This window comes from Macaca fascicularis, chromosome 10 (assembly GCF_037993035.2).
Source record: "Macaca fascicularis isolate 582-1 chromosome 10, T2T-MFA8v1.1".
NCBI lineage: Eukaryota > Metazoa > Chordata > Mammalia > Primates > Cercopithecidae > Macaca > Macaca fascicularis.
The window spans coordinates 22,240,294-22,357,767 of NC_088384.1; the positions used below are offsets into that span (position 1 = coordinate 22,240,294).

Genomic DNA, 117,474 nt, shown 5'->3' on the forward strand with positions numbered 1-117,474 from the left:
CAGGCATGGTGGCACATGCCTATAATCCCAGCTACTCAGGAGGTTGAGGCAGGAGAATTGCTTGAACCTGGGAGGCGGAGGTTGTGGTAAGCTGAGATCACGCCATTGCACTCTGGCCTGGGGAACAAGAGCGAAACTCTGTCTCAAAAAAAAAAAAAAAAAAAAAAATTCTTTTCTCTAGCTTACTTTCTTGTATAAGTACAGTATATAATACATATAGCATATGAGATGTATGTTAATTGTCCGTTTATGTTATCGGTGAGGCCTCCAGTAGGCTATTGGTAGTTAAGTTTCTGGAGAGTTGAAAGTTATGTGGTTGTTTTTACTGCTTGGAAGTCAGTGTCCCTAACCCCCATGTTGTCCAAGGGTCAGCTGAATTTCAAAATTTCAAGACCATTGCCTCTAGCCAACATTTTTATTGGCCTTCACACAAAATCAGTCTTGTACATTTAATTTCATTAATATTACTCTCTCTGTGTGTGTATTTGAAAAAAGTTCATGCTTCATCTGTAAAGCACAAAATGCTGGGTAAAACTCCATTTTAATTTGACAGTGGTATTTTCTTTTTCTTTTTCTTTTTTTTTTTTTTTTTTGAGACAGAGTCTCGCTCTGTCGCCCAGGCTGGAGTGCAGTGGCCGGATCTCAGCTCACTGCAAGCTCCACCTCCCGGGTTTACGCCATTCTCCTGCCTCAGCCTCCCGAGTAGCTGGGACTACAGGCTCCCACCACCTCGCCCGGCTAGATTTTGTATTTTTTAGTAGAGATGGGGTTTCACCGTGTTAGCCAGGATGGTCTCGATATCCTGACCTCGTGATCCGCCCGTCTCGGCCTCCCAAAGTGCTGGGATTACAGGCTTGAGCCACCGCGCCCGGCCGGTATTTTCTTAAGATCCAAAACTTTCAGCTTTAGTAATTAATATTCACTCCTTGCTAATACCTGATATAAATTCTCACTCACTTTAGCTCAACTCTTTAGAATATGCGATAGAATGCAGGTTAGCAGACACATACCCTATTGGCTGAGGAGTCAGGTGGAACCAGGTGAGGTTTCTCCATCTACCTTTCCAGAGCCATTCCTCTCTGATTTTACTGTCAATCAGTGACTAGAAAGAAGCAGTCATGTATTGCCATCTTGTTTACTATGCGTTGAAATGTAAAAATGTAGGGGTATCAAAAATCATGAAGCTTATTTTAAATGTTTTCGCAATTCAAAACATGGGACGATCATAAAAACAGTTCCTGAACTGTACTGATTTTAGACATCCCTGTTACCGAACACTCAGTGAAGTTTGAAGCACTTTCATTGTTGTTAAGTATTTCTCTACTGATTTTGGCCTTTGCTTCTCAAAAACAAAAAGCAAGAGTAGGTTTTATTTTTTGAGTCACTATTTCAGATTTAACTACACTTGATTAATGAAGTAATAATGAAACTGCCCAGAGTGCTCACAGCTATCCCCCCTGCCCCATTCCCTGTCCCCCAGGTGATGTTGTGTCTAAGTTTACAGAGACCTTGTCTTTTCTGTCCTAAATCCCAGCTTCCCCTCTCCATCCCACTTTCCGAAATGCCTTGGGATCCCATGACAGCTCAATTTAATCAAACATATCTGTTTTGATATCCTTGATAACTGCAGATGATACGAGTCTAAATGTGCAGGTACATGTTCAGCCTTCCTTCTCCCTTGAACCTTTATCCCTGAATGACATAGCTAAGCTCCCCTACACCCAATGCCCCCCATCAAATGCTCGTTCCTGTAGAATCTTTCATTTTATCCCAAGCAAATCATTTCTATGTTGTCCCCCCATGACAATTTAGACTAAACACTTGTAACAGAATCTGCTACTGTTTTAATTTGTATCAATATAATCTTAAATGAGACAAAGTTTTTTTGTTTGTTTGTTTTTTGAGATGGAGTCTCGCTTTGTTGCCCAGGCTGGAGTGCAGTGGTGCGATCTTGGCTCACTGCAAGCTCCGCCTCCCGGGTTCATGCCACTCTTCTACCTCAGCCTCCCGAGTAGCTGGGACTACAGGCGCCCACCACGACGCCTGGCTAATTTTTTGTATTTTTAGTAGAGACGAGGTTTCACCGTATTAGCCAGGATGGTCTCGATCTCCTGACCTCGTTATCTGCCTGCCTCAGCCTCCCAAAGTGCTGGGATTATAGGCGTGAGCCATCGTGCCCGACAAACGAGACAAAGTTAAGAGCTGCATCTGTGACCTGGATTTTGGATGTGAAATATAAAGACTGGCAAAAAGTAGACAACTAATAATTGGTATTAGGTCAATATATAATTTAATAATTTAAATCAATCTGGTTTCCTTCATATTTTCTCCTGATTTTTATCTTCCTTGTACTTCCCTGATCCTTTGGAGGTCATCCTAAATAATATTACAACCCAACTGAAGAAAGCAAATTCTTTGGTCAGCCAAAGAATAAAACAAAGGAAATTTGTCTGAGTCATGGCACAGCATCAAGGTGGGGTAATATGAAGATTGTCTACAAATTGTGATTTCTTATCTCAGAAATAAAAGACAATTCTCATAATATTTGTGCTTTTTCAAAGATTTCCAGCCGGGTGCGGTGGCTCATGCCTGTAATCCCAGCACTTTGGGAGGCCGAGGCGGGTGGGTCACAAGGTCAGGAGATCGAGACCATCCTGGTTAACATGGTGAAACCCCGTCTCTACTAAAAAAAATACAAAGCATTAGCCAGGTGTGTTGGTGGGTGCCTGTAGACTTAGCTACTCAGGAGGCTGAGGCAGGGGAATGGCGTGAACTACCACACCAAGTGCAGAAATGTATAAGGCCTATAATTTTTACACTTTTTAATTATTTTTAAGGTCATGAGCATGTAAAATACTGTTGACATATGTAAAAATATGCGTAAGTACCACTAGATAGCTTATTTTGAAGAGAGAGTGTCTAAATTTTTATCCAGAGTAGATCAGTTGCAGTTTCTTAGGTATGGGGATGGAGTTAACAGAAGCTGGGGAAGGATCCAGGACTAAGGCCATTCCAAAGTGCTCAAATTAACTACACTGAAATGACCACAATCAGTCACCTATAGCATTTGTTGCTAATAGTAGATCATCTCACTCACTGGATCAAAGCTATCTCCTTTTCAAATGCAATAGCTAATAATGTAATTAAAGCATTAATTGAGAATATAGTGCCCAAATTTAGGCTAATAGAGAATACTGACTCGGACAATAGAACCCATTTCACAGCCCATGTCATTAAGAAGCTATCCCAAGTTTTAAACATTAGAGGGGACTATTATACTCCTTGGTATCCACCTTCATCAAGGAGAGTAGAAAGGATGAATCAGACCTTTAAGAACCACTTAACCAAATTAGCTCTAGAAACTCGTTTACCATGGACCAAATGTCTTCCCATTGCCTTATTGAGAATCAGGACAGCTCCTCAAAAGGATATAGGCCTGTCTCCATATGAAATGTTATATGGATTGCCTTATTTACATACCTCAGCTGATGTTCCTACGTTTGAAACTAAGGATCAGTTCCTCAGAAATTATATACTTGATCTCTCCTCTACCTTAAGATCAAAGGACTCAGCACAGGTGCCACCACTAGAATTTCCAGTGCACCAGCTGCAACCCGAGGACCACGTTCTCATCAAAAGGTGAGAGGAAAAGAAACTCGAGCCCACCTGGGAAGGCCCCTATCTCGTGCTGTTAACCACCGAGACTGCTGTCCACACAGCCGAGAAAGAATGAACCCATTATACTCAGGTCAAAAAGGCACCAACAACCTCTGAGTCTTGGGCTGTAGTCCCAGGACCAAGCCCCACCAAATTAAAGATAAGGAAAACAGGCTGGGCGCGGTGGTTTACGCTTGTAATCCCAGCACTTTGTGATTTCAATTTTGGTCAGTTGCCAGGCAACCTGGTCAGGCTTGTGGGCTGGCTGAGCCTGGCATGGTGGCTCAAGCCTGTAATCCCAGCACTTTGGGAGGCCGAGACGGGCGGATCACGAGGTCAGGAGATCGAGACCATCCTGGCTAACACGGTGAAACCCCGTCTCTACTAAAAAATACAAAAAACTAGCCGGGCGAGGTGGTGGGCGCCTGTAGTCCCAGCTACTCGGGAGGCTGAGGCAGGAGAATGGCTGGCTGAGCCATCTCATGGCTCCTGAGATGCTGTTCCAGGAAGCCCTCTCTGGGCAACTCGGTCACCTCCCTTTCTCACCAACCTTCTCCTCCAACTGCAATAGTGGTGGTGCCACCCTGGCGCAGCACCAGAGCAGGATCTTAACACCAAGGCAAGCTCCTAACATCATGACAAGGACTCTGCATCTTCTCCCAACATGACCTGAAAGGCCACATCTTCAAGGCACACTTTTACACATAATCCCACATCCACAAGGGGCAGATTCACTATCAGACAGCATCAGAGAACAATTACAAAGGAAAGGTAAACTCGCAAAACTCTTATCTGCAGTGGTCAAAAGGTAAACGACAAAAGTTTGTTTGTGGGAGATCTGTTTAAAATGAAATAAAAAACAGAAATCTTGGCCGGGTTCAGTGGCTCACACCTGTAATCCCAGCAATTTGGGAGGCCGAGGCGGGCGGATCATGAGGTCAAGAGATTGAGACCATCCTGGCTAACACAGTGAAACCCCGTCTCTACTAAAAATACAAAAAAATTAGCCTGTTGTGGTGGCGGGCACGTGTAGTCCCAGCAACTCGGGAGGCTGAGGCAGGAGAATGGTGTGAACCCCGGGAGGCGGAGCTTGCAGTGAGCCGAGATAGTGCCACTGCACTCCAGCCTGGGCGACAGAGTGAGACTCAGTCTCAAAAAAAAAAAAAAAAAAACCCAGAAATCTTACTCTGTGAAGTATTTTGTCTATGTGCTCCTACTAACAATTCAGTTGCAGCCTATGAAAAAACTTGTGCAAATTTTTAAGTACAGCAATTGCGGTGGATTGAAAAACCTTTTAATAGATATAAACCAAAACACTTGGGGTACACCAAAAAAGAACTTACAGGAAAAAGTTTGTACTTTTTTACTCCCATTAAAATTATGACAGTGCTCTTGTTATTGTAGTCTTGATAGTTTTGATAGCTAAAAATATTATTCTTTTTATTCCTTATAAACTTGATAGAGAAAAAACATTTAAATGTATATGTGATTTTGTATTTTATTTATGTTTTACTTAGCTCTCAGCATTGGGAAATATTTTAATCTACATTTTACAAAAATCGCCACTAAGATGAAGCATGTTCTTCTTTCTTGAGTGTATTTCTTTTTTTTCTTTTTTTTTTTTTTTTGAGACGGAGTCTTGCTCTGTTGCCCCGGCTGGAGTGCAGTGGCCGGATCTCAGCTCGGATCTCAGCTCACTGCAAGCTCTGCCTCCCAGGTTTACGCCATTCTCCTGCCTCAGCCTCCCGTGTAGCTGGGACTACAGGCGCCCGCCACCTCGCCCAGCTAGTTTTTTGTATTGTTTAGTAGAGACGGGGTTTCACCGTGTTAGCCAGGATGGTCTCGATCTCCTGACCTCGTGATCCACCTGCCTCGGCCTCCTAAAGTGCTGGGATTACAGGCTTGAGCCACCGCGCCCGGCCGAGTGTATTTCTATTTCTTTAACTGTGTCCTCAGCCCATTTGTCTACCATAGTTTCAGCGTTCTTGTTGTCTATTTTTACAGCTCACTCTATCCTGAAGACACTGTTCCTTAATACCACTCCCCCAAGGGGGAACAGAAAGACCGCATGCCTCACCGAGCTTCTTGCCACCATAAAAGTGAGTATATTTAGCACAGATAATGCACCTAAAGAAAAGAGGAAGATAATGCTACAACCACCACCTTTATAAAGAGGACAGAGTCTTTGGAAGTGAGTAATCTTTGCTCATTCAGCAAATGCTTATTAAATACCTACTATGGGCTGGGCACGGTGGCTCACGCCTGTAATCCCAACACTTTGGGAGCCCGAGGCAGACGAATCACTAGAGGTCAGGAGCTTGAGACAAGCCTGGCCAACGTGGTGAAACCCCGTCTCTACTAAAAATACAAAAATTAGCCAGGTGTGATGGGGGCAGGTGCCTGTAATCCCAGCTACTTGGGAGGCTGAGGCAGAGAATTGCCTGAACCCCGAAGGCAGAGGTTGCAGTGAGCCAAGATCGCACCACTGTACTCCAGCCTGGGAGACAGAGTGAGATCCCTTCTCAAAAAAAAACTAAAAACACTTACACAACAGACATGGGGGCCAGGCACAGTGGCTCACACCTATAATCCCAACACTTCGGGAGGTCAAGGCAAGAAGATCACTTGAGTCCAGAAGCTAGAGACCAGCTGGGGCAACAAAGTGATAATCTGTTTCTACAAAAAAATTTAAAACTTAGCCGGGTGTGACAGCTCGCACCTGTGGCCCCAGTTACTCCAGAGGCCACTACACTGCAGCCTGAGGGACAGAGGGAGACCCTGTCTCAAAAACAAACAAAACAAAAACCAAAAAAATCTCCACCTATGGGGGAGCAGTGGACGATGTGAGAAGTGGTGAGCTCCTGAAAGAGCCAGCAGGACCTCCTGATGGACAGGAAGTGGTGAGAGGTACCAAGGCCAACTCCCAGAGATCTGACCTGGGCAAACCGGGTAATGGTGTGACCACTGAAATCTGAAGGATAGGGAATGTTAACTTTAAAAAAATAAAAAAATCTACAAAGTTAGAAAGCAGATTTTATTTCTTATAATGGGTTACAGCCAGCAAAGTGGCCATCCAGCAGGCTGGGAAGAACGGCCTCCAGCTGAATCCCAGAGATAGGCACCCTGAAGGAGGAGGGGCTGGAAGAGGAGCAGCCTTATGCTGAAGAAGTTGGCTAACCATATATATATTCAACAGGTTACAGAAGGAGCTCTGAATATTCATGAAGATAGTCTTGACATATGCATATTAAATAAGCATGTAACATATGACCCATGTTCTCTTTAAGGTGGAGACTTAACATTTAAATGTATTCTAATTAGGCCTTATCATCAAAAGATCTTTTCAGGACCAGAGGGCATGCAAAGGAGCAGCCTCTGTAAACCGGCCAGGGTCTGTCCATGGTCGGTGGTCTTCTCAGGAGAAAGTCACTGAAATCAGTCTCTTATGCAATCAAAGCTGCAGTTCTGACTGGTAGAACAGGGGTTCAGTTAGTCAGTGTCTGTGCTGGTGGACTACAATTGTTTTAATATTGCTTATCTGAAAGCCAGTGCTTGTTTAGCTGCTAGAGAAAAAGAAAAACCTTGTGGCAGTTAGACTACAGTTTATTCTTTAAGTGTAGGGGTGGTGGGTGACTTAACCAGGGAAGTTGTCTGGCATGACTGTAGGTTCTGTTTATAATTTGGTATCTTATTGCCACAAAGAGTCTGTTTTGTCAATTACATGATCTCTATTTCAGCATTAATGCTGGTTAGTTGTGTCTAAGCCACAAAACGGAGGGGGATATTACAAGGTACGGCTGACCTCCATCCCATCATGCCCAGGAACTCAGTTTTAAGGTTTTCCTGGGGTTCTCTTGTCCACACGGGTGTCTGTTCAGCCAGTGGCGGGGGTAGGGGGGGGAGTTAGGATTTTATTTTTAGTTTACAGGGAGGAGCAGGCTCAGGAGCTGAAAATCAAGAGTTCTGTTTAAGGCATATTAAATTTGAGATGTCTATCAGTCCTCTAGTGGAGATATCAAGTAGGTCACTAACTACACAAGACTGGAGAAAGCAACTTATAGATGACTGGGAAATTATATCACCCACAGGGTATGTTTATGGAAAATAAACCATGAGATCTGAGAGAAGGGAGGAGGGTCCAGAAAGGAGACTGGGAAAAGAGAGACCGCTGAAGTCGATGGACACAAAAAGAATGTGACATCCCAGATACCAAAGAAGGGTTTCACAAGGAGGGAGTGGTCAACGGTGTGACATACTGTAAAGAAGCCCAACAAAATGAGGACTGAGGCTGGCCGGGCGCAGTGGTTCAAGCCTGTAATCCCAGCACTTTGGGAAGCTGAGGCGGGCAGATCACCTGAGGTGGGGAGTTTGAGGTGAGCCTGACCAACATGGAGAAACCCCGTCTCTCCTAAAAATACAAAATTAGCCGGGTGTGGTGGTGCAAGCCTGTAATCCCAGCTACTCAGGAGGCTGAGGCAGGAGAATCACTTGAACCCCAGAAGTGGAGGTTGCAGTGAGCCCAGACTGCACCATTGTACTCCAGCCTGGGCAACAAGAGTGAAACTGAAGAACTGAGGATTGAATACTAGATTTAGCAACAAGAAGTCGCTGGGGCCTGTAATCCCAGCACTTTGGGAGGCAGAGGCGGGCGGATCACGAGGTCAAGAGATCGAGACCATCCTGGTCAACATGGTGAAACCCTATGTCTACTAAAAAAAATACAAAAATTAGGCCGGGCGCGGTGGCTCAAGCCTGTAATCCCAGCACTTTGGGAGGCCGAGACGGGCGGATCACGAGGTCAGGAGATCGAGACCATCCTGGCTAATATGGTGAAACCCCGTCTCTACTAAAAATACAAAAAACTAGCCGGGCGACGTGGCGGGCGCCTGTAGTCCCAGCTACTCGGGAGGCTGAGGCAGGAGAATGGCGTAAACCCGGGAGGCGGAGCTTGCAGTGAGCTGAGATCCGGCCACTGCACTCCAGCCTGGGCGACAAAGCGAGACTCCGTCTCAAAAAAAAAAAAAAAAAAAAAAAAAAAAATTAGCTGGGCGTGGTGGCGCACGCCTCTAGTCCCAGCTGCCGAGGAGGCTTAGGCAGGCGAATCACTTGAACCCGGGAGGCGGAGGTTGCAGTGAGCCGAGATCGCGCCACTGCACTCCAGCCTGGTGAGAGAGGGCGACATTTAAAAAAAAAAAAAAAAAAAAAAAATGGAGCTGGGAACATGATGAGCAGTTCTGGGGTCGAACTTGAGGGGTTCCAAGAGACTCAGAAAACAGCATGAAGCCACGGGTCTCTCACTTGTTCTGAACAGAAAGAAACCATGGCGGCAGCGGGAGGGGAATGTGGGGCACGAGGCACGGGTGGATTTATTTTATTATTTTTGAGACAGAGTCTCGCTCTGTTGCCCAGGCTGGAGTGCAGTGACATGATCTTGGCTCACTGCAATCTCTGCCTCCCGGGTTCAAGCGATTCTTCTGCCTCAGCCTCCCAAGTAGCTAGGATTACAGGTGCCCGTCACCACGCCCGGCTAATTTTTGAATTTTTAGTAGAGACAGGGTTTCACCATGTTGGCCAGGCTGGTCTTGAACTCCTGACCTCAGGTGATCCGCCCACCTTGCCCTCCCAAAGTGCTGGGATTACAAGTGAGCCACCGCGCCCGGCCTGGTTTGCTTTAAAATTAGAAGGCTCTGTAGCACTTGTGCAGGCTGATCGGCATGAAAAAGAACACAGGGAGACGCGAAGTACAGAAGAGGGAGAGACTACTCATTCAGGGGCAAAACTCGCGAACCGACGGCGGACGGTCAGGGCAGAACCAGAGTAAAGGAAAGACTGGGCTGCGCTGGAGCCCGCAGCTGACGTCATCGGAGCCGCGACCCCAGGAGAGCGCGACGGCCCGAGGGTAATCACCCTGCCTGGAGAGAGGGCGGCAGCTTCCGGGAGGAAGTGACCTTTGGGCTGGGCTCTGGGGACTAGCTGAGAGGGAAGGCGAGCGGCGCGCAGTGCGGGACAGGCGGGTCACTGAGGCCGAGTGGAGCGCCCCTTCCGACTGAGGCTCAACTTATATCTTGGCCTTCTGGTGCTGTCGCTTCCCCTTGGCGCGCGGCGGTGGCGACTACCGAGCACGAAAAAGCAACCGGCTGACAACTCAGACTATGGAGCCGCGCCAGAGTTCTGTGACCACTTCCAGGTTCCGCAGCCCGCCCTGGAAACGGGGCGTGGCATGCTGGGAATTGTTGTTCACTGGCGCCAGGTGTGAATGCCCGCAAGGGTTGCCTGCCCAGTATAGGGCCCTGGCTAGTTGTGCCATCTCCCGCTGGCGCCTTCTCTGGCCCGAGCTCCCTCAGCCTCGAAGCCCCATTTTCTCGAAGGGTTTCTCTCTGGACCGCCTCCTTTACCCTCTAAGCCACAGCTCAGGGCCATTCCCATACTGGGTTTTCAAGTCTTATTTATTTTCGAGGCAGGGTCTTGCTCTGTCGCCCAGGTTGGACTGCAGTGGCGCAATCACAGCTCACTACAGCCTCGACCTCCCAGGCTCAAGTGATTCTCCCACCTTGGCTTCCTGAGTAGCTACGGGCGCCCATCACCACACTCGGCTAATTTGTTAATTTTTTGAGGAAGGCTCTTACAACGTTTCCCAGGCTGGTCTGGAGCTCCTGAGCTCAAGCAGTCCTCCATCCAGCCTTGGCCTCCCAAAGTGCTGGGATTACAGGCCTGAGCCTCCCCGCCCGGCCAGCGCTCAGGTCTTTTATCAACGTCCTCTTGGAGCTTCAAGTCTCCTGAGCCTCCACCCCATCCCTTCCCGCCTCCGTGGCAGACGCCTTCAAAGCCCTGTACTATCCTCGCTGTCTACTTGCTCACTTCTCATTCTCTGTGCACATTCGGCCCCGACGGCCTCCAGGCCAGAGGCCCAGCAGCAGGTGGCCATCAAGCCTAGAGGTCCAAAGCCCTGCCTGATCCCTTCTGTCTCTTCTGCCAGACCCTTCCCTTGGGCCAGATCAGTACCCTGGGCCCCTATCTACACTCAGGCCCGGGGAGATCTTGCCTAGGCTCCTAATTTTAAACACGGCTTGTATCCCATGACTCCCAGTACTAAGTCGCCAGCACTCCAAGTTCCTGATCTCCACTTGGGTAACCACTGATCTCAAATTTAACATGTCTGGCTGGGCGTGGTGGCTTATGCCTGTCATCTCAGCACTTTGGGAAGTTGAGGCAGGCGGATCACTTGAGGTCAGGAGTTCAAGACTAGCCTGGCCAACATGGCGAAACCCCATCTGTACTAAAAATACAAAAAATTAGCCAGGTGTGGTGGCACCCACATATAATTCCAGCTACTTGGGAGGCTGAGACACAATAGCTTGAACTGGGGAGGTGGAGGTTGCAGTAAGCCAAGATTAGACCACTGTGCCCCAGCCTGGGTGATGGAGTGACTGTCTAAAAAAATAAAATTAAATTAACATGTCTGGTCCAACAGATTTTTTTTTTTCTTTTTCTTTTTTTTTTTTTTTTGAGATTGAGTTTCGCTCTTGCTGCCCAGGCTGGAGTGCAATGGTACGATCTTGTCTCACCACAACCTCTACCTCCCGGGTTCAAGCAGTTCTGCTGCCACAGTCTCCCGAGTAGCTGGGATTACAGGTGTGCACCATCACGCCCAGCTGATTTTGTATTTTTAGCAGAGGTGGGGTTTCTCCATGTTGGTCAGGCAGGTCTCTCCTAAAAATCACCCGGCCTCAGGTGATCTGCCCGCCTTGGCCTCCCAAAGTCCTGAGATTACAGGCTTGAGCCATTGCACCCGGCCATAAATCAGAATTTTCTTTCTTTCTTTTTTTTTTTTTTTTTTGGAGACAGAGTCTCACTCTTTTGCCCAGGCTGGAGTGCAGTGGCACGATCTTGGCTCACTGCAAGCTCCGCCTCCCGGGTTCACACTATTGTCTTGCCTCAGCCTCCTGAGTAGCTGGGATTACAGGAGCCCACCATCACACCCGGCTAATTTTTTTTGTATTTTCAGTAGAGACGGAGTTTCACCGTGTTAGCTAGGATGGTCTCAATCTCCTGACCTTGTGATCAACCTGCCTCGGGCTCCCAAAGTGCTGGGATTACAAGCGTGAGCCACCACGCCCGGCCTAAAGCAAAATTTTCAATCCTCCATCTTCTCCCAGTCCCCACTCTGCTGAGCAGTACCCCCATCCACCCAGTCACCCAAAGCCAGCTATCCTTGCCTTATTTCATGGCTGGCTTCTTATTCTCTAGGTTTTAACATAACTGTCACCTCCCCAGAGAGACCTTCCCTGACCACCCACTTCCATGCATCTCCCACGGAGTCTGTCACAATTTCTCACAATTTGTAATCCTGTGTAATTCAGTCTCCGTACTGGTTTACTGAGCACCCACCCCAACACACCCACTGCCTCCACAACACACACATAGTGGATGGGATGTAGCTCCTTACAGGCTGGAATCTTAGGCCCAGCATGGTGGCAGCAAAAAAAAAAAAAAAAAAAAGGCGGGGGTGTCGGCACGGTAGCTCGCACCTGTAATTCCAGCACTTTGGGAGGCTGAAGTGGGCAGATCACCTGAGGTCAAGAGTTCAAGACCAGCCTGGCCAACATGGTGAAACCCTGTCTCTACTAAAAATACAAAAATCAGCTAGGTATGGTGGCAGGCGCCTATAATCCCAGCTACTCAGGAGGCTTAGGCAGGGAGAACTGCTTGAACCCGGGAGGCAGAGGTTGCAGTGAGCCAAGATTGTGCCACTGTGCTCCAGCCTGGGCGACAGAGCGAGACTCCATCTCACACACACACACACACACACACACAAAAAAAAAAAAAAAAAAAAAAAAAAAGAAGGGGGGATTGGCGGGCAGTGCCGGACCTTAACTGCTTGGCTTATTATCTCCAGTCCCAAGCAAGGTGCAGGACAGGTACCAGGACTCAGTGACTATCTGCTGATGTCCAGCAGTCATCAAGCATTTAGTGAGAACTCACTAAATCTCACATGCAGGTGGGTGCTAAGGTCAGCATGTGAGGTTACAGTGAGAGTTACATATCTCTGAAATTCTTTAGGTGATGCACCATGATGACTCAGTCAGAAGGCAAAATGTACCAAGAACCTAAAAATTGTCCCCATTGGATAAATATTTCAACAAGCAAGAACAGTTGAGTAAATGATGTTCCACCCATTGGATGGAATATTTTTCATCTGTTGTTATTGGTGAACTTAAAGATTTAGTTTAATTTATTATTTTTTATTATTTTTTTTGAGGTGGAGTTTCACTCTCTTACCAAGTTGGGAACTGACAGGCCAGCTCATTTTCTTCCAGGGAGGAACAGATCTCTGTTTCTAAACCCATCCACCAACTAAGGCTTGTGTTTGGGGGCTAGGTGTAGGAAAATTACACTAGACTTGAACTCACTTGGGTGAAGAGAAGCCCAAAGGGGCTACAGAGTCACTGAGTGGAAGATCAGCATTCCTTCACCCCATTTCTCTTTCAAAGTGCATTTATTTATTTATTTATTTATTATTTTTTGAGACAGTCTTGCTTTGTCGCCCCACCTGGAGTGCAGGGGCGCAATCTCAGCTCACTGCAACCTCCGCATCCCAGGTTCAAGTGATTCTCCTGCTTCATCCTCTCAAGTAGCTGGGATTACAGGTACCCACCACCATGCCCAGCTAATTTTTGTATTTTTTAGTAGAGATGGGGTTTCGCCGTGTTGGCCAGACTGGTCTTGAACTCCTGACCTCAAGTGATCTGCCCACCTCGGCCTCCCAAAGTGCTGGGATTCCAGGAGTGACCCAGCCCACCTGGCCTCAAAGTGCACTTGATGGGACTTCCATGGTAATGTGCAGGTGAGGGGACCACAGTAGTGCTAACTGGACCAACTACTATATGCAGGCTCAGGCCCACACTGTTCTGACCACCTCTGGGCTGGAGGGAGTTGATGGGATTGCACAACGTCTAGGAAGCCAGCGCAAGGACAGCACCTCCACAGAACTTTATTCATTCTTCTGGCCATGGTCTGTAGGAAAGAGATTATGGGCTCCTCTTGTGGGGCACAGACTGTCCACTGCCAGAATTGTTCTCTGAATCATCTTGGGGTGTGGGCACAGGCTAGAACTGGAGTGAGACAGGCGGGGAGAAGATGGAGGCCTTCACAGCAGAGGCTGGAGTCTCATCAGTGTTGGGGCAGTCGCTCCAGGCCGAGGTCCTGCAGAGGAGACATCCAAGACATGCCTGTGAGGTAGGACACCAGCACATACTGACACATGACAAAAACTCAGGCTGTAGGCCCCTCCCAATATATTTCTACTTCTAGAAACCTCTTCCATGGATATGTTTTTAAGGCTGTTCATCGCAGCAATGTCTGTAATTATAAAAACCTGGAGGCCGGGCACGTTGGCTCACGCCTATAATCCCAGCACTTTGAGAAGCCGAGGCAGGAGGATCACGAGTTCAGGAGTTCAAGACCAGCTTGACCAATATGGTGAAACCCTGTCTCTACTAAAAATACAAAAATTAGCCAAGCATGGTGTCACACGCCTGTAATCCCAGCTACTCGGGAGGCTGAGGCAGGAGAATCGCTTGAACCAGGGAGGCAGAGGTTGCAGTGAGCCAAGATCACGCCACTGCACTCCAGCCTGGGCAAAAGAGTGAGACTCCATCTAAAAAACAAAACTAAACAAAAACCTGGAAACAAATGTCTATGAGAGCATAGCTAAATGACCCCCGGTACAGCCATGCAGTGGACTATTCTGCGACTGTTTAAAGGAATGGAGTAAATATCACAAGAAGTAAAGACATCCTAGTGGTTTATTTATGGAAAAAAGTAAGTTGCTGAGAAGAACATGCCATGTGGCTCTTACCTGAGTTAAATTTTTTTTTTTTTTTTTTTTTTTTTTTTTTGAGACGGAGTCTCGCTCTGTCGCCCAGGCTGGAGTGCAGTGGCCGGATCTCAGCTCACTGCAAGCTCCGCCTCCCAGGTTCACGCCATTCTCCTGCCTCAGCCTCCTGAGTAGCTGGGACTACAGGCACCCGCCACCTCGCCCGGCTAGTTTTTTGTATTTTTTAGTAGAGACGGGGTTTCACTGTGTTAGCCAGGATGGTCTCGATCTCCTGACCTCGTGATCCACCCGTCTCGGCCTCCCAAAGTGCTGGGATTACAGGCTTGAGCCACCGCGCCCGGCCAAGTTAAAAATTTAAAGTGCGTGTGTGTGTATGCAGAGACAAAATATTTGGAAGGGTACACGTGAAACTCATAGCAGCAGTGGACTCATATTTTGTGTATTCACTTCTGTATTGTGAACTTTTTTCCATGGAACATGGTCTGCATTTGTAGGCTTTTAAAAACCAATTAAGGCTGGGCACAGTGGCTCATGCCTGTAATCCCAGCACTTTGGGAGGCTAAGGTGGGTGGATCACCTGAGGACAGGAGTTCAAGACCAGTCTGGCCAACATGGTAAAACCCCATATCTCCTAAAAATACAAACATTTGCTGGGTGTGATGGCATGCACCTGTGATCCCAGCTCCTCAGGAGGCTGAGGCAGGGAAATCGCTTGAACCCGGGAGGCGGAGGTTGTAGTGAGCCAAGATCACGCCACTGCACTCCAGCCTGGGCAACAGAGCAAGACTCTGTCTCTAAGTAAGTAAGTAAATACATAAATACAAACCAATTAAAAATAACCCATTTATGGTGATGCACCATGATGACTCAGTCAGAAAGCAAAATGCACCAAGAACCTAGAAAATGTCCCCATTGGATAAATATTTCAACAAGTAAGAACAGTTGAGTAAATGACGTTCCACCCACTGGATAGAATATTGTTCATCTATTGTTATTGGTGAACTTAAAGATTTAGTATATTTATTTATTTTGAGTCTGTTGTTCAGGCTGGAGTGCAGTGGCCCGATCTTGGCTCACTGCAACCTCCACCTCCCGGGTTCAAGCGATTCTCCTGCCTCAGCCTCCTGAGCAGCTGGGATTACAGGTGAGCACCACCACGACCGGCTAATTTTTGTATTTTTGGTAGAGATGGGGTTTTGCCATGTTGACCAGGCTGGTCTCAAACTCCTGGCCTCAAGTGATCCACCCTTCTCAGCCTCCCAAAGTGCTGGATTATAGGCGTGAGCCACTGCACCTGGCCAATTAAAGGTATTTTTAATGACATGAGAAGAAACTCACATGCTGGAATTGACTGCAGAATTGCCTAACAGGACACTCCAATTATGTAACAAATTATAACATGCTCACATACATGGGTGTCCACAGAAAAAAAGCCTGCATCGAAAGATATATGCTAACTAGATACATGCTAGCAGTGGTTATTTCTGGTCGTGGAAATAAGAATAATTTGTTGTGGGCCGGGCGCGGTGGCTCAAGCCTGTAATCCCAGCACTTTGGGAGGCCGAGGCGGGCGGATCACAAGGTCAGGAGATCGAGACCACGGTGAAACCCCGTCTCTACTAAAAATACAAAAAATTAGCCGGGCGCGGTGGCGGGCGCCTGTAGTCCCAGCTACTCAGGAGGCTGAGGCAGGAGAATGGCGGGAACCCGGGAGGCGGAGCTTGCAGTGAGCCGAGATCGCGCCACTGCACTCCAGCCTGGGCAACAGCGTGAGACTCCGTCTCAAAAAAAAAAAAAAAAAAAAAAAAGAATAATTTGTTGTGTCTTTTCTGTATAGGTTTGTTTTTTTTTTGTTTTTTTTTGTTTTTTTTGAAACGGAGTTTCCCTCTTTGTTGTCCAGGCTGGAGTGTACTGGCACAATCTCGGCTCACTACAATCTCCGCCCCCCAGGTTCAAGTGATTCTCCTGTCTCAGCCTCCAAAGTAGCTGGGATTATAGGCGCCCACCACCACGCCCAGCTAATTTTTGTATTTTTAGTAGAGGTGGGGTTTCACCATGTTGGCCAGGCTGGTCTCAAACTCCTGACCTCAGGTGATCCACCCACCTTGGCCTCCCAAAGTGCTGGGATTACAGGTGTGAGCCACCACGCCTGGCTAATTTTTTTTTTTTTTTTGTATTTTTAGTAGAGACTGGGTTTCACCATGTTACCAGGATGGTCTTGATCTCCTGACCTCGTGATCCGCCTGCCTCGGCCTCCCAAAGTGCTGGGATTACAGGCGTGAGCCACCGTGCCCGGCCCACTTTTCTTGAGTATACTCCTAAGAGTGCAAAACAAAAAACAAAAACAAACAAACAAACCAACACACACACACACACACAATTGTAATTTTACCTAAAACTTTTTCAAAACCAGGTAACAATCTCTTTTTTAGATTTTTTTTTTTTAACTCACAATTGTAATTTCACTTAGTCCTTTTGAAAGGCAATCTTTTCAAAATATATCAGGAGCAATAGAAGTACTCAGATTCTTTGAATCAGAGTTTCTCAATCCTGGAAACTGAACCTGAGGAAATAATAAGGAAAAGAAAAAGCCATTTGTATGAAAATGTTTATGGCAGCATAAGAGAAAAGAGAAGGCCGGGCGCGGTGGCTCACGCCTGTAATCCCAGCACTTTGGGAGGCCGAGGTGGGCGGATCACAAGGTCAGGAGATCGAGACCACGGTGAAACCCCGTCTCTACTAAAAATTACAAAAAATTAGCCGGGCGCGGTTGTGGGTGCCTGTAGTCCCAGCTACTCGGGAGGCTGAGGCAGGAGAATGGCGTGAACCCGGGAGGCGGAGCTTGCAGTGAGCCGAGATCGCGCCACTGCACTCCAGCCTGGGCTGGGCGACAGAGCGAGACTCCGTCTCAAAAAAAAAAAAAAAAAAAAAAAAAAAAAAAAAAAGAGAGAAAAGAGAAAACCTGGAATCAGCTCAAATGTGCATTCATAATTATGGAATATTTTGCAGCCATTGTACTTATAAATATGATTAAACATGATTATGCAGATGCATACATTATGTCTAAGTAGAAGCAGTGGGCTATCAAGTCAAATCAGAAGATGTGTGGACAAAGGGGTGGGAAGGTGACTGACTGCTGGGTCACAGAGAAGGAGTATTTTGCAATGTTGTTACAAAGCAAAATTTAAAACATCAGGTCCTCACAGAACAGTGGAGCCATAGAATGGAGCTGTGGTCATCATTAGAGTGTTTGTGGCTAGATCTTTTCTAACTTTTTCTTTTTTTTTTTTTTTTTTGAGACAGAGTCTCGCTCTGTTGCCCAGGCTGGAGTACAGTGGCGCGATCTCAGCTCACTGCAACCTCCACCTCCTGGGTTCAAGCGATTCTCCTGCCTCAGCCTCCTGAGTAGCTGGGACTACAGGTGCCCGCCACCACACCTGGCTAATTTTTTGTATTTTTGGTACAGATGGGGTTTCACCATGTTAGCCAGGATGGTCTCAATCTCCTGACCCTGTGATCCACCCGCCTTGGCCTTCCAAAGTGCTGGGATTACAGCATGAGCCACCACACCTGGACTTTCTTTTTCTTTTCTTTTTTTTTTTTTTTGAGACAGGGTCTTGCTCTGTTGTCCAGGCTTGAGTGCAGTGGCGTGATCATCACTCACTGCAGCTTCAACCTCCTAGACTCAGGTGATTGTCCTGCCGCAGGCTCCTGAGTAGCTGTTTTCTCACTTTTTCTAGGCATAGTTTTGTCAAGTTGTGATTCAGTTGGATAATGCCATCTTTTTAAAATCTTGTCATGGTTATTTAACATTAAGGCCCTGGGAAGTTGTACACTTCTTGGCAGGTTTGAATGCAAGCTTCATTGACCGAGTAATAACCTATCCAGTGTATACGATGCCATAACTGTTTATAACTCCAGCAGGAGACACAGGAGATGCTCACAGTTGTCCACTCATACAGCTGGGATTAACATATGTAGGTGCAAAGTTATTCCTGAATTTTAGATGATTCCCTGAACTGAAATTATAAGGGAAAAGGTATGAATAGTTAACAAGATATTTTCTCAGATTCTAAAAGCATATGTTTAGACAACTTTTTTTGTTTTCGTTTTTGTTTTTTTGTTGTTGTTTGAGATGGAGTTTCTCTCTCATTGCCCAGGCTGGAGTGCAGTGGCACGATCTCAACTCACCGCAACCTCTGCCTCCCAGGTTCAAGCAATTCTCCTCTCAGCCTACTCCTTAGGACCCCCTACGTCCCCCTCCTCAGCCCCTACCCACAGCTGTGATGCAGGAAAGCTGAACCACTGACTCCGGCGGGCATTTGCTCAGCAGAGTGTCCACACCCCTGCCTGCCCTTCTCAAGCTGAGATGAGACAGTCAGCCCCACACACGCAATGACGGGACATCTGGAAATGCAGAGGCCCAAGGAAGTTCATGTCTGGATCAGGTTTTCTCTTTGACTGTGACCCAGGAATGGGAATGGGCTCCTGGGAGGGCGTTTGCTTCCCTAAGGAGGGAAGTGACATGGAAAGGGACAGGGATTATCTACATTATAGGGTTGTTGTAACCCTGATCTCTTGGTGTGACCATAAAGTAAGAGCAGGGAGGCATCCTCAGGTGTCCCCAATGCCCCAGAGAAGGGGCAGCTTGTCCCAGAGTCTCAGCAGCCATGGGAAGGTCCAATCTGACCACAACACAGCTCCAGGGTCTCCCTTCCGTCCTCCCTGGTGTTTTCTTAGTTTGGGATGGGTCTCGCCAGGTGCTAGTAAGAAAGTCCAGCCTCAACCTCCAGGGAGAAGTTGTAAGCAAGCCCCTGTCACCCTCTCAGGTTCTCATGTCCATTTTGGGTGTGTTTGGAGTGTCTGACTCAAAAGGGCTGTGTGAGCAGCACAGTGATTTCTAAATCCCGTTTCTCACGTCAAGAAACCAGTCCACTCAGGGTTAATGGCCAACTTCGGGCAGGAAGCAGGAGAAAGATGTGCCCAGGACAGATTGTGAACAGAGAGCAGAAAGTCATCCAGGTCTACTGGGTTCTCTCAGGAGGATGCTGGGACCACCAGAAGAGGAACAGTGGGTCATTGTCATCAGAATCAGGGAGGGTGCAAGATCTGCCTGGTCTGAACAGATGCCAGGCGGGGCTCCAGGCTATAGTGGAACTTGGAGAAAAGGGGTGACCAGGTGAGGAAGGGACTCTGGGTGATGCCCCAGGGAGATGAGAGCCTCTCCTGGAGGTTGTAAATTGAACATAGGATTAAAAAAAAAAAAAAAAAAAAAAAAGATGAGATGGAGCAGGTATTTCTGGTTGACAATATTTATTTATTTATTGAGGGTTACTTGGATGCAGGGAGAGGGGCTGGATGCCTTGGGATGACAGGAGAGACCCCTGCCCTAGGATCCTGCAGCTCCAGGCCCCTGTGGATGGGGTGAGGGTTGGGGGCCTGAGCACATTCTACAGGGGCCACAGTGAACTCCACGGTGCTCCCTTCACGCGTGACCTGGCAGCTGTAGCTTCTGCAGGACCTCCACTGGTCAGGTGACAGGCTCAGGTAGCTGCCAGCTGCATACTTATTGTTGCTCTATTTGGAGGGCTTTGTGGTCTCCATGCCCTGGGTGATGGAGGTGCCCTCTGCCTTCCAGGCCACCATCACAGCACCTTAGGAGAAGTCACTGATGAGACACACCAGTGTGACTTTGTTGTCTTGGAACTCCCCAGAGGAGGGCAGAAAGAGAATGACTGTGTGGGTGGCCTTGGGCTATCCTGTGGGGTGTAGAGTGTCCTGCACTGGAACTGGGGGGCCTGGCCCCAAATCCCTCAGAACAGAGGAGTCAGGTCACAAATGTCCCCAGCATAGACCACACCAGAGGATCTAGGAGATCAGGGGGCAAAGAGATCCCAGATTCCAGGTAGGCTATCAGGGACAGGATGGTCAGGAGGGACAGGACATCAGAGGCTGAGCTTCCATGGAGGGAGCTCTGACCTCCGCGTGTGAGGAGGGTTCAGGCCCCCCAGTTCCAGTGCAGGACATTTCAGATGCGGGCCACACTGTCCCGGGGAAGGGTGCCTCAGGGTGTTCCTGAAACAATTCTGCGAGTCCTGGGAACTCCAGAGCGTGGCCCCTGCCTATCACCTGTTTTGAGACCCTCCTAGGCCTTGGCCTGTCACACACATAGGGGACCTTCAGTCACCTGCCCCTGCCACCTCCTCACATCCTGGCAGGGAATCTGGGATCTCTTTACCCCCCAGTCTCCTAGATCCTCTGCTGTGGTCTATGCTGGGGACATTTGTGACCTGACTCCTCCGTTCTGAGGGATTCAGGCCTTTGCCCTTCAGGTCTCTTTTACCCAAATGTGGGTCCTGGAGCCTCTCTATGGAGTAAAGGCCTTGGAGGACCAGAGAGTCTGTCTGTCCTGCTCTTCTCTTATTCTACAGGGTCTTTTCTGCCATCCTCCCCCTGCTGCCCTCCAGCTATCAGGTCATGGAACAGAGGTCTATGCTATGTCCTCTGCCCCTTGTCCCCTCTTGGATTCTTGTGTGGAAGGGAGTGTGTCCTACAGACTCAGGAGCCCATCTGCCTCCACAACCTGTCCTTAGATGACCCTTCCTGCAGCCCCCTGGAGTCCAGGGACTTCCCCTCCCTCCCCCTTCTGCAGGGTTCCTGTGTCCCATGCTGGCTCAAGGCCTTGTCACATGGGGGCGCTGAGCCACATGAGTGAGGGAGGGAGTAGGGCCTGGTGAGTTGGGGTCTAGGGTAGCTGAGTCCCATGAAAGCCTGTTCTTGCCTGTAGCCCTCAAGTCACATTCACCCTGCCTTGACCTAGTGTGACCTGGCCCCGATTCCTAACTAAACAGGATTCTGACATAGCCTCCATCAGACAACCAATGAATGCCCATTCTATGCTGGGGATGGTGCCTTTCTCATTCGACCAAGTCCAGCTGAATCTCACCCTCGCACAGGCTGGCCATGATGGTTCCAGCCATAACCATACACTCACCGTACCCTGTACCCTGTCTTTAGAATTGGATACTCTTCAAGGTTGAGATCTCAGCCCCATGCTGTTTCTGGCCTGGCCAGTGTCAACCCTGAGCCTGATCCATTTAATCACAGTGGATCACCTGTGTGCCTCAGCCTCACCCCACATCCCAGCACTAGCGACATGAACACCAGTGTCTTGAAGGAGCATTCTAGGGCTTGCTAAGTTGGTTGAGACAGTGAATAGAATTATTGACTTTCAAGGTTATATAAAATTAACTGTTTTCCAACTGCAGGACTTGCCAGTAGCTTTTATAGCTAATGTGCATTTTAAAACTGAAAACTACACGGAAGTGTTCCCTTTTCCAGCCTTTTCATGCCCCTTGGTGATGGCACAACCATGGACCCCTCACCGAGTAAATGGTCCTCTAACCGAGTTCATGGATGGGACTGGGAGGTTCATCCCTGTTCCTGGTCTGATTATGGCCTGGGCTGAAGGGTTTTCTGCCTCTAGCCCACAGCAGGGCTCCTGGAACCCTCCTCATTTTTCCCTGATGCCCCTTCTAGGACCACCATTCTATCCTCACTAGACTCCACATCCTTCCCAGGTGAGCAAGAACCGCACCCCAGGACCCACTGTCCAGGGAAAACTCCCTACTACTCAGGCATCAGGCTCAGTTAGCTGCTGGCTGGGTACCTCTCTGACATGTCATCCCACTCTGAACCTTCCCTCCTCTCCTCAGCAGCCTCCACCCCCTCGGTGGCCTCTCCCGGGGCCAGCACCTCTGTGACTCCCCATACATCCGCTCCTCCACCTCGATTGCCTTTGCTGGGGCCACTGTGGGGCCCTGCTGTGCCTCCAGGCCACAGACCATATCTAAAATAGTCAAGGACAGAAGAAATAGGCAAAGGGCAGAGAGCAAGCAGGCCACAGCACAGGAGGGAAGCCCTTGTAGGGGCTCACATCTCATCCTTCTCAAGTGCAGTATGAAGACCCACAGGCTCCCTCCTAATACAAAAGGACAGTCCTCAGCGCCTGGCTAGGGAATGCCTCCAACCCTCCTCAGAAAAACAACAGAGAGTGGGGTGAGGGGCATGGGGAGCACCATGGGATCAGTATGGAGCCGCTGAGCCCTCAAGTGGGTGATGGAGGTGGTGTCACAGCTGCACAGGCCTCCCTGGGGAGCTGCAGCAACGCCACCCTCATCTGTCTCCATATGTCTAGGGCAGGTGGTTGCTGATCCTCTGAGCATGTCCCCTGCATCCCCTTGATCAGGAGGACAGAAGCAGCCCCTTCAGTCATGGAAATAAACACGACTCTTTTTGGCAACATCTTGGGGAATGTCTTCTCAAGGCAGCTCCCAGTTTCACAGCCTGGTCCATAGTAAGGCTCGCCCTGGAACCTCACATGCACATTCCTGGTGAGGTCCAAGAGAAAAGCCCAGGAAGGCACAGGAAGGTCACCATCATTTCTCTAGGTCAAGCTAGAGAAAGCACCTAACTGTGGGGCTTGAACATTGCTGAGATGTCCCTGTAGCACATGCTGGCCTGCCCCTTGTGGCCTGCTCACCTTGGGTCAGCACCCTGGTCAGCTCCTGGAAATGGTTTCCCCTGGATGAGGAGGGGACAACCCCTTTGTTCAGCGTTTTTCAGTTCACCCACACCCACACCCTTGCCTTGACTCCCAATACATCACCATGCTTCTCCATTCTCAAAGGCCCACTTATCACACCATTATCAGCTTCTGGGACCCAAGAGGCTGCTGGCAGGAGACGGGTGGGAGCCAGTCAGGAAGAGGCAACTGGTCGATCAACTGCAGCCCAAAGGCACAATTGCCACCCCAGACAGCCAAGGCTGGACAAGCGCAGTGGAACAGCCCTTGTCACACTGTGGAGGGAGTCTGCTTCTGTTGAGACCCCAGCTCTACACTGACTGTTTATCTTTGGAGGCTGGGCAAGTTGATTAACTGCTCAGTGCCTCAGTTTCCTACCTCTAAAATGGGGATAGTAATTGTGCCTATCATAAATGGGTATGAGTTGGCAGTGCCTGGTCCATTATACTAAGAACAAGTGCCTTGCACATGGTGGGTACCCAGCGAGCCAGTTTATACCCCCTCAGAGGAGAGCCATCAGCAGGCATCTGAGGGAGCCTGGAGCCCTGCATCCTGCAGGTGCCTGAGGTCCTATGCCCAAGAGAAGTCACTCCCCGACCCCACAGCAGCCTACAGAGCACCGTCTGTCCAGACATTCACTGGTGCAGGTGTCAGAAAGGAGCTCTGGGCCTTTCTGGGCTCTGTCCTTCCCTGGCTGGATGTAGAGAACCCAGAACCGGCCGGGCGCGGTGGCTCACGCCTGTGGTCCCAGCACTTTGGGAGGCCGAGGCGGGCGGATCACAAGGTCAGGAGATCGAGACCACGGTGAAACCCCGTTTCTACTAAAAATACAAAAAAAAAATTAGCCGGGCGCAGTGGCGGGCGCCTGTAGTCCCAGCTACTCAGGAGGCTGAGGCAGGAGAATGGCGTGAACCCGGGAGGCGGAGCTTGCAGTGAGCCGAGATTGCGCCACTGCACTCCAGCCTGGGTGACAGAGCGAGACTCTGTCTCAAAAAAAAAAAAAAAAAAAAAGAGAACCCAGAACCCTGTCTTCTTTTCAGCCAGGCCCTTTTATCCCTCCCTCCTCCAAACTCACAGCCTCCTCATCACTCTCTGCCTCAGACTCCAGACTAATCTCATTTTGTCTTTTATCCCTGTTTGTATCAGAGGCTGCAAGAAGCTCAGGTCACCCTCCCCTTAAGGCCCTGAACACTCCTTTTCTTTCTTTCTTTCTTTTTTTTTTTTTTCTTTTTTTGGAGACAGAGTCTCGCTCTGTTGCCCAGGCTGGAGTGCAGTGGCTTGATCTCAGCTCACTGCAAGCTCCACCTCCCGGGTTCACGCCATTCTCCTGCCTTAGCCTCCCAAGTAGCTGGGACTACAGGTGCCTGCCACCACGCCTGGCTAATTTTTTTGTATTTTTAGTAGAGACGGGGTTTCACCATGTTAGCCGGGATGGTTTTGATCTCCTGACCTCGTGATCTGCCCACCTCAGCCTCCCAAAGTGCTGGGATTACAGGCGTGAGCCACCATGCCCAGCCCTGAACACTCCTTTTCTGACCCCATCTGCTGAAACCTTTTCTCTGAGCCCTCGGGAGACCCAGGGCAGCCTCTCCCTGGCACATTCTCTCCCTTGCTGTTTGGACAGAAACCTAGTCCTCCCTGAGACCTGCTTTCCCACCCTGGGTGTCCTGCTGTGCAGGGCTGCTTTCCTCGCTCTCTGTCCCTGAAACCCTCACTGGAGTCGGACAGGTCCTGACGGACCATCTCCTGCACCCATTCTGAGGAGCCCTCTGGTTCCAAATCCCTGCACAGGCTCTGTGACCCTGGCCCTCTCCCTTTTCTGGCACCACTCCACCAGATTGCTCTTGCGGGGCACAACGTGGTCTCTGTGTGGCTGAACCCAACCGCCAGTCATCAGGCCTCATCTTTCTTCAGCCATGAGCATTTCCCCTCAGTGGACCCTCACCACTTCCCCCACTGAAAACATTTCCAGGAAACGAGGCATTTCTTTGCAATCTTGGTTATTGTGCTCCTTAAAAGACTGATAAACATCACGGTGCATTTAAGCCTTTAGGGAAGTGGAAGGACACCAGGGGCTGCTGCATATGTACCTCTCTGCCGTACCAAGTAAGACTGGCAAAGGAAACTGGACCACCAAGCCACATCCCATCACTGGAGACCTCCCTGGGCCACACTCATCTTGGGCCTCTTTGTCCTCTCCATGTGCTACTGGGGTGCTGATCAGGTAATTAGCGATGCTGTCACTGAACTGACTGCCCATGGGAACTGTTGGTCCTTGGTGCATTCCAGGCCTGCCACAGTCTGTGCATCCATAGGCAACTAACTGTAGGCCTGGCTGCTCTCTGCCGTCAGGTTTCCCTTCCATTTTTACTTATTGCCTAAATAACCTAAATAAGAAAGCCTATTTAAAAGCAGTTTTTCCCACAATCCCACATAGAACACAGGAACTATTTTTCTTTCTTCTTTTCTATCATTGTCTAAAAACAATTTTTTTTTTTTTTTTTTTTTTTACAAAGTAAGACCCAGTTTGGTTGACTGTATCTAATTTTTAACCTATTAAATGGGAAAGTTTTTAAAAAGTCTTAAAACATCAAGTGTTGGCTGGGATGGTTAGGAAACATATGTTCCCATACATTGCTGAGAATGTAAGTCACCATAGTCACTTTGGAGAATAATTTGTGGTGTCTCAACAAAGCTGGGCTTATTCCAAGGATGCAAGATTGAATTAGTGTTCAAAACCAAGTCAGTATAATCCAACATCAACAGAGAAAAGGAGAAAAACAATACAATCCTCTCAGCAGAGGTAGAAAAAGATACTTGATACAATTCAAAAACCATTCGTGATAAACAATCTTAGCAAACTAAGACTAGAAGGAAACTTTGTTACTCTGACAAAGGGTAGCTACAAAAAACTGACATTAAATATTTAGTGCTGAAATACTCAGAGCTCTCCCACTAAGACTGGGGATGGGGGAAGAAGGCCTGATGCCTCCACTTCAACTCAAAGCTGCTCTGAAGATCCTGACCAGTGTAACAAGGCAAGAAAAAGAAACAAAGTTGAAAGTTGGGAAAGGAAGAAAACAAATAGGTCCTTTCTTGACCTGGTACTGCTCACCAGCGTGTGTTCACTTTGTGGTATTTCATCTGTCTTTGCACTGTGATTTGTGCACTTTTCAGTAAAACACTTTTACAAATACAAAGTGAAAAAAGGATATAATTGATCTCTACTCATTGACATGGACATCTGTCTATAATGTGGTAACAGTGGTTACAAAAAAAAAAAAAAGACTGTATACACTTCATGTTACCATTCTGTTAAATGCATACATACTATGCATTTTAAAAAGTTTATACATGGGAAGAATATCTTTGGAAGGATATACACAAAAATGTTTAATACTGGTTGTCTCTGGGGAGTGGAAGTGAGAAACTGAAGGTGACCCAGTACTCCCAGTACTTCATTGGGTCCCCTTTTGTTTACTGAAAATTAAAAACAAAACAAAATAGTATGTGCAAGGGTTTCCACAGTGACTTCTTTGAAGAACAACATTCACTTTGGTGTGTAAGATGTGGTATATTTTTAAAAGAAAAAAAAATTTCCTTTATAATTGTTCACTTATCAAAAAAAGAACCTGAATACCCAAATTTAAAATTAAATTTCTTTCTTTTTTTTTTTTTTTTTTTGAGACGGAGTCTTGCTGTGTCGCCCAGGCTGGAGTGCAGTGGCCGGATCTCAGCTCATTGCAAGCTCCGCCTCCCGGGTTTTTACGCCATTCTCCTGCCTCAGCCTCCCGAGTAGCTGGGACTACAGGCGCCCACCACCTCGCCCGGCTAGTTTTTTGTATTTTTTAGTAGAGACGGGGTTTCACCGTGTTAGCCAGGATGGTCTCGAACTCCTGACGTCGTGATCCGCCCGTCTCGGCCTCCCAAAGTGCTGGGATTACAGGCTTGAGCCACCGCGCCCGGCCTAAAATTAAATTTCTAAGTAAAGAATATGTAATTATTTAGAGGTATAATTGCCAATATTAAATAGTATTTTCCACCAGCTCCTGAAGTTTATTTTCTTTGAATGCCATTATCAAGTTTTAAGATGGACTTGGCCAGTCTTTTTTAAATATTAATATTTATCACTAGCGCACAATTAAGCACAATGGCTTACTGTGTTTTATACTTTATAGTTGTGACACTCAAATTAGTTATTGCTTCCCAGTGCATTTTAAAATGATCCATTTCAAGGGGCTGTGCCTGAGATATATTTTATGTCTCAGCAACATAGCACTGAGCACGCTTCATGGCATGCTGATGCTTACCGAATGGTACAGCCGAGGACTGGGTGATTCTGTTTGATTATCTGTTCTTACTCCGAGAGGCTCAACAACATGCATAGTCTATGGAAGCATAATCCTTCAGTTGCACTCGTATATCCTTTGAGTAATTTTTCACTCCCTCAGCCAAGAGCTTCTCCATCTGGGTTTCTGCAAGACCAATTTTGAACCCATGGAGCAATGGGTAACACCAACCCCACTAAGCTCACATACCCAGCTGTCTACTTCGCCACTACAGGCAGTGTAGCATGATACTTTATGGATTAGCCTTTGGTGTTACAGAGAGCCAACTCTTGGTGCGTCTTGTGAATAATTTATTCAACTGAGAGTCACATTCCTCATCTGTATAATGACTATAATAAACTAATTATGCCTCAAAGCGATTGTGATGTTTCAAGGAGGCAACATAGAGAAGTGCCCATATAGTATTCAATACTTAATTTATATCAGTTATCTTTTTCATTCTTTTTTTTTTTTAGACGGAGTTTCACTCTTGTTGCCCAGACAGGAGTGCAACGGCACAAGCTCGGCTCACTGCAACATCTGCCTCCCAGGTTCAAGCGATTCTCCTGCCTCAGCCTCCCTAGTAGCTGGGATTACAGGCGCCTGCCACCATGCCCAGCAAATTTTTGTATTTTTAGTAGAGACAGGGTTTCACCATGTTGGCCAGGCTGGTCTTGAACGCCTGGCCTCAGATGATCCGCCCGCCTTGGCCTCCCAAAGTGCTGGGATTACAGGCGTGAGCCACCGTGCCTGGCCAAGAGGCTCAAATATAAATAGGTGCATCACAAGAGTTGAAGATGGAGCTAATTATCTCCCTCAAAGAGTTAAAAGGAAGAACAACAATTGGGGAAGAGTAAAAAATAAGAATAAAAGTATATGGAGCTGCAGAAAGTATAAATGTTTACAAACCCTGTGACCACAAAAGAGACCACAAAAAGGGCCACAGGGAGTGTGATCACAGGAAGAAAAGCATTGCTTCAAAAAGCAGAGGAGCAGGGATAAAGATTCCATTTAGTTGAAAAGATTTAAGTAAAGTTTGAGGACAGGTGACATATTGAAATTTGGAAAACCACAGTGGAAGGGGAAAAGACCCGATAAAGTTCAGTTTCAGCAACCAACATCCAGTGAAATCCTCAGGACCCAGTGACTGCATTCTATGTAAGTATAATATTAGCTGAGGGCCGGGCGCGGTGGCTCAAGCCTGTAATCCCAGCACTATGGGAGGCCGAGACGGGCGGATCACGAGGTCAGGAGATCGAGACCATCCTGGCTAACCCGGTGAAACCCCGTCTCTACTAAAAAAATACAAAAAACTGGCCGGGCGCGGTGGCTCAAGCCTGTAATCCCAGCACTTTGGGAGGCCGAGACGGGCGGATCACGAGGTCAGGAGATCGAGACCATCCTGGCTAACACAATGAAACCCCGTCTCCACTAAAAATACAAAAAAAAATTAGCCGGGCGTGGTGGCGGCGCCTGTAGTCCCAGCTACTCAGAAGGCTGAGGCAGGAGAATGGCGGGAACCCGGGAGGCGGAGCTTGCAGTGAGCCGAGATCGCGCCACTGCACTCCAGCCTGGGCGACAGAGCGAGACTCTGCCTCAAAAAAAAAAAAAAAAAACTAGCCGGGCGAGGTGGCGGGCGCCTGTAGTCCCAGCTACTCCGGAGGCTGAGGCAGGAGAATGGCGTAAACCCGGGAGGCGGAGCTTGCAGTGAGCTGAGATCTGGCCATTGCACTCCAGCCTGGGCAACAGAGCAAGACTCCGTCTCAAAAAAAAAAAAAAAAAATTAGCTGAGGTCCCAGGAACATCATTAGATACCATTTTGGATGATTCTTATGAACTTGAGGTGAGGTCTATTTTGTTACAAATCAGTGCCTGCATTTAACAGCAGACATACACAAAAGTACATATCCATGACCATGAAAACTGAAGAATTTTAAATTTGCTAAGCAGGAATATACTGGGAAGCACTGTCATAAAAATATATTTTAAAACTTTTTTTTTTGGCCGGGCGCGGTGGCTCAAGCCTGTAATCCCAGCACTTTGGGAGGCTGAGACGGGTGGATCACGAGGTCACAAGATCAAGACCATCCTAGCTAACATGGTGAAACCCCGTCTCTACAAAAAAAAATACAAAAAACTAGCCGGGCGAGGTGGTGGGCGCCTGTAGTCCCAGGTACTCGGGAGGCTGAGGCAGGAGAATGGCGTGAACCCGGGAGGCGGAGCTTGCAGTGAGCTGAGATCTGGCCAATGCACTCCAGCCTGGGCGACAGAGCAAGACTCCGTCTCAAAAAAAAAAAAAAACACTTTTTTTTGAGGGGAATTCTGGAGCACATTAAAAAAAAATACTATACTTCTATGACAGAGGCAAGTTTGGGAGAGCAAAGGAAAGCAAATAGAAGTAATGTGACTTAAATTAATCAAGAATTTAATTCTGTGAAGGAAGCTGAGACCTTATTTATTGGTGGATCTGGAGTAAATTCATTTATTTACCTATTCATTCAATACTCATTCAATACCTGTGCCCTTAGCACATGACACACACTTTGTAAGTGTTGTGGAGGTCGCTTTGACCAAGATAAACAAGATGTGTGTTCTTGTGTAACTTGTCTAGTAAGGGAATCAGCAGACAGTGTGGCCCATCCCTGCTATCTTTGTGGCCTAGGGTGGCTGTTGATCTTCAGCTTTTGTATATTCATTCCAGAGAGCAGGACGGAGGAAGGGAAGAAGAAGGAAGATTTTCTGGAAGTTCCACATGGCACAGTGCTTACAAATCATTGGCTTAAAGGTTAGTCATATGGCCATACCTAGCTATAGGGGAGACTAAAAGAAAAACCATAATCGTCACAATGATTGATGACTTCGGTGTGCACTTTGTACACCATGCATGGTGCATTGCCTCCTTTGGGCCACATAGCAGCCCCGAGGAATGGGCATCAGAGGAGACAGAGGCACAGAAAGGGCAGGTGACTTGCTCAGCGTCACATGGCTAGAAACAGCAGAACCTGGGTCCCGACCCAGACCCATGTGACCCTGGGATGGGCTCCTCCCAGCTGTCCTATCTTCCTCCCAGCTCAGCTCCTTTCCAACTGCACGAGGATGGCATGCCCTCAACTATGAAATGGGGATAACAACTGTACCCGCCCCGTGGGGATATTGTGCAGATTAAGGGAGCCAGTTCAATTTCATGATTTTTGCTCAGAGTCAGGCACATGGTGAGTTTTTGGCAAATGGCACCACCATCGTCGTCACCATCATCACCATTATTACAAGTCCTAGCTGGAAGCCAAATGAGTGATCATCCAGTCCAGTCCCCTTGTTGTACACATGGGGAAAACAGGCCTGTACTGGGGTCAGTGGATCACTGTTGGTAATTAGCAAAGGAGTAACAGAGATCTTCACAAGGCTGAGGCCTGCCATTTCCAGCCTCTCCACGCCCCCATGAGTGCAGCCCCAGTGGCGGTCTCAGATGGCACTAACCAGCTCTGTACCACCAGCTGCCCAGGGTAGAGTGGATGAGCCACAGCACCGAGAGCTCCGACAGGTGCAGCTGGCTGCTTTGTATGGGGAATTTGCCCTGCTTGACATGGGAGACCCTTCGGGCAAGCCAGATGCCACCGCCCCTTCCCTGGATTCTTCCCACTTCCCAGCCACCCTGTCACACTGAGGGCCATCACTGTCCTTCTGGACATGCCTCAGAGCCCCCTGGGAACTAGCCAAGGCCTGGGCTGGAGAGTCTAGGCGTCATGAAGTCCAGCTCAGCCCCAGATGGAAGCCCAGCTTCCATATGCCTCTTCACCCAACCAGAAGTGGGCACTACTCAAACAGGGTCCCAACCTGCATGCAGAGACCCAAATCCCACTCCTGGGAGCACGTAACCCTATCCCTATAGAAGAGTGGGGGTTAACCCTCACCCACAGAGTCCCATCACCACTTTTGTTCCCAGAGTGCCCCAGTTCCAAGATGCCCACTTATCAAAGGACCCTCTACCGATACAGAAGATCTGGTTTTTAGGTCCAGTCTTGGGTTTTCTTTCGTTCTGTTTGACCCATGGGTCGGCAAGTAACTGCAGTTTCTTGCTGTTGGCACTGGCTTGAAAAGAGTCTGTCCTCGTCCAGCCACTGGTAGCTACGGGGCAGTTAGAAAAACTGGACTCTGAGCAGGTCCCACTGGGAGGACCCAAGGCTGATGGGTTTTGGAGACCGTGTGCTCTAAGGACCTGCCTTAGAGCTGAACCAGTTAAGACCTGAATCAATGTATCCCCCAATTCAGTCAGGGTTCAAGCACAGAAACAGAAACACCAGGGCATATAGATTAAGAAATTTATCTCAGGTGTTGAACTTACGTGATTCTGGGAACTACTTAAGAAGTTTCAGGCTGGGTGTGGTGGCTCACACCTGTAACCCCAGCACTTTGGGAGGCCAAGACAGGTTCTTCTGCGTGTGCTAGCTACAACAAGGGCTTTGGTTTCATCTCTGCCCCACAAATTTTACACAGGAATCTCTCCTCTGGCCCACTCAGGAAGGGAATTCTGAGAAATGTCATTCAGCATAGCCAAAATCTCTCATTACCTACTCCAGCCTCTGAGGCCTCCCTGATAATCTTTCTAGCCATTGATGTGGATTTATCAATTCCCTTCTGTCCTCCTGCCCTCCCTAACTCCCATTATCCATTAGGGATATATATGGGAGGATGTGTGTCGGTTATATGCAAATACTACACCTTTTTTTTTTTTTGAGACAGAGTGTTGCCCTGTCGCCCAGGCTGGAGTGCAATGGCCCAATCTTGGCTCACTGCAACCTCCACCTCCTGGGTTCAAATGATTCCCCTGCCTCAGCCTCCCAAGTAGCTGGGATTACAGGCGCCCTCCACCGCAGCCAGATAATTTTTGTATTTTTAGTAGAGACAAGGTTTCACCATGTTGGCCAGGCTGGTCTCGAACTCCTGACCTCATGATCTGCCTGCCTCAGCCTCCCAAAGTGCTGGGATTACAGGCATGCATCACCGTGCCCGGTCTTTTTTTTTTTTTTTTTTTTTTCTGAGACAGTGTCTCGCTCTGTCGCCCAGGTTGGAGTGCAGTGGCATGATATTGGCTCACTGCAAGCTACGCCTCCCGGGTTCACGCCATTCTCCTGCCTCAGCCTCCTGAGTGGCTGGGACTACAGGTGCCCGCCACCAGGCCCAGCTAATTTTTTGTATTTTTAGTAGAGACGGGGTTTCACTTTGTTAGCCAGGATGGTCTCGATCTCCTGACCTCGTGATCCACCCGCCTCGGCCTCCCAAAGTGCTGGGATTACAGGCATCCTTTTTTTTTTTTTTAATTTGAGACAGTCTCACTCTGTGGCCCAGGCTGGAGTGCAGTGGCATGATCTCGGCTCACTACAACCGTGGCCTCCTGGGCTCAGGTGATTCTCCCATCTCAATCTCCTAAGTAGCTGGGACCACAGGAGTGCATCACCATGCCTGACTGATTTTTCTATTTTTAGACAGAGTTTCCTTATGTTAGCCAGGCTGATCTTGAACTCCTGGGCTCAAGTGATCCACCCACCTCGGCCTCCCAAAGTGCTGGGATTACAAGTGTGAGCCACTTCGCCCAGCCATTATACCATTTTATATAAGGGACTTGAGCATCTCAGAATTTTGGTATCCACGAGGGGTCCTAGACCAATCTGAGGGACAGCTGAATATATACAATAGAATATTATTCAACCATAAAAAGAAATGTAATCCCAACATATGCTACACTGTGGATGAACCTGGAAGATATTATTTATGGTACGTGAAATAAACCAGACATAAAAGGACAAATATTGTATAATTTCACATATATGAGGTACCCAGAGGAGTCAAATTCATGGAGAGAGAAAGTAGAATAGTTGGCCGGGCACGGTGGCTCATGCCTGTAATCCCACCATTTTGGGAGGCTGAGACGGGCAGATCACTTGAGATCAGGAGTTCCAAATCTGCCTGGTCAACATGGGGAAACCCTGTCTCTACTGAAAATACAAAAATTAGCTGGGCATGGTGGTGCGCGCCTGTAATCCCAGATACTCGGGAGCCTGAGGCAGGAGAGTCACTTGAACCTGGGAGGTGGAGGTTGCAATGAGCCAAGATAGCACCACTGCACTCCAGCCTGGGTGACAGACTGAGACTCTGTCTCAGAAAAAAAAAAAAAAGAAAAGGAAAAAGAAAGTAGAATAGTGGTTGCCAGGGACTACAAGGAGGGGGGAAATGGGAAGTTAGTGTTTGATGTATATAGAGCTTCGGTTTGGGAAGATGAAAAAGTTCCGGAGATGGCCGGGCGCAGTGGCTCATGCCTGTGATCCCAGCATTTTGGGAGGCCAAGATGGGCAGATCACTTAAGGTCAGGAGTTTGAGACCAGCCTGGCCAACATGGTGAAACCCCGTCTCTACGAAAAATACAAAATTAGCCAGGTGGGGGTGGACGCCTGTAATCCCAGCTACTCAGGAGGCTGAGGCGGAGCTTGCAGTGAGTCGAGATTGCGCCATTTCACTCCAGCCTGGGTGACAGAGCGACACTCTGTCTCAAAAAAAAAAAAAAAAAAAGAAATTTTGGAGATAGATGGTGGTGATGGCTACGTATGTAAATGTACTTAATGTCACAGAAGTGTGCACTTTAAAATGGCCCAAATGATAAATTTTTATGTTGTGTGTATATATATGTACATAATGTATATGTTTATGTTATATATATTTTATCATTAAAAAATTCTGGCCAGGCACAGTGAGTGGCACATGCCTGTAATCCCAGCATTTTGGGAGGCTAAAGTGGGAGGATTGCTTGAGTCCAGGAGTTTCAGAGCAACCTGGGCAACATAGTGAGACCCCATCTCAACAACAACAACAACAAATTTAAAAATTAGCTGGATGCGTGACTCTCAGCCACTTGGGAGAATTGCTTGAGCCCGGGAGCTTGAGGCTGCAAGGAGTCAAGGCCATGCCACTGCATTCCAGGCTAGGTGACAGAGTGAGACCCCATCTCAAGCAAAAAAAGAAAATTCCTTTATTGTTGTTTTAGTGAGATTTCAGAAGGGAGTGGAGTTACGTGGATATGTTGAATTCAGCACTTACCCAGGAGTTTCAGATGTTTAAAAGAGACTGTTTTGCCGGGCGCAGTGGCTCACGCCTGTAATCCCAGCACTTTGGGAGGCCAAGGTGGGTGGATCACCTGAAGTCAGGAGTTTGAGACCAGCCTGGCCAACATGGTGAAACCCCGTCTATACTAAAAATACAAAAATTAGCCAGACGTGGTGGCCTGCACCTGTAATCCCAGCTACTCATGAGGTTGAGGCAGGAGAATCACTGGAGCACGGGAGGTGGAAGCTGCAGTGAGCTGAGATTATACCACTGCATGCCAACCTGGGTGACAGAGTGAGACTCCATCTCAAAAAAAAAAAAAAAAAAAAAAGACTTTTATTTGCTAGTGTGAAGTCAGTTTTCTGGTTTCATTATTGATTTCCAGTTTTTTTAATTGTGGTCAAGAAATAATATATGAACAATTTCTACTATATGGGAGTTTATTGACATTTTGTTTGTGCCCTAGTTGATGACTGTTAATAATTACAAACACTACTTTTTATTAAGTGCTTACTAGTTGTCCGAAGAACATTACCTACCTTACCCACCTGGAAAACATCTAGTTTTGGCTGGGCACGGTGGCTCACGCCTGTAATCCCAGTGCTTTAGGAGGCCGAGGTGGGCTGATTATGAGGTCAGGAATTCGAGACCAGCCTGGCCAATATGGTGACACTGTCTCTACCAAAATACAAAAATTAGCTGGGTGTGGTGGCTCCTGCCTGTAATCCTAGCTACTCAGGAGGCTGAGGCAGAAGAATGACTTGAACCTGGGAGGTGGATGTTGCAGTAAGCCAAGATCTCAAAAAAAAAGAGAAAACATCTAGTTTTTCTGGACATCTGTAAAAAGTAGGGTGTTAGTCCCATTTTCCAGATAGGGAAGTTGAGGTAAAGAAACTAAGTAATATGCTAATGGACCCACAGCCAGGAAGTGGCTGAGCTGCACTAATTTTTTTTTTTTTTTTTTTTTTGAGACAGTCTCGCTCTGTAGCCCAAGCTGGAGTGCAGTTGGCATGATCTTGGCTCACTGTAACCTCTGCCTCCCAGGTTCCAGTGATTCTCCTGCCTCAGCCTCCCGAGTAGCTGAGACTACAAGCATGTGCCAGGAACGCCTGGCAAATTTTTTGTATTTTAGTGTAGACAGGGGTTTCAACATGTTGCCCAGGCTGGTCTTAAATTCCTGAGCTCAGGCAATTCACCTGCCACAGCCTCCCAAAGTACTACGATTACAGGCATGAGCCATCAAGCCTAGCTAGCTGAATATTAACACAGGCTGGGCATAGTGGCTCACACCTGTAATCCCAGCACTTTCGGAGGCCAAGGCAGGAGGATCACTTGAAGCCAGGAGTTTGAGACCAGCCTCAACAACATGGTGAGACCTTCCACCAACCTCTATTTTTAAAAATTAATACAAATGGTAGCTCCCATTTAACGGGGACTTATAGGTTCCAGCCACTGTACATTAGTTCTATAATTTAATCTCTACAGCAACCTTGCAAGAAGGCACAACCAACCTATGTTAGTCTGTCTTGTGCTGCTTTAACAGAATACCTCGGTAATTTATAATAAACAGAAATGTATTTGGCTCACGGTTCTCAAAGTCCAGAAGTCCAAGGGCATGGTGCCAACATCTGCTCAGCATCTGGTGGGGGCCCCCTTGTATCCTCCCACGGTAGAAAGGGAGAGGGTGAGAGAGAGTGCAAGAGATTTAACACACAGCCTCAAGCCCTTCCGTGATTGGCATTAATCCACTCATGAGAGTAGAGACTTCATGACCCAAACACCTCCCGTTAGGCCCCATCTCCTAACACTGTTGCAGTGGGGACTGCCAACATGTGCTTCCTGGGGGATGCATTCAAACCACAATAAGCCCCATTTTTCAGACTGGAAACTGAAGTCCCATAGCTGAAGATCTGAGCCCAGGTGGGGTTGAGAGCCTGGGCTTTTTCTTTTCTCTTTTTTTGAGACAAGAGTATGTTGCCCAGGCTGGAGTGGAGTGGCATGATCTTGGCTCACTGCAACCTCCGCCTCCCAGGTTCAAGTGATCCTTCTGTCTCAGCTCTCCCAGTAGTTGGGATTACACGCATATGCCACCATCCCTGGCTAATTTTTGTGTTTTTAGTAGAGATGGAGTTTCTCCATGTTGGCCAGGCTGGTCTCAAACTCCTACCTCAAGTGATCCACCCACCTCGGCCTCCCAAAGCACTGGGATTACAGGCGTGAGCCACCACGCCCAGCCGAGAGCCCGGGCTTTTTCGATGCATTGGCGGAGGGTAGTTCAGTATAGGGGTACCTGAGAGAGCAGAGCTTTTCAAGAGGGAGCCTGTGGTGTACAGCTAGGAGGGGCTGAGCAGGAATTTGCTACTGGGAAGACCAGAGATGGTGCACTGAGGACATCTGCAGCAAGGAGAGCTGGCGGCAAAGGCTGGGATCCCTGGCAAGCTCTAGGCCCCTCTGCCCTGGGGGTTGTGCCAGGCCTGGGCTGGGCAGGAGGGATGGGAAACTGCCTGCCCTCAGCAAGTAGGTAGAGGCTGGTGTTCCTGAGGCTGTGGACAAAGCCACCTCCTTCCTCCTTTTAGAAAGGCTCTGTGGCAACTTTTAGAGATTTGCAGGAAGAAAACAACAGAAACCAGCAAGCAAACAGAGACTGGAGTAGAGGAACAGTAATCACAGAGGAAGAAGAGTGCGGAAAGGCTGGGAATAGAAAGGCATAGCGGCCCCTGTGCAAGGATGGCATTTGAAGGGAACAGTGGTGGTTAGTGGCACCAGTGTGCACTCTAGTGGGTGCAGAGGGAAAGAATACTTAATTTGTTCATGTATTTATGCACCCATTCATTGTGGAGGGAGGATGGGAAGGACGTTGCTCTGAGATTCTGAGCATCAGAAAGGGGAAGGGACTTGCTGAGGGTCACAGAATGCCAGTGGTAGGGGTCACAGTGGGTCATTTCACGAGACCGCACGAACTCTCAACCTTCCTGGCGTTGGATGAAACCTCATGAGGCAGGTAAGGGTGAGTGGAGAAGAAAGCATGGGGCCTGCTCTCATCAGCCCTAGCCTTGACTCCCCATTCAGCCCATTGTAGCTATGGGAAGGTGGGAAAGTCCCTCAACATTTCAGGACTTCAGTGGCCTCATCTGTAAAATGGGGTTATCTTAGCATCTACCTATTGAGAACAGTGAGAGTTAAATGAAGTGATGGATGTCAAGGGCATACAACGATGCTTGGCACATGGTGGGTGCACAGGTCTCAGAGAAGAGAAACTGAGGCCCAAAGAACTGGACAGGCCAGGTGCGTGGCTCACGCCTGTAATCCTAGCACTTTGGGAGGCCCAGGCGGCCAGATCAGCTGAGGTCAGGAGTTCGAGATCAACCTGGCCAACATGCTGAAACCGTGTCTCTACTGAAGTACAAAAATTAGCCAGGCATGGTGGCGGGCACCTGTAATCCCAGCTACTTGGGAGGCTGAGGCAGCAGAATGGCTTGAACCCAGGAGGTGGAGGTTGCAGTGAGCCAAGACCGTGCCACTGCACTCCAGCCTGAACAACAAAAGCGAGACTCTGTCTCAAAACAAAAATAAAAACAACAAACAAAATTAGCTGGGCGTGGTAGCATGGGCCTTTAATCCCAGCTACTCCGGAGGCTGAGGCAAGAGAATCACTTGAACCTGGGAGGTGGAGCTTGCAGTAACGAGATCGAAACTGTCTCAAAAACAAAGGACTAGACAGCCCTGTCTCCACCAGCCAGCTCAAATCGGGCAGGGTATAAAAAACCTGGGGCTTGGGGAAAAGTTTTAAAATGTCGTGGCTGGGCACAGAGGCACATACCTGTAATCCCAGAACTTTGGAGGCTGAAGCAGGAGGATTGCTTGAGGCCAGAAGTTTGAGACCAGCCTGGGCAACATAGTGAGACCTCACCTCTAAAATAAATAAAAATAGGCTGGGCGTGGTGGCTCACGTCTGTAATCCCAGCACTTTGGGAGGCAAAGGTGGGCAGATCATTTAAGGTCAGGAGTTCGACACCAGCCTGGCCAACATGGTGAAACCTCGTTTCTACTAAAAATACAAAAATTAGTTGCGCGTGGTAGGTGGATTGGGCAAAAAGAGTGAGACTCCGTCTCAAAAAATAAATAAATAAATAAAAATTAAAACTAGCCAGGAGGTAGTATTATTGTCAGCAAGTGTGTATTTCTTGGGAGAAAGTGAGTGCCCTCTCTTTCTCTCTCTCTCCAGGTGGGCTTGGCTACCATTGGCTCTGCTCCCCCCATCCTAGGGCAAGGAGCTCCTCCTGGGCCTGGGGTCTCAGAGGGCTGGGGCACCCACACATGCTCCAGGTGTGGCTGTTCCAGTTGCGGCTGTCAGCATTTGATGGTGTGGATGACTCAGGCAGTGTGGCTAGGTGGGTTTAGTGATGGGGGCAGAAAGGGAAGTTTCCTTAGAGGCCCCCTTCCCTGCTTCTGTCACCCACCTCTGCAAGCTGTAATTATCAAGCCTTTGATATTGAACTGTACTTCCTCTTACTAGTATACTTTTAGCTCTCCCGCCAGACCACGCTGTGGGAGAGCAGGTCCAGGTCCTCATGGAAGTAGGCGAGAAATCAGTTCTGCACACTGGTCTTTTCCTGATCTCTACTTGGAGGCAGTCATGGAACTGCCATGGAATTGTTGGGAAAGTTTAATGAGTTAATATGCAGAAGCACTTCATGCAGTGCCTAGTTAATGGTTAACTACTAGGAATAGTCTCACCCTTCACAGTTCAGGTTGGGTGTCACTTCCTCCAGGAAGCCTTCCCTGACTTTCCCAGGCTGAATTTGGTGCCTGCATCCCCTGTGCCTCCTTGGTACTTCCTACCACTCTGAGTTATAATTGTCCCTTTATTTGTCTTTCTCCCATACTCAACAGTGAGCCCCCAGGGGGGCACTGTGCCATACCCTGTTCACTGTTGCATTCCCAGTGTGCCTGGCTCAGGTAGCAGTGACAATTATATTTTAGGTGAATGAGTGAAACTCATGAGAGCTGGGGATCTGGGACCAGGCCCTCAGCCCTGTCACTCACATGCTATCTGATTTAAGTTCTCAGGGTTGAAGTCCCCCCAAGATGAAATGGAGCTGAAACAACCCCTTCCTCATGGGGCTGATGTCAGGAGGAAATGAGATTTTCTGCACACTCCCTGGCATGCTATGTGTTCCATAAACATTCACTGTTATTCTGCAGTTCCTGATTAAATACACTCTACTTGGCCGTGTGTGTGTTGGCTCATGCCTGTAATCCCAGCACTTTGGAGGTGGATTGCTTGAGGTCAGGAGTTTGAGACCAGCCTGGCCAACATGGCAAAACCCCATCTCTACTATAAATACAAATATTAGCCAGGCATGGTGGTGTGCAACTGCAGTCCCAGCTACTCAGGAGGGTGAGGCAGGAGGATTGCTTGATCATGGGAGGCAGAAGTTGCAGTGAACCAAGTTTGCACAACTGCACTCCAGCCTGAGTGACAGAGCGAGACTCTGTCTCAAAAAAAGCCGGGCATGGTAGCTCATGCCTATAATCCCAGCTCTTTGGGAGGCCAAGGCGGGTGGATGACCTGACGTCAGGAATTCGAGACTAGCCTGGTCAACATGGTGGAACCCCATCTCCACTAAAAATACAAAAATTAGCTGGGTGTGGTGGCAGGTGCCTGTAATCCCAGCGACTCGGGAGGCTGAGGCAAGAGAATGCTTCAGCCTGGGAGGCAGACGTTGCAGTGAGCCGAGATTGCTGCCACTCCACTCCAGCCTGGGGGATGGACTGAGACCTCGGCTCACCAAAAACAACAACAAAAAAACCCTCTCTACTTGTCCAGGCGTCCCCTAGTCCCTCCAACCCAAAGGACCTTCAGTTTTAGCGCTAGACTCCCATAGCCTCCCAGTATGTCCCCCGTCACAGAATCAGTCACACTTGTGACTTGCTCCTCTGTTACCCCCTCTCCCTACAAGCTGTAGGCTCAGCAAGGACAGGGCCTTAGCCTCACCCATCTGACTATCCAGCACCTAGCCCAGGGCCTGGCTCAAACCAGGGGCTTGGAAAATGTGTTCTGCAGGGCTCAGACACCTGGCTCCCTTGCACCGGGGGGCCTGCGAGGTATTCCTGCCTCGACACAGTTCTTCCCCCTGGATTACCCTTTCCTTCTCTCTTCAGCCTATGCAACTCTGTTCTTATTTGGCAAGACAGCGCAAATGCCATCTTCCCCAGGAAGTCCTTCCTGAGCCACCCAGTGCTGTGACCTCTCTCTCCTTGGAAATCTGAAAGCTCTGACTTCTTCAACCACTAACTTGCCACTTGTACATAAGCGCTCCAGCTTGATACCTTTAGGTCTGTTGGTTTGTTTTGTTGGATAATTTTTCTCTTCCCATGTTACATTCCCAGTGAAATTTTGTTTTCCACTGAGGTGGGTGGCATTTACCAATGTCTGTCATCAGAGAAAGGCAGTTCCTCCAGAGAGTTGCGTATCACACATGCTGCATAGCACATACATATATATAAAATTATTCCAGGCACACAGAGGAAAGATTGTGTGAGGACATAGCAAGACGGCGGCCATCTGCAAGCCAAGGAGAAAGGCCTCAGAGGAAAGGAACCCTGCCAGTACCTTGATCTTAGGCTTCCAGTCTCCAGTACTGTGAGAAAAGAAATTCCGTTGTTGAAGCCAAAAAATAAAAATTAAAAAAAATTCCATTTGTTCCCTGACTACTTTTTTTTTTTTTTTTTTTTTTTTTTGGAGACAGAGTCTCACTTTTGTCACCCAGGCTAGAGTGCAGTGGCGCGATCTCGGCTCACTGCAAGCCCTGCCTCCCATCCTCTCCTGAGGCAGGAGAGTGCCGTGAACCTGGGAGGTGGAGCTTGCAGTGAGCCGAGATTGCACCACTGCACTCCAGCCTGGGCGACAGAGCGAGACTCCATCTCAAATAAAGTAAAATAAAATAAAATAAATAAATAAATAAAAATGGAATAAGGTTTGTAATTTAGATAACTGTATTTTACCAATGCCAATTTCCTGGTTTTGCTATTATACTACAGATATATAAAATGTCACCATTGTGGGAAGCTGGGTGAAGGGTACCTGGGACTCAATTTTGTTACTAATTTTGCAATTTCCTGTAAGCCTATAATTATTTCAAAATAACAACTTTTAAAGGCTTTGAGGCTGATATAGCATACAAAATTATGTTAAATATAAAACAGTAATATATATATTAGATAGGACATACAGACTTAGCTGTGCAAGCTTATTTATTAACAAGTTTTTGATAATATTAAAAAAGATTGATAACCTTAGGGGACTGTTTTTGAGATTAGCAGTACCATCCATGTAATGGAATACTATGCAGATATTGGAAAGTGCCGAGTAGAAATGTATTTACTATTTTGGGAAACTTTTACCAATATTTTGGTGAGTTAAAAAATATCAATTGAGGCTGGGCACAGAGGCTCGCGCCTATAATCCCAGCACTTTGGGAAGCCAAGGTGGGCAGATCACTTGAGGTCAGGAGTTCAAGACCAGCCTGGCCAACATGGTGAACTACCCCTCCTACTAAAAATACAAAAATTAGCCGGGCATGGTGGCGCATGCTTGTAATCCCAACTATTTGGGAGGCCCAGGCAGGAGAATCGCTTGAACCTGGGAGGCAGAGGTTGCAGTGAACCAAGATCACGACACTGCACTCAAGTCCAGGCAACAGAGGGAGACCCTGTCTCAAAACAAACAAACAAAAAAAATGATCTATCAAGTCTGAAAGAATATTCACAGAAATATTAAAAGTTGATTGTCTTAGGTCAGTGAGATTGCAGATGGTTTTTTTTTTTTCTTTTTTTGAGACAGGGTCTGGATCTGTTGCCCAGGCTGGAGTGCAGTGCTGCAATTATAGTTCACTGTAACCTCAACCTCCCCGGCTCAAGCCATTCTCCTGCCTCAGCCTCCTGAATAGCTGGGACTACAGGTATGAGCCACTGTGTCTGGCTCAAGGTCACTCATGTTAAGAATGGAAGAGTTCAAACTAGAGCTGCAGAGACAGAGACCCCTCTCTACAAAAAAAAAAAAAAAAAAAAAAAAAAAGTGGCGGGGTGCAGTGGTTCATGCCTGTAATCCCAGCCCTTTGGGAGGCCGAGGCAGGAGGATCTCTTGGGTGCATGATTTCGAGACCAGCCTGAGCAATGTAGTGAGACAGCCTCTCTCTACAAAAAATAAATAAACAAGTAAATAATAAATAATTAGCCAGGCGTAGTGCTGCGCGCCTGTGCTCCCAGCCGCTTGGGAGGTTGAGGTGAGAGGATCACCTGAGCCCGGGAGGCGGAGGTTGTAGTGAGCCCAGATCTTCAAGCCACTGCACTCTAGCTTGGGCAACAGAGCAATACCCTGTTTCAAATCAAAAAAAAAAAAAAAAGAGTGACCTTGAGCAAAACCCTGCCCCTCTTAGAACTTCAGACTTGCCGTCTTTACACAGAAGATGGACTTCAAAGTCCCTACGATCTTGCCCGGCCCCCTCACGCTGAATTAACTGGCGGGCTGGTTTCCCAGGGGCTCTGCGGGAGACTGCAGCATAGCAGCGCCGCGGCTGCCGAGGGGTTAATACCGTTGGGCTCGGCCCCTTTTCTTGCCCCGCCCCACGGCCACCACCCCCGCCAGGGTTGTACCCTTGACCCCGCCTTCAGGCCTTGCGTCCACCGGAAGTACCCGCGCGCGGGCAGCTCACTTCCGCCCGGCAGGTGACAGCCGCGGGGCTCCGAGCAGCCGGCAGCTGGGACGCACCGGGAGAGCGAGAGGTGGAAGCTGCGGACATTTTGGTGCCAAGCCGAACCGAGCCGTGGCGTCGGGAGCTGTTGGGACCTGCGGGTGAGGAAGCGGGGACCTGGACGAGCCAGGAGAAGAAGTGGGGCGGGGAGTCAGGGGTCCTAGGTGAGGGGTTTGCGGGGTCAGAGGTCATGAAGAGGACGCGGCGCTGCAGAGGTGCGAGCGGCGTCCCCAGCCAGAGGAGGAGGAAGGGCTGAGGGTTCGTTCATTCATTCGTTCCCACTTGGCCGCCGGCCTGTTCCTCCGCCGCCCCAGATCCGCAGCCCCTCCTGGGGCTCCCGCTCAGAGAGACTCTTAGACTTAGGCCCCGAGGAATTCCTCACTGGCCGGAGGGAAAACTCTTCGGGCTCTAGTTTCCTCTTTCAGGCTCACCCGCATGGCCATCCTGATGCCTCCTAGTTGTTCAGGGCGTTATCTCTTTGCCAAGGTTGAAAAAAAGGAAAGAAAGAAAGAAAAATTAGAAAACGGTCCCGTGCCGCCCGCCCGCGGCTAGGCACGGGCTTGGTCTTGTGTGTTGGAGCCTCTAAGACAACATGTTGACTGAATGGGGACACCGGTGATAATGCTACAAAATAACGAGGGAGATGCTTGCTAGTGGCTATCGAGCCCCTTCTGTGTACCCGGCACTGTGCTAAACACTTTCCTTACAATGACACATTTAAACTTCACAGCAACCTTTGTGGGGATTAAAGATCCCTGTTTTATCGATGAGGACATTGAGGCACAGAGAGGTTAAATCACACATGTAAGGTCATTCGGGTAGTAGAGGCAAGGCCAGGTTTCCTGCCCAGGCTCTCAGGGACCTGCAAAGTACAGAGACAAAGGAAAGACTGGAGTAAGGTTGGGGAGTAGGGGATATTTAAGACTTTTAGCCGGGCCCAGTGGCTCATGCCTGTACTCCCAGCACTTTGGGAGGCTGAGGCGGGTGGATCACGAGGTCAGGAGTTCAAGACCAGCCTGACCAACATGGTGAAACCGTCTCAACTAAAAATACAAAAATTAGCTGGGTGTGGTGGCGCAAGCCTGTAATCCCAGCTACTTGGAAGGTTGAAGCAGGAGAATCGCTTGAACCCAGGAGGCAGAGGTTGTAGTGAGCCAAGATCGTGCCACTGCACTCCAGCCTGGGCCACAGAGTGAGACTCCATCTCAAAAAAAAAAAAAAAAAAAAAAGACTTTTAGCTGCCGTTGTATTTATTTGGATTTGTGTCAGGATGTAGCCTTATTGTTTTTTGTCTGATCTTCATAAGGGTCATTTGATTTGCTTTCTTTAGGATAAAATAATCCTGCAGACTGTTGCTATTAGTGATATCTCTCAGGGCAAGAGTCTAAGATTTTCCTGACTTTGGGGAACAGTGAGACACAAAACAGGCTATCCGTGAAAGCTATTTGAAGACTGTCCAGAACTTCTCTTCAGAGTGGTTGAGCTGCATTCCTTTTGGTCTAAAAAGAGAGGAACCACATGACCTCTAGGGGATCTTTTGGTCCTAGGTTCTGGAAGAAGGTACCCAGAGGAAGAATCTTTGCCTTTCTGAGAAATATGCAGGCCCCATGGCTTCTCGCCAGAGCTGAGCACATCTTACTTGGAAGGTGGTGCGATGGTTTGGTGGCTGAAGGACTAGGCTGTATGAATCTGAGCCTCATTCCATTGCGGATATTCACTTGCTTCAGTTCTGCCTCAGTTTCCCCGACATCAACATGAGAAAGACCTGCCGCCTTCCTGTCTATTCCTAGGGGTATGAACCTGTGAATGAACCTGTGAGGGCTTCCACATGCTTCTGAAGAAAGCTGTATATAAATATTACTGTCATACCTTTTTTTTGTTTAGCTCTACGATCTGTTGTCCTAGTTCCATTGAATTCACAGAAACTTAATATTGTCACCTTACTCCCATCCTTCCAAGGGAGGATTTGAGATGAAGCAACTTGTCACAGAGGGTAGGAACATGAGCAGAGCTCAGAGCATGTGGTTTTCTGTCCTGAGTTGAGCCCACCAGTGTCCTCTGACCTCTTAGAAACTGTCATGAGGAGCAGCTTCAGTAGTTCTCAAAGAGTCAGATTCCTCAGAGGTTGTGTGGAGATCATCTGTTGAGTGTGGGTCAGTGGAGGCTTCCCCCTGAGCTGCTTCAAGAGCCCAGAGGTATGAAGGAAAGATCACTCGACTCCCAGTCAGTGAGCCCTGGGTTCAACCCCAGCTCCGCAGTTCAGCAGCTTCCTGGCAGTGTGACCTGACCTGGAAGGTTTACATAGGCTGGCCCTCCTTTACCTCAGCTCTAAAATCATACTGGCCACCCTCTCTGACTCCCCTACCCCTGCTTTGTGTGAGGGTTAGATGGGAAAATTTGTGTAGGGCCTGTGATTTTTGGGTGCTTTGACTCGAGGCTGACTGATGCCTGCTGGGGGGCCCGTGTCTGAGGAAGTCTGCCAGCCTTGGCTTCTGGAGCGTTACTTCCTTCTGCAAAACAGAGACCTTAATGTACTCAGGACTTCTTCCACCCTTCTTGTTTCACTTCCTAAAAGTAGTTCAGAACAAGTTCAATTTGTTGGTCCTTCTGACTTTGAGCTTGGACTTGCATCTTTTTCTGGTTATTCTCTGAAACTCTTGCATTTCTTAACTGCCCGCTTCCCAGGAACTTCCCATGTCTGGCACCAAAGCCTGACGTGCTGACAATAAGCAAACATGGCTTGGGTTTTACACTTTGCTGTGTTTCTGAAAGTTGAGGGGACATTTGTGCCTTGCAGACATTTCTTTTTTTCGACAGGTCTTTTGCCTAAAAGAGATCGTTGATATTATCACAGCCCAGAAGTGATTTTTCTGTTCTTTATCTCTTCGCATAGAGAGGAACAAATACTCCTGAGAAAAAATGTCAGCAAAGCAGTTGGGGAATCCTTAAAGAAAATTCTGCTTGAAAATTCATCAGTGGCTCCTAGTTGCCCTCAGGCTAAAACTCACATTCCTTAACGTGACATTCAAGGCCCTTTGGACTCTGACCCCTGCCTAGCTCTCTTTCATCATCTCTCCTACTCCGTACTCACCTTTTCCCACGCTCCGGTCAACCTCAGCTGCTTGCTACTTCTGCAAGCCCCAACTCTTTTTTTTCTTTTTTTGAGGCAGGATCTTGGTTTGTTACCCAGACTGTAGTACAGTGGAGCTATCATAGCTCACTGCAGGCTCCAACTTGTGGGCCTGAATGATCCTCCCGCCTCAGCCTCCCAAGTAGCTAGGACTACAGGTGAGTGCCACTGTGCCTGGCAAATTGTTTTTATTTTTTGTAGAGACGGAGTCTTGCTATGTTGCTCAGGCTGGTCTCAGACCCCTGGCCTCAAGCAGTCCTTCCTTCCACCTGGGCCTCCCAAAGTGCTGGGATTACAGGTGTGAGCCACCACACCTGGCCTTCCAACTTTCTGCCTTTGCTTTGCGCTATTCCCTCTGCCTGAACACCATTTCCTGCTCTCCCAACCTTACCTGCTTAGCTGTAGTGCTACTTGGTTCTTCCCATCTGATCATCGCCCCGAAGTCTGAGCTGGATGCCCCTCCTTGATGTCCTGTGGCAAGGGTCACAGTGGGTTGTGATTGTTTACTTGGCTCTCTTCCAAGTAAATAGCTCTTTTTTTTTCTTTCTTTCTTTCTTTCTTTTTTTTTTTTTTGAGACAGTCTTGCTTTTTCCTCCATGCTGGAGTGCAATGGCTCAATCTCAGCTCACTGCAACCTCTGCCTCCCGGGTTCAAGAGATTCTCTTGCCTTAACCTCCAGAGTAGCTAGGATTACAGGCGCCTGCCACCATGTTTGGCTAATTTTTGTATTTTTAGTGGAGGCAGGGTTTCACCATGTTGGCCAGGCTGGTCTTGAACTCCTGACCTCAAGTGACCTGCCCGCCTTGGCCTCCCAAAGTGCTGGGATTACAGGTGTGAGCCACCGCACCTGGCCAGTAAATAGCTCTTAATCCTTGATGAGGACCTGCCTTAACTATGTCTCTAGCACCCAGTGAGACGTCTGGTACATAGTTGGTGCTCAGCAGGTGTTCAATGAGTGAATGAAGGAATATTGCATTGAATTGTTAGGATTCCTTGACTCCTAAGGGATTCAAAGCACTTTCTAGATGATTATCTCCTCTCCATCCTCATGCCACCTCGTAGAGACAGGGAGAAATCTGATCAGTGCTGAGACTACTTTCAAACTACAGTTGCTACCACCAGACAGCCGCCAGAGTGTTTCAGGGCTTCCAGAGGCCTGGGAATCTGGTACCGAGCAGAGAAGTGGTAAACTCTCTCTCAGTAGTAGTAATAGTGGCTAACATTTATCAGGCATTTTGTGGGCTGGGCACTGCTAAGGGCTAGGTGTGTATTGACTTGTTTTGGCCTCACAAACCCCTCGGGCGTGTAACACTGCAGTTCCCATTTTATAGTTGTGCTGCAGTTGTGCCTGTTTGCTTTGTAGAGCCTGGGAGAGCCCCTGTCCTACCTGCTATGGCTGCCTTCACCTACCCACTCCTTGTGTTTAGATTGTCCCCTCTTATATAGTGGAGCTGAGGAAGGACTTGGCTATGGTTCTACACTCCTATGCCTCATGCTGTCTGGGTCTTTAGCCTTGAACTTGACTTCTGACCTCTGTCAGGAAGGGAGGCCTCTCCTAGTTATGGTATGAGTGTAGCCTAACTCTGGGTTGACCCCACAAGGCCCAGAGTTCATCAGTTACTGGGATGCCTTAGTCACTGATCCCCCAGGTTACCACCAGTTACCACAGTCCGCCCTGTGGACTCGGAGCTGGAAGGTGGTAGGTTTGTACCTGATGTAAATGACGAGTTGATGGGTGCAGCACACCAACACGGCACAAGTATACATATGTAACAAACCTGCACGTTGTGCACATGTACCCTAGAACTTAAAGTATTATTAAAAAAAAAAAAAAAGAAAGTCAGGTCTCAAAAACTTTAAAACTGAACCTTCATTGTTCATTTTCGGCATTTCAGTAACTGAGTTCCGTAGCAGAATAGACTTGGTTGGCAGATACTTTTTACCACACCCTCCTTACATTTAGGATCTTAAGCATATTGCGAGTGGAATAACACAATTTCAGTAGAGCCAGCCTTGGGTCTGCTGCTGTGGTGGTCTTCATTGCCTGATCCCCGAGTGTTGGGTGGCTGGCTGCTGGGACACTGAGGACAGAGACTTCCTAAGTCCAGCATTCATTCGGTATTTATCAAGGCCTGCTAATGCCTGATGCTGGCCTATGCTGATAGGTCAACAGGCCAGATGTGGCTTCAGGCTTCAGATAAGCCCTCAAGTTGCTTACTTCATTCTAGCGGGAGAGAGAGACAAAGAAGTAGAGAAAAAAAGCAATGATTAGAAAAACCAATAAGCCACGAGGGAAACAAAAGGCATAGCAGCCAGAGCCTGTTAAAATATAAGTCAGATGTCAGAATTCTTCTGCTCAAAACCCTCCAGTGGCTCCAGCTCACTCAGTAAAAGCCAGAGACCTCATGCTTGCTCATAAGGCCCCCTGCATTCTCCTGTGACTTCCTGACCCACTATTTCCTCATTGCTCACTCAGCCACATTCACTTCCCTACTGTTCCTCAGACACGCCAGGCACATACTCACCTTTGCACTGGCGATCTCTTTTGTTTGGCAGCCTCTTCCCCAGACAGTGTCACCTGTCACCTTCTCAAGGAGGCCTTCTACGGCCACCCTAGTTAAATTTTAACTTCCCTTCCTCCCCTCTCCCCTCCCTATCCTCCTTCCCTCCTCTTTTTTGCCTCCATAGTGTTCATCACTATCTAAGATGTTGTGTATTTTACTCATTTATCTTGCTTACAGTCTCTTTCCCCCATTAGGATGTAAACTCCATGTAGGGAAGGATGTCTGTTTCTTTCACTGCTGCATTCCCAACGTGTAGAAATGTTTCTGGTACACAGAGGATGCTCAGGAAATGTATGAATAAGAATACTGGAGGATGTGACAGAGAAATACCTTCTTAAGATTGTACATGCGTGGCCAGGTGCAGTGGCTCATGCCTGTAATCCCAGCTACTTGGGAGGCTGAGGTGGGAGGATCACCTGAGGCCAGGAGTTCAAGACCAGCCTGGATAATTTAGCGAGACTCCACAAAAAACTTGAAAAGATTAGCTGGGCATGGCATATGCCAGTAGTCCCAGCTACTCAGGAGGCTGAAGCAGGAGGATTGCTTGAGCCCAGTAGTTTGATGCTGCAATGAGCTATGATCACACCACTGCACTCTAGCCTGGGTGACAGAGCAAGACTGTCTCTAAGAAAAAAAAAAAGATAGTACATGCAGGAAAGGTTTTTTTTTTGTTTGTTTGTTTATTTTTTTAAGCATCAGAGGTATCACGCTGGAAGGGAAGGTGTCTTTGAAGTGAAGTCATCTAAGCTGAGATTTGAAGGATAAATTGGAGCAGTTAGGAGGGGATAATCCAAGCAGAAGGATCAGCAAGGATAGAGATAGTGAAGAGTTGGCTGTTAGAGGAACAAAGAAGGCATGTGGGCCTGGAGGCAAAGACCTGGTACTTATATCATATCCTGTGCCAGAGCCCCCCGACCTTCTGCAGCTCTGTCACTCTGAGCTGATACCTGTGGGAGCAGGTGACAGTGGCTTGGCTTCACTGAACATTTCTCCCACTGGAGATGTTGCCACCTGATCTTCTACCCTTGCCCTTTCTTCTCTCTCTCATAATTTATTCACTTACCTTCCATTTATTGGCTGTAAATGGGCTAGGGGTCTGGCATGTTCGATTTCAGTATAGTCAGAATAGCTTGACAATCAGAGCAGATGTATCTCTGATCCTGAATAACCCAGTGAATGGAACATTGAGAAGCTGCTCTAGCAGAGGTTGGTTTACAAAACATGAAATTTGCCCAAGAAGAGAGTTGAGCGCTGATCGTTCAGCTATTTATTGAACACCTGTTTGCCAGGTACCAGCCTAGGAGTTAGGAATATGATAGTGAACAAAATGGACAAAATCCTTACCCCCATTTACATTATGGAATTTATAGGGGGAGAAAAAATAGACAACGAAAGTATATTTTACAGTATGTAGGTAATAGGTAATAAGTACTTCTAAGGGAAAAAGAGCAAAGAGGTGATTTTTTTGTTTGTTTGTTTGTTTTTGAGACGGAGTCTCGCTGTGTTGCCCGGGCTGGAGTGCAGTGGTGCGATCTCGGCTCACTGCAAACTCCACCTCCTGGGTTCATGCCATTCTCCTGCCTCAGCCTCCCGAGTAACTGGGACTACAGGTGCCTGCCACCACACCCAGCTAATTTTTTGTATTTTTGGTAGAGACGGGGTTTCACCATGTTAGCCAGGATGGTCTCGATCTCCTGACCTTGTGATCTGCCCACTTCTGCCTCCCAAAGTGCTGGGATTACAGGCGTGAGCCACTGTGCCTGGCCGGGGGGCGGTGTACAATTTTAAATAAAGTGGTCAAAGAAGGCCTCAATGAGAAGATGACGTTTGAGCCAAAACCTAAAGAGGTGAGGGACTGAGCCATGAGGCTGTCTGGAGAAAGAGCCTTCCTGGCAAAGTGAATAGCATGGGCGAAGGTCCTGGGGTGGATGCCTATTGTGTTCAAGGATCAGTAAAGAGGCCTGTGCAGCTGGAACTGAGCTAATGATGGAGAGAAGAGTTCCAAGGGTAATGGCCAGCAGGGTGCACGTGTGAGAGAGAAGGGGCATGCATCTCTTACAGGGCCTGTGGGCTATGAGGCCATGGTAGGGACTTTTTCTTTTACTATGAGTAAGAGAACCATTGGAGGACGTTGAGCAGAGGGGTGCCACTGTCTGACTTAGACTGTAAAAGGATCATCCTGGTTGTTGCTGAGATGGGGTGTCAGCAGAGCAGTGTGGGAGCAGCTTTGTTAGCACTCAGTGGAAGGTGATGCTGTCCTGGAGCTGGGGGGTAGTGATGGAGCTAGTGAGAAGCTGCTCATGGATTCTAGATTCATTTTGAAGGTCGGAATCCAATAAGATTTGCCGATAGATTTAAGGGAGGGTATGTTGTTAAGGGTGACTCAGGTTTTTAGCCTGAGGCCCTCTTAAAGATAGTGCTGGCAAGAACTAGATGATGTAGGCTGCAGGGTGAGCCAGTTGGGGAAAGGAAGGAAGCAGAAGGTCAGTTTTTATCACATTAAGTTTGAGCTGCCTGCTAGTCATCTCCACAGTAATGTGGAGATGTCAGGTAGACAGTTTGGACATCTGTGCTGGGGGTTCTGGGGAGAGGTTGGGCTATGTGGATAGTATGCAAAGCTGTGATACTGGATGATCCACCAAAGAGGCAAAATAGCATAGATGGGGAGGAGAAGAGGTACCAGGCCTGAGCCCTGGGGCACACAGTGTTGAAGGAGAAGGAGAGGAACAAGCAAAGGAGACTGAGAAAGCGCAGACAGTGGCATAGGAGGGCAGGCAGAGAGCATGGCATCCTGGCATTTGAGGGAAGACAGGATTTCGGGGAGAAGGGAGTGATCAGTAGTGTCAAATGCTTATCAGCATGAGACTTGTCATTTGACATGACCATTGTGTCTTCTGCTGGCAGGACCCAACACACCTGGCATCCAGGACCATTTCTGAACCTCATTCTCCCTTCCCTAGCCTCGCCTGCTCCTTTCCCTTCCAGGTCCTTTCCTTCAGCCAGGCAGGGGCTCACAGACTTCTTGTTTTGGCCATAGGTAAATCACTCATCTCTCAGTGTCTCTAATTCCTCATTTTTTAAGTGAATTACCCTGAGAATTAAAATGAGAAGGGTTGTAAATCACTTAGCAAGAACCTGTTCCCCAGCTAGTGTTGATTTAATTGTTGTCAGTTCCCTCTCTTGTCACATTGGCAATTTCGTGGTGCGCCTCTGCCACCTCCACTCTTGCCTTTCTAAATCTGACCTGTCTTTTCGTGGCCAGCCAAGTCTCTCTTCATCTAAGAGAACTTCCCTTGCTGCTCCACCTATCTCAGAACCCTCCTCCTCTGGAGGTATGATCACTCTGCCATTCCCCTGAAGTCCTTTACCTGGTCTCTAAATCTGTAAGAGCTCAGTGAGAAAAGACTGTCTTTTGTTTACTGGGTGCTTCCGTGTGGGGTACAGTTCCAGGCATGGAGTGGATGGTGCTCTACACTCTTAATTTGACAGATCTTTAGAAAGTCTTCCCATTACATAGATGGGAAGTCTGAGACCACAAAGAGCCTTGTTCTGTAGTCTCTGACCTCTTTCTCCTCATCTCGATTAATTTCAGTACTGTTCAGAAGAAGCCTTACTTTATTTTCAAGTCCAGAGGAACTTTTCTTTTTCTTTTTTTGACGTGGAGTCTTGCTCTGTCACCCAGGCCGGAGTGCAGTGGTGCGATTTCAGGTTCCAGCGATTCTCCTGCCTCAGCCTCCTGAGCAGTTGGGACTATAGGTGTGAGCAACCATGTCCAGCTAATTTTTGTATTTTTAGTAGAGATGGGTTTCGCCATGTTGGCCAAGCTGGTCTCGAACTCCTGACCTCAAGTGATCTGCCCGCCTCGGTCTCCTAAAGTGCTGGGATTACAGGCATGAGCCACTGTACCCACCACTTTTTTTTCTTTATAGCGGATCTTTCCACACATTACTGCTTATAGATCAGTTGAGAACTGGTATCTGATTCTAGAATGAAGTTCTAGAGACTCAAAGCCTATATAAGAACGTTTGCATGTGACATTTGTCTGCCTTTAGTTCCTTTTCATTCTGAAGTCTTTAATTGCTAATGGGCCTCAGGAGATTGACTTTTTTTTTTTTTTTTTTTTTTTTTTTTTTTTTTTTCCAAGACAGAGTCTCGCTCTGTCACCCAGGCTGGAGTGCAGTGGTGCAATCTCAGCTCACTGCAAGCTCCGCCTCCCAGGTTCACACTATTCTCGTGCCTCAGCCTCCTGAGTAGCTGAGACTACGGGCGCCCGCCACCATGCCCAGCTAATTTTTTGTATTTTTAGTAGAGGTGGGGTTTCACCATGTTAGCCAGGATGGTCTCGATCTCCTGACCTCGTGATCCGCCCGCCTTGGCCTCCCAAAGTGCTGGGATTGCAGGAGTGAGCCACTGCGCCTGGCCCAACTTTTTTTTTTTGAGACAAGGTCTTTCTCTGTTGCCCAGGCTGGAGTGCAGTGTCACATTCACAGCTCACTGCAGCCTCAACCTCCCAGGCTCAAGCAATCCTCCCACCTCAGGCTCCTGTAGCTGGTACTACAGATGTGTGCCACCACACCTGGCTAATTGTATTTTTTATAGAGGTGGGGTTTCACTGTGTTGCCCAGGCTGGTCTCGAACTCCTGTGCTCAAGCAATCTGCCTGCCTCGGCCTCACAAAATGCTGGGATTACAAGTGTGGGCCACCGTGCCCGGCCAGGAGATTGATTTTGACTAATCAGTTTTCATGGAAATCCCAGGAGGCCCGTAACTGGGCAAGCGCATCCAGACAGGCTTTCACTAGGCACATGACCAAACTTGACATTCCCTGTTGAACAAACTGGATGGGCTGACCCTAAAATAACCTGTAATTCAACATCTGAGGGACTCTGCAGAGATGTGTGGCAACCCATTTCACGTACCCTTTAACCTAGAGCATGTATGTTTCTGCCAGGGCTTCATTCAGAGAGAAGCAGTTAGTTGCCTTGCTGGACAGAGTGGGACATGTGTGACCTTATTAGGGGGCAGCAGTGGAGAGTGTTGGCACTGCCATTTTCTAGCTGTGTAACTCCAAACAAATGCCTTGACCTCCCTGGTACTTCAATTTCCTCACCTGTAAACTTGTGATAATATTAAAACCTTCATGGATTATCGTGAAGACTAACTTTTTTTTTTTTTTTTTTGGGAGACTGAGTCTCACACTGTCACCCGGGCTGGAGTGCAGTGGCGCGATCTTTTTTTTTTTTTTTGAGACGGAGTTTCGCTCTGTCACCCAGGCTGGAGTGCAGTGGCCGGATCTCAGCTCACTGCAAGCTCCGCCTCCTGGGTTTATGCCATTCTCCTGCCTCAGCCTCCCGAGTAGTACCAGCTACTGGGACTACAGGCACCCGCCACCTCGCCCAGCTAGTTTTTTTGTATTTTTTAGTAGAGACGGGGTTTCACCATGTTAGCCAGGATTGTCTCGATCTCCTGACCTCGTGATCCGCCTGCCTCGGCCTCCCAAAGTGCTGGGATTACAGGCTTGAGCCACCGCGCCCAGCGAGTGGCGCGATCTTGATTCACTGCAACCTCCGCCTCCCAGGATCAAGCGATTCTCCTGCCTCAGCCTCCAGAGTAGCTGAGACTACAAGCGTGTGCCACCACGCCTGGCTAATTTTTTGTATTTTAGTGTCGACAGGGTTTTCAACATGTTGCCTAGGCAGGTCTCAAACTCCTGACCTCATGATCCGCCAGCCTCGGCCTCCCAAAGTGCTGGGATTAACAGACATGAATCACCGCGCCCTGCCATGAGGACTAACTTTAAAGTTCTTTACATAGTGTCTGTCACATCCATTTGCCATTACTACTACCACTGCCACTTTTGTTCCAAATTTCATGCTGAGCCTAAAGAACACAGATTATTTTCTCATAGTTATTGAACTGACTTGAAAGAGCCTGTCTGAGTTCGGTAACCACGTTTTCTCAGAGAGAAAGTCTGAAATCTGGTTTTTCTACTGCTGACTCACCTTTTAGTCTTCCAGCTGGCCTTACCTGTTTCCCTGTCTGTAAAGTTAACTTAAGTATTTACCTATAAGGACCTTTTTTCCTTTTTTTTTTTTTTTTTTTTTTTTTGAGACAGGCTCTCACTCTGTCGCCCAGGCTGAGTGCAGTGGCACAGTCTTGGCTCATTGCAACCCCCACCTCCTGGGTTCAAGCGATTCTTCCACCTCAGCCTCCCGAGTAGCTGGGATTACAGGCACCTGCCACCACACCCAGCTAATTTTTGTATTTTCAATAAAGACAGGGTTTTACCATGTTGGCCGGGCTGGTCTCAAACTCCTGACCTCAAATGATCCTATCTCAGCCTCCCAAAGTGCTGGATTATGGGCATGAGCCAACATGCCCGGCCCCTTTTCCTGTTTAAAAGGAAATTGTCAGACAAATGAGGAGTGGTGAGTAGCATCATCATCTCTAACGAACTCTAAGCTTTGTAGGAGCAGGTACACAGTCCAGGGCATGGCACAGAGTAGGGGAATACTTGTCAAATGAATTAACCTCAGCCCTTGAAACAGAACCAAAGCAACAAAACACATACAATGAACGAAGTTTGGCCTTTCTGCTTCAAATGAAGAAGAAACAGTGGCATCACCCCAGCCCCTTTTTTTCACTCTTCCCTAACTTCCTCTTGACCGTGCATGAGCTAACAGGTTCTATGGAGCAGGTTTCTGACGGCTATTTATTCATTAGGGAAGTGTTAACAGTGGCACTTCCAGTACCAAAGTTGGGAGCCACCAACATAGACCTTCAGAGATCAGTTTTTCCTGCCTGAATATCCTTGAGTTCAGAGATAGACATACAGCTGGATCTGACCTTGTGAAACATCTCTTTCCCCTTTGCCTTTCCTAAAGCTTTTTCTCTGGCTCATCTCACCACACTGATGGTCTCCTTCATTAATTCACTGAGTGCCAAGAGTGTACAGTGCCTTGTGCTGCCACCATCAACTTCACACTTCTCATCTGATTGAAGAGCATGGGCTGCTCTGACATGAATCACTGCCCTGAGACTAGAAAAGGCCTTCGCCTGACACTGGCTGGCCATTTGGAGAAATTAAAACGCTCTGTTGTTTGGCTTCTTACTGTTTTTCTTCCTACTGAAGACCTAATGGGGTTTGCTGGCCTTGGCCGCATTCTGAATTTGTTCTCTTTTTTTCCCCTTGGAAACATCTTCTGTCATGCTCTTAGAATGATCATACTCTACTTCCTCATGTTTGACACCTGGGAAGAACACTCATTGGTAGGGAAATGGGCCCCTTATCCAGCAGAGAATCATAGAATGTGAGATGTGGGAGGGACTTATCATTCAGTAGACTGGTTTTCAGGCTTTGCTCCATAGAACCACGGGATGTCTGAAGGGCCCTGGTGAGGATGGGGAGAGGTAGGCATAGTGAAATGAGCCGGGCTCTAGGCCTCCCACCCTTCCTTCCACCAGAACAGTTCCACTTTTATCTGTTTGAAATGGTTTAAGAGTAGAGAGGGACTTGAGCCATTGATTAATCATATTCTTTTGTTTGACATTTGGAGAAAGGCAGGCCCGGAGATGGGGGGAGTTGCCCAGGATCAACAGCTGTTGGTAGTAGGGCCCGATTTCCCGGCAGCCATCTTGACATTGGATCAGCCTTGCCATGTTAACTGCAAAGCCTTATGTTCCCGGTCTGGTCTGCCCAGTCATCACTGTCTGGCACTTGTCACAGAGCTCTCTCATCTTAATCTGTTTTGGGCCCTTGGTTTTGTAGCTTCTCTGTGAAACTGTCTTTTCATTCATTTTGCCAGCAAACATTTGGTGAGCTCCTAGAATGTGGCAGGCATCGTGGCAGTCACCAGGTTGATAGCATTCAACAGGACAGATCCCAAATTAGGGAAGGAAGTCTGTGGGGAAATCTGAGATACCTTTTTTTTTTTTTCGTGATGGAGTCTCACTGTGTCACCCAGGCTGGAGTGCAATGACACAGTCTCAGCTCCCTACAACCTCTGCCTCCCAGGTTCAAGCGATTTTCCTGCCTCAGCCTCTCGAGTAGCTGGGACTACAGGCATGTCCCACCACACCCAGCTAATTTTTTTTGTATTTTTAGTAGAGACGGGGTTCCACCTGCCTCGGCCTCCCAAAGTGCTGGGATTACAGGCGTGAGCCACCATGCCCGGCCAGAACTGCCTCGTTCTTTTGCATGGATGCCTAGTATTCCACCATGCTGTGGAATGTCCGTATGCTGGGCTGTCATTTTATTTATTTATAGAGTTGGGGTCTTACTGTGTTGCCCAGGCTGGCCTCAAACTCCTGGGCTCAAACTATCCTCACCATTAAGCCTCCTGAGTAGCTGGAGCCACAGATGTGCCCAGCTCTGCTGTGCTATCATTTTTTAAACCAGTCCTGTGGTTGGACATTTATAGTATTTTGCTATTAGAAAGGATGCTGCATGAATAATTTTGTATCTACATAGTTTTCCACATGTAGAGTCCTAGAAGCAGAATTACTGGGTCAACGGGTAAGGACCTTTGCAATTTTAATGACTGTTACCAATTTGCTTCAGAGGTTGTAGCGTTTCAGACTGTCACTAGCCTCAAATGAGGGCGCCTAATCACCCATGTCAGCACCAACATGGGGTGTTACTAGACTCGAGTCTTTATCAGTTCAGCAGCTGACAGGTGATATTTCACAGTAGTTTCAGTTTCTGTGTCTCTTATAAATAAGCTTGAACCATTATATTAATTCACTTTCTGTGAACTGTCCACATCCTCTGCCATTCTCCTATTTGTAGTCACTTTTTATACAGGAAAATAGGCCTTGTCTGCAGCATGATGCAAATGTTTGTGAGTATGTTTATCGTACGTCTTTTGGCTTTTTATTATGTTTTCGGCCATGCAGGAAAACTCGATTTTTATGGAATTGAATTCATGGCTCAGATTTCCAGGTTTGATGTCACACTCCAAAGGCTTTATTTCCTCTGGATGCAATGTTTCATTCTTCCTTTCTTCTCCAGATTTGAGTTTTATTTTGTTATTTTTTAAAAACAAATTTTTTTTTTTGAGACAGAGTCTTGCTCTGTTGCCCAGGCTGGAGTGCAGTGGCGCCAATCTTGGCTCACTGCAACGTCTGCCTCCCGGGTTCAAGCGATTCTCCCGCCTCAGCCTCCCAAGTAGCTGTGATTACAGGCATGCACCGCTACCGCCATGTCAGGCTAATTTTTGTATTTTTAGTAGAGATGGGGTTTTGCCATGTTGGCCAGGCTGGTCTTGAACTCCTGACCTCAGGTGATCCACCCACCTCGGCCTCCCAAAGTGCTGGGATTATACATGTGAGCCACCTTGCCTGGGCTTTTTTGTTTGTTTGTTTGAGACCGAGTCTTGCTCTGTCACCCGGGCTGGAGTGCAGTGGTGCCATCTCAGCTTGCTGCAACCTCCACCTCCTAGGTTCAAGCGATTCTTGTGCCTCAGCCTCCCGTGTAGCTGGGATTACAGGCGCCCACCACCATTCCCAGCTAATTTTTGTATTTTTAGTAGAGACGGGTTTCACCATGTTAGCCAAGCTGTTCACGAACTCCTGGCCGCAGGTGTTCCGCCCGCCTTAGCCTCCAAAAGTGCTGGGATTACAGGCATGAGTCTCTGTGCCCAAGACATTTTTAAAAATGTCTGTTTAATTTACACCAAGTGAAATGCTTGGCTCTTAAGTGTACAGGGTGTCCAGTATCTGCATCAAGATATAGATCATTTTTATTACTGCAGGGGCCCTTCATGCCCGCTTTCAGTCCTTCCCACCCAGAAGCATCCACTGACCTGACTTCTATCACCATAGCTTAGGTTTGCCTCTTAGAGCTTTGTTTAAATGAAATCTTGTGATATTTATGATGTTTACATTTTTTCTTGTCAACATGATTTCAATCTCAGATTAGCCCTTGTCAGAAGAAATATGTGAAATACATAGGCAGGTACAGCAGTCCCTGCCCCCCTCTTTTTTCTTTTTTTGAGACACGGTCTCACTCTGTCACCCAGGCTGGAGTACAGTAGTGCAATCTTGGCTCACTGCAACCTCCTACCTCCTGGACTCAAGCAGTCCTCTCACCTCCGCCTCCTGAGTAGATGGGACTATAGATGTGCACCACCATGCTAATTTGGTAGAGACAGGGTTTCACCATATTGCCCAGGCCAGTCTCAAAACTCGTGGCCTCAAGCAATCCGCCCGCCTTGGCCTCCCAAGGTGCTGGGATTCACAGGTGTGACCCACAACACCCGACTTGATCTCCCCATTTTAAAGAGGGAAGTTGAATTATAGGGATGAAGTAGACTCAGTTCAGCATACTTTCCTTTTAAAGGTTGTCACCAATTTTGAGACATTGGAGAAAAATTGAAATACTATATTCAGTACCCATTTTCTTATGCTTTTATTTTTTTCATTCTCAAAGGAGGTGATTTTCTTATGTTTTAAACATAGATTTAAATTCATTTTATTAGCTTAAAACACAGATAGTCTATATTTTCTTGTTCCTAAAATTAGATCTATAAAGACAAAATTTGAAAAATACTGAGAACTTTTTTTCCTTTAAGCCTAACCCTAATTTCAGCAACTAAAAACCAAAGTCTTTAGATGGAAATATTTTTTCTTCTTCCCTTTTTTTCCTTAGGACCTAGGACCTCATTTTCCCTCTCTTAGATCATGTTACATCTTTGTCCCTGGACGTTGTTTCCAAAAGTCTCACCAAGGGCTTCTTTATACATCTAGAAAACATAAGAGAGAAAACGACTGTATTTTAGGCTTTATTGCTCAGTTGTTTTTTTTTTTTTCTTTTTCTTTTTTTTTGAGATGGAGTTTCGTTCTTGTTGCCCAGGCTGGAGTACAATGCTGCGATCTCACCTTACTGTAACCTCTGCCTCCCAGGTTCAAGTGATTCCCCTGCCTCAGCCTCCCGAGTAGCTGGGATTACAGGCACCCAGCACCATGCCCGGTTAATTTTTTGTATTTTTAGTACAGATGGGGTTTCACCATGTTGGCTAGGCCGGTCTCGAACTCCTGACCTCAGGTAATCTGCCCACCTGGACCTGTAATCCAAAGTGCTTGGATTACAGACTTGAGCCACCATGCCCAGCCTCAGTTCCCTTTCTTTAATTCTAAAAAATGAAGTTAACCAGAACTGGTTCTGGGATGTGACATCAAAGTCATAATCTTTCAAATGTGGGTGTGAGAAATATTAAGATTAAGAGGGGGAAGCCACACTGGCTCCTCAAGGGTGAAACCAGTTGTTCCAGGTATGCCCCTCTTTTAATTTTGACCATGCCCATCCCTTTGAGGTATTCCTTGGTCTGTAAATGCTAAAATTGAGGGGGATCCCAGCCCAGAATGCTGTGTCCTTAGCAAAAATGACTCATTATACTGGCCAGAGCAGTTTCTGAATCAAAAATTCCCTGTAATTACTACTTTAAAATGTGCCCTGACACTTCCAAAGATGGAATCCAAACCCTAAGCTTTTTCTTGCCTAAATTTGCTGCCTGCTTTCAAATGTGGTTCATGTACCGGATCAGATTCATCAGAGAACAAGGTCTCAGCCCCTTTGGCCTCCATGGGGTAGAGATACAGTACATGATAACAGCTGAGCAGGTACCAGGAAAAGGACCAGGACTCATAGATTCTCATGGCATCTATGAGTCTGAGCCCCTTTAGGACTGAACTGTGGGGTTTTTTCCATTCCTGCGGAGAGAATGAGAAATCTCTCTTGCACTGACATCCAAGAAGCAACTGCAAGACCAAGTACCAGCATTAGGTGCTCACAATGGAGAAAGGACACAAGGAGATAGCTGCCCTCGGTACATCACTAAGCTGTAGGTAGGGAATCATTCATGGTGAAGTGAGGTGTTTTGTTTTGTAATCTGTGTTTTGGGGTGACTTTCCAAAGCATTTCACTTTTCTACGCATCCCCTCCCTTCTCTACTTTAATTTCCTGCATATCAAACAAGTTCAGAGGGATACATTTCTGCATCTTCAGTCCCATTGGGCCCTCTGCAGAGGGATATGTGAAACAGATGCTGCAGAAAAAAGCGCAGCCAGCCCTAGCACACTGAGTGGCAGTTAAGTTTGTGAGTAGTTGCTTAGCACCTGTAAAAGGAAGACTCACAGAAAGCTCAACGCTGTTGGGGTATCTGTTGCTGTGCTTTGACCAGCTACCCTGCAGCTCTGTCACTTCTTTTTAAATCCCCAGAAAGAGAGGCTTTCTCACCCGTTTCTCCTCTTGGTCAGTTGCATACAGCACCGATCTGTCACCAGCAGGTTGTGGCCTGGGAATTTAGGGCCCTCCCATGTTATGTTGGGCCTGCAGGGGAGGGGAAAGGCTCTGACAGCTTTTTCTTCTGGAGAGGCAAGAAATTCCGAGCAGTTCTCACGTTAGTTATCTGAGGTTATTTTGTTTGTTTTATTCACTTTTCTTTCTTTCTTTCTTTTTTTTTTTTTTTGAGACTGAGTCTCACTCTGTCGCCCGGGCTGAGTGCAGTGGCGCAATCTCAGCTCGCTGCAGTCTCCACCTCCTGAGTTGAAGCAGTTCTCCTGCCTTAGCCTCCCAAGTAGTTGAGAGTACAGGCACATGCCACCACACCCGGATAATTTTTTGTATTTTAGTAGAGATGGGGTTTCACTATGTTGCCCAGGCTGGTCTCAAACTCCTGAGCTCAGGCAATCTGCCCACCTCAGCCTCCCAAAGTGCTAGGGTTACAGGCATGAGCCACCACACCTGGCCACTTTTTTTCTTTTTAGATTTAATGTTGGAGTGGTTTCTGTGTTACTTTCTGTGTTTCTTTGTGGCCTGTAAGTTTTAGCCCCTTTTGCCTTCAGTTACCCCTCTTACACTCAACCTTGAGAAATGATATTCTCCTATTATTTTGGATACTTTTGGCAGTTACGCTCTCAAGTCTGTGACTTCTGGAACCATGCAGATCTTTATTATAAGACAAATCCCATTATCTGATTTACCTGCTCATTTTCAGAGTTCCCCAAAGAACTCCTAGGCTGGTGAGGTTTCTTTGAGAAAATGGCTTTATGTGTGTGCACAAAAAAAAAAAATCATTTTTAATGTCAGTAAATTCCTGTTGGAAACAAACGCTAACTAGTTATGTAACAGGGCTGCCAGAGAGCAGGCTGAGGCTCCCTGGGATTTTCAGTGGCCCGTTTTCATTTCTTTCAACAACCATCAATTGAATACTTGCTATGTGCCGGCCCTGGGCCAGGCATGAAAGAGGAGGGCGAACAGGAGCTGTGAGCCTGGCTCATGCGGGGCGGTCCTTTGTGGATCTGTCTACAGCCCTGACTCATGCTGGGAGGACCAGCAAGTTAGAGTCCGCACTGTGGGACTTGCAACATCAGACGCAGTGGGCTCTTCTGCTCTTTCCCGCAGCTCCCATAGAAAAGTGCCATCCTTCCTTTTCAACTTTGCAAAGCAAAAGGGAAGTAGAATTGTGCCTTTTTTCATACTGTTTTGTCAGTGAAGCCTTTATTTCTTTATTCCTACAGGATCCACAAAGGATTTAAGGTGACCCCAAGACAGTACATATTTGTTTCCCATTGATTACTGAAACAAAATCTATGGGTGTCTCTCGGTTGGGAGGCTTGCTCAATGCCATCCTGCCATAAATACAAGCTTAATTTGGAAAAATCCAATTGGGCTGGAGAGGAGGTGCTGTGTTGGCTTGGTTTCCAGAGACTGTGAAATGACTCTTGATCCCTCACATCCATTGCACTAGTAACTTTCATCTCACCCCTGTATAGTAATGACTTGAAAGGAGATATTGGTGGGTTATTTATTTGAGTCCCTTCCATGGACTCAACAAAAGGGACAAAGTGAAGTGGGGTTTCTCCATTCAAATGTCTATTTTTTGGAGTTGTATGGTTTTCTATACCACATAAAACTACAGATAGGATTGGAAGGCTGTACTTGAAAGTCTCAATGTGGTTTTTTTTGGAGGGGGCGGTGGGGGCGGGGAGACAGAGTCTTGCTCTGTCACCAGGCTGTAGTGCTGTGGCACAGTCTCGGCTCATTGCAGCCTCCGCCTCCTGGGTTCAAGTGATTCTTGTGCCTCAGCCTCCTGAGTAGATGGGACTATAGGTGTCCACCACTGCGTCCGGCCTCTTTTTTTTTTTTTGACTGAATCTTTAGCGACTATCTGGGAACTGTCCTCCTTGTCAGAAGGGGGAAGCAGAATTCCTTCATCAATAGAGCATAGGAACTAAGTTCAGGTAGATAACATCCCTGAGTCCGTTTCATCTTCTGTAAAATGGGATTCAAAGCAGTTACATTATTGACAAGTTTAAGTGAGATAATGTGGGTGAAGCCCCTGCCTTTAATAGGGGCTTGGTAAATGATAGATTCTTAATAAATCTTAGAACCATCCTAAAAGCCTTGGCCATGTATCTTAGGGTATCTTGGTTCCTGTGTAACTTCTTTTCTTTGTTCTGTCGCCCAGAAGAACTGCTGAAGTACATAGTAGATGCTCAGTAAATTTTTGTTAAATGAATGGCGGGGCTTCGGTACTTTCTTTGTCCTATTGTCTTTTTTTCCTGAGACGGAGTCTTGCTCTGTCTCCTAGACTGGAGTGCAGTGGTGTGGTCTCAGCTCACTGCAGCCTCAGTCTCTTGGGTTCTGGTGATTCTCCCGCCTCACCCTCCTGAGTAACTGGGATTACAGGCACACACCACAACGCCCAGCTAATTTTTTGTATTTTTAGTAGAGATGGTTTTCACCATGTTGGCCAGGCTGGTCTCGAACTCCTGACCTCAGGTGATCCACCCCCCCCCCCCATCGGCCTCCCAAAGTGCTGGAATTACAGGCATGAGCTATGGTGCCTGGCCCCTTATTGTCTTACAATAGTACTTCACGCTGTGAGCTTTGTTCTAGGAGATGTCCTGAGAGAGCCCTTAGGAAATTGGCCAGGTAGATTTGGGAACTGCTGTAGAGTACAGATTCTAGCCCTTTCCAGAGATGAATCATGCATGTTATTGTTTTAGCAGCTTAGAAAAGTTGTGGAGAGAAGTCTCCCTAGCCTTTTAAGCTTGGTATTTCCTAATCTCATTTGACTGTGTAGGGTAACATAGTGCCTCGATGATGCTGTGATGAGGCTTCTAATGAGTTAATGTCTGCAAAGCATTGAGGACAGTGCTGAGCAAAGTGAGTCCCACAAAGGGGCTGCTGTAAGCCCTTACATCCTTGGGCAGATCTTTTTGTGGGAAAGATTTCTAGAAGAGGCTCATTCAAAAATTTGATAGGACCAGGTAGGGTGGCTCACGCCTGTAATCCCAGCACTTTGGGAGGTCAAGGCAGGAGGATTGGCTGAGCCCAGGAGTTTGAGACCAGCCTGGGCAATGTGGTGAGATCCCATCTCTGAAGGAAAAAAAAAAATGTTGATAGATTCCTCAGAATTACTTTTCAAAATCTAATCTGCCATGATCCAGAGTTCATTTGCCCAGGAAGGAGATAAGCAGCTGTTTTCCTATACCACATGTGTTCTGGATCCTTCTCCTCCTCCCTCTGCCCCATAACTGAAAGTCACCCCTCTCTTCTCTGTCTTGCAGAAGCCTGGCTACAGATAAGGGACCGAAATGACTGACTCAAAATATTTCACCACGACCAAAAAAGGTATTGTTTGTTTAATAATGGGCCTCGTCCTATGCTTTCTCTGCCTGTCCCTTCTGTTTTCCTCCTGTGGTGGAAGGGAGTAGGGGTGGGAATGAAGGCCTGGAAACATGTGGCAGGAATGGCCTAGAGCTTGTTGTGGATCTAGAAAATTGAACTGTTGATGATATAAGAAATTGCTCCTTTTAGAGCTCAGAAAGGGAAGAACATTAGCTCCAAGTGTGGGGGAAAAAAGTGCCCTTTTGTTCCCCATGGCTTAAAATAATTATGTTTTTTTCCAGGGGAAAGAAAACACATAATCCTGTCAGCACCCCCACAGCAGTTGTGTGTGTGTGTGTGTGTGTGTGTGTGTGTGTGTGTGTGTGTGTGTGTGTGTGTGTGTGTGCGCGCGCGCGCGCACACGCGCATGCGTGCGTCCCCATGTATCTGTGTCCTTATCCAAGGGCAAGTGTTTTTCTTTTTTTTGAGATAGAGTTTCACTCTTGTCGCTGAGGCTGGAGTGCAGTGGCGCGATCTCGGCTCACTGCAACCTCCGCCCCCTGGGTTCAAGTGATTCTCCTGCCTCAGCCTCCCGAATAGCTGGGATTACATGTGCCCGCCGCTATGCCCAGCTAATTTTTTTTTCTTGTGTTTTTGAGACGGAGTTTCGCTCTTGTTGCCCAGGCTGGAGTGCAATGGTGCGATCTTGGCTCACTGCAACCTCCGCCTCCCGGGTTCAAGTGATTCTCCTGCCTCAGCCTCCGGAATAGCTGGGATTACATGCGCCCGCCGCTATGCCCAGCTAATTTTTTTTTCTTGTGTTTTTGAGACGGAGTTTCGCTCTTGTTGCCCAGGCTGGAGTGCAATGGCGCGATCTCGGCTCACTGCAACCTCCGCCTCCCGGGTTCAAGCGATTCTCCTGCCTCAGCCTCCTGAGTAGCTGGGATTACAGGCGTGCACCACCATGCCCGGCTAATTTCGTATTTTTGGTAGAGACGGGGTTTCTCCATGTTGGTCAGGCTGGTCTGAAACTCCTGACCTCAGGTGATCCATCCACCTTGGCCTCCCAAAGTTCTCGGATTACAGGCATGAGCCACTGCGGCCAGTCAGGCACGTATTTTTCATGGTTTTAATCCTGTTTTTCATTTGACATTTTGATATCATAAACATTTCCCAACAATTCTGATGATTCACTATTTAGTCTATTGAGTTGCTGCACTGAAATTTGCTAAGCTAGGCTTATATCGTTGGGTATTTTGGTTGTTTCTGCTTTTAAGGAAATGGAGGATGTTATCGTGGCTGACAAATGTGCTTTAACCCTGTAAGCATCTTTTGGCCAACCCTTCCTTCTTCCCTCCTTCCTTCCAAGTGATATTGACACATGCCTACTGACCAGATGAAGAGTCTGTTGTTGGATCAGCTGAGCCAGGACTCGAAGTCTGCCCCTCATCGGGCATTTCATGTATTGGTCTAGCTTCTTTTTACTGAGAACCTACCATGTGCAGTGGGAGAGAGACAGAGCCTCTGAGCTGGTGTTGCTCGAGGTCGAGCAGGAAAGACAGTCTGTAGAGTAGTAACCACACTGAAGTGTAGTGGGTCCAGGGGAGACTATGGGAGAGCTCTGGGTGGAGCTGGCCAGATACATGGGGGACAGGAAGGGGAAGGAGTGAGTGCTGTGCTTGTGACACATTCAGGGAAAGGAAGGCGGTGGGCATGAGCAACCGACGAGGGTGATGCAAGAAGAGGTTAGAGCCTGGCACAGTGGTGCCCCAGGTGGTGGCTTGGGTGGGAGGATTACTTGCTTGAGCCCAGGAGTTCGAGTCTAGCCTGGGCAACTAACTAAAAAAGAGAGAAAGCAATTGGAGAGGTGTGCAGGGATCAGTCCTGTGGAGCATGGTGAGCCACAGGGTGAGCTTAGTTTTGAGTGTATTGGAGTCTCAGGGGTGGCTTTTGTTGTTTGTTTGTTTGTTTTGAGACAGAGTCTCTCTGTCACCCAGGCTGGAGTGCAGTGGCAAGATCTCTGCTCACTGCAGCCTCCTGGGTTCAAGCCATTCTCCCAAGTAGCTGGGACTACAGGCATCTGCCACCATGCCCAGCTAATTTTTGTATTTTGGGGTTGGGGTTTTTTAGTGGATTTCTTTTGGGAAGGGAGATGTGTGGAGAGACATGCCTGGAGACAAGGAAACAGGCTCAGGAGAGCAAAGTGAGTGTCTTGGGTAGGCCCAAGCATAGGGATTGAGAGCATGGGCTTTGGAGCTGGCAGACCTGGTTTTCAATTTCAGCCCTACCACCTACCGGCATTGGATCTACATTACTGAGCCTCTGACAGCCTCCATTTGCTCACTGCAAAATGGAGGGAAATGCAGAGTTGTGAGAATGAAATAAGAATATGTGTGGGAACAAGTTAATATGGGACTGGGCTCAGAGAAGGGCTCTGAGGGGCCAGGCATGGTGGCTCACGCCTGTAATCCCAGCACTTTGGGAGGCTGAGGTGGGTGGATCACCTGAGGTCAGGAGTTCAAGACCAGCCTGGCCAACATGGCGAAACCTGGTCTCTACTAAAAATACAAAAATTAGGAGGGTATGATGGTCCCCACCTATAGTTCCAGCTATTTGGGAGGCTGAAGCAGGAGAATTGCTTGAGCCCGGGAGGCAGAGGTTGCAGTGAGCTGAGATCACACAGCTGCACTCCAACCTGGGTGACAGAGTGAGACTTCGTCTCAAAAAAATAAAAAATAAAAAAAAATAAAAAAGGCCAGGCGTGGTGGCTCATGCCTGTAATCCCAGCGCTTTGGGAGGCTGAGGCAGGCGGATCACGAGGTCAGTTCAAGACCAGCCTAGCCAACATGGTGAAACCCCGTCTGTACTAAAAATACAAAAATTAGCCGGGCATGATGGCACACGCATGTAGTCCCAGCTACCCTGTAGGCTGAGGCAGGAGAATTGCTGGAACCCAGGAGGCAGAGGTTGCAGTGAGCCGAGATGAGGCCACTGCACTCCAGCCTGGGCAACAGAGCAAGACTCCATCTCAAAAAAATAAAAAATAAAAGAGAAGGGGTCAGGAAATGACATCTGCCCTTCTAACCTATTATTGGGATCCTGACTCTGTCCCTGCCAGGGCCAGACAACCTTACTTCCTCATTAGTTTTTTTCGCATCATCAAGTTCCTCAGAACAATTGATTACATGCTTGAGCTCTCATGGAGCAGCTGAATTCCCATTTTCAGAGCTGAGCAACCACTTGTGTCTCAGGAAGTGAAACCCTGAGCAAGCTGTTTTAATTAGAGGTTCCAGGAAAACAGGAAAGGCCTCCATGTGGGAATCCACAAATCCTGCCCTCTCCCCACAAGCCTTAAGTACTCAGGTTCTATTGCACTGAGCCTTTTAAGGGCCTTTGGTTGAGTGAAGGTAGCTGAGGACAGCTTTACCTTCCACTGTGTTTTTAGCTCTCTGGCTGAGCAGAGCCTGCCATCATGTTTTTGATGCTTTTGTCTTCCCCAGAATCTTTGTAGCTTCCATGGTTCCTGTTGCTTCAATCCAGAGTGGCCTCTAAACTTCTTTTCTTTTTTTGGAGACAAGGTGTCACCTTGTATCCCCCAGGCTGGAGTGTAGTGGTGTCATGGCTCACGGCAGCCTCGACCTCTGGGTTCAAATGATTCTCCAGCCTCAGCCTCCAGAGTAGCTGGCACAGCAGGCATGTGCCACCACACGCAGCTAATTAAAAAAAAAATTTTGTAGAAACGAGGTCTCACTGTGTTACCCAGGCTAATCTTGAGCTCCTGGGCTCCAGTAGTCCTCAGCCTCTTTTCTTTCTTTCATTATTTTTTTTTCTTTGAGATGGAGTCCTGCCCTGTTACCAGGCTGGAGTTCAGTGGTGCCATCTTGCCTCACTGCAACCTCCACCTCCTGGATTCAAGCGATTCCCCTGCCTCAGCCTCCCGAATAGCTGGCACGCACCACGACGCCTGGCTAATTTTTTGTATTTTAATAGAGACGAGGTTTCCCTATGTTAGCCAGGATGGTCTCCATCTCCTGACCTCATGATCCGGCTTCCTCAGCCTACCAAAGTGCTGGGATTACAGGCATGAGCCACGATGCCCAGCTGATCCTCAGCCTCTTAAAGTGCTGGGATTACAGGTGTGAGGTACTGCCCCTGGCCTCCAAGCTTCCATCTTGTTAATTCCTATCCTAACAGTCGTCCTTCACTGTTGCCCTCACTGTTGCCAGGCCTACCTGAGGCCAGGCGCCTGAAGCTCCCCTCAGCCAACAGCATAGGATGTGTTACGTGCCTCCCTCTGGTTCTTCTGGAAGTTAGATACTGGGACCTGCCAGGGTAGGGAGGGATCGCTCATGCTTGCCTCCTTTCCTTAGGGGAGATCTTCGAGCTGAAGGCAGAGCTCAACAGTGACAAGAAGGAGAAGAAGAAGGAGGCAGTGAAGAAAGTGATTGCATCGATGACCGTGGGCAAAGATGTCAGGTGTGCAGGAGTAGGCCTGGTGGCAGCTGGAGGCGGCTGACAGGGGAGGGTTTATAGCTTGGGTCCAGTTCAGTCTCTCGCTTCGGGTGTCTAGGGACCCATGTCTCCCCTCATACAGCTCCCTTCGTAAAACTTTCTTCCCCATCGAAGGTTTTGTTTACCCGGGAATCAGGAGCCCAGATGCTGACAGTCAGGTGGTGATGGAGTGAGTTAACTGGAGTAGGTGGGAAAGGAAGCACGCGGCGCAGTGGGTGTGGCCTGAACCCTCTCAGAAACTCCAGAGGATCATTACTGGCTGGGGAAGAGGACCCAGTGTGGCCAGGTCTTCTGGTTTTTAAAAAGAATGGGAAATCTGGGCCAGGCGCGGTGGCTCACGCCTGTAATCCTAGCACTTTGGGAGGCTCTGTTGGGTGGATCACAAGGTTAGGAGTTTGACACCAGCCTGGCCAATATGGTGAAATCCCGTCTCTACTAAAAATACAAAAATTAGCTGGGCGTGGTGGCGCACGCCTGTAATCTCAGCTACTAGGGAGGCTGAGGCAGGGGAATTGCTTGAACCTGAGAGGCAGAGATTGCAGTCAGCCGAGATTGTGCCACTGCACTCCAGCCCAAGTTACAGAGCAAGACTCCGTCTCAAAAAAAAAAAAAAAAAAAAAAGAAGAAGAAGAAGAAGAATGGGAAATCTGGATTTTTCATTTTAAATCTCCCTGTCTTAAGTGGCCAGATGATATTAAACAAACACTGTGTGGTGCAAATAAAATACACGTGCAGATTGAATTTCTCTAATATGTCACTGGTGTGCAGCCTCTGTTGCACCTGATGGCTAAAGCAGGTCGTGTGTAGAATGGCTGCCGCACCTTGGCTCATGCTTCCCCTGTGGGAGCACCCAGTGACGCAGCTTGTCTGCCCATCTTTAAAAACCTATTCGAGGCTGGGCATGGTGGCTCACACCTGTAATCCCAGCACTTTGGGAGGCCGAGGTGGGTGGATCACGAGATCAGGAGTTCAAGACCAGCCTGGCCAACATGATGAAACCCCATCTCTACTAAAAATACAAAAATTAGGCCGGGCACGGTGGCTCAAGCCTGTAATCCCAGCACTTTGGGAGGCCGAGACGGGCGGATCACGAGGTCAGGAGATCGAGACCATCCTGGCTAGCACGGTGAAACCCCGTCTCTACTAAAAAAAAATACAAAATACTAGCCGGGCAAGGTGGCGGGCGCCTGTAGTCCCAGCTACTCGGGAGGCTGATGCAGGAGAATGGCGTAAACCTGGGAGGCGGAGCTTGCAGTGAGCTGAGAGCCGGCCACTGTACTCCAGCCTGGGCGACAGAGCGAGACTCTGTCTCAAAAAAAAAAAACAAAAAACAAAAATTAGCCGAGCATGGTGGTGGGCACCTATAATCCCAGCTACTCGTGAGGCTGAGGCAGAGAGTTGCTGGAACCCGAGAGGCGAAAGTTACAGTGAGCCAAGATCACGCCACTGCACTCCAGCCTGGGCGACAGAGTGAGACTCTGTCTCAAAAAAAAAAAAAAAAACAAACCATTCAAGATCTGCCTTCCCCATGTTTCCTTCCCTCATCACCCCAGCCCACTACCTCAAACTCAAAGCATTTGCTTTCTGTTCCCATCACCCAGCATTAAATGGAGACTGTTCTCTTGTTATGTATACTTGTGTTTACCTGCTCACCAGATTGTAAAATCTCAAAGGCAGAGACTAGATTTTGTAACAGCTTAATATTTGCACAGTATTTGAGAGTCTGCACAGAACATTTTGAGATTTGTTTTCTCAGTAGTTCCTTACAATTCCCATATTGTAGGTAATGACAGTTTTACTGCCAAGGAAATAAAAACATAAAGTGACTGCCTAAGAGTCACATGGTTTGTGGCAGAACTAGGACTCAAGCCCAGTTCTTCTGAAATCCAAATCCAGGCTGCTTTCACTCATGCCCTCGTGGTGCCCAGCCCTGTGCCTCATAGTCCGGGTACTGAGGTGGAGCAGCTCCCATCCAGGTCCCAAGATAGGCTCCCACTGCTCCAGATGTCCCCATAGATTGCCCCCCAGCAAGGACCTCCTGCCAGCAGCTCTGGGAAGGAGCTCTGCAGAGAGCCCTTTGGAAGCCAGAGCAGAAAGGGAGCAGGCGCCTGCTGGACAACTGGGCCTCCTTCCAAGTCAGATTCCTTCCAGGACAAAGCTGCTGTCCTTCACCCAGAACACCATTATCACCTCCTCACAGAGGAGAAACATCTTTGTTCTTCCATCTCAAAAGAGCTGGCTTTGCTGATATGACAGGCGAGTCAGCCTCATCAGCGGTTTTTCCTTCTCCCTCCTCCCCATTCTTCCTCGTGCATCATCTTCCAAGGTGATACATTTTGGCTTTGGCAGGACTCCTGCCTGTCGGGGCTCAGGAAGTTCACTTTGACCTCATAATTCTCTATGTTGACATGTCCTTTCCTATAAACACGTAAGAATTGAGAGGAGGGGATATGATCGTTCCAGAGATAGAAAATTGATCTCTAACCAAATTTCACATCTGAAAAAGGCCTGTAACTCTGGGACCACGGGTACCACGTGGTTATGAACACGGACCTTGTTCTCGGACCTGACTCCTCCAGGCAGGTTATTTGACATTTATGAACCTCAGTATTCTGTGAAATGGGGATCATCCCCTGACTTCTAAGGGCAGTTAAATGAGATCAAGTATGTAAGGTTCTTAGCACCAAGCCTGGTGTATGGTGTGTGCTCCATGCATGCCGTGCTGGTTCTTACTGGGTGCCAGAGCTTGTGGTGAAAGCAGCGTGAACCATCCTGCTTCCCTGCGACCCTCCAGAACCAGCAGCCCAAGGTAAGCGGCCACGTTAAGTATCAGAGAGGGAGAAAAAATCATTTGCATTTACTCAGTACCTCCTAGATATCAAGGACCAGATACCTAAGTATGTTGTCTCACTCAGTTATCATAAAGGCTCTGTGAATTGAGTTTCTGTTGCACCATTCTTGCAAGTTAGGAAATTGAGACTCAGGGCAAGAGGGCAGGTGACAAAGGAATGTCTCCAACGTCATATAGCTATCAAGAGGCAGTGGTGGGTTTGACGGGCTCCAGAACTCATGTTTGAACTGTGTGAAAAGAACCAAGGACTTTTCTGCTTTTAAAATTACCCTTTGGGATTCCCTTTCTATCAATAGGTGTTGATTGTTAACAGCACAGCTGAAACCTTCCCTTTTACCAGGAAGTCCAGTGTGTCTCTCCATTCTCTCCTACCCACTGTCCTCTCACCCACTAGTTAGCAGCCTGAAAATCTTCCTCTTCCCTTCTTCAGCCTTTCCCATGCTGACACCATTTTGACCTTCCAGTGCCCTCTTCCCTGATGTGGTCAACTGCATGCAGACCGACAACCTGGAGCTGAAGAAGCTGGTATACCTCTACCTGATGAATTACGCCAAGAGTCAGCCTGACATGGCCATTATGGCCGTCAACACCTTTGTGAAGGTGAGCAGGAGCTTGGTGGGCATGGGGACATGGGGTGCTTAAGGCTCTGTCTCCACTCAGTCTCTTTGGGGTGGGACCCTGTGGCAATGGATGGAGTCCAGACCTTCAGACTGCCCGTGCCCGCCCAGCCTGCAGGCCTCTTCCTCCAGCAGAGGGCTCCCACTCTCCAGAAAATCAAACGCTAAGGACCCTGCCTAACTCTCCTGTGTGAGGTCCTGCCAGGCCTGTTTGTCCCCTCCCCACCCTGATTGGGCCTTGCCCTGCATGCTTTGCCAGGGCAGGAATCAGCAGGTGTCCGAGAGCTTCTCTGTTCCCCTTCTAGACTGCTGCTTTCTCCATTTTCTGTCCTTCAGATTAAATTGTCAGCTCTGTGCACCTATATTTTAATTTTATTTTCTCCTAATGTTTAGTACCTGTGAATTTGTGTACCTTTAGAACCTTAGCTCTCCTGACCGTGCTCAGATATGGGAAATGAGGCTTCTGTGGCCCAGTGGAAAGACCAAGGGCTGTGATGCTAGGTGGATGTGGACTTGAATCACAGCTCTGCTCTGTGGCTTCAGATGAGCTCTCAGCCTTCCTGAGAGCCTCAGTTTCATCATCTATAAAATGAGACCAGTATTGTATTTCTACTGTGAGGATAAGAGGAGATGGTGTGCAGAGCTGGCATGGGTGCCAGTTACATAGCATTTACTTTTGCTGCTGTTGGCTGTAGTTGGTGGAGATCCATAGCAGCCATCTGATGTTGCTCAGCCTAGCAGGGCTCAGAGCTGTAGGCCAGGGAGAATATGAAGCCCACAGATGGCTCATCCCACCCCTGCCCTGGCCAATGGCTGGTTCCCCTCAGGACTGTGAGGACCCCAACCCCCTCATCCGAGCCCTGGCAGTGCGGACCATGGGCTGCATCCGCGTTGACAAGATCACAGAGTACCTATGTGAGCCACTCCGGAAGTGCCTGAAGGATGAGGATCCGTATGTGCGCAAGACAGCAGCTGTGTGCGTGGCCAAGCTCCACGACATCAACGCCCAGCTAGTGGAGGACCAGGGCTTCCTGGACACCCTTAAAGACCTCATCTCTGACTCTAACCCCATGGTAAGCCACTGCCACCCACCGTACTACCTCCTGGGTTGCTTGGGAAGACATTGGCTTGACGCGTCACCAGGCAGTCCCGAGTACCTGGTCAGCCTGGCTGGGGGTGCCAGTTGTTCTTGTGCCTTGTGGTGGTTCAGGCACCCTCTTTGGAGGGAGCTAGACCTGGATTCCCTTCTCCTCACCCTCTGACTAGCTGCGCAACCTGGGGCAAGCTGCCTGGGCTCTCTTTTCTTCATCAGTGAGATGGATCTAATTCTACATGGCTGGCAGGAGTGCTGTGAAGGTGACGGGCCTGGGATGGCCTGGTACACGGTGTGCAATCAATACTAGTGCCCTCCTTCCCCTTCTAGTCACTGTTATTGTTGCTGTCTTCTCACCAAGACATATGCTGCATGTGTGGTGCTTTTCCCTTCCCCCATCTTTGCTGGGTTGTAGAGGGTCACCCTGGAAGTAGCATAGCCTGGAAGATAGGATGTCAGGATGTAGCTGGATGCGGAACTCCACAGTCTCCTTACCCATGGTGGTGGCAGCAGTTTGGAGGGCAGTTTGGCAGGGCCCGTTTAAAACGAATGTTTAAAATGAATGCACAAACCCCGCTATCCCCCAGTCTGAGCAGAAACACTGAGCAACTGCCATACATAGTACTGAGCAGCCAGTGCAGGGATGGGCACTGGAGCACTGGATGGTTCACAGAGAAAAGTTGGAAACAATGCAGAACACACTTAAAAACAGCTGCCTGGGCTGGGCGTGGTGGCTCACACCTATAATCCCAGCACTTTGGGAGGCTGAGGCAGGTGGATCACAAGGTCAGGAGATTGAGACTATCCTGGCCAACATGGTGAAACCCCATCTCTACTCAAAATACGAAAATTAGCTGGGTGTGGTGGCATGTGCCTGTAATCCCAGCTACTCGGGAGGCTGAAGCAGGAGAATAACTTTAACCCGGGGAGTCAGAGGTTGCAGTGAGCCAAGATTGCACCACTGTATTCCAGCCTGGTGACAGAGCTAGACTCCATCTCAAAAAAAAAAAAAAAAAAAAAAAAAAAAACGAAAACAGCTGCCTGAAACCAGGTGCAGTGGCTCATACAGGATTACATGCCTGTAATCCCAGCACTTTGGGAGGCTGAGGGGGATGGATCACCTGAGGTCAGGAATTCAAGACCAGCCTGGCCAACATGGCGAAACCCCATCCCTACTAAAAATACAAAAATTAGCTGCACATGGTGGTGCGTGCCTGTAATCCCAGCTACTCAGGAGGCTGAGGCAGGAGGATTGCTTGAGCCCGGGAGGCAGATGTTGCAGTAAGCTAAGATGCACCACTGCACTCCAGACTGGGCAACACAGCGAGACTCCATATCAAAACAACAACAACAACAAAAACAGGCTATGTGCAGTGGCTCACACCTGTAATCCTAGCACTTTGGGAAGCTGAGGCGGGAGGATCACCTGAGGTCAGGACTCTGAGACCAGCCTGGCCAACATAGTGAAACCCCATCTCTACTAAAAATACAAAAATTAGCCGGGTGTAGTGGTGCATGCCTGTAATCAATCCCAGCTACTTGGGAGATTGAGGCATGAGAAACACTTGAACCCAAGAGGTGGAGGTTGCAGTGAGCTGAGATCACACCACTACACTCCAACCTGGGTGACAGAGCACGACTCTGTCTCAAAAACAAACAAACAAGCAAAAAACCAAAACACCTGCTGTAGTGGAAATGGATTGAGGGCCTGGAGCTTCACCTGGCAAGCTCCTCTTTTCCAACCCCCATCCACTCCCAGTAGCCTCAAGGAGATCGGCAGGAATCCCCTAGCTCTGAGAAGCACAGCTGACAAGCATTGAAGTGAGCTGCTGTTGCTGGTAGACAGGGGCTGCTGTGTTAAGAAGCTGGGAATGCCAAATGTCCATCAGTGACAGATTGGATTAAGAAAATGTGGCACATATACACCATGGAATACTATGCAGCCATAAAAAAGGATGAGTTTGTGTCCTTTGTAGGGACATGGATGCAGCTGGAAACCATCATTCTTAGCAAACTATCACAAGAACAGAAAACCAAACACCGCATGTTCTCACTCATAGGTGGGAACTGAACAATGAGATCACTTGGACTCAGGAAGGGGAACATCACACACCGGGGCCTATCATGGGGAGGGGGGAGGGGGGAGGGGGGAGGGATTGCATTGGGAGTTATACCTGATGTAAATGACGAGTTGATGGGTGCAGCACACCAACAAGGCACAAGTATACATATGTAACAAACCTGCACGTTATGCACATGTACCCTACAACTTAAAGTATAATAATAATAAATAAATTAAAAAAAAAAAAAAAGAAGCTGGGAATGCTTTCTATGGCTAGGCACTTGGAGCCAGGTCTTTCTTGTTTTTCTAAATGGCAGGCATACTTGGTTTTGTTCCAGTTTGCAGAGGAGTCAGCAGGGTGAGTGCTTGGAGTGGGTCTCGTTGCAGCTCCAGACCCTGCCCATTGGGTCATATTCCTTTCAGGATATTTGACCTCTGACCAGCCAGCATCATTAGCCCACCGCCCCGTGGCCTGTGAGCAGCACCCCCAGCCTCTGCCCCTTCTACCCTCTCAACCAGGTGGTGGCCAACGCGGTGGCAGCGCTCTCAGAAATCGCCGAGTCTCACCCCAGCAGCAACCTGCTCGATCTGAACCCACAGTCCATCAACAAGCTGCTGACAGCCCTGAACGAGTGCACCGAGTGGGGCCAGATCTTCATCCTGGACTGCTTGGCCAACTATACACCTAAGGACGACCGCGAGGCCCAGAGGTGAGTGGGCTGCCCCTTGCTTGCCAGCCCAGCCTGAGGACCCTGGTCCTCAGGGGCTCCAATGAGGCCTTGGGCCTTAGTGGGCCCCTTTCTAGTGCCTTGCCCCACAACCTACCCTCAGACACACCTAAAGGGAGGCCTGCCTGCTTCCTACCTCTCCAGAGTCAGGCAGGCAGGAGAGCTGCCTTGGGCAGTCAGCTCGGTGCCTGCTGTGGGCATAGGCCTGGCCTGGCCTGGGAGCTCGCAGAAGCCCAGGGCACCTCTGTTGAGTTCAGTAGATGGGTAGTGCCAGAGCCACTGCCCATTGAATTCTCACTGGGTGTTTGGCAGGTCCCCCAGCTGATCCCCCAGCTGGGGCTCACCTGACTCATGGTCTTAACCACAAGATACCCTCCAAGTCGGAGGAAGTGAGGAATTGCCATCTATACAGTATGTACTATGTGCCAGTACTGTGCTTGTTCTTTTTTGTTTGTTTGTTTGTTTGTTTGAGGCAGGGTTTCTGTCCCCCAGGCTGGAGCTGCAGCCCCAACCTCCGGGACTCAATCGATTCTCCCAGGTACCTGGGACTACAGACGCATGCCAATGTGCCCAACTAATTTTTATATTTTTTTTTTGTAGAGACAGGTTTCCACCGTGTTGCCCAGACTGGTCTCAAACTCCTGGGCTCAAGCAATCCACCCACCTCAGCCTCGCCCGGCCTTGTTCTTTATATGCATTATGTCAGTTGAGCCCCCAGCAACCCTGTGAAGTAGGCAGCATCATCTTGATTCTATAGATGAGGAAACTGAGGTGCAGAGTGATTTCAACCTGCTGGGAGTTAGCAGGCAGCAGAACCAGGATTTAGATCTTTCTTCTACAAAAAACATGTTTGTTTGTTTGTGGCAGGGTCTCGCTCTGTCACCCAGGCCGGAGTGCAGTGGCACAGTCACAGCTCACTGCAGCCTCAAACTCCTGGGCTCAAAGCAGTCCTCCTGCCTCAGCCTCCCAAGTAGCTAGGACTACAGGCATGCACCACCATACTCAGCTAATGTGTAAAATTATTCTTAGTAGAGAAGGGTCTCATGATTTTGCCCAGGCTAGACATGCTATTTTTTTTTTTTTTTTTTTTTTGAGACAGGGTCTCACTCTGTTGCCCAAGCTGGAGTGCAATGGCGCAATCTCGGCTCACTGCAACCTCTACCTCCTGGGTTCAAGTGATCCTAATGTCTCAACCGCACGAGTAGCTGGGACTACAGGTGCTCACCACCATGCCCAGCTAATTTTTGTATTTTTTGGTAGAGACAGAGTTTTACCATGTTGGTCAGGCTTGTCTCAAACTCCTGACCTCAAGTGATCCACCCGCCTTGACCTCCCAAAGTGCTGGGATTACAGGACTTGAACTATTGCGCCTGGCCTGTACATGCTATTTTGGTAACTAAAAACAGGATGTTTCCCTTTGTCTTTCCTGTTTGCCCCATTGGAATGGACGGATCCCAGCATCTGTGAACGGGTCACCCCCAGGCTCTCCCACGCCAACTCTGCTGTGGTGCTCTCTGCTGTGAAGGTGCTGATGAAGTTCATGGAGATGTTGTCTAAGGACCTGGACTACTACGGCACGCTGCTCAAGAAGCTGGCCCCACCCCTGGTCACACTGCTGTCAGCTGAGCCAGAGCTGCAGTACGTGGCCCTGCGCAACATCAATCTCATCGTGCAGAAAAGGTACTGAGGTCACCACACACACGTCCATGCGTACCCCTCGGGGAGCCTCTTCTGCTGGGGATGGGGGCTCTCAAAGGAAACTGACCTGTCACCTGCAGGAAGTCTCAAATAGCTTAACCAAAGGGGCAACTTTGCCCCCTGAGGGATATTTGGTGGTATCTGGAGATACTTTGGTTTTCACAGCTGAGGGGGGCATGCTCCTGGCATCTAGTGGGCAGAGGCTAGGAATGCTGGTCAGCATCCTGCAGTGCAGAGAATAGCCCCTCACAGTAACTGTGCAGCCCGAAATGTCAGCAGTGCTGAGGTTGAGAGGCCCTGGCTTAACCTAACGGGGAAGCAGGCTGTATAAAGACTAAATTGGTGATTAAACTAGATATTGTCTTCATAGTCCACAGAGCTGTCCTGAAATGGGCTGTCAGATTTTGTGTATCTGCGCATTTCTTCGGGGGACAGAGTCCGTAGCTCTAGTCAAACTCTCTGAGGTTGGAGCCTCGAGGCCTGGGGAAGGGGTACATCGGACTCACTCCTAATGCTGTGCTACCCGCTTCCCGCTTGTGAGAATGGCTGAGCAGTGAGCTGCTGCTCCCAGGGCACACGGTCTGGTAGTGGGGGGTAGGCGAGAGCAGAAAAACCACTGAGCAGTGCTCCGGGGGGACCCAGAGATATTGGTTGAATTGGGAGATTAGGGAGGTAAATATGGGAAAGCCTTCTGAGTTCCTAAACCAAGGGATGAAACTAGGGCTTCCTGGTTGTAGTGTGGGTCTTTATACACCAGTGCCCTGGAGGCCCGGATTTAATGTGACATAGTGACTAGTAGAGCAGATCAGCTCACGCCTGTAATCCCAGCACTTTGGGAGGCCGAGGTGGCGGATCACGAGGTCAGGAGTTCAAGACCAGCCTGACCAACATGGTGAAACCCCATCTCTACTAAAAATACAAAAATTAGCCGGGTGTGGTGGCTCATGCCTGTAGTCCCAGCTACTCAGGAGGCTGAGGCAGGAGAATCATGTGAACCTGGGAGGCGGAGGTTGCAGCCAAGATTCTACCATTGCACTCCAGCCTGGATGACAGAGCTAGACTCTGTCTGAAAACAACAACAACAAAAAAAAGAAGTTGTCCACGTCACTGAGACATGCCCTGCCCTCGTCCTGAGATGTGACTGGGCAGCTTTTGCCAAGTCCTAATTGCAGAAATCATCTTCCTGCTACCCAGCTCGGGGTCTTGCCTCTCCCATGGGGCATGACAAAGGCTCCTTGCTTGGCCAGGACCTCCCTACAGTGTGCACAGCAGCATGGAGTACCCAGTTTTCTCCTTTCTCTCTGTCCTGTCTTCTCCCTTCCTTACCATCTGTCCTTGTACCTTTTCTTTCCTCTTTTCTGTTCTGGAAGGGCATAGGAGTAGGAGTCAGAGGTAGGTGATTCTTGCCCCAGCCCCGTCCTTACTGACATTAGCCATGTGACCTAGTGCCAGCCTCTCACCCTCTCTGAAGTTTCCTTGTTCAGGAAGAATGTGGTGGGTGATACTGGCGGAAGGCAGAAGGATGTTGCCTTTGAGGAAGGAACAATGACACATGTGAAAGGGCTCAGCTAGTGACAGCTCCTGCCTACCGATGCCTTCTCTGAGGCAGGCATCGATCATGCTAGATGCTTCTCGTCTCACTTTCACAGCAGGCCAATTAGGTCGGTGTTGGTGTCAGAGTCCCAAGACCACCCTCATGCTCGGGATTCACTAGCACTACTCACAGTACTCAGCATATATTTTTTAAATATATTTTTTCTTTTTGAGACAGGGTCTCACTGTGTTTCCGAGGCTGGTCTTAAACTCTTGGGCTCAAGCAATCCTCCTGCTTCAACCTCCCAAAGTGCCGGGATGACAGGCACGAGCTGCCACGCCCACTCAGGACCCAGCAGATAGCTATACCCACAGCAAAGATCTGTCAGCAGCAGAGCAGGGCTGCCCGGCTGGGTCATAGGGAAGAAGGACAGTCTGGAGGATTCCATGAGAGGCTTTTTGGTACCTCCTCCTTCCCATGGGGAGTCACACAGAGCACACTCCTCCCTCAACAAAATGCGGCAACTTGTGTAATGTTTCTGCCCAGGAAAGCCTGTTTGAGACTCAGCACCCAGGCTTGTTATTGGGGGCACCTACACAAATTCCAGACTCCCAGGAGGGAAGCATATGTTCAGCATCAACTGTATTCTTTGTACAATGATCTAGGCACAGTTAAATAACTTTCTCATTTAAGGAACAGTGAGAACTCTTCCAAAATCCAAGTTGCCATGTGCCCGGCCTTCTGAGGCTAGCAGTCCCAGACCTGCGGTGGTAACGTGTTTCTGTACAGCATCATTCCCATTTCGTGGGTGAGGAAACAGTCCTGAGGTCACAGGCTGGGACTGGGACTGAGATCTATTCTGATTTGCAAGCCTTTCCCGTGAGGCCTGCTGCCTCTGGAGAGTGAGCCGTCTCTCACTGCGCTCCCTCTGCCTTCCAATGATGTGCTCAGGCACACGGGAGCAGTCAGAGCCTTGCTCAGGCCGGTTGCTGGGCCCTCTGTCCAGGAGCTTGCAGTCATGGCAGTGACTCTGCCTTCAAAAACATCAGGCTCCATCTCAGACCTCAGAAATGTCCCAGCAAATGTGGAGGGCCTTTTCTCATGAGGCTTAAGCCTTCTTTTTTGCTCTCCGGGCATCCTGCCCCACCATCAGGCCTGAGATCCTGAAGCACGAGATGAAGGTGTTCTTCGTGAAGTACAATGACCCTATCTACGTGAAACTGGAGAAGCTGGACATCATGATCCGCCTGGCCTCCCAGGCCAACATCGCCCAGGTCAGCAGAGTGTAATGGTCAGGGCATGGGCTTGGTGTGGGACCGTTTCACCACCACCAGACTGTGGGCTCTGGCCCAGCTGACCAGTCTTACCATTAACAGTTTATCTCATGAAGAGTGTTTAGCATGGGACATGGGGCTGCGTAAGCAAGTAAAAGAACTGGTGTTTTTTTTAGGCCAGGTGCGGTGGCTCACGCCTGTAATACCAGCACTTTGGGAGGCCGAGGTGGGTGGATCATGAGGTCAGGAGATCAAGACCATCCTGGCCAACATGGTGAAACCCTGTCTCTATTAAAGATACAAAAAAATTAGCCAGGTGCGACGGTGTGCGCCTGTAGTCCCAGCTGCTAGGGAGGCTGAGACAGCAGAATGGTGTGAACCCGGGAGGCGGAGCTTACAGTGAGCTGAGATGGCGCCACTGCACTCCAGCCTGGGTAACACATCAAGACTCCGTCTCAAAAAAACAAAAAAAAAAGGACTGATGTTTTTGTTACTAAAGAATGTTTCTTCCTGTTATTACCTGTCATCCCTTACAAAGTGGTATTGGATATGTTAGCTAGATCAACCCCAAACAAGGTTGTCCAGGCCTGCTTTCCTTTTCAGGCACCTGCCAGCTCTCTCCCTTGGGCCTTCCACCTGGAGTAGGAGGCAGAATCCCATTCTCCTAGGGAGTCTGTGTATATTCGCTGCCCAGGAGTGTTCCAGCAGATTGCCCCATCAGGTCCCCCCAACCCCATCTTTTCTGTTTGGGCCACAGGTGTTGGCGGAACTGAAAGAGTACGCAACAGAAGTGGATGTGGACTTTGTACGGAAGGCTGTGCGTGCCATTGGACGCTGTGCCATCAAGGTGGAGGTGAGGCCCTGGGACTCTGTCCTTGGCTGGAGAAGGGAAAAGGAGCTGAAACCAGGAAACCAGTCTGATACAAGAATCTACCAGCTTGCTGGTGGTCTGGGAAGGCCTGAGGCTCACCACTGGAGCCCCCATGGCGAGCATTATGCAGATCTGGTGGGGTTCTTTCTCACTCTGTAGTATCCTTTAGGCCTTCGAGTTGCTGCAGATCAAATGAACTCATCATAATCATGGTTCTCCTGCAGCATTTGCTAAGATGCTGGGCAGCCACAAACTGGTGGACTTAGCATTCACTTCACAGAGCTCTGGGGCAAGGACATTTTTTGGCAAATATTGTCATCATTCAACTGCCCACGTGCCTCTGTGTCCACGCGACGCAGGGCCACTCTAGACTCCTGCGTCCTAGCATTTTATCTATCCCCTTCCTTTCTCTGTCTGTGGAGATGTTCCTTGACCACTAAGCCAGATTCTCCTTAAATGGGTCCACTGGTGACTGGAGGGTCCTAGGATAGCTGGTCTCCCCCCGCCTATCCCTTTGAGGTGTGCTGTGATCTCAGCCTGTGATACTGTCCTGAGAAATCTCCCTCAGAGCAGGCCATGACAGCAGTGTGCGGAAGTAAAGGCAGAAGCAATCAGAGGTTCTGTGAGTGTTTTTGGTCACAGGAGCCCCCTTCCTGAAACAAGTAAGAAGAGAGGTGGGGTTCTACTGCGGTGTAGTCACCTTGCCCTCAGGTCCTGGCCTAAAGGAGCTCCAAGGACCCTCCTTGCTCTCAGGAGCTCTGCCTCTGGCTTCTCAGTCTCATTCCACATGTCCCTGCCATCCTAGGGCCATGATTTGGTACTGGTTCTCCCCTGTTACCTGGGGAGAGAGTTCTCCTGTTTTCCCGCTATGACAAGGAAGGTGCACCAGGAGTGACTTGGAGCCCTTGGCCAAGGTGTGGACATCAGAGGCTGTATTGGAAATGGGGTGCGGGAACCTCATCCACACTTTCCTCTTCCCATGCAGCAATCTGCGGAGCGCTGTGTGAGCACGCTGCTCGACCTCATCCAGACCAAGGTCAACTACGTGGTCCAGGAGGCCATCGTGGTCATCAAGGACATCTTCCGCAAGTACCCCAACAAGTGCGTGCCTGCCCTCCTAGGGAGAGGGCATCTGGCTCTGCCTGGGGACAGGGATGTCGGGGCGGAAAAGGAAGGAGGAGTCTCCTCTTCCTTACTTCTCTGTCACAAGCAGCATTCTCAAAAGAAACCCTTTGTTTTTTGTTTTGTCCACGTTGCCCCTCCTCTGCTCTGCAGGCCACAATAAGGGCTAACATGTAATAGATGAAACTCAGATCCCCAGGCCAGGTGTGGTGGCTTATGCCTGTAATCCTAGCACTTTGGGAGGCTTTTGGCAGGCAGATTGCCTGAGGTCAGGAGTTCGAGACTAGTCTGGCCAACATGGTGAAACCCCGTTTCTACTAAAAATACAAAAAAATTAGCAAGGCATGGTGGTGTGCGCCTGTAATCCAAGCTACTTGGGAGGCTGAGGCAGGGGAATTGCTTGAACCAGGGAGGTAGAGGTTTCAGTGAGCTGAGATCGCGCCACTGCACTCCAGCCTGGGCAACAGAGCGAAACTACGTCTCAAAAAAAAAAAAGAAAAAAGAAAAGAAACTCACGTCTCCTTTACCTGCCACCTTGGGGTCTTACGAGGCAGGCCCCCTTCCCTCCTGGCCCCTGCCTGGCTTCCCTGGGTTGCCTGTTCCTCAGGGCTCACATACCGACTGTGCCCTGGTCTCCCAGGTATGAGAGTGTGATTGCCACACTGTGTGAGAACCTGGACTCCCTGGATGAGCCTGAGGCCCGGGCTGCCATGATCTGGATTGTAGGCGAGTATGCAGAACGGATTGACAACGCAGACGAGCTGCTGGAGAGCTTCCTCGAGGGCTTTCATGACGAGAGCACCCAGGTGAGCCAGTGAGCCGGCCAGGGTGTGAGTCATGACTGGTAGCTCAGCCCCACTGTGGCCCACACTGCCGTGAAACCCTCCCTTCCTAATACCTCGTCAGTAGCACTGACAAGACAGATGAGTGATGTGCGCTTAATGGACACCGCCCCTTTTCCTTCTCACTGCAGTACAGTCAAGTCAGGGAGACATATGAGAGTCTGTGGTTGTGTGGATAGAAGGCAGGCACGAGACAGTCTGTGGTGGTGTGGATAGAAGGCAGGCACAAGTTCTTCATTTTGTTTTAATTTCATATTCATATTTTAACAGGAAATACGTTGACTTGGTTTAAAATTGATACAAAAGCATATATAGTGAAAAGTTTCCCTCTTCGTCGCTTTGCAGGCCACAAATTCTCCTAGAGGTCACCACTGTTCTTGATGTCTTTTTTTTTTGAGATGAAGACGAAGTCTTGCTCTGTTGCCCAGGCTGGAGTGCAGTGGTGTGATCTCAGCTCACTGCCAGCTCCGCCTCCTGGGTTCATGCCATTCTCCTGCCCCAGCCTCCCGAGTAGCTGGGACTACAGGCACCCGCCACCACACCCGGCTAATTTTTTGTATTTTTATATAGACAGGGTTTCACCGTGTTCGCCAGGATGGTCTCGATCTCTTGACCTCGTGATTTGCCCGCCTCCGCCTCTGCCTCCGCCTCCCAAAGTACTGGGATTACAGGCGTGAGCCACCGCGCCCGGCCCTCTGTTCTTGATTTTTTAGGAAACTTCAGGAGATCATTTAGGAATACACCAGTAGACCCACAGACACATACACATGCACCCATCCTTCCTATACACACATGCACACATCTGACATACACACATATATACAACTCATTCTTATTTTTCATGGTGCTTCTGTTCCATAGTCATGGCAAACACTGAATTAGCAAGTAGTGAACCATAGCTCCTAGAGAAATACAGTGTTTGGTTTCTGTGAGCATCTAGACACAACGTTTTTGTCACCTGATCAGTTAAGAACCTTTTAAAATGTGTGTTTCTGTTTAAAAACACCTTAGTTAATATATATTGTCAATTCATTGACATTGAACTCATGGCCATCGGTACTGTAATTCATGCCTGAGTGAAGCTTATCAAGCGCATGTGTTTTCTCTGAGGCTCATCACAGCCTTCTGTGCTTGGGGACACTAGGCAAGCACTTCAGCGCTAGGGAGCATTTTAAACAAGCAACTCAACAAAAAGCGCAAAAATATGAAAAACATGGCACTAAATAGGTGGTGGAAAGGATGCTTGTTTACAGGATGAGAGCTGAAACAGGAAGGCAGAGCATTGCCTTATTTGACCTCAGCTGTGAATGTGTGTGTCGGGCAACTCGAAGTTTTCACGGTTCTGCACGTATTTGCAAATGACTGCAAAGGCGCCACGAGTCTTGGTTTGGGGACTACAAGTAAATTTTAACAAGTAGACAGATTCCCAAACATGGATTGCTCAAGTAGTGAGAATCAACTGTATCTACATTGCCCACTCTTTTATTTCTAAACACTGCTGGTAGCGTACTCTGCAAATTCAAATTGTTTAGCACCTTGCCTTTTTCTGTTACCAATACCTCCAAAGACCGTGCTCTCATTCATTTATGCTTTATTTAACCAGCCTCTCCTGGTGGGTATTTAGGTGTCCAGTCTTGTGCTCATTAAAACAGTACTGTTGAGAATAACCTGTGTAATGCACATCTGCACGCATAGCTGGAGGATACATTCATAGCAGCAGGATGCTTAGAGAAAAGGGCATGTGAGTTTGAGATTTGGGTAGCCATTGTCAGATTTCTGTTGTGGAGGTTGTGCTGGTTTTTATACTCCTGTCTCAGATGGTGGGATTGCCCTCTTCTTACCTCTGCTTTGTTTTTGCCGGTCCAATAGCTAACGGGTACCTCACTGTAGTTCTGTTTGCATTTCTGTTATGAATGAGCCTGAATGTCTGCCTTGTCATTTGTATTCCCTTTTCTCAGTTAACTGGGAACCGTGTTAGTCTGTTCGTGAGCACAGAAATTTTTGCTGCCCAACTGGGGCAGTGTAACCCCGTGGGTCCAAGTGTGGGACTTAATGAGAGATCCCAGAGTCTATACCCCTCCTCTGCCCTTTCCTGGCTCAGTAACTTTATGCTTATCCCTTTAACTCTGAGCCTCAGTTTCTTCATTTGTAAAATGAGAATCATTAGATCTTCCCTCATCCTCTTGCTACAAAAGTGAAATTAGGATGCTTGGTATAATGTCCTTAACACATGCCCAGCCCATAATAAACACTCATTCATGGTAGTGTTGGTTTGGGCCAAATTGGTTTCAAAAGCAAACTAGTCCAGGCCAAAAAGGGGAGCAACTGGTTCCAGTAGCCGGCAAGTGTGGGTAGCACGCTGCCTTCTGGGACTCCTGGCTGAGGGTGCTTGGATGGTGGCATTGAGCTACCTTCTGCCGTGGGTAGGCTCCCAGGAGTGGGAGCTGTAAGGAGTCAGCACTTCCAGGCTATGTCCTTACGGCACAATAACCCCCATGGAAAGAATTTTTCCCCTTCCCTCAGTAGTTCCAGCAAAAGTCCCAGGACCTATTTGCATTATCCTGAGCCAGGCACTGTGACTCTGGTTGGCGAGGTCTCTCAGGCACTGATCCCAGTCTGTGTGGACTGAAAGGGACAGAAAGAAGGGTGAGGCTCTGAAGGAAAGCCAGTGTTTCTGTTCCCAGAAGACAGAATAGATGCTGGGTGAGCAAAAACAACAGATGTCCATCCCAGAATCACAGTACTAATTCCCACCGTCACCCCCCCACCGCCACCTGCTTCCAGACTGCCTTTGCTTGCAATACCAGCCTCTTCCCGGTGTCTCAGAAGCAAAGCCTGCCTATTCTGGATTCTGCTCCTGCAGGCAAGTCCTGCCTGGGATCACTGCGAGGATGTCCTGTAGGGCAGGGATCCCCAACCCCCCGGGCCACGGCGCAGTACCCGGTACTACCATGGCCTGTAAGGAACTGGGCTGCACAGCGGGAGATGAGTGGCAGGCAAGCAAGCATTACTGCCTCAGCTCCGCCTCCTGTCAGATCAGTGTCGGCATCAGATTCTCAAAGGAGCGCAAACCCTATTATGAACTGCACAGGTGAAGGATCTAGGTTGTGCGTTCCTTATGAGAACCTAATGCCTGATGATCTGAGGTGGAGCAATTTTATCCCAAAACCATCCCCCCACCCTCGTACCCCATGTGTGGAAAAATTGTCTTCCACAAAACTGGTCCCTGGTGCCACAAAGGCTGGGAACCGCTGCTGTAGGGGTGTGCTTCTGCCCCTGTCATAGAGTCAATCTTTTGCAGCTAAGCCTGCTAAAAAGCCAGGATGAGAGAAGCTGGACAGGGAGAGGTAAGCCAAGAGTCTGGTGGTGTGAACAGAAACAGAGCTCTGAAGTGAACAGAAACAGAACTCTGAAGTGTGAGATCCAGCCTCCTCCCTGTGGTGTGGCCTGGCGCACAGTTACGTGAACTCAGCAAAGCCACTTCCTTGTCTCCAGTGCAGTTATTGCAAAGACTGCTGGACATTGTGTGTAAAGTGCCCGCTCCAGCACTCAGTTTAATGGTAGCTGTGGGGGTGTGATGTAATTCAGTAGCCTGTTCACTTTGCATCTTTTGTTCACAACACAGTTCAAAGCTGTTTTAAGAATACTTGTTAGGGCCAGACACGGTGGTTTACACCTGTAATCCCAGCACTTTGGGAGGCCGAGGCGGGTGGATCACTTGAGGTCTCGAGTTCGAGACCAGCCTGACCAAGATAGTGAAACCCCATCTCTATTAAAATACTGCGCGCCTGTAATCCCAGCTACTCAGGAGGCTGAGGCAGGAGAATCGCTTGAACCCAGGAGGCGGAGGTTGCAGTGAGCCGAGATCATGCAACTGCACTCCAGCCTGGGCAACAGACCAAGGCTCCATCTCAGAAAAAAGGAAAAAAAAGAAAACTTGTTAACTGGGTGCAGCAGCTCACTCCTGTAACCCCAGCACTTCGGGAGGCCGAGGCAGGAGGATCTTTTGAATCCAGGAGTTCGAGGCCAAGCTAGGCGACAGTGAGACCTCATCTCTATAAAAAAAATTAGCTGGGTGTAGTGGCACCCACCTGTGGTCCCAGCTACTTGGGAGGCCTAGGTGGGAGGATCGCTTAAGCCCGGGAGGTTGAGGCTGCAGTGAGCCAAGATCATACCAGTGCACTCCAGCCTGGGCAGCAGAGCGAGACCTTGTCTCAAAAAAAAAGAACACTTGTTGAGTGCTTGACGATTTGGAGTTTTTTGTTTGTTTGTTTTAGCGACGGACTCTCACTATGTTTTGCCCAGGCTAGCCTTGAACTCCTGGGCTCAAAGGATTCTGAGTAGCTAGGACTATGGGCCTGCACCACTGCACCAGGCTTGACAATTATGGAACTCATTTTACATTGTCTTGTTGAATCTTCTCATCCTTGGCTCCTAGGCCTCTCTAGCCATGGACAGCAGACTTAGAAAGTCTTGGTCAGCAGTTGGGCATGGTGGCTCATGCCTGTAATCCCAGCACTTTGGGAGGCCGAGGTGGGTGGATCACTTGAGGTCAGGAGTTCGAGACCAGCCTGGCCAACATGGTAAAACTCATCTCCACTAAAAACACAAAAATTAGCCGGGTGTGGTGGTGTGTGCCTGTAATCCTAGCTGCTCAGGAGGCTGAGGCAGGAAAGTCACTTGAACCCAGGAGGCAGAGGTTGCAGTGAGTTGAGATCACCCCGTTGCACTCCAGCTTAGGCAGGAAAGTGAGACTGCGTCTCAAAAAAAAAAAAAAAAATCTTGGCCAGGGTGGTATATCAGCCCAGCCTGCATCTGGCCCTGTCCTGCCATCCCATTCTGTCTGGATAGCAGAAGTAATGGCATCATTTCAGGAAGGGTGCCCTAAATATGCAGGCTAACAGCCTGAGTGTGTTGAGAGGAACTGGAATGGATTGTTGAGCCAGGGCCCTGGGCACCTGGCCAGACCACCCTCTGGCAGTACAGCCTGAGGCATACCTGACCGGAACCACAGCAGAGCTGACAGTGATGAATCATTCCAGGCATCCAGCTGACTGGGTTGGGGAGAACTTTTTCAAGAGTCCCTGTGTGATGGTAGTGGTGATAATGACTGTGATGATGACAGCTGTTCCTTAGCAGAATACACAATGCTTTTTTACTGTTTTGTTTTGTTTTTTTGAGACAAAGTCTCACTCTTGTCCCCCATGCTGGAATGCAGTGGTGTGATCTCAGCTCACTGCAACCTCCGCCTCCCGGGTTCAAACAATTCTCCTGCCTCAGCCTCCCAAGTAGCTGGGACTACAGGCGCCCGCCACCATGCCTGGCTAATTTTTGTATTTTTAGTAGAGACAGGGTTTCACCATGTTGGCCAGGCTGGTCTTGAACTCCTGACTTCAGGTGATCCGCCTGCCTTGGCCTCCCAAAGTGCTGGGATTACAGGTGTGAGCCCCCGCGCCCGGCCGCTTCTTTTCATTTGTGGTCTCATCAACTCTCCATTAACTCTGTGAGATTTAATGACTGCTTTATAGATTAGGAAACTGACTCAGAGAAGCTAAATGACTTGCCCAGGGTCACCCAGCTGAGAAGTCATAGAACTGGAGTTCAAATAAGGTGTGATCTGACTCCACCTCCAAGCAAACTGCCTTAAGTTGCCATTTTTAAAGCTCACAAGAATCCTGAAGTAGGCCACACCTCTCCTTTACAGATGAGGGTAAATGGCTTCCCATTGGCTACCCAGGCAGGGGCTAGAGTCTGGAAGCCAGATGCTGGGCTGCCTCCTGCCTCGGAAACAGCCAGCCTACTGCTCCTCTGCTGCTGGCCCACATGTAACCAAATTGCAAAGACTCCGCTTCGTCCCAGAATTGGAGGACCACATGCCCTCTGTTCCGCCTGCTGCTGTCAGCCTTCCCCACACAAGTGCACTCCTACTGGGCAGGCGTCAGAGATGCTGCCAGCACGGCTGCTGCTGGGCTTCCTGCACTGCCACTCCTGCCCTCCTGCTGCAGACCTGTCCCTGGCACAGCCCATGGGCTCCCACTGCCCCCGACTCCAGGAGCCTCAGGCTGCCCCCTTGTCCTAGGACTAGCAAAAATGAGACCGTGACTAAGGAAGGACTATATGCAAAGACTTGTTCTCGCATAGATGTTTCTTCGGTCAGCAAGTATTTCTTAAGTGCCTGCTCTACACCAGGCACTAGATTGGGCAGTAATTAGTGACACGACAGTAAGCAAGACAGACATCTCTCCAGCCCACAGGGAGCTCACTGCACAGGACAGCCAGCAACTGGTGGTGCTGTGAGGGGATGGAAGAGGCTGCAGAAGCATGGGGGGTCTGAAGGTGGGGTTGGCATGAGATCTGAAGGGTAAGGATGGTTGGCCAGGATGAGGGCAGCTTTGGGTATGTCCAGGTATGCAGCAGGGGCCAGTGGAGGGCCACCAGGAATGGTTCCCACCCTCTGGTAGAAGCACAGGTTCTTGATGGCAGGCTCTGTGGGCCCTGCTGCCCCAGTCCCCTGGGACTCCATGGGACTGTCGCCACTTGTTGACAGGTAGTCCCAATAAGAAGCATACCAGCCACACGTGAGCTTCTCATAGTCCTGTGAAGTCTAGAGCTCCAACAGGTTTCTAGAACCCTAGGGCTGGGCAGCGGCCCCTGGCCTGCTTGGGTTTGCCGAATAGTCCAGTGCTCAGCTCCTTCCTGAGTGAGTGATGCCAAAGTCTGGCTGCTCAGCGGCACCAACACCTGTGGTGGCCCTTTGCGTGTGTGCCGTGACAGCCCCAAACCTAGAAGAGCTGTGTTTGGCTTCCAGGGACTTTGAACACCCTTTTCCTCTTCAAGCCTTTTTAGTCTCCCGCTGTCCCCATGTGAGGCCCACCTTCCTCCTCGCCACCGCTGTTCCCTCCCTGCAGGTCCAGCTGCAGCTGCTGACAGGCATCGTGAAACTCTTTCTGAAGAAGCCAACAGAGACCCAGGAGCTGGTGCAGCAGGTCCTCAGTTTGGCCACTCAGGTGGGTGCCCCAACCGCCCCACTGTGCCCAGCACAACCCTCACTCAAGCAGGGGAACTTTTGTCCCAGGAACTAGACCTGGAAGCCAGGCCCACTCCTGAGACAGGTATCCTGTGGGTGGGACTGGCTTCCAGCCCCAGAGTAACCCAAGCTCCCTGCCTTCAGGGAGCTTAGAACACAAAGTGCAGTGAGGTCAAGTAGTGAAGTTGAGACAAACTAGACAGAGGAGGAGAGCCTGCGGAAGCCTGAGGGTGTGCGTTGGGGGCAGGAAGGGCAGGCCACAGTGGGCAGTTGGGAGTAGAGACAGGCACAGCCAGGCTGGAGTAGAGCACCATGGAGAATGAGCCCGATGCCGGGGTATGGCCCTGTAGGTGGTGTAGGGACAGGCTCATGGGAGTGCTGTCCCCATTGGCCAGCCCTGTGCCACACCTGGCTCATGGCTACAGGAAAACCTCCTCCCTTCTCACCTGGCTGCTCTAAGTTTCACGGGCTTCTCCTCACCCCCACAAGGACTCAGATAACCCGGACCTGCGGGACCGTGGCTACATCTACTGGCGCTTGCTTTCCACGGACCCGGTGGCAGCCAAGGAGGTGGTGTTGGCTGAGAAGCCACTCATCTCTGAAGAGACGGACCTCATCGAGCCCACACTGCTGGACGAGCTTATCTGCTACATCGGCACACTGGCCTCTGTCTACCATAAGCCTCCCAGTGCCTTTGTGGAGGGGGGCCGGGGCGTCGTGCACAAGAGCCTACCACCCCGCACGGCCTCGTGAGTGAGACTGGCCAGTAGGCCTGAGCCTCCACACCTGCTTTCCCAGTTCAGCAGCACAGGCACTCAGGCCTGGTGTGTTGTCCCCTGGCAAGGCCTGAGTCTGAGGAAAACTGACAACCTTTTCTCAGCTATTTATTGTACATGAGGTATTTGCTAGATGACCTCATTCCATCCTAACAACAGCTCTGAGAGCAAATGTCCCCATTCTTCAGGTGGGAACAAGAGACAAGGAGAGCTTGAGGGACTGGTCCAGGATCTCACAACTAGCAGAGCTGGGACTCAGACCGGTTCTGTCTCATTCCAGAGCCCTGTCCGTGCCTCCTCCTCTGCTTTTCCCAGGTGGTTGGTGTGACCTGGTGGCACCATCCTAGGGCACTGGCTTCCAGTTTTCTCCTTGGCATGGGCTGAGGGCTAGAAGCAGGCGGCCCTCTCCCTTCACTCATCCTCAGAGAGGGCCTGAAAGATGGACCTGCTGTGGGAATGGGGAAGCAGTGGGGCCGTGTGGACAGCGCTGTTGGGGACAGGGAGGAGACTCAGTGCCTGTCCTGAGGGAGGCGCCTGGAGGCTGGGGTCTCTTTGACCTTCCTGAGACATCCTGATGCCTCCGCCCTACTGACCTTCTCTCTCTTCTGTGTCCCGGCAGGAGTGAGAGCGCAGAGAGCCCTGAGACAGCCCCTGCCGGAGCACCTCCTGGGGAGCAGCCAGATGTCATCCCCGCCCAGGGCGACCTGCTGGGTGACCTCCTCAACCTGGACCTCGGCCCCCCAGTGAGCGGCCCACCCCTGACCACCTCCTCAGTGCAGATGGGAGCTGTGGACCTTCTTGGCGGTGGCCTTGACAGCCTGGTATGTCATGGGTGTCCTCTGGATGATGTTGATAATGATCCTCAGAGGAGCAGTCACTGAACGCCCCTCCATGCCAGGCACCAGCTGAGTGCCTCAGGTACATTATATTGAGCTCTTACCATTTACCCTCGGAGGTGATTGTGTAGCTCCCTACTTATGATGAGAAAACCAAGGTTTAGAGAGGCCAGGCAGCCTTCCCTCCAAGGTCGCACAGCCCCTGAGTGGCAGACAGGATTCCACTCCCTTGTTGGACCTTCGAGTCCCAGGAGATCCTGGGCAGGGAGGCCCATCCTAGCCCTTGCCCTGATCCTGGCATCATAGTCACCTTTGCCCTGTTAGGCTAGGGTGTTCCTAGCTTTGAGGAATCAGACTTGTGTCCACTTAGCTTCATGCTGCCCCAGCTGGGAACAGAAGCCCAGCCAGGCCTATTTGAGAGGGCATGGGAGGCCGGGGAGAGAGGGGAATGGGAAGACAGTAGGGAGGGGAGTGGTGAGACTAACGTGGGTATCTCCCTGGGGCTTCCTCAGGCAACTGGCAGGGCCAGGTGCTGGGGGTGGCTGAGCCTCTTCATTTGACTGTGCTCGACTCAGGTCCGCACGGTGGCAGCATGGGGGCAGGAGACTGGCAATTAGCGCTGCTAGGGTGAGGCAGGAAGGGCTGTGGTGCAGAACGGGTGCTGGGGTAAATGTGTGGGGTAGTGCCTTTCATAGAGACGGGGTCTGGGCCTCTCATAGGCCCCAACACAGCCTCACACCACTCTCCTCTCGGATGGAGCTACTGTTAACTAATCTCCTCCCTCTTTCCCTTCTCTCTCTTGTTCCTCTGTCTTCCTTCCTGGCTTTTTCTCTCTGCATGTGGCTGCCTGTTCTCTTCACCTGCCTGCTTCTGCTTGGAGATGGGGGATGAGCCTGAAGGGGTATGGTTCAACCCTTGCGTCACCCAGCCTTCATCCTTGCTCCTCCCGAAAGCGCTGGCCCAGCATCCCAAGGGGCGGGTGATGTCAAAGCAGCCCCCGCCGGCTGAGCCCCTGCCTTGGTCCCGCGTCCTGGCAGTCTCTGTCTTGACCAGCTGGCATTCGGCTACCACTAGGCCCCATAGCCATGGATTCTTGCCCAGTCCTCACCACCCCATGACGCGTCACCTTGTCATCCCAGGGATTGCCAGCCCTCAGTCCCACAACCCCTCTCTAATGTCCTGGAGGGAGAGCACCCGTCTGCATAGCAGGTCTCCACCCAGCCGTGTGTCTTGGGACCTCCTTTTATCCATGGGCTGAGTGTCAATTTGGGAGTGTCCCCAGCCCTTTCCCAGAGGTTACTTCTAAGGCTCAAGGCTTACAGGGCACGGGAGGGCTCAGCCTCTCTACTCCACCCACCTCTCTCTGTCTTGTTTCTGTAATTTCGAGTTGATATGGAGGCTGTCCTGCCCCCCCACCCCCAGTGTATTCTAAAGAGCCAGGTGGCTCTACTCATTCCCAGCCCTTGATGTCCTTGCCTCTTGATGCCTGCCTCTGACTCTTTCCCTCCCTTTCCAGATTGGGGGCACCAATTTCGTGGCACCTCCAACAGCAGCAGTACCAGCCAGTCTTGGAGCACCCATCGGCAGTGGCCTGAGTGACCTCTTTGACCTAACCAGTGGCGTGGGCACCCTGTCAGGATCATATGTAGCCCCCAAAGCAGTAAGTCACTTGTCTTCTCTCTTGGCAGGAGCAGAGAGAAGTTATAGAGATTGGCATGTGGGCTCCTTTAAATGGCCTCGGCTGTGGAATTGGCTCAGGCCAGCGCTGATGAGGGAAGCTGGGGGCCACGGGGGCACCGAGGAAAAGGAGCTAAGTCAGGCTTGGTGGATGCCTAGGCAGGCTTTCCGGAGGAGTCACAGGACCTCATTAGCTGAACAGAAGCGGGTAGGGGCTCCAGACCAAGGGAACAGCCTGTGGTAAGGCCTGGAGGGAAGGGAGACCCTGGCCTCTGTCAGGGAATCAGCAGAGGCCTGTCAGGTGGGAGCAGTAGTTCTCAGTGCCATCAGACCCAGCACCCCTTAGTCATCATCGACATTTTACATTGTCACTGTTCCTCTCCTTAAATGCAATTGGTGGGCTGTGTAACCTACCTACACACAGCATTCCAAAAATACTCAGATGCTTTCACTGCATGGAGGAGACATAAAAGGAAGAGAATACAAGTGTATGTATCAATGTTATAAGCGTCTGGGCATGCCTGCCCACTCACCCCGGAAGATATGAAGTTGCCAGGTGTTTGCTGCAGGGCAAAGTCACTGTGACTGTGGCAACCACAGTCTGGGTGTTTGTAGCCTGGACCCCATGAGTGGTTTGGCCAGTGGTGCCATTTGTTTCTGAAGTGGTCGCTGACTCCCACTAAGGTTCGGAGTAAGATAAACAACAGTCTTCCCTTGATTTTCCTGAGAATTGTGTTCCTGGAAGTCTCAGGATATGTTGAAACCATGCAGCAAATACTGGAAGGATGCAGGACAGTTGCTTGTTGTGGGGTGGTTGTCCCCATGGTAGGACGTCCAGCATCCCTGACTCCAGCCCACTATGTTATGCCACCTGAAGATGCCCACTGTGCCACCTAGGGCACACCCCCAAGACTCCTGGCTAGACTAGGGATCAGCAAAGGAAGAAGCTGGCGAGGCTGGTGGGCCAGGCTGAGCGTTTCTTGTTGATCCTGGCACAGCCGGAGGCTTTGGAAAGGTTTAAGCAAAGGTATGAACCAGTCTGATTTGCACTTGAGAAAGATGGCTGCGTGTGCAGGGAAGGGGTGGGGCAGAAGCACCGGCCCCAGGGGATTCTGCAGCAGGGAGGAGGAGTGCTGCGGCAGCTGGACCATGAGGGCTCTTGTGGGTGGAAGCAGTGGCCAGACTTGAGAGCTCCCTGGCAGGGAGGAGCGGGGCTGAGGGAAGGAGAGCTGAGTTCAGGGTGTGAGAACATGCGGGCTGGCACTGAGGAGAGCTCAGGGTGGGCCATGTTGTCAGTGTCAAGGAAGTTGCCAGAGGGGACCAACCTGGCCTGATCCCTTCACCACACTCAGATCAGAAGTTGTGTTTGCCAGAGCCCCCCTCTCTCTTCTGAGGTCTCCGCCCCAAAACAGGATACAGTTGGGGGTCGGGGCAGTGACAGCTCTGTCATGACTAGGGAGCCATGAGCCCCCACCTCCCTACCCCCTGAGCTGGCTTTCCCCACCATATGCCAGCTGCACCTGCAGTGGTGGTGACTGGAGGCCCTGGCAGGGTCTGGGCACTGAGAGGTCCACAGCAGATAGCAGCTCTGACACTAGTAGCCACACACTTCCTTGCAGGGATGGCACAGCATTCCACAGCCACCGCCAGCACGTCCTCCTCCCAGCAGCCCTTTGTGGCTCTTCCTCCTATTTCGTGGTTGGGAAATCCAAGTGCTTTTGCCTAAGGTCACATAGCTGGTGACAGAGTCTGGAAGTGAAAGCAAGTGACACTAAAGCCTCTGCTCCAGACCCCTACATGATGGTGGCCCCACAGAGTGTGAGAACAACCTGTGCCCCTGCCTTCATGCGTGGGGTGTCAGGACCAGCAGGGCCAAGGGAACGTAGGATCGTGGCATAGCGTACAGCATGTGCGGTTGACTTACTACCTGGATTGGCTGCACCAAGGCATGAGGCCAGAAGCCCAATATCACAGGCACACAAAGCAGGACTAAGGGACAGAGAACAGCAAAGACTCCTGTAACCCTGTGCGTGCCAGCCTTTGCCAGGCACTGCAGAGCTGCCAGGAAAAGAAAGCCTGGAGCTGGCACTAGGCTTGTGAGTTCATCATATATATATATATATATTTATTTATTTATTTATATTTTTTCAAGACAGAGTTTTGCTCTTGTCACCCAGGCAGGAGTGCAATGGTGCAATCTCAGCTCACTGCAACCTCTGCCTCCGGGGTTCAAGTGATTCTCCTGCCTCAGCCTCCCGAGTAACTGGGATTACAGGTGCCCGCCACCATGCCTGGCTAAGTTTTTGTATTTTTAGTAGAGACGAGGTTTCACCCTGTTGGCCAGGCTGGTCTTGAACTCCTGACCTCAGGTGATCCACCTGCCTCGGCCTCCCAAAGTGCTGGGATTACAGGTGTGAGCCACGGTGCCCAGCCATGTGTTTGTCTTACCAGTGTTATCCCTGCTTTGTCTTCCTGAAGGGTCAGATGAGTGTATCCAGCAGAGAGTGCTGGAAAGGAGAGGGGAGGGGATCTCCTAGTCAGGAGTCATCAGGCCAGGCTACCTGGAGGAGGAGTTTTTCTGCCCCGGGCAGGACTTTCCCCACTGCCTCAGTCATGGGAGAGTTCTAGGGTGTGGGTTCCCTCTCCCTTCAGAATCAGTTGGTAGGTATCCACATCTTCCTAACAGTGCTGTGGCCACCTGGAATTGTTCATTCCTCACGCATTTCCACACCCTGCCTAGGGGGTTAAAGACATTGGCCAGGTCAGGCGCGGTGGCTCATGCCTGTAATCCCAGCACTTTAGGAGGCTGAGGTGGGCGGATCACGAGGTCAGGAGATCGAGACCATCCTGGCTAACACGGTGAAACCCCATCTCTACTAAAAATGCAAAAATTAGCCGGGCGTGATGGCAGGTGCCTGTAGTCCCAGGTACTGGGGAGGCTGAGGCAGGAGAATCTCGTGAACCCGGCAGGCGGAGCTTACAGTGAGCCAAGATGGTACCACTGCACTCCAGCCTGGGTGACAGAGTGAGACTCTGTCTCAAAAAAAAAAAAAAGACTTTGGCCAACCCTGCTGGTCTAAGGGAATGAGGCTGTCTGTGTATAAGAACTTTTGAGTTCCTCACCATTTGGCTCAGCTGGTGGTGACAGTTCATTGGTTCATCCAGTAAAGACTGAAGATTATTCTGTTAGGACCTGTGTGAGACACCATGAACCCACAGTGACCAAGAGCAGTGCGATCCCCATCCCCAGCCATGGGCGACTGAGAGAGGGCCAGGGGAAAGGAGGCCTGACAGGGGCCCCGGGGTAGTCATCCATGAGGGAGCCATGCCCCCGTCAGGTCCAGCTGGCCTCTGTGTACTCTCAGCCACCGTGGCACAGCTGAGAACCAAAGCAGGGTACTTTCTGTCCTCACAGATCTGTCCAGGGGGCACAAAGGGTGCTCAGGGTTAACCGAGCAGGATTGGGGTGGGGAGGCGCTTTCAAAGCAGAGGGAACAGCTGGTGTGAGGTCCCAGGGGCAGGGGCAAGCCTGGGGAGCAGATGGGCACCAGGCTGTGGAGGCCAAGGCCCGAGGACGCCACTGCAGGATTGGAAGGGGTTTCTTAGGGTGCCATGATCAGATCTGCATGTCACAAGATAACGTCAGCTGCTGTGGAAAGGGGGAGAGGGTGGAAATGGGGCGCCACCTGGCAGCTGCTGTCTCACCTGGGGAAATCTGGTGGCAGCTTAGATGCTGGTGGCACCTCTGGAGATGAAGAGAAATGGAGGCCCTGGAGGAAGATGTAGGAGGTGGCCTCCACAGGACTTGGGTTGCGTGACTGCCGCGAGGGGGTTAGGGTGGGGCGGGGGCGCTGTGCGTGATGTTTCTGTGGTTTCTGGCACTGGCAACCTGAGAGACAGTGGGACGTTTGTTGGCACTGAGTGCACTTGCAGAAGCTATCAGTGGGGTCTAAGCCTTTTGACCTCAAGGGGCCTGTGAGCTGTCCGTGGGAGCGTAACCGCCTGAGAGGCGTTTGTGAGTCCACAGGATGCCACTGGCGGATGTCTTCCATGGCAGGGCTCTAACTCATGCTGTTTGCTCAGCAAACACTCCCCGAACGCTGGTTTCACACCAGGCTCTGAGCCAAAGGTGGTAAAGACAGAAAAACAGAGCCTTTCCCTCAGCAAGCTCTCTGAGTACAGGGGAGACAGACACAAGGTCATATTTATCTGCCATAACATCACTGGGGCGAGGGAGCCTGGGGGCAGGGTTCCAGGAGGAGGTGGTTCTTGAGCTGAGACTCGAATGACAAGGGCAGCCAAGCGTTGGAAGGCCTGCCAGGCAAGGGGTCCTCTTAGGTACTGTCCTTGGTCAGACCAGTTGCTGCAGCTGAAGGCCAGCCCTGCCTCCTGCAAGGGAGGACAGGCGGTGACGGCCAGGAAGGCCCAGGCTCTGGCCGAGGCCCAGGATGCCATTGGGCACTGAGCTCTGTCCTTAGCTCATGGCATCCCTTAGCCCTACTTCCCAAGTGATCCCTCCATTGCCCTCTGAGGACTCAACATCAGCCCTGGAGCCGAAGCACCTCCCCAGCCCGAGCTGCTCCAAGAGGCAGCCACATCGTGGCCATGACCCTAGGTGGGACATGGGATTGTTCTGTTCCCAATACGTATCTGGTCATCCCCTAGCAGTAAAGGTTGGGGTGCTGGATCTGGGAGGCCCCTGCAGGACAGAGAGAAAAAGCACCGTCAGGTGGGCTGTTGAGTTTGGGCTGGGGGAAGAGGCACCCACCCGCTGCACCCTTTTCCCTGCAGGTCTGGCTCCCAGCCATGAAGGCCAAGGGGCTGGAGATCTCGGGCACCTTCACCCGCCAGGTGGGCTCCATCTCCATGGACCTGCAGCTGACCAACAAGGCGTTGCAGGTCATGACCGACTTTGCCATCCAGTTCAACCGCAACAGGTGAGCTCCCTGAGGCCAACTCAGCTCTCAAGGGGAGGCTTGTGAGAGAATCCAACTTGGAATCTGTTCTGGGGACTGTGGGCAGCGGTCGGGCCGCACGGGGGAGGGCAGTGGCCCTTTTCTGGAGGATGTTCCCCACCACCCCTCGGGCCAAAACTCCCTGAAGCACTGGGTTTTGTTTGTTTCTTTTCTTTTGGAGATAGTCTCGCTCTGTCACACAGGCTGGAGTGCAGTGGTGCCGTCTCGGCTCACTGCGGCCTCCACCTCCCAGGCTCAGCCTCCCGAGTAGCTGGGATTACAGGTGCTTGCCACCATGCCTGGCTAATTTTTTGTATTTTTAGTAGAGATGGGGTTTCACCATGTTGCCCAGGCTGGTCTTGAACCCTTGGGCTCAAGCGATCCTCCTGCCTCAGCCTCCTGGGTCACTGGGACTACAGGTGCACGATACCACACCTGGCCCCCCTTATTTTTGCCTCCACTGTCCAAAGGAGTGTTTTACAGACAGCAACCCCCTGCTCCAGCTGAGGAGCCCACCTCTGGCAAACACCCCACATAGGAGGGGCCTGTCTTAGGGACCAGCTCTTAGAAGGCTGGTGGGGAGTGGGCCTGTCTGCCAGCCTCCCCATTGTGGCAGAGGATTAAAGTATCAGATGGGGCCTTTGGGAGCGGTAGCTGCTCCAGGCCCCTCCCCACCGGGTCCCCTACACTGGGTGTCAGTGGGAAGGTTGCCTGTCTGGCACCGTCATGGACCTGGCCGGTGAAGCTAGGGTTCCCTGGGGACCCCTGGCAGCCCCTCCTGATGATTCTTCTTCCTGAGCACGCTCATGATGAGCAAACTGAGCCTCTAAGAAGTTGACTGAAGGGGCTGCTTCCCCAGGGAAGCCTGGAGGCCAGTAGGTCCTGACCCTTGGGCAGACCGGGACTGGGGGTGACTCTGCCACTTACCTCATGTGACCCTGGAGTCACAGAAGCGCACCAGACTCCTAGAGGTGGTTCCAATGGTTGCCTCTAGCAAACTTACTGTATGCTGAATGCTAACTGGGCACCAGGCCCTGTGCCACTGGCTTTGGGAGGATTGTCTCGCTTGAGGTACTTGATGGCCCAGCAAAGTCACTGCCATCACCCCTTTTTAGTAGGTAATGACACCTGGGCTCCTTGGACAGCTCACACAGCGGGCAGTAGTGGATCTCCCAGGAAATCCTGGTGTGCTGAGCCACCAAGCGGGCCTGGGGTTCCCCAAGTGGTCTCCCTCTGTGTCCCAGGCAGGCTGATGGCTTCTTGGGCAGAGCATAGGCTGGGGTCAGACAGCTCAAACTCTGATTCTCAGCAGTGCCGGTCACCCTCTGGGGTCTGACACAAGCCTGTTCCTCCCTGAGACGGTGTCCTCATCTAGAGGATGGGAAGAGGTGTACCTGGCCCTGTTTTTATGAGGCTGGGAACGCGTGTAATATCGAATCTGTAGCCCGGGTATACTGAGCCCTCGGTTTGTTCCCCCAGTCCCATGCCCTGTGACTTATCTTCCAAGAGCCTGCGGCTGGCGTGGCTCACACCCATGAGGATCTTCCCGATTTGCCATTGTGCTGCTTTGCAGAGAAGCAGGGCTTTTCTGACTCTCTCTCTGGCCACTGTGTGTCCTGGCCAGTTCTGGCCAAGAGAGTAAAATCTAGCATCTTGCTTGGGATGGTCAGATCCCTTCTGGGAGTTGAGGATTGGCAGCAAAGACTTGGGCAGTCCCCGAGTTTTCAAGGTAGAAGCAGCTTATACTCCAGGCCCCTGGCATTAGACAGAGCTTCTTGAGGGCAGGACAGGGCAAGGCCTGCTTACCTGGGCCCACCAGTGCCTGGCCCAGAGGAAAAGAACAGAGCTGGGCTTTAGGCCTGCAGCCAGGCTGGGGCAGAGCAGCTGGCCTGGGGCTCTTTCTTTCTGTCCACATGGTCATCTGGGGGAGGGAGACCAGGAGCCCATCCTGTCCAGGGTCCAGAGCATGAGTAGGCTGGTACTGGGAGAGGCTCCCTGCCAACCACAGCCCCAGCTCCCGAGCCGGAGGAGCTCACCTGTCCCGCATCAGCACCTGCTCCCCCTGCCATGCCTGTGGGGCTTCTCTCTCCCCAGCTTTGGCCTGGCCCCCGCCGCCCCCCTCCAGGTCCACGCGCCACTCAGCCCCAACCAGACAGTGGAGATCTCCCTGCCTCTCAGCACGGTGGGTTCGGTCATGAAGATGGAGCCTCTGAACAACCTCCAGGTGGGTTCTGGGGAGGGCAGGCACCCTAGTCCTTACCCACCCACCAGCTGGGCCCCACTGGGGTCAGCAGTGGGTTGTGTCTGCAGAGTCATGCTGTTAGCTGTTGGGGAGGCCCAGTCAGGGAACAAAGGGGTATGTTTACCAGGGAAGGCCCTGGGAGAGAATCTGCTCAGCGATGCCCTTCCTGGGGCCTCAGAGGTAGCATCAAGCCCCAGAGACTGACTGGGGACCCCCTTGTGCCTAGGTGGCTGTGAAGAACAATATTGATGTCTTCTACTTCAGCACCTTGTACCCACTGCACATACTCTTTGTGGAGGATGGGAAGATGGGTGAGTCATGAGGGAGCCCTCTGGGGTGCCTGAAATGGGGCTGTGGCTTGGGAACCTGGCCAAGGTAGTGCCTTTACCAAGGCCCGGATGGACTGCCTTGCCCGCAAATGGAGTCGGGGAGTCGCTGCCTCCTTGCAGGCCTGGAGTGAGGGGTATACCCAGGACCCCCAGGCCTTAGTGGCCAGTTCTGGTCTGGCAGGTGGGCTGTGCCACATGGAACTCACCCCACTCCCAGGCTCTCCTGCTCGCTCCTCAGCCTTGTCCCACAGGCTACAGAGAGCCCAGGTCATGCCCCACGCCTGGTAACCCCCCGCTCTGTGTCCTTGCTGGAACCCCCAAGAAGGGTGTTGATCACAGCACACAGATGGCCTGCACCCGGCCCCTGGCTGCATGGAGCCCTTGGCCCATGTCATCTCTTGCTTGCCACAGAAGCCCTGCATGGGAGGCTGTGACTTACAGGCAGGCTGCTCACCGAGGAGGAGGAAGGTGTGTGGGGGTGGGGAGGGGAGATTTGAGGCCCGGAGGCAGGAAACCAGGGTCATTTGGAAGCGGCACTGGGGCCTCCGTCACAGAGCAGAGGGTGTGCTCAGGGAAGCAGGAGGGCTGTGCGGCAGCTAGTGCCTGTCGTCAGCTTTCAGGTGGCACAATAAAGGCCAGACCCATTTCCTGCTGAGCTACAGAGAGCCCATAGGTTTATGAGGGGCCCCCTCTCATCCCCCCTGCTCACCCTGCAGACCGGCAGATGTTCCTGGCCACGTGGAAGGATATTCCCAATGAGAATGAGGCCCAGTTCCAGATCAGAGACTGTCCCCTCAATGCAGGTGAGGACTCCGAGCACATGACCCCAGCCCCTCGCCTGTACCCAGGCCCCGCACTGACTGGGGCCTCCCACTGCCATGTGTGACCCCACAGAGGCTGTGAGCAGCAAGTTGCAGAGCAGCAACATCTTCACTGTCGCCAAGAGGAACGTGGAGGGCCAGGACATGCTCTACCAGTCCCTGAAGCTGACCAACGGCATCTGGGTGCTGGCGGAGCTGCGGATCCAGCCGGGCAACCCCAGCTGCACGGTGAGAGCCCCGGCACCCACCCTGCGGCCTTGGAGCCTCCCCTTCGTCCCATGCCAGGGGGTGGTTCTGGTGGAGGACGCGGTCCAAGCATCCCTTCAAGCCTGGCTTGAACCAGAATCAGTTCGGTCCCTGAAAAGGACCTTTCTAGAAAGCTTCCACATCCACCCCGTCAGGTTACCCAGATAAGACACCAGTTGGGTCTCAGAACAGTGAGTTGGACTAGAAGATTGTGTAAAATTGGGCCCTGTGAGGTGGTGAAGTTGGTTTGGCACCCCTGACTGGGAAGTGGCATTGCTAAGCATAGGCCCTAGCCCTGTCCTGTGAGTGCCTGCATGCCCAGCTGGGAGGACGTTGGTTCCTAGGAGCCCGAACTTCCCAGCCTTTGAGGTAGACCTGTCAGGGGATGGCTTCCCTGGGGCACATAGTTGTCCTGGAGGTCTGCGCCACTGTTCCAGGGCCCTGGACAGCCCCAAGCTCTGCTTCTCCCCCGCACCCCTGAGTCTCTGGCAGGCATGGCCCTCCAGACACTGTGCCTCCTGGGCCCTGCTGCCAGCGCTGGTCGGTGGGGGGGCTGTGGCGTGGCTTCGGTGGTGGTAACTTCAGTCTCCCTGTGTTTGGTTGCTGCATGTCACCTTCCCTGCTGGTGCCCGTGATGCAGGACTTAGAGGTTAGCAGATCGCTTTCTCTTTCTCCATCCACCCTCCCCAGCCTTGTCTCCTGTCCTGGCCCCCATGCACCCCATGTCTCCTGTCTGCACTCATCTCTTGGCCTCACCTCACCTGGCAGGCTGTAGCCAGGTGGCCCTGATTGAGGTGCTGACACCCCACTTCCACACATTCACAGTGTGCACAGAGCCCTTCCTAGGACCTGGACGGCCCGTGGGCTGCTGCTGACCTGCGGAACTCCATTGTTCCCACTTCCTAACTGTGCCCTGTGGAACCAGTGCTTTAGAGTGGGTGGGTGGGGGCTCCTCTCTCCTCTGCCTGTGATCTCAATCTCAGGCCCCAAAGTGGAGGCAAAGTCTCTACCGTGCTTGCTTCCTACGTAGGAAACCAGGAATGAGCCCAGCACCCCTCCAGGCTCCCTCCTAGCCCTCCCACACCGCCTCAGGATTTTCTGTCAGGCTTCAGTCCTGAGGACCCCAGACCTCCAGGGACTCTGGGGGGCTGGGCAGCCCTCAGGGTGGGGGCCTCCGGCTCGTGACTCACACTGCTTGCCAGCAGGGCTCTGGGGACTGGGCTGACAGCAGGTGTGTGGGCTGCAAGTATATTTGGTCCACACCCGGCTGGCTGCGATGGCCGCCCCCTCCACTTTACCTCACATCTGTGCCAGGCGCAGCTGCCGCCGGGCTGTGTGCACGCCACGCTATCCCATTGGTTCCTGCTCTCTTCCCCACCCCTTTCCTTCCTGAGATGAACTCCAGGGATGAGTGCTCTCTCCCCGACCCCTCTCTCCCCTGCAGCTGTCCCTGAAGTGTCGAGCGCCAGAGGTGTCTCAGCACGTGTACCAGGCCTACGAGACCATCCTCAAGAACTGAGGCCCCGGCCAGCGCCCACCCCAGCCTTCTGCCCGCCCCATCGAGGAGGCCCCTGGGGGTGGCAGCACATCTTCCTCCTCGCAGGAGGGACCAGGCAGGGCTCCTGGCCACCCCGTGGGCTCTGTGGTCCTGATGGCAGCACCCGATCCCTGGGGTAGGGTACCACCCCCTCCTGGGGTGAGAGCGCAGTGCACTCCCGTGCTCCGGGACACCCCTGCTCCTGTGGCTGTGACGTGGGGTTAGGTGAGGAAGGGACCAAAGGAAACAGAGCCAGAGCAGCCACAGAAGCTGTGCCTGAATGGTGAGCATGGAGCTTGCCCCTCTGGCTCACAGCCCCGGCAGCCCCTGGCTCCTTGGAATCTCGGGTTGGTGTTAAGGGGCCCCCCACTGCCACCTCTCATGGGATGGACCCTGCCGATCTGGCCTGGGTGTGCAGGTAGGGGTCCCTTTGGTACCAGGAGAGCTGCTTGCTTAAGGTCTGGGGCTCAAGGAGCTGTAGGTGCCAGCAAAGGGGCAGAGCTGGGTTTGGAGGAGCCCAGGGCCTGCACTGCCCCCTTGCAGCCACCTGGCTGGTGCCCTGCAGCTGTGCCAGTTGGGCCACAGCCTCCCGAGTGCTGACCCGTATGGTCAAGACCAGGCAGAAGCTCCCAGAGCCCCTGTCTTGGGCTCCCACCCCACTGGCAGCTGCACCGTCCCCCACTCCCCACTTCTGCCCCAAGGATGGTCTGTGATACATTCCTCAGTGTCACCTCTGAGCCCAGGCCTCCTGCAACAGAGACCAGGCCGAGGGATGAGGCTGGGCGAGCGGGTGCGCCTCCTGTTTGGGTTTCTTTGGGGTTTCTCTGTAGTGTCTGCTGCCCTCCTCCTGGCCTCCCAGGTTTCAGTTGTGTCTGACAGAGCATTAGGTTTTCCTGTTACTGCTGTTTAATAATAAAGAAAGATTCGGCTTTTGGCAATCACGGACACTTTTTTCCCCTCCACCAAATGTCAGGATTGAAAGCTGCCTCCATGTGGTTGGGGATGGTTTTCTGACCCCACAGTAACTAGATCTAATATATATCATCAGAAAATATATATTGTATGTTTACTCTTGTTTTCAGAAAGAGAAAGTGAATAAAAATGATGACATCAAGTGTGTCCCCAGCCAGTGTGTCAGGCCCACGGCTCTTCTGGGCAGGAGTCCCGGGCTGCAGGGACCCCAGGGTCAAAGGCGCCTGTGGTGTGTGCGGCAGCACTCTGAGGACAGCACCTTCCCTCCATCCTATCCTTGGCAAATTGACTGCTGCAGCCTGCTGTCCCTGGCCCCTCTCCTGCCATTGATCCCACCTCCCCCGGAGCTGACGCTGTCTCACCTTGTGATGCTGGCCAGAAGGCTGGGCTCCCCTTGTGGTTTTCCCCAGCTCCCTGTCATCTGGGAGGCTCCGGGGGGCGTGGGAAATCCCCTGATCGGGGCGGTGGCGGGAGAGGGCGTGGGCGTGTGGACAAGGCCAGCCGCCACTGAGGACACCTTGTATGGCCCCAATCCTGGCACTGGCCTAGCTCCCAGGTAAGGGTGGCCAGACCCTAGGCAGGGCTTCGTCAGCTGAGCTGCCTCCTGGCTGGTGGGCCTCGGCCTGCTTCTGAGGGAGGAGCAGCCCAGGTTCCCCTCAGCCTGTTTGAGCCCCAGCCGCTCCCTCGTATTCTGTCTGTACTTAGCTCCCCACACGCTGCCCACCTCACACACACCGCTGCCTTCCTGGCTGCCGGAAACTGGGCGAGACAGCCTGCCCTCTTACAGGGCATCACAGGAGCATCTGGCCCTCCACTGCCCCACCTTTGACCTCTGTGGTGTCACTGTGCTGCCCTGGGGACCCCAGGGTCAAGGGCTTGAGCTGCATGCCCAGCTGTGGCCCCTCCACAGAGTCCAGAACCAACCAAGGTCCTTGACTGCACAACCCTGGTTCTTGCCTCGCCTGAGAGTCTCTGCCCAAATGCAGCTGGAGTCCTTGCCCTGCCATGGAACTAGAGGTTGGTGAACCCTTAATGAGAGGGACTGTCACCCTGCTGTGTCGCCTGCCTCCTCTGAGCTCAACACCTGGGAACACTGCCTGGGAAGCAGCTGCATGGGCCGCCACACCCATGGCCTGCCAGCTCAGCCATTCAGGGGGCTCAGCACTTCACCTCCCCACCCCTCCATCGCAAGGTCTGAAGAGGGCAAGTGTGGGATTGCTGTCCTCACTGGAGGCCCAGGACAAGCCACCTGGGTGAGGAGAGCTGGCGAGAAAGGAGAACCATCCCTAGACACCTGTGTTTGAATGAGTCTGCTCAAGCCTCAGGTGATCGTGAGCGGTGCCTCACCAGTTGGGGCCCTCTTTCACCCCACAGTGCTCAGCATAAGGGAATCCAGCATACACTGCAGCGGCTTAGTCTACACACGGGGAAACTGAGGCAGGCAGGGCCGTCATGCTCCCAGTACCCCACACTACTGCATCAGGAGAACAGACACACAGGATGCTCCTTTGGGGCCCGGCCTTTAGGAAGAGTGCTTTAGGGCATAGCCAATCTGTACCCTTCAGCTTCCCTGTCCCTCCCTCACCTCTGAGGGTCATCACAGGCCGCCTCCCTCCTGCTCATGTAGCAGTTCCTGGTCCTGACGCACTCAGGCCTCCCCGCCTTGCCTCTTGGAGGCCTTGGCATCTGGCAGTTTAGGGAACTTCCCTGGCTTTTCTTGGGAAGATTCCCCAGTGTCTTGAACCTTCCCAGCCAATCAGGAAATCCAACAACAGCAACCAGTTATTTCTGGAGGGTCCAACACATACCCAAGGGCTGATGGGTTCCCCTGTGCAACAGACACTGCCAAGGCTGTCACGGGACCTGGTTTTACATTGTTTAATCTTCAGCTAGTAGTTTGTGTTTGTTTTTATGGAGCGAGTAATTCAGGACCATGGTGAGTGAGGTCAGCCAGACAGAGAATAAAGTTCTCCCTCCCACCCCATCCTCAGTCCTTAGTTTTCCTCCCTTAAAGGCAGACATTGTTGCTAGATTTCGATTTTCATCCAGGGATATTCTGCACATGTGTATAAGCAAATCCATGTAGAGATTTACTAAACGAATGATGGCCTACCTAGGCACTGCTAGCACATCCCTTCTCTGACCTGACAGTCCTTTCTGAAGCTCTTTCCCCATCTGTAGGAGCAGACCGCCTCAGGCTTCCTTGTGTGAATGGGCCACCATTAGCCAGTCCCTGCTGCGGGACATTCAGGCTGTTTCTGCACCCTAAGCAATGCTGCAGCGAGTACCTCCCACATAACACCCTCTGCATGGGCAGGGACGTAGCTATAGGATCCAGCCCCGGAACTGCTGAACCAGAGGGTATACCCAAGATGCATTTTCTATTTTTGTTCTTGTTTTGAAAAGGTAACACATTCACATGGTTCGAAATCCAGAAGACAAAATTGATGTAAAAAATCTACCCCTTCAGCCGGGCGCGGTGGCTCAAGCCTGTAATCCCAGCACTTTGGGAGGCCGAGACGGGCGGATCACGAGGTCGGGAGATCGAGACCATCCTGGCGAACACGGTGAAACCCCGTCTCTACTAAAAAAATACAAAAAACTAGCCGGGCGCGGTGGCGGGCGCCTGTAGTCCCAGCTACTTGGGAGGCTGAGGCAGGAGAATGGCGGGAACCCGGGAGGCGGAGCTTGCAGTGAGCTGAGATCCGGCCACTGCACTCCAGCCTGGGAGACAGAGCGAGACTCCGTCTCAAAAAAAAAAAAAAAAATCTACCCCTTTCCCTCATTTTCCTCCCCAGAGGAAACCAATGTCATTATCCAAAGAGACTCAGCTTTGCCTAATGTGGAATTTTTCCCTTCTTATGTAGAAATGGTAGCACAGAATACATGTTGGGCTTATATAGCAGAGGTTTTTCCATTATTAACCCATTACAGAGAGTGTCCTCATGCCTTTTTTTTTTTTCTTCATTTTTTCATTTTTATTTCTTTTTTGAGATGGAGTCTCACTCTGTCGCCCAGGCTGGTGTTCGATGGCACGATCTCTGCTCACTGCAACCTCCGCCTCCCAGACTCAAGCGATTCTCCTGCCTGAGCCTCCCAAGTAGCTGGGATTACAGGCACCTGCCACCACACCGGCTAATTTTTGTATTTTTAGTAGAGACAGAGTTTCGCCATGTTGGCCAGGCTGGTCTCGAACTCCTGACCTCAGGTGATCCGACCGCCTCTGCCTCCTAAAGTTCTGGGATTACAGGCGTAAGCCACCGTGCCCAGCCGCCTTTTTTTTTTGTTTTTTTTGAGACAGAATCTTCCTCTGTCACCCAGGCTGGATTGCAGTGGTGCAATCTCGGCTTACTGCAACCTCCGCCTCCCAGGCCCAAGTGATTCTCATGCCTCAGCCTACCGAGTAGCTGGGATTACAGGAGCACACCACCACACCCAGCTAATTATTTTTTAAATTTTTATTAGCGATGGGGTTTCACCATGTTGGCCAGGCTGATCTCGAACTCCCGATCTCAGGTGATCTGCCCGCCTCAGCCTCCCAAATTGTTTGGATTACAGGTGTAAGCCAACGCGCCTGGCCTTTTTTCTCTTTTTCTTTTCTTTTTCTTTTTTTCTTTTTCTTTTTTTTTTTTTTGAGATAGGGTCTCAAAAAAATCCAGTCTGTTGCTCAGGCTGGAGTGCAGTGGTGTGATCACGGCTCACTGCAGTCTTAACCTCCCAGGCTCAAGTGATCCTCCCACCTCAGCCTCCAGAGTAGCTGGGACTACAAGTGCGCACCACCACACCCAGCAAATTTTTGTATTTTTTGTAGACAGGGTCTCGCCATGTTGCCCAGGCTGGTCTCAAACTCCTGGGCTCAATAACCCGCCTGCCTCAGCTTCCCAAAGGGCTGGGATTACAGGCGTGAGCCATCGCGCCTGGCCCTTCCCGTGTTTTCAGTGTGTCTCTTTGCATGTGTTTTTGAGCCACTTGTATGTCCCTTTCTGTGAGCTGTCTTCGCATTTTGGGCCATTTTTCTATCTGATTATTGATCTTTTTCTTACTGATTTACCATTATTCCTCCCTATTTTGTTACTGCTTTTTACTTTTCCATGCTGAAATTGGGCTTTTTAAGATGTAATTTTCTTTTAATTTTTTCTTTCTAGTACTTGTCTGCTCTTCATTTTTGCATTTCAATCCTGTTCCATCTGGGCTTTCTGTAGGAATGAGGTAGGGATCCAACTTCCCCTTTTCCCCAGATGGTTCCCCACTTGTCTCCATGCCATTTACTGAATAATTCATCTTTTCCCCACAGATTTGAAATGCCATTTTTATCATATTCTAAATTTCCACATATATTTGGGTGTTTTTCTGGACTCTGTTCTATACCAGATAATTTGTCTATTCATGTTTTGATAACTTTTATTTTTATTTTTATTTATTATTTTTGAGACAGAGTCTCACTCCTGTCACCCAGGCTGTTGTGCAATGGCTTGATCTGAGCTCACTACAACTTCCACCTCCCAGGCTCAAGTGATCCTCCTGCCTCAGCCTCCCAAGTAGCTGGAACTACAGGTGAGAGCTACCACACCTGACTAGTTTTTGTGGTTTTTGTAGAGATAGGGTTTCCCCACATGGCCCAGGCTGGTCTCGAACTCCTGAGCTCAAGTGATCCACCTTCCTCAGCCTTCCAAAGTGCTGGGATTACAGGCATGAGCCACCATGCCCAACCATTTTTTTACTTTTTGAGTCAGGGTCTCATTCTGTCACCCAGGCTGGAGTACAGTGGCACGATCATAGCTCACTGCAGCCTCGAACACCTAGGCTCCAGCAATCCTCCTGCTTCAACCTCTCAAGTCATTGGAATTACAGGTGTGAGCCCCAGCTCCCAGCCATGTTTTGATAACTTCTTGTACCCTCTTATTCCCATTTCATTCTATTTGAACTTTACAACTAGTTTGTCTTTAAAAAAAATTGATCATATTATTTGGATCACATCAAATGTTTACATTAATTTATGGAGAATGACCTTCTTGTAATGATGTCAATAACAATATTGGCTCTTTATATGTAAAGAACAGGAGTAGATGCTTTCCCATTGATTCAGGTTTTCTTTTATGTCTCTGTAATATTTTTTCTTCGTGTGAAAGTTCTTTTTTTTTTTTTGAGATGGAGCCTCCCTTTGTCACCAGGCTGGAGTGCAGTGGCATGATCTCGGCTCACTGCAACCTCCGACTCCCTGGTTCAAGTGATTCTCCTGCCTCAGCCCCCCAAGTAGCTGGGATTACAGGTACACACCACTACGCCCAGCCAATTTTTGTATTTTTAGTAGAGACGGGGTTTCACCATATTGGCCAGGCTGGTCTCAAACTCCTGACCTCAAGTGATCTGCCCACCTCAGCCTCCCAAAGTGCTGGGATTACAGGCGTGAGCCAACGTGCCTGGCCGCCTGTTTCATTTTTTTTATTCGTGTTTCACTAGTTTTCCATTCGTGTCCTCCTGCTGTTCCAGAATCCCACATTCCACGTGGGACTCATGTCTCCTTATATCTGTGAGAGTTTCTCAGATATTCTTGGTGTTTCATGACCTTGACTGTTTCAAGGAGTCCTGCTTGGGCGTTCTGTAGAAGGTCCCTTAGTTTGGCTTTGTCAAGTGCTTTTCTTGTGATCAGCCTGGGATTATGGTTTTTTAGAAAAAATACCACACAGGTGCCTTTCCCTTAGCATCATAATCAGGGTGACATTCTATCGACATTTCTTGTCACCTCACGTTTGCGTGGATCGCCTGGCCAAGGTAATGTTTGCATGTTTGCAGTTTTCTCTACTGTCAAGTTACTTTTCCCTCTCTTTTTAATTTTATTTATTTTTTAAGACAGGGTCTCATTCTGTCCTCCAGGCTGGAGTGCAGAGGTACTCACTGCAGCCTTGACCTCTGGAGCTCAATTGATCCTCCCACCTCAGCCTCCCAAGTAGCTGGGACTACAGTCACACACCACCACACCTGGCTGATTTTGTTCATTATTATCATTTTTTTATTTTTAGTAGAGAGGAGGTCTCACTATGTCGCCCAGGCTGGTACTGAACTGGGCTCAAGTGATTCACCAGCCTTGGCCTCCCAAAGTGTTGGGATTACAGGCATGAGCCACCGTGCCCGGCCATCCTCCTTTCTGTATTCTTTGGAAGCAAATAAGTAAATGCAGCTTATACTTTGGAAAGCGGGGTGGGGAAGTAGCTACATGAAAGTGTTTGGAATTCTTCTTTAAGGAAGACTTGTTTCTTCTCAGACGTATTTTTTTTCCCTGGGAGCAAGCAAGCTGAATGATCACATTTATTTATTTATTCAGTCATTTATATCAGTTTGGACTCATGGATATTTATTTTATAATCTGAGCTTAATCCCATATAACATTATTTACTTTGTTGCTTGAATTGCTGCAGGTTTGGCCACTGGGAGCTCCTTCTGGAAGGTTCCTATGTCCCTGTGACATACCACCATCCTCGTTTTTGGGCATTTCCTTCCTTTCTGCCACCATAAGTTGCTCCAGGATCATCTTGTACTGGTCCTGCCCCATCCCTAGAAGCAGTCATCTCTCCAAGGAGCCTGGTTCCTTTCACTGGAGAACAGTATTAGAAACCAAGAGCGGCCAGGCCGGGCGCAGTGGCTCACGCCTGTAATCCTAGCACTTTGGGAGGCCGAGATGGGCAGATCACCTGAGGTCAGGAGTTTGAGACCAGCCTGGCCAACATGGTGAAACCCTGTCTCCACTAAAAATACAAAAGTTAGCCGGGCGTGGTGGCTCATACCTGTAATCCCAGCTACTGGGGAGGCTGAGGCAGGAGAATTGCTTGAGCCCAGGAGTCAGAGGTTGCAGTGAGCCGAGATCATGCCAAAGCACTCTATCCTGACTGACAGAGCGAGAGACTCTGTCTCCAAAACAAAACAAAACAAAACAAAACAAAAATTAGCGGGGTGTGGTGGCAGGCGCTTGTAGTCCCAGCTACTCGGGAAGCTGCGACAGGAGAATTGCTTCAACCTGGAGGCCAAGGTTTCAGTGAGCTGAGATCACGCCACTGCCCTCCAGCCTGGGCAACAGGGTGAGTCTCCATCTCAAAAAAAATAAGAAAAGAGAAACCAGGAGCAGCCGGGCGTGGTGACTCACACCTGTAATCCCAGCACTTTGGGAGGCCCAGGCAGACTGATTGCTTGAGCCCAGGAGTTTGAGATGAGCAAAACCCTGTTTCTACAAAGAAATGCAAAAATTTAGCCGGATGTGGTGGTGTGTGCCTGTGGTCCCAGCTACTCAGGGAGGATAAGGTGGGAGGATTGCTTGAGCCCTGGAAGTCAAGGCTGCAGTGAGCCGTGTTTGTGCCTCTGCATTCCAGCCTGGAAGACAGAATGAGACCCTGTTTCAAAAATAAATAAATAAAAAATAAAAAGGAAAAAAAACAAGAGCTAGATGCTGGATGTTATTCATGCCACTGGGTGTCACTTCTTCCAGGCCCTCAGCTGACATAGCTAGAAAATATATGTGTGTCTCTTTACCCACGTATACACACATATGCCTCCATTATGTTTTGTATTTGTAGCCATTTACATATAAAAATGGAAGTTTTATATGTACAAACTTTATCTCCCCAAACTTAACAGGTTGTCTTGTTTTTTCTCTTTGTATCATGTCATTGCATCCCACAGCTCAGTGAAGTCCAGAAAATTAATATTCCCTTCACAGAGAAAGAAGCTGAGAAGAAGAGGTGGTTTTTGTTTTTTTGTGTTTTTTTTGAGGTAGGGTCTTGCTCTGTCGCCCAGGCTGGTGTACAGTGGTGTGATCATGGCTCACTGTAGCCTCGACCTCCAGGGCTCAAGTGATCTCACCTCAGCTTCCGAGTAGCTGGGACCACGTGTGTGCACCACCACACCCAGCTAATTTATTCATATATATATATAATTTATTTATATTTATATTTATTTATTTTGAGACGGAGTCTCGCCCTGTCACCCAAGCTGGAGTGCAGTGGCGCAATCTTGGCTCACTGCAACCTCCGCCTCCCGGGTTCAAGCAATTCTCCTGCCTCAGCCTCCAGAGTAGCTGGGACTACAGGCCCCTGCCACCACGCCTGGCTAATTTTTGTATTTTTCATAGAGATGGGGTTTTGCCATGTTGGCCAGGCTTGTCTCAAATGCCTGACCTCTTGATCCCCATGCCTCGGCCTCCCAAAATGCTGGGATTACAGGCACGAGCCACTGCACCCGGCCAATTTTAAAAATTTTTTATAGAGATGGGGTCTCACTACGTTGCCCAGGCTGGTCTGGAACTCCTGGGCTCAAGCGATCCTCCCGCCTTGGCCCCCCCAAGGTGCTGGAATTACAGGTGTCAGCCACTGCACCCCAGCCCGAGGTGCAGAGAACGTAAGTAACTTGCACAGATGACACAGTTCTGGAAGGAGGTTTCAAATCCAAGAGAAGAAACTTTCAGAGGCTTGGAAGCCCAGCCCTGCCCAGCCTCCTTGTATCCTGATGGCTGGAAGACCAGCCCAGCCCTCAAGAGGCTGCCTGGCTGTGATCAGTGAGATTCATCATGAGGATGTCCCCCCACTATACCCCAAGCATGTGAGCTGTGGAGGATCCCCCCATTCATGGCTCCAGGAGGTGAGTTACTGGTGGTGTGGAGCCATGATTCATGGCCAGGACAGACCATAATTAGTGGTCACTGGTGTGGCCCTGCAAAGGAGTCCAGAACAAACACCCGCTGGGAGCTGGATGAAGTCTGGGGTGCCTGACTCCAGGGATGGGCCGGAATCAGGCCCAGCTGGGAAGAAGCACATGGGTGAAGGCCAGGTGGCTGGTGTTAGGAGCCTGTGGGCAATGAACTGGAGAAAGTAGAATTCCCCACCTGGTGCCTGCCCCTGCCCAACCCTCCCCACCATCTGTGGCTTGATCCTTTGGGGCTCAGTATAAGCCCCTCAACTGCCGCTGGGCTGGTGCTTCCCCTAGGCCTCCTCATCTCCCCAGGCCTGAACCGGCCCAGAGCGTCTGTCTTCACCTGGCCCTGCCTAGCTGCGTGTCTGTCTCTTTCTCCCTGCCACAGAGGGTAGGCAGGACCACCTTGGCCACTGTGTGCCTAGTGCCAGTCTCCTCTGCTGAAGGAGCAGATGCATGCATGGTTGGCAGGTAGTACCTGGAGCCTTGGATAGGGGCATTCAAGGAGTGCCCGGGAGGCCCCTGGAGAATAGGGATTGGAGGGGGGCAGCAGGCAGAAGCCCCGCAGCCTTTCCTTGGGGAAGGAGTGAGGGGACTGATGAGAGAACCCTGAAATCCACATCCCAGGCAGACAGGCAGCTTGAGTCCCCCAGCCTGCTGGTCTTTGGGAAGCCTGGCACAGGGCTGCACACTCCCACTAGGGTTCAGCTCAGCCCCTGTGGATGGGGGGCTCCACGAGGCCTAGAGACCTCCCCCAAGCCCCTCCCCACAAGGGGCTGAGTGGTCACTGGGGGTTGAGCTCCAGTTGAGCACTTCCTGAGAACGCTCTGGGTCCAGATGAAGCCAGGCTTCTCAGAAAGCCGGACTCTGGAACCCAAGAGCCTGGGTTCCGGCCCCTGTGCTGCCATTTTCCTGCTGGGCAACTGTGGCCCAATCATGGCATCCCTGGGAGCCTCAGTGAGTGCGAAGCTGTGGGTCAGGCTTGGCACATCGCAGGCGCTTGATAAAGGGGCACTGCTGCTAGGAATTCTTCTGTGAGAGTCTCCTAGGGGACATGGTATGCTGTGGGGTTTACAGGGCTTCATGGGAGCCTTAGGACGTTCCCAGTCCACAGTGCCCCTTCCCCTCGCCATCCAAAAACACATACTGGGAGCCAGAGATGCCTCACACACAGCTCTGTTTGCAGTGTCAGAAGGAGAAGCAAGGAAGGTTTTCCAGAGAAAGAATACCCAGGGGTGGGCGGGAGTGCGCCTAGCATTGAGAAGAGCTTACAAAAGACTGTCCTGGCCAGGCACGGTGGCTCAAGCCTGAGACCCCAGCACTTTGGGAGGCTGAGGCGGTTGGATCACCTGAGGTCAGCAGTTCGAGACCAGCCTGACCAATATGGTGAAACCCTGTCTCTACTAAAAAATACAAAAATTAGCCGGGGGTGGTGGTGTGTGCCTGTAGTCCCAGCTACTCTAGAGGCTGAGACAGGAGAATTGCTTGAACCCAGGAGGTAGAGGTTGCAGTGAGCCAAGATCGCACCCCTGCACTCCAGCCTGGGTGACAGAGTGAGACTCCATCTCAAAACAAACAAGACTGTCCTAGTGTCAACTTTTCAGACTTCTGGGTTTTGTTGTTGTGTTGCTGAGTGCCTTGTTATTTACTCCTTGCCTTGTTCCCCAAAGGAATTGAAGCAGCTCACAAAACCCGGAAGCCTGAAAAGTCAAAAACTCAGAAGTTTGGCTGGATGTGGTGGCTCACGCGTGTAATCCCAGCACTTTTGGAGGCTGAGGAGGATCGCTTAAGCCAGGAGTTCAAGACCAGCCTAGGCAACATAGTGAGATTCTGCCTCTACAAAAAGTAAAAATAAACAAATTAGCTAGATGTCATAGCATGCACCTGCAGTCCCAGCTATTTGAGAGGCTGAGGCAAGGAGGATCACTTGAACCCAGGGGGTTGAGGATGCAGTGAGCTATGATGACACCACTGCACTCCAACTTGGGTGACAGAGCAAGACCTTATCTCAAACAACAACAACAAAACCCAGAAGTCTGAAAAGTTACAATGTGAAAGAGGACATCAAATGAAAGGAAAAATCATGGTAGGAAAGAAAGATGAAGGCAGCAGTCCCCACTCACTGAGCTAGAAGACCTGGAACACTGGACAGAGGTGGTTCTGAGCTCCCTAGTGGCCGAGGAGAGGAGTGAAAGCAGATCCCGGTCCCTGATCCGGTTCATGAGAGGATGAAAGCACAGCCATTGTTCTGGAGACACTTTCTGGTTGTCATCATGGACAGGCTCCCTGGAGGATGTGCCTCCTCCCACTTCAGGATTTAGCTCTTCTACCTCCCCTGGGCTGGGGTGGGTACATTGTCTGTGCTTTGACAGTCCCTAGATCTCATGTGTTCTAGAACCCTCTCTCCCAAAGCAGAACTTTTTTTTTTTTTTCTGTTTTCTGTTTTTTAAATCCATTTCAGCCTCCTGACAAGCAATAAGATTTGGAATATTTGTTGAGGGGATGAATAAATGAACTCCTTAGTGCGGAGGTATCTGTGCATTGCGGCCATTTCTTGAGCATTGTCATTTGCAGGTCAGAGATGTGGGAGCCCCACACAGCGGGGAGGAGAGCAGAGGCGGAGCATGGGGGGTTGGGCTAACCTAGGCTTTCCAAGCTGTGATGGGGCAGGAGCTTCTCCACTAGCTCCAGGAAGTGGAACTTGGGCTCTGGGCGCCTGTTTTGAAGAGGTTGCACCCCTTTGAGGGGACCTACGGGTTGCAAGTCACGCAGGAAACGTGACCTTAGCAGTGAGGGTGGTGGAGTGGGCCAATTTCTGGATCTTTCTCTATTTAGTCACCTCCAGCCTTGTTGGGACAGGGATCTGGGGCTAAGCCGCTGTGGTCTCGGCACCCTCTGTCCCCACTTCCCCTCGAGGACGGCCGTTTGAATCTTGTCTAGTGTGGGCCATTTACCCCCGTGGGCAGGAGGAAGGTAGGAGGGACCTCAGAGGAGACTTCAAGGGCCCCCCCACTGCCCTTCTAACCTTGCAGATTCCCCTCTGGGGCCTGTTTCCTCTTCTCTCAACCAGCGATGCCAGGCTGAGGCTGTCGGTTCGAGAATCACGTAGGTAATAGCTTAGTAAAGGGCCTGGCACATAGTAGGCTCTCAAGAAAAGGTCGGAGCCTCTTGAGGAGTCTGCCTGTGATGGATGCGGAGCACAGACCCAGCGCAGTGCGGCGATTCGCCCAAGGTCACACAGCCGCCCCCCCAATTCGGACCCTGGGCGGCCTGACCCCGGGGCCGGGGCTTGTCGGGTGTCAGCGTGGGGGCGAGCAGTGTTTGGAAGAGCGGCCGCAGCCGTGGCCGTGGGTGGGAAGGGGCTTCTATTTTGGAGCGAGTGAGAGGAGCGGGACACGCGGAGGGGGTAAGGGAGGGGTGGGCTCTCTCCGGCATCTCTGTCCCCCAGTCAGTCACCTTCCTGCAACCCTTCCTGGGAGGGGCGTTCTGGGCGGTGGGGGAAGGTGGGAGGGGCGGGCGGTTACCTCATCGCCGCCTCCGGGAGGCCCCGCTCGCTCGCGCCGCCGGTTGGGGCGGCGACTCCAGGCGCGGAAGCGAGAGAAGGACAGAGACA

At 50.2% G+C, this 117,474-nt stretch overlaps 2 protein-coding genes and 1 non-coding gene across 16 annotated transcripts in view; all 3 read left to right on the forward strand.

Annotated features, from left to right (window-relative positions):
• Positions 1-43,229: 43,229 nt before the first annotated feature.
• AP1B1 (adaptor related protein complex 1 subunit beta 1) lies at positions 43,230-105,151 on the forward strand. 13 transcript variants are annotated; one of them, XM_074004083.1, is made up of 22 exons: positions 43,230-43,358; positions 62,469-62,501; positions 64,524-64,587; positions 68,934-69,039; positions 72,391-72,526; positions 73,371-73,616; positions 76,218-76,408; positions 77,885-78,106; positions 80,812-80,932; positions 81,690-81,785; positions 82,789-82,904; positions 83,566-83,731; positions 90,676-90,774; positions 91,284-91,543; positions 92,190-92,391; positions 93,923-94,066; positions 98,875-99,020; positions 101,133-101,262; positions 101,507-101,591; positions 102,326-102,412; positions 102,504-102,658; positions 104,121-105,151. In XM_074004083.1, the coding sequence occupies exons 3-22, from the start codon at positions 64,551-64,553 to the stop codon at positions 104,193-104,195; spliced, it is 2,820 nt and encodes a 939-aa protein (XP_073860184.1). In that variant the 5' UTR covers positions 43,230-43,358; positions 62,469-62,501; positions 64,524-64,550; the 3' UTR covers positions 104,196-105,151. The 13 variants fall into 13 exon arrangements, with proteins under 13 accessions (XP_073860184.1, XP_065378377.1, XP_005567725.1 ...); XM_065522305.2 differs by lacking the exon at positions 62,469-62,501 and adding an exon at positions 93,287-93,307 and having other exon boundaries at positions 103,317-105,151; XM_005567668.4 differs by lacking the exon at positions 62,469-62,501 and adding an exon at positions 93,287-93,307.
• On the forward strand, positions 99,800-99,895 carry LOC123567376 (small nucleolar RNA SNORD125). The gene has a single exon (XR_006690290.1). It is a non-coding gene; the product is annotated as a small nucleolar RNA SNORD125 (small nucleolar RNA).
• A 12,287-nt stretch (positions 105,152-117,438) lies between the features above and the next one.
• RASL10A (RAS like family 10 member A) overlaps positions 117,439-117,474 on the forward strand; it is a 2,747-nt gene continuing 2,711 nt past the window's right edge. For both annotated transcript variants that reach the window (XM_015457325.4, XM_005567674.4), the window contains exon 1: positions 117,439-117,474. This exon is cut by the window's right edge and continues 633 nt beyond it. The gene's annotated coding sequence lies outside the window, so the exon portion shown is untranslated.

Excerpts from the sequence above, each read along its gene's own strand:
- AP1B1 (XM_045363853.3), top strand. The coding sequence starts at position 64,551 with ATGACTGACTCAAAATATTTCACCACGACCAAAAAAG. Across the intron at positions 80,933-81,689 it reads CCCAGGCCAACATCGCCCAG|GTGTTGGCGGAACTGAAAGA; the intron begins GTCAGCAGAGTG and ends TTTGGGCCACAG. Across the intron at positions 93,308-93,922 it reads TGGGGGATGAGCCTGAAGGG|ATTGGGGGCACCAATTTCGT; the intron begins GTATGGTTCAAC and ends CTCCCTTTCCAG.